The sequence below is a fragment of the Zingiber officinale genome, chromosome 7A, assembly GCF_018446385.1.
Source record: "Zingiber officinale cultivar Zhangliang chromosome 7A, Zo_v1.1, whole genome shotgun sequence".
In the NCBI taxonomy this organism is placed as follows: Eukaryota; Viridiplantae; Streptophyta; class Magnoliopsida; order Zingiberales; family Zingiberaceae; genus Zingiber; species Zingiber officinale.
In genome coordinates, this window is record NC_055998.1 from 8,146,043 (window position 1) to 8,290,221 (window position 144,179).

The 144,179-nt window shown below is 37.3% G+C and overlaps 5 protein-coding genes across 8 annotated transcripts; 2 read left to right on the top strand and 3 right to left on the bottom strand.

Moving 5' to 3' along the window:
• Positions 1-8,624: 8,624 nt before the first annotated feature.
• LOC122000896 (exocyst complex component SEC6) lies at positions 8,625-67,427 on the bottom strand. The gene is made up of 26 exons (XM_042555392.1): positions 67,127-67,427; positions 66,672-67,024; positions 66,004-66,042; positions 65,806-65,894; positions 65,620-65,710; positions 65,318-65,407; positions 65,101-65,180; positions 64,472-64,564; positions 64,189-64,215; positions 55,054-55,161; positions 52,210-52,339; positions 52,073-52,117; positions 37,918-37,973; positions 19,910-20,018; positions 19,650-19,790; positions 19,401-19,580; positions 18,226-18,309; positions 18,060-18,146; positions 17,873-17,917; positions 11,225-11,303; positions 10,736-10,805; positions 10,106-10,193; positions 9,915-10,004; positions 9,666-9,782; positions 9,437-9,499; positions 8,625-9,017 (listed from the first exon to the last, which is right to left on the bottom strand). Exons 2-26 carry the CDS (start codon positions 66,792-66,794, stop codon positions 8,883-8,885), a joined length of 2,259 nt encoding a protein of 752 aa, XP_042411326.1. The 5' UTR covers positions 66,795-67,024; positions 67,127-67,427; the 3' UTR covers positions 8,625-8,882.
• A 43,871-nt stretch (positions 67,428-111,298) lies between these two features.
• LOC122000898 lies at positions 111,299-118,857 on the bottom strand. Of its 4 annotated transcripts, XM_042555394.1 has the most exons (5): positions 118,693-118,857; positions 118,347-118,549; positions 114,043-117,450; positions 112,974-113,574; positions 111,299-111,432 (listed from the first exon to the last, which is right to left on the bottom strand). In XM_042555394.1, exon 3 carries the CDS (start codon positions 115,487-115,489, stop codon positions 114,329-114,331), a length of 1,161 nt encoding a protein of 386 aa, XP_042411328.1. In that variant the 5' UTR covers positions 115,490-117,450; positions 118,347-118,549; positions 118,693-118,857; the 3' UTR covers positions 111,299-111,432; positions 112,974-113,574; positions 114,043-114,328. The 4 variants fall into 4 exon arrangements, with proteins under 4 accessions (XP_042411328.1, XP_042411327.1, XP_042411329.1 ...); XM_042555393.1 differs by having other exon boundaries at positions 118,347-118,857; XM_042555395.1 differs by having other exon boundaries at positions 113,876-117,450; positions 118,347-118,857.
• A 3,127-nt stretch (positions 118,858-121,984) lies between these two features.
• On the top strand, positions 121,985-128,889 carry LOC122000899 (protein DEHYDRATION-INDUCED 19 homolog 2-like). Its single transcript, XM_042555398.1, has 5 exons — positions 121,985-122,251; positions 122,326-122,471; positions 127,186-127,263; positions 127,636-127,922; positions 128,495-128,889. Exons 1-5 carry the CDS (start codon positions 122,137-122,139, stop codon positions 128,595-128,597), a joined length of 729 nt encoding a protein of 242 aa, XP_042411332.1. The 5' UTR covers positions 121,985-122,136; the 3' UTR covers positions 128,598-128,889.
• Positions 128,890-139,796: 10,907 nt separating this feature from the next.
• On the top strand, positions 139,797-141,231 carry LOC122000900. The gene has a single exon (XM_042555399.1). The coding sequence runs from the start codon at positions 139,940-139,942 to the stop codon at positions 141,041-141,043; it is 1,104 nt and encodes a 367-aa protein (XP_042411333.1). The 5' UTR covers positions 139,797-139,939; the 3' UTR covers positions 141,044-141,231.
• A 650-nt stretch (positions 141,232-141,881) lies between these two features.
• LOC122000901 lies at positions 141,882-142,882 on the bottom strand. Its single transcript, XM_042555400.1, has 4 exons — positions 142,732-142,882; positions 142,579-142,640; positions 142,282-142,507; positions 141,882-142,209 (listed from the first exon to the last, which is right to left on the bottom strand). The coding sequence occupies exons 1-4, from the start codon at positions 142,826-142,828 to the stop codon at positions 142,046-142,048; spliced, it is 549 nt and encodes a 182-aa protein (XP_042411334.1). The 5' UTR covers positions 142,829-142,882; the 3' UTR covers positions 141,882-142,045.
• Between the last annotated feature and the right edge of the window lie 1,297 nt (positions 142,883-144,179).

Genomic DNA, 144,179 nt, shown 5'->3' on the forward strand with positions numbered 1-144,179 from the left:
AAGGACATATGAAGTCTTTGGGACTTCGAAGAATATAACATATTATAAAGACATTTAGATATATGAAAAAGTCATGATCTATTCAATGTATATGTCCTTTTTACATTTAAATAAAGTCTCGATAAGCATGTTGATAGATTTAAATTAGTCCACTCACATAGATAATCATCTTTATTTGTTAAGTATAAATAGAGGTAATATCGTTACTTATGAGAAAACTTATGTAGTTGTGAATAAAGACATACCCATAAGTTAATGTCATCTTGATAATTGTATCAAGATAAGATCATTTATATAATGATTTGAGTAAATAAATTCACCATTTACTGAATCTTCTTAAGGCCAGATTGAAATTCATATGTTGAATTCAAGATTAGATATTAGGCATGTCAAGATCAAAATCTATACGATGTTAAATTTTTTGAGAAAAACATGTGCTCTTTTTAGTAAAGAGAAAAATATTATAGCATGTGATTCATACCATGTGGGCAATGGTGATAAGAAGGATAATAGGAGAATAAATCTCTATTTCTCTACTATGTGAGACCCTTGAGATTATAAGTTAATATCAATCTTACCCTAAGTGACTATTTAGCTGTCTACTTGAAGTTCTAATCAATGTCTGCTACTTTAACATGTTTCCTATTAGCTATGGGTGATTCGGTCTATGGAGCATAACTAGGAAAACAACTTATTAGAATGAATAGATTCTAATTAAAAAGGAAGATTAATATTGATTTACATCTTTAGCATTTATTTACTAGTACCAATTACATTTTTTTTAGTACATAAAATGAAATTGTGAATAATTGTTTAGATTGGAGATGTTGAACATGCTCTTCACATAATAGTTATTATGAGAGATTAGAGATGTTTATAATGATGTAAATGATTTAATATAGGGTAAAGGCAAGATGTTGATGTCTCAGATTCGTTCTATAAGAGCAGCTAAGTTAAGTTTAACAACTTCCTTAGCAGTAATTGCTTATTGTGCTTGTTATCGCATGAACCATTGTCCTTGACGTATGAATTGAATGTTCTTACATGATTTTTGTGACTATTAGTCTTTATTCTTCATGTGGCAAAAGGCGATTCGCTCGCCCCCAGCGCCCCAGCCAACCCGTCCCTAGGCCAATACGGAGGAGGTAAATCACGGGTGGCTACTAGCCATTAGTGCAAATGGCCAAGACATAGGGAGGTTATGCTCGGTCACGCCGAGTTTCGACCCCAAGACCTCATGTGGCAACACCCCATGCCTTAACCATCGCACCGCCCCGAGGGGACTAGTCTTTATTCTTCATGATCTATGATTTTTGTTATTATTGGTCTTTATTCTTCACGATCTTTGTGATCATTTGCCTTTATGGTTTAACTTAGACGAGTGGGAGATGTTAGCGTTACTGTGCTAGAAATGGCTCTCACCGTAAACCGCCTCCAAGAAATCATGATCTATGAATTTTGTGATTATTGGTCTTTATTCTTCATGATCTTTGTGATCATTTGCCTTTATGGTTTAACTTAGACGAGTGGGAGATGTTAGCGTTACTGTGCTAGAAATGGCTCTCACCATAAACCGCCTCCAAGAAATCACTGCTGTGGCAATAATGTAAGGTGATTAATGTCAATAACTTCATGTCGTAACAGTTATAGCATCCAAGTTATAAAAGAAGAAGAAGACAAAAAGTAGATAAGTCAAACGAGCGAGCATGGTTCAATTCAGAATTTGGTTTGTGAAATTTAAATGGTTTTTCAGTTTCATCCGTGAACATTCTTCTGACGACAAAATCTTCTCCGATTTCTTCTCCAAAGAGCACTGTAAGTTTTATTTACAGATTCATGAATTCAAAATTTCATGCTTTAAATGAACACTCTCTCTTTTGAGATCCGATGTCCTGAGAGATTACACAAGTTAAGGTTTGGATTGGCTCATCAGTATAGTTTTTTCCATGTTCAAATCAGTTACCGATCAGGAAGAAAAAAAAAAGAAAAATACTTAAAAAAAAAAAGATAAAACTAATGGAAAGGAGTTATCTTCGTCAGTAGAAGAAATAGAGAACCAACGTACCTATACCATACCTTCTCGATGCTTATACAGATCTCCGAAGGGGGCTCTTACGTCATTTGCTTTTGCGCACTCTTTGACCACTTACCACCCAAGTGAATGAAGGTGAGTTTGTTGGTGATCTGTTATCATTCCTCCACTCGTAGGTTGCCACATAAGATAGGAAGGAATAAGGGGAGTACCTCTGACATCCACTTCATGTTTTCCAATTGGCACTTTGGCAGACGCCATGTGATGAGGAGAGAAATCAACGAAACCGTTTTTGACATCCACTTTGCATTCTCCAATTGCTGATCGCCACGTGCTGAGGAGGGAATCGAGGGAATCACCTTGGATACCTCATTCGTGTTCTTCATTCAATGACTGCTGCGTATCAATAACCAAAAGCTTCTATCTCCTTAATTGTATTGCTCAAGGTGATAGTTTGCAATGCTCAAATGCGTAATTTTTTATCGCGTGACAAATCTCATATGGCTTGAAAGGACTTAATTTGATTATCCGGAGGAACTTTCCTAGATTGCACGGAGGATCTTAGCATCAGTTGTTCGAAGGAAAGCATTTTTGCCATTCAAGAACATATCCATATTTCGGAATAAATTTGATTATCATCCGATGTCCCTCTTGCAAATTAGATTGAAGAGTGAAATTGAATGAAATTTTATTAAGATGAAAAGTGTATTTTTTTTATATTGCCGGTCAGGTTAGCTCAAATTATCTTTTGGAAAATGTCATTGTGAGCCTGATGAGCACTCAACAGCTTTATCTTACTTTTAAGATGTATTGTTGTGATACTGAGAGGCCGTGCAATAACTCTGCATTTCTAGCAAGCCAATTGTTAATGGGATGCTAAGAGGTGTTTACAAGGAATAGTAGTTTGAAGGTTGTCCCAAAGAGTGGAGTGTTGGGTTTAGAAGGTTGTAAACATAGTCTCATATTGAAAATATATGGGAAAGATCATGGATTTATAAGAAAAAAGATATTTCCATTAGCATGAGACCTTTTGGGAAGAACCCAAGAGTAAAATCATAAGGGCTTAGGCCCAAAGTGGATAATATCATATACAATTGGTAAGCCGCTCTTCCCCGGACTAACTGTCAGAAGAAGCACAAGCTAGAGTCATGATCCAAGATTAAACCATGTGGATGAAACCTTGAACAAAGTAGGGGAAACCCTGATTCTCCATTGGTATGAGACCTTTTGGAGAGAGCGTCATGATCCAAGATTAAACCATGTGGATGAAACCTTGAACAAAGTAGGGGAAGCTCTGATATCTCCATTGGTATGAGACCTTTTAGAAAGAGCAAAAGAGCAAAACCATGAGGGTTTAGGCCCAAAATGGATAATATCATATCGTTATGGAGATATCTAAGGGGGCGTTTGGTTTAGGGGAATAGGAGTGGGGAATGGGAATCATTGATTGTCATTGTTAATGTTTAGATTATAGGAATAGGAATACAAATAAAGGAATGAATCCTTGAAATTGGGTAATAACTCATTCCCATGTATCTCCCCTTCAATGAGTCATTACCCTATTTTCATCAATTAAAACATTCCCTTATTCCAAAAATATCCTTGACCTAAAACTAAAATTTTCTCCCTTAATATCAAATATCAAAATATATTTATTTATTTTTTATTTCATATCACTTCTCTCTCCTTGTTCTCTCTCACCATTTTATCACACACTTTCTCTCTTCTTAATCTCTCCTATCACACTCTCTTTCCACTTTTTTTCTCATTATACTTTCTCTCTCATTATACTTTCTCTCTTCTCAATATCTCCAATCACTCTCTTTTCTCTTTTTTTTCATCACACTTTCTCTCTCCATAATCTCTCTTGTCGCACTCCCTCCTTTTTTTTCCTCAACACACTTTCTCTTTCATCATACTTTCTCCCTCATCATACTTTCTCTCTCCTCAATCTCTCCCATCACACTCACTGTTCTCTTTTTTTCTTATCATATCATACTTTCTCTCTCACCATACTCTCTTATCACACTCTCTCTCCTCATTTTTTCTCATTACATTTTCTCTCTCTTCATCCTCTCCCATCATACTTTCTCTCACATCATATTTTCTCTCTCATCTTTTCTCATCATGCTCTCTCCTATCACACTTTCTTTTTTCATTTTCTCTCATCACACTTTCTCTCTCTTCATTCTTTCTCATCACACTTTTTCTCTCATCATACTTTCTCTCTCATCAATTTCTTTCATCATATTTTTCTCTCACATTCATCTTTATCTCATATCTAATTTTTTCTCTTATTTTCCTTTAAGGGTAAAAAAGAAAATTTTAATTTATTCCGATAGAAAATATGCAACTAACCAAACATTGCTTTTAAGAGTGATATATATTCATGCTCATATTCATTCTCATTCCACAATAGAATGATTCTCGTTCTGATTCTTATTCCTAGGAAAAAACCAAACGCCCCTTAAATTTTTTTCGATCTTATATAGAGTAGTCTAAGACTATCGTAATAATAATACTTAATACTTGATAGATTAACCATTATTAATGCCCGAAGGTACTAACTATCGGGCCTTTAAGCCATTAGCTGGAGTAGGATTTCAATCAAATGCACAAAAAAAAAAGTTGTAGTAAATAGAAAAATCTAGTAATGTTTCTAGAACTATTAAAGCTTGGATTTCCAAGTAATTTCTTATTAACAAAATAGGGCCCAACAACTGTTGGGTACCAAAACATCACATGCATTATTTAAGTATAGGTTAGTAAGAAATGGATGGAGGTTGGATAATGGATATTCTAAACACATGACCAAAAGGAAAATTCATCAGTCTCAAGCTCAAGGACTTAGGTGCAGTATCCTTTGGCAACAATAATGAGCTAACAGTGCTTGAGTTAGGTAACATTAAACTAAACTCTGATTTATTATTAAGAAAATCTTATTGAAAATCTTAAGTTTAACTCAGTACATGCCAAATGTGTAATACTAGATACAAAGTGGAGTTTCATTCTATTAAGTGTCTAATAAAGCACACTTATTATCTAATGTGGTATTGATAGAAGTTAAGAAAGAAAATATTTACTCTATCAATCTACCTAGTTCTTCACTCAAATGTCTAACAACATAAGGAAGTGTCCTTGTAGTACACGAGATTGACTCACATCCACATTAAATGCTTTTCAAAAGTAAATAAGGACTTAGTTAGAGGCTTACCTAAATTCACTTATCCTAAGGACAAGATTTGTGACACATACCAAGAAAGCAAGCAAATCATATCAATATATAAATATACTAATTAAAATAGAACCACTTGCACTGTAGAATTCCTATACTTAGATTTATTTAATAATTATGGAGTTAAATCATTGAGTGGTAGTCAATATTGCTAATTAGTGATAATCAATAATTTTTCACATTTCACTTTAATTCACTTCTTAAAACGTAAAAATAAAACCTTAGATGAATTTACCGAATTTTACAAATTAGTTGAAAATGAGAAAAAAAAATTAAAATTAAAAGGATAAGAAGTGATAATTTTATTAAAATTTAAAAACGAAGGTTCAACCAATTTTATTTAGAAATTGGTGTAATTATGAATTTTAAAATGGAGTTCTAGAAAGGAAAAAATTGAGCTAAAACCATGCTTATTGAATATATATTTCCTGATTACTTTTGGGCTAGATAGTTAGTGTCACGTGTTATGTACAACAAACTTTAATTAAAAATAACTTATGAAATTCATTACAACAAAAGACCTTATATGTTAAATACTTAAGTAAATTTTCTATTAAGTCTGATGAAGGAATCTTCATTTGATACTCAACCACCAATAGACAGATACAACAAAAAAACCTCAAAAGTTGGAGAAAAAAAAAACTATAATTTAACACACCAAGACTTACCCATGAAAAATCTCTAGTCGACCAAGACTTAGATAAACCAACTAAAATTTTTAGACTTTGAAAAACTAACCCTGTGAAGCACAAATTTAGGGGATGACTTGGACGAAATCAAACTAGATAATAATATTGAACCTAAATATCAATGAAATGAAGAATCAACTCAATTTGAATCTTAATCTACTAGGACAGAGAGTCAGTTTCAATCATCCATCTAAATAAATTTTAGGATATATAAATCAAGGAGGTAGAACTAGCTCATTCTATAAAAATCTAAGTCAAATTACTTTAATTTTAAAAATTAAACCTACAATTATAGATGAAACATTGCTTGATCTTAATTGTGTGATAATTATGCAAGAAGAATTAGTATAATTTGATAGAAATCCAGTTCGAGACTTAGTATCAAAACCTAAAAATCAAATCATAGTTGACACTGTGCGAGTTTTTAGAAATAAATTAAATGTTAAAGAAAATATAATTAGAAATAAAGCTTGATTAGCAACTTGTGGTTTTAGTTAGGTCAAGGGTTAGACTATGATGAGAGTTATGCTTAATAGTTAGATTTGAGTCTATTAAAACGTAATTAGCTAATAAAATCCAAAATGAATTTAATTTATATCAAATGGATGTTAAGTTAGTATTCTTAAATGGATTCATTAAAGAGAAAGTGTATGTTGAACAACCATCGGAATTTAAAAATCTTGATTATCCTAATCATATCTTTAAGCATATAAAAGATCTTGTCTAGACTAAAATAGTATGAAAGGTTGTTAATATACTTAATTTCTAAAGAATTTAAGTAGGATAAGTTGACCCAATCTTATTTATTAAAACTCATAATAATATTTTTATAGCACAAGTATATAGAAATGACATAATTTTTAATTTAACTAACACCAAATTCTTGTAAGAATTTATTAACATAATGAAAAGTGAATTTAAAATGTGTTATGTATGTGAATTGAATTTCTTCTTAGAACTCCCAATTAAACAAACTAAACAAGGTACCATGTTCACCCATTTAAGTATGCTAAAGAACTAAGTAAAACATTTAATATGGAAAATGCTAAAAAAAATTAGTACACCTATGACTATAAACTTAAAATTAAACCATGAACTTAAAGGAAAGGCTATAGATTTTAAGTATTATAGAAATGCAATTGATAGTCTATTACACCTTTTTACTAGCCGACCAAATATATTATTTATAGTATATAAGTTTGTAAAATTTCAATCTTGTGCCAAAGAGTTTCACTTATCTATCATTAACAGAATTTTGAGATATCAATATCTCAAGGGTACTCTTAATGTTGGATTATGGTACATTAGGACTAAATTTTTAACTTAATTGGGTATTTTAATTGACTATATGTGCTGCAAGTTGAATAAAAAAAATACTAATGAGAGCTTCTAATTGCAAGGCTCTTCACTAGTTAGTTAAAGTAGTCATAACCAACACTATGTTGCTCTATCGACTATGAAAGTTGAATATGCTATAATGGATGAGTATGTAACTCAACAATTATGGAAGATGCAAATTTTAAAAAATTATTAACTTAATTACAAATATATCAAAGTGTTATGTGATAACATTAGCATAATTAACTAAATAAAAAATTTAATGCATACAAAACACAAAGAAGTTAAATATCATTTTGTTCAAGATCATGTTACAAGAAGAGATATTGCATTTGACTATGTAAGTCTAAATCTAACCTATCAGACATTTTTACAAAATCATTAACTAAGTTTGATTTAAATATACTTAGAAGAGAACTAGGAATGAACTTAATAGACTCATTTTTTAATATTTATAGATTCATTTTTCTTTTTATTATGTACTTAAGAGTAGGAATTACTATAGAACAACATAATCTTACAGATTTAGACAAGTCATTTGCATCTCATAAAAACCTAAGGTTAACTAGATTGTATACTAAGACATGTAGATGAGGTGAGATGCTAGGAATCACCCTTGGTTCTAGATGCTTATCATTGTTCATCGACATGAACCAAGATATAAACATTGATCACTAGGATGACTAACCTTGACCAGAAGCTTTGCTTAATTCATGAACAACAAGTTTGAGACAATTGGTTGGATATGGTTTCAAAAGAAATATTTTGTAAAAACTATCTTTGCTATATTCGCTATTGTATTCTATATAATACTCAATTGGACACTTGATTTAACCAAATTTGACCTATCTTAGTTAACTGACCCAAGTTGACAAATTAAGTTAAGCAAAAGGCACATTTAACCTTAATTTTGACCTATCAGACTTGATCAAATTGATCATTTAATCAAAATATTGGATTTGGTAGACCAGATTATTCAATGTGATCGACCAGAATGCCCAGCCTAATAACCATTGATACCTTCGTGAGATCAACCCCACCATGTGTCATGCATCCGATCTTCACACCTTTGGCACTTGGGACGCCTCCCTAGCGCCCGAGGGTTTGTGTGTCAAGATTGTAAGACCAAGAAAGCTAAAAGAGAACACTTTTCTCCACGCCCTTGTTGACTAAGTAGAAATGTATAAGTCATAAAGCTAGATTTCAAGTAAGCTTTTTTATTACAACAAAGTTTACTAAACTTAGAAGCATGAGAGAATAACTTCTCTATATTTGGATTTAAATTTACTTCAATATGAAGCCAGTGACCAACAGACTAGATCAGTTAATCTATCAATAAAAATACGCATGCATCATCTTTGGATTTCTAAATATCCACAGTTTACAAGGTACAACAAACTTTGGTCAATGAAATATTACAACTGTCACTAATATTTCTATTTGCAACAGACATTCAAATATTCAGATGAGATGCCATCGGAAAATTGCATAGAATGAAGTGTAAAAAGATTGAGAAGAATTAGCATAAAAGAATACTACAGTAGCTATGAAGTTGAATGGTGAAGTGGCTCCATGCAACCATTAATGCTTATTGACCAAGCTTCCTCCATATTGAGCCTTTGGGTGCTGCCAGACACTTGACCCTACCGAAGAGGAATCCTGTCTTCGGAGGGTTACCGTTTACAAGTGAGTTCTCATATATTTCTTTGCACTCTTGCACCACCTAGACAAATAAGCAAACACATCTTACCACCTTGAATCTTTATATATATTTAACATGTGAATCTTGGCAAATGATCCTGAAATCTTATTCTGGTATAGAACTTGTATTATATTCTCAAAGCTCTAGCTAGTAAAAACCGAATGCACGTTTAGGGCCAGCATATTGTGACATATTTTGGATAACCAGCTATATATAGAGATATCAGGATTTTCATATCTAACAAAGTTAGACGGAACCAGCACTGATACTTTTCAATATTACAATTATGCTATATAGATTGAACCGATAGATAACAAACTTGAAATTATAGGTTGCTCATGAGACAAATAGTTCATTCTGGTTGTCTAGAGTATCATTACAATGAGTGCACAATTTTTGACTAAGTAAATAATCAGAATAAAAATGAAAAAGATTATTACCTCCTTGGCTTCCTTCCGTGGAATACCCTCTCGTAATGCAACAAGTTTTTCCACAACTTCAGCCTGCATGAAATGTATATAAGTACAAGAAATATATAGCTACATGGAGGACACAAATCTAACTTGAAAACTCCAAGAAGCTCTTAGTTTGAACTACTAATAAATGGCATAACAATTGCCAATTCAAGTACGAAATTTTAAGATAAAAATGATTAGATGAGAATATTACTGGGCAATCTGCCTGATGCTCAAGAATATTTGTGTATATAAGGGTAAAACTATCCAGGCTTTCAGCTGAAGCCAGCTCTCTAAGATCACTCAGAATCCTCACTCTGTTTTCAACTTTCTGCAGAGAAATAAGTATGATTAGACAAAATCAGATAAACCAAAATGATAACATGTAAAAAAAAGTTTACATGAAAGGTGACAGATTATTATTGAACAAACTAAATAAAGTACATAGAAACAGAATACATACTGTTAAACTGAGATACTCCCTGAAAAAATCCATAAGGACCTCTTCATCTAGTCTCATCCTCTCAATAGTTTCCTCTCTAATATAATTTTTCTATCAAGGCAATCATAATACTTGTAAGATATTAGTGCGATCACATCTAATTTAACAAAAAGTACTATGGTAAGTAATCTAATAGAGCATATTGGTGCAACCTGTGTAAGCAAATGATCAACATAAATCACAATTGTTTCCTCTAGGCAAGCTTCCCCAAACCTCCTAAATGATCTGTCTTCAATATACCTAACAAAGACAAGCTTAATTTTAAAAAGGGAGCAAACTCTAGAGTAAGCACATATAAAACATGAAGAATTTGTTTTTGTGCATAATCAAAGTCAAAACAAGTTCTACTGCATCGAAGTGGACAAAGTCAAAAGGTACGTATTTGCACCTGAGGTGCTCCAAAAAGAATCACATAGATATGATCAGAAATGATGATTGGCTATCATTCATGGACAATACTGAGGTATTGTTTGTGAGCCATAGTAGGAAACAGCATAATGAAAAATAGCATTCTGTGAATATTGTACGATAAATAATACTGGCTAGAGAATTTAGCTAAGTAATGGAACTAGTTTGCATAAAGAAAAAGGCATGACTCAGATATGCCATAGAAAGTTTCCTTGAAATTCAATAGTTGGATAGGAATAAACAAATAAAATTGTTAAACTGACATAAAGCTGTATAGATGCAGCGGAAAAGAAGTCAGGAATAGGTTAAACAATAAAAATAATAATTCAGTGAACCATACCACCTAAATAATCCGCAAGAAAAAGAAGGCATACATTTTGATGTCTCCAAAATAATCACCAAATGTTGCGACTAAATACTCTGTTACCAGGCCTTCATACCAATCTGGAATTGACAAAAGCAACTTTGTGGTGGGCATATCAATCAGCTAATAAAAGAGAGTTGACTAGAAAGTTATGAAAACAAACACCAAATTAGGATCATATCACAGATTATCAAAGGTGTCACTTGTTCAATGAAATCTGAGAATTATGTGACTATACAAGATCAATTTTCTAAAAACTCAGACAACTTAAAAGAAATGATGCGTAATAATTGAAGTAAACTATATGTAGATTGTATGCAATAATGTCTTGAAAGCAAGATATGAAAGGACAACCAAAAATCAACTATACACCATAAATTTTAATGACATTAAGGCGCATTGAATGATGGTGGCGAGAGTGACGGGCCATATCTCCAAACTAATACAATGTACATTAAGAAAGATGAGTTCATATGTTACAAAAGACAACAAAACATACCTTTCTGGTAAAGCTTAACAAGCAACTCTTTTACACCAGGATCTTCAAATATTACACTAACAGTTTGAATGATGGCTTCCTTCAGTGTTACCAATAAGAAGAAAGCAAACATGTAAATGCAAGATACTCCAACGACTATCATACAATTAACAATCCATCAACATGTATAATGAAAAAAAAAATAGTAAGTCGAAAAGGCCATACCAATTGTTCAGTCTATTTAGACTAATTAATCCCTTTGAGAACCATCATCTAATAATGCCAAGGGTATACATTTTTATGCTGTCTTCATCTTTTATACACAAACTTAAAAACATTAGACTAGCTAATCTCTTTGAGAACCAGCCATCATCTAATAATGCAAAGCATTTACATTTTTATTCTATCATCATCTTTTATACACAAACTTAAAAATATTATATTGTCTTCCACATACATGTCCCTACTTGCTCAGTAGCGTGTAAATGGGGACATAAAAAGTCAACACATACCCATATAAAATAAACAAAACTCGAGATCCCAGGTAGTGTATCATTTCTTACACAGTGCAGCACAGCTCATAAAGATGTGATGTTAACTTATCTCGACAATAATAAGAGCATGAGTAATAAATAATAGGGTTATTGTATAGTGGATTTAGTCACACGTTGGCATATATAGGGTTAGATTGCCATTAATCCTATATAATGGTATATAGTGATCTAAGATAGAAGCAATACGATCTTTCCTATCCCCAAACGCAGCCTATTATTAGAGCCACCCTTTTATGTTAGGGTTTTTAGAAATGTCTTGATCATCTTCCCCCTTACATGTCTTGATCATTTTCCCTTTGTCCATGTCTCAATTACCCTATGCTCCGCATTGGATTCTCACATGTGACCAAATTCATCACCTCACATGAAAGAGTAGGGCTTATCTATTGCCAATAATTCCACTTTTGTCCCATGCACCAAATGAATTGCCATCAAGCAGCACTCGCTTACACTGAGCAGCTTGGGCAACAATCCACTGCACCATTCTTTGACGCATGTCAAGCACCTCTCACACACCACTCATGAGCACACCACTCATGTTAATGTAAGTTTTTGATGTTTAGGTAAAGCGTTTTAAGTTAGGATTACTTATGTATCTAATATACATATGAAGTCGTGGAGGCCTTGGTTGAAATACACATGGAGACAACTTGGCGTGGGTAAGCTTGGTGATGACTCGATGGATCAAGATTTGTAACAAATCTGAGAAGATATAATAGAATATTTGAGGGACTGTGGGATGAAGAGCATCAGGCTAGACGAGGCAAACGAAGCAGAAAGGATGACACATGGAGTGAGCCGAGGATTTTGTGCATTTGAGGGACAAATAATCTGCTGCCGCTGGAAGATGTTCTAGTGGTAAAGACAAGCCGCAAGGTAACTCTTAAATGAGTTAAGAGTTGAAAGACTTGCATCTAGGAGAGGGTATTTAATGATCTAGTTAACTAAAGATAGTCTTTAGTCGACTGATGGCTAAGTCGATCAAGTAGTCAACTCAAGCTATCTTGATTAGCTAACAAACAGAATGTTTCAATGTATCAGTTTGTGACTGAGTCAACAAAATAGTTTGTCACTGATAGTGGAATTCCAGTCAATTGTTGACTCAGTCGAAAAGGTGGAGATAACCATTAATCTGACAATGGAGAACAACAATGGTCTCATGATCCAAGGGCTACACTAAACTAGTCGACTAATGGTGGAAAACAGTCTCACTAAGGTAGTCACCGCAGATTGAGAACTGTTGCAATTGGAAAAATAGTCAACTAAATTGATAGTGAATCCAATCAACTAATCGATGACCGAACAATAGAACAGTCAATGAAGTTGAAGATGAATGTAGTTGAAGGCTAACTATATATTTTTCTCATCGTTTAGGCTTTTTTGTGCATTCATTCTGTTAACTCTTTAGCTTCTACTTGCATTCATCTTGTGAAGAGAATTTTAAGAGGTTTCTCCACATCCAAAAGAAGTTTGATAAAGAGAGAGAGCTAGTAGGCTTTCAGAAGTAACTTGCCGAAGAGTTATCGGCCGTAGAGTAAGAATAAGGGTTATTAACCATATTACATCAAGGTGTTATTATTTGATTTCTTGTCTTGTTTATTTCTGTTGCATTTTGTATTTAATTGTCCTTGCTAAGTCAATAGAAAATTCTTAAATGTTAATTGCAAGAATAAATGCTATTTACCTGCTGTTTCTAGTCGTCTGACAAACCTACTGTCTTAACAAGTGGAAGCAGAGTAAGAACGCTCTCAAACTGTTGACAAAGCAATTGATTGGAGAAAAATTTTCAATTTCATAGCTTCAAGGGAACTTTAGCTCATGAAAGAGGAAGATGACTTTCTATTTCTGACTCGATGACAGCATGGCAATAACTATAGAAGAAAGGTATTTTTTCCTTTAGACAATGATGGATAAGTGTTGTGTCTAGGTTAACAAAGAAGCAAAGGAAAAAAAAGATAGTCTTTGATAGAAAAGAAAAATTGTCGCTTGAGAATGCATGTTTTGAGCCAGAGCAAGAAATACACAAAATCAGAAGTACGCAAGTGCTAAAGAATTATGGGAGAAAGTGCCAACAATGCATGAAGGAACCTTAAAAGTCAAGCTTGCAAGGAAAGACTACTATGAAATCAATTGAGCACCTTCACAATGCAAGAAAGAGAAAAGGTAGCTCAAATGCATGCTGGATACAAAGAGTTTGAACATGAATTTATAGCATTGAAGATGAAAATTTAAATGGGGATTCATAACACACTCAACGCTCGATGTAAGTACTATTGATTAATTATTTTCACAACACGCTCAACTAAAAAGGAGTTACTCGGGGAGGCTTCAAGGCTAGCGATTCTTAGAATGATTAAATATATTTTCTCCTTTCTAATATTTTTATAATCCTTTTCTTGTAATAAATAGGTTCTTCACCTTTGAAATTTGGCCAAGAAGGAGAAAGTTAGTGGTACTTTTTGGGAGCGATCACTACAAAACATAGACTATGGATTAGGACTATGGACAGCTACTGAACCACGTAAAATCTGTTAGCGATTATGTACCTTTGATGTTATTGGCCCTCTCTAGCATGTCTATAATCTACTCAATCCTATCCTAACAATTAAGACAATGTGTTAAACCTATATGTTGTGTTAAGTAGGTGTCGAGTGAATGTTACTTAACAATGGATAAAGTCTTAGTCTGTCAAGGTTTGATAGACACTTTGTAGTTGAGAAATTTAATAGGTGTTAGCATGGATGAAGTTTAACAAGTGTTAGCCAAAGAAAGTTCGATAGGTGTTGGCAGACGTTGAAATCTTGGTGGATGAAAGTGGGCATAACACTGGGTGAGTGAAAGTCTTAGCGAGTCACAATTAACCTAAGGCTAGGCATGTGGAAGTCCTAGCAGGTTAAGTTGGACTTAATGCTTGGTAAGTGAAAGTTTTGACGGTTTAAAGTTGATTTAAGGTTTGGTAAGTGTAAGTCCTAGTAAATTAAGGTTGATCGACACCTAGGATGAAATACTAGAGTGTAGGCCTCTTAGCAAGGGGAAGTCTTAATAGGTCATGGTTGCTGCTACTAGGCCTAGAGGAAGTTCTTGAGACAAGGTCTCTTGGCACGAACATTCCTAGAGGCAAAGTGTCATGGCAAGATGAGGAAGCCCTAGATGTGTCACTTCTTGTGAGGAAAGTTTGTGTTAGATGAGAGTGTATGAATAACTTATAGTTTGGGTCTTAGGTAGACTTCACTAAGAAATGACTCAGCCTTAGAGTTGATTAGAATTGATCTAGTCTACCGAAGGTTGGATTAGAAAGTTGAATCAAGCTACTTTGCCAACAAATAGAATGTTTTTATTTACAGGTTAGTCGACTAAATAATCAACTAAGGCAAGAATAGTTAATTGGTAGTTATTTAAGAAGTTAAAAGAAGACCATTGATCTAACAAAGATTTGAAGAAGCTGTCAGATGGTCTACTAAGTTAAGCTACTGACTCCTCAAGTATCAGTTGAGAAGTAAAGTTGAATAGATGCAAGTATAGCCGACTTAGCTATCTATTAATACACAAAAGGTTGGAGCAGTCGTCACAACATCATTAGATTGGGGTAAATTGGCAATCGACTAATTAGGCTGAAAATAACATGTAATTGTTCAGAACAAGAAGGCAGATATGAGGAGATTTTGACAATATTCTTAAATAATTGAATGCAATGTAAAACAAGTAACAAATGAAAGCAAGCCAAAAGAAGAGCTCCAATCTTATGATTGTTCTTATTGTAATTCATTGCATTATCTTTGTATTTTCTTTTTCTTGTTCACAAATAATAGGAGATTGTAATAGGTTTTTCCATCTTCAGAAGGCATTTGAGAAAGTGAAAAAATAGAGAGATTTTAGGAGTGACTTATCGACGAATCATACATTGTGAAGTAGAAACTAGAGATTCTGAATCACATAAAAGATTAGTGTTAGCATTGCTCCATGTTTGTGTTTTGTTTGATATTCCACTGCATTACTAATATAATTGTAGACATAGAAAGATATGCAGAAAGTAGTAAATGTTAAAAGTGATCGATCAAATAAGTAGAAGCTAAAGAGTTAAATACTGAGTAAACAAGAGAGCTCAAGACATCAGAAAGAGAAAGATATGCAGTAAGTAGTAAGTGTTAACCTTCAAGTGCTCCCCTTAGTCCTTTTATAGGCTTTATTCATCTTCAACTTCACTTATTATCCTGTGGCTCTATATCAAGTCCTACCTCAATTGACTACTTCCACTATTAATCGATTTATTGTACCCCATGGGTCACTAGATCATTCCGCTTTACCTAGTCCGATTAACGACTTTCTCCTGCTTTTCGACACTATGAGTTAACCAACTCTAGATTGGTTGGTCAATTGTCCAGTTGATTCAACCATGAACTTAAACATTCTGCTTGTTGGCTAATCAACTTGAGTTGTTTACTTGGTTCACTCAATCATTGGTCTATTGAAGACTAACTTTAATCAGCTAGATCGTCTACTATTACAATCCTAATGGTCAAGTCTTTGCCTAAGTTTTTGCCCTATCCCAGCTACAAATATGTTAACTCGTCAGGTTACTCTCAAATCACTTAAGAGGTACCTTTCAGCTTTGTCTTTACCACAAGGTCATCTTCCATCACCCATTAGGTTGCTCATCCCTTGCATAAACTGAGCTTGGCTTCACATGTCATCCTTAACAGTTCGCCTACGTAGTTTGTCTCCGCCAGCTCCACAGCATCTCAATACTACTCCTCTCATAGTTCCTTAGATGACCTATAATTGATATCTTATAGACCTCAAGCTATCAAATCATCATCAACGTTTGTCACACCAAGTCGTCTCCATGTCTATTTCAACCAAGTCCAACACAACTTCATACACATCAAATACATAAAAAATCTTAACTTAAACTCTTTAGCCAAATATCAAAATTCATGATTCCAATCACTAAGGGCACAATTACACAATAGTCTCCCCATCTTTTTGGGCGGTCGATTGCTCGCTATCACTAGATTGGTAAGTGTGTAACAATCGACTGATGTTCAGTTTCAGGCAGGTATTAATCAAATATTCAAAGTTTCAAATTTTGTTCAACAGTCAATTAATCGTCAAATATAGTACGCAGTCAACTTATATATTGCAAGTTTGAAGCAACCATACTCGTTTGAAGATCCTATAAATGTTGCATCAGCCTTCGTTTTGAAGCAGAGAGCTTCGAGAAGAACACCTCCCCTTCTCCTTGATTCATGCAAGAAGAAAGGAGGGTTTTTTTCCTAAGAGATTTTTCTTGTCTTTGATGCTGTTCTTCTCAAAATCTATAAAAGATTTCCGTTGAAAGAGGGTTTTCTACCTCCGAAAGGTGTCCAATACAGAGAAAATTAATGCTGGTATCGCTAAGACTCTAGGCCTTGGATTAGCAATCTTGGAGACTATGAACCAAGTAAATTATGGTGTCGTTATTGTGTGATCTGACTGTTATTATCATTCCCACTGAGCACTCAAAGAAATTCAAGCACGTGATAAATGAAAAATGACTCGCTATTCAATGCATCTAGTCTCAAAATGGAGGTAAGATGAACCACATGCGGTAGGTAAGGAAGAGTCTCACACGTGTGTGGGTGGTGGGTCGAATTACATGTTTCTTGAAGATTGATGGAAATAGCAAGGTAGAAAAGAATTTAATTAAATTTCATCGTGAAAAGTGCACCGAATCATTATAAAACTAACCAAGATATCTCTGCGAAATTATAGAATTCAAGAAACATGAATCATAGGTTATTGGATGCCACAACTAATAAAAAAATTATTTTCTACCAGTAAGTTCTTGCTTGTACAGAAATTGTGAGAAAACTCTATCAATTTAAGTAATATGATTGGTTGTATGGCTTGCCTCATTCATATGTTAATTATCTGAATACTTGCACGTGTCGTCGAATAGATGGTTAAAAACAAAAATGAGACCCTTTTAATCATAAGCTACGATGCATAACATTGAAGCTCAATTAATTGTGGTTAATTGAAATTCACAACAAATATTTCAGAATGATCCATATGATATTTCAAATATAAAATTAGAGAAAAAAATCATGGAATTGCATAACTTAAATTCACAGACCTTGGCAACATCGAGGAAGCCCTTACAAGTGTCTTCAAAATTCACCTGCAGGACAAGCACAATTTTCAAAACAATATATATACCAACAAGTTAGTTTTAATGCAATTACATGAAAGGATCATCAGATCATGCAAAAACAATATAAATAATTATTTCAGTGGAGTAAGTAAAATTTACTCATGCTAACCTGTTCAGCATAGTTCTGTGGAAGAGCTTCAATTATGCTATTACTGAGTTCCATCGAAAGTTCATGGCATCGCAGGTTGTTGTTGATCTGCAAATGACCAAAACCTAGGATACGTCAGTTCTACTGACAATTAAGAAGAAAGATAAGATATTTAAGCAACACAAACCATGGCACATATGGGTTCCAAACCAATCTCAGAAGCTGGTTCTTCAAGCCTATGCCTTTCTGCTGCTTGAAAATCAAGCATAACCTAATCATAAAGAAAAAGATAAAATCAGATTTTTTACAGAAGTAATACAAGAAAAAATAAAGAGCATGGAGATGAAAGGAGTATATCAAAAGAACATGGAAAAACAGTCAAAACCTTCTACAGGGCAAACCAAATATAATCTCCGTCATTTTCATCCTCTAAGGTGACTGACAAAAGCAAATCTAATAAAATTCTATCACATCTAATTTAGCATTATAATAATGCGCTCATATTTCATAATAGGCCCATGAGAACTATTTGTCTTATTGTCCGAGCTCTTATTTCAGTCAAGGCAATTGTAAAAACTAAAACCTATTTATTAATTGTGATAAAATGAACATAAAAATGAGCATTGGTTAATTTCCCTCGTAAACTAAATTATTCCTTTATATCCCGTATATATTCTGCTTTCCATGCTTCTAAAATAAGCTATATGTAATATCGTTTATTTTCACACAGGTTTTCACCTACAATTATACTGTATCATTTAATTAGGATGAAATTATCCAGCATTTTTTTCCTGATTTTCCTATTTCCTTTAAAAACAAATTAAATGCATTAACTTTTTTTTTTTAAAAAAAAAGTGTTTTCCTAAATTATTTCTAGAGAAAATAGTGGCAAAGAACAAAAGTTCTTAGAGAAGTCAAAAAACAATGATCATCATATTTAGTTAGTGAAACAGTTATGATTCAACTGCAGTGATGGCATGTTCAAAAGACAAGAAGCTCTAGCATGGCTAGAGATTTTGAACCTTAATCCATAATGCCGTATAACTAAATATTAAATGAAAATCTAGCATATAATCCGTAACACCCTATAACTAATCATAACTCTAATTGTTATCAACAATTCTAACAGTAAATTCTAAAACGACAATTTAGTTAGAAGCTTGAGTTAGTTAATTTAATATTTTAAAACAATTCGCTCTTTTGTTTCCTTACATGATATATAGAATTTTCTAGTTATATACACAGATAGATAGATATATAAATTTGTATATATATGTACACATCGTATGACTTCTTTATGTATTAATTCAAATATGGGATATAAATCGAAATCTGACCAATCTAATGATTTAAACTACTTGCCTGAATAATTGCAAGTCCTGTACGGTACAACATGATATCAGTGCTATTTTCACGAACAACCTGCACTTGCTCCCCCAAGATTCTAAATAAATCAACAGCGGCTGGTGTATACAATCGACCATCGTCTGTCTTCTTTGGTGGTTGTACCTTATCTGCCTCGAGAATATTTGTGTACCATTTCTATAGAAGAAAAATCATTACTAAATTTCTCCCAAGAATAGTATTCACCCAATAAGCAGAAAAGTGCACCTTTGTTGTTTGCTGTGTCCTTTCAATGTATGCATTCATTAGTGGATCCATTGCACCACTTTCAGAGCATACTTGAGAAAGGGATTCATCAACACCAAGGCCAATCAGATTATCTTGATACTCAACAACCCACCCAGTTACCTGCAAGAAGGCAATTCAAATAGACATTTAATCAATTATATATGAAACTGAAGGAACCACAAACATTTGGCAACAGGCCTATACATTAGAAGTAGATGTAATCTCATCAAGCTTTGTACCTTCAATATCTCCAAATTTGTCAATGTATTTGTTCTGTCACTAAGCAATCTAAGCATTTGAATAAATCTTTCAGTGTAAAGATTGACCATGAGTTGGAATATTTCATATCTGGAAAGAAAAAAAATGATACATCAAGATATTAGGTTAGAAATTAAATCAACTGAAGACAGTGATGAATAAAATTAATAACCAATGGATATGGCTAATAGATTTGATGGAAAAGAGAGATGGTATACAACAACAATCAAGCATAATCTCACTAGGTGGGATCGGCTATATGGATCATTCTACGTCATTGGGCTCTATCCCCTACTATATCTTCATTTGTATTTAAATAAATTTTATCTTATTTTATTATTGTTAACCAAGTCTTTTTTTGTCTTCCCCTTCCTCGTTTGATTGCAAATTTATCATAGTTTCACATCACCTAATTGGAGTATTATTGATCGTCTAAATACATAATTGTACCATCTTAAACATGTCTTCTGGAATTTTCCCACAATAGATGCAACCCGACTCTCTCTAATATTTTCATTTCTTATCCTGTCTATCCTTGCATGTCCGCACATCCACTTTAACATCCTTATCTCTACAACTCTCATTTTTTATTCATGTGCTCGAGTTATAGTCCAACATTCAACTTCATATAACATAGTAAGTTTAATCGTCGTTTTATAAAATTTTCCATTAAATCTTAGAGGTACTTTACAATCACAAAGAACATATCCATTTCTACCGTCTCGCTTATATTCTATGTAACACATAGATGTGTGCATTTCATATAGGTTTTTTATCATAATTTGGCACATATCCTATCCCATTTTATATGTAAATATTTCATGTTTTCATCTTTGTGTGCTTCATTTTGTTACTTTTAGTTCGGAGAGCTGCTCTATGCTTGTTTTCACTTATAGGATGTGAATTTGGAGCTAAAATAGAGCATTGAACATCAAGCATCATTATCAAGCCAAACACACAATGCGTCCACAAAGAAAAAGGATTCAAAAAGCCATCAAATGAAGTTTGAGCAAGGAACACGTTTCGGCAATGTCCCATGACATAAATGTGCTCATACAGAAGAAAACGGATGCAAAACAACCCCAAAACACCTCCCAACAGAACCCACCACGGGCACTCGTGCTACTGGGCATGGCCCGTGGCGGAAATGGGTGTTTTCCCGAGCCGAACATAGGCGCCCATGGCGGGCTCTGCCTACACTGCCGACCGAATTTCGAACGATCATAACTTTTAGCTCGGTTTGAACCACGGTTCGTACCATATATTGAAATGTAGATAATTTCAAGATCTACAACTTTGCTTTAGGGTCCAATCCGAGAAAACCAAATCTAATGGTAAAAAAAAACAGTTTAGTGGAGTCTTGTAAATCTGACAGATCTACCCTGCTCGACCCAAACTGACTTAACTTCAAATGGTCATAACTTTCGACTCGGTTGGAGCCAGGAATCAAACCATATATCAAAATGTAGATATTTTCAATCTCTACAACTTTGATTCAGGGCCAGCTCAAGAAAACCGGATCCAAGGGTCGAAAATCCCATTTTAGTGGAGCGATGTAAACCTACATATCTGGATCACTTGAGGGGAGGTATAAAAGGGTCAAGCAAACCCTTGCTTGACCATTCTTGGACAAGAGAACTTCGTCCTCCTTGAGAGAGGGTTTCCCCTCTAGGGGAAACCTAGAGCCATCATCTTCATCCACTCTGGCAATTAGTTGACCTCCAGCGCAAGGGAACCACTCCAAAAACACCGGAAATTTTCTCCCTAAGCATCTCTCTATCTCTATTCATTGTTTTCAACTATATGAATGCTTTAATTTGTGTCTTTGGATTGTAATTCCTTTGTTATGGAGTAGTTCTCATGGTTCTAGGATGTAAGGAGTAGTCATTTTGTTATGTGAACATCTTTTCGATTAATCTATATGTTTGTATGTTTCTTGTTTGATGAAATGTGTGTTTATGGTCCCGATCTACCGTATTAACCTGATCTCGACGCCTAAAGCATAAGATTCATATCCCACGAGGATTTGGGTATGAACCGAAAGGAGAACTAAACCCTCCAACCCGTAGAAAATCAAGACGCGGAGAGTCGGATATGAAAGTGCAACCCAGTTTGCTGCGAGGGGCCCTAGGCCGTCATAGAGCTTAATGAATCAAACCTAATCCGTTGTAAACAATGATTAGGGTTGATACGCTGTTGTAGAAGCAAAAGTTCACATCGGATACCATAGGATGGTCTATCTACATAAATATTCATTGAGGATAGGAAACTAAACATAGATTAGGTGTTTACAATCATTTGGGTGAAACCAAAGTCCTAGAATTGCCTTCACCACTGAACCTTATGTGATCTTTCTGCCTACTCCCTTTGACTACTTGCCTTCCCTTGACTCTCTGCCTCTCCCTTAATTCTCTCGTGCTCAACTCTCTCCCTCTTTCTCTTATTCTCTTTCTCTCTTGTTCTTGTCACCACACACCCCCATGATCATCTAGATAACTTGCTTTATGAACTTAGCTAGTACTTAATCAATAGTTCTGTGGATTCGTTCTTATTATTACTTGACGACACTCCCGTGTAGTTACGAATTTATCACATCGGGCATCTCTCTCAATCCCTCCATCCTTTTACAAAAATAATTATAAATACTTAAAACTCTCAGTTACACAACTCGTCATCTCATATCTTAACAATTGTCTCATTATATCTAATGTTGCTAAAATTTCATATATTGTGTTTACTCTATTAAGCCTAAAATCTTTCACTTCTAACATTTCCCATCAAGACTAAAGTTTAGCATTTACTCTTTCACGTGCTTCATCTACCAAAATAATATTATCTGCAAACAGCATGCACCGTGGTATTGTATCTTAGATGTGTTTAGTGAATTCATCCATGATTAGTGTAAAAAGACAGAGACTTAGAGTTGATATGTAATCCTATTTTTATAGGAAATGTTTCGGTTAATCCGCCCGAAGTCTTCACTCTTGTCACTACAAATATCTTTAATTAGTTCAATATACGATATGCTAACACCTCTCTTTTCTAGAATTCTCCATATAATTTTCCTTGGAACTCTATAATAAGTTTTTTCTAGATTGGCAAATGTCATGTGTAAGTCTTGCTTTTATTCTCGATATTTGTAATTAATTGCTTGAAAAGATGTATAGCTTCTATTATCGACCTTCCAAGCATAAATCCAAATTGATTTTCGGAAACCATAGTCTCCTTCCTTAGTCTTTTCTATTACTCTTTCTCAAAATTTCATAGTATGACTCATTAGTTTAATATCCCTATAGTTTGTATAATTTTGTACATCTCTTTTATTCTTATATATGAGGAACTAGAGTAATTACCCTCCACTATTAGACATTTTTTTAGTTTTCAATATCAAGTTGAATAACTTTGTAAGTCATTTAATACTTTGTTTTCCAAGGCACTTCCATACCCATATGGTTTAACCGCTTTTCCATTTTTCATCCCATTTAAAGTTTGCTCTACTTTTGAAGTTTAAATTCTATATTAAAAAATTAAATGTATATACTCATTTGACTTACTTAAATTACTTAAGTTAAGTTGGTCATCTAAACCTTTATTAAAAAGTCTTTTATTTCATCATCGTTTACTAGTACCCTATTGCATTCATCTTATTTGGATAAAATTTCTTGTCTTCGTCTCTCTCACTTTAGCTATTTTGTAAATATCTTTCCCTTCTTTTGTATTCAATTCGATATAAGTGTTCAAAAGTTTCATTCTTAGCTTTATTCTCTACTTGTTAAGCATTTTTCTTGGGTAGTATATATTTTTTTAAGCTTCTCTCGGTCTTACAAATATATAATTCATTATTGGTTGTTTATTTTTTCTTCACTTTCTCATGTAGTTTCTCATTCCACCACTAAGATTTTTTACTAAATGGTATACGTCCCTTTGACTCACCGAGTACTCTTAGCTACTATTTTCAACTTTGATATCATGTTATCCAGTGTCATATTCGAGTCGTCATATATTTCTCCAAATATTTGTACTTTTGTTCTCTCCTTAAATATATTTTATTTCCATCTTTTAACTTTCACCACTTAATTTTAAGAGTCGTGCATATTTTCTTTCTATTAATACTATACTTGAAGTGTATATCTAATACTATTAACTTATGTTGGATAATTAAATTTTCTCTAGAGATGATCATACAATCTTTACAAATCTTTGTATCATTTTACCTAATCATAAGAAAATCAATTTGTGATTTATTATTCTCATTTTTGAATTTGACCAAGTGTTCTTCTCTTTTTCTTAAAAAAATGTATTAGCTAATATACGGTCATATGATATTACAAAATCCAATATCGTTTTCCCCTTTTCATTTCTTGTTCCAAACTCATAGGGGACCCTATCATATTCCATATTTTTCACCACTACATAACCATTTAGATCTATTAATATCATTTTGGTTAGCGGAATATTTTGTAATACCTTATATAAGTGCTCCAAAATTAGATTTGGTATGTTCATCTAATCCTATGTATATATGATAATTATATTAATAATTTTTTTCACCACAAAACTATAATCCTATCCCTTTTCTAGCTACTTCTACTACATCTTTTAGCGAACTATCGACAATGATACCCACTTCATTTTTTGTTTTACTCTTTCTTGTGTACCATAATTTAAAACCTGAATTTTCTATCAACGTTACATTCTCTCCTACCCATTTTGTCTCTTGGAAATAAATATTAATAGTATTATTCCCTAAAAGCATGTTTGGGCAGAATGGAATGGGGAAAATTTTCCATTAAAATGTGATCTGATTCGGTTCCTTCGTAATTCCATTTTAACGATGGATGTGACAATTTAAAGGGAAATATTCATTCAAAGGACTAACAATTTTCATTTTACATATTCCAAAGTTTAAAAGGGGAAAATCTTCATCCTCTACTAAATAAATTATTATGAAACATATATACAATATTACATATCATTTGTCCCCATGGTAGTGGGTGACAGATTTGCTACAATGAGGCAGGGATCAATTCTCAGCGAGTGTATGCCCTCAGGGAAAAAACTCCTCCCACCCCCTTAGCCACTTGACGATCGACTATAAGTTAACTCCGTGATTTACCTCCCTTCACATAACCTAGGACGGCCTATGAGGGGCATCTGAGGTGTACGTAACCACCTTTTACTACAATATTACATATCATTTTAAATATAAAATAAAAATATACAAGATAGTAGACTTCATAAAGCCTAGAGGTTTCAGATGAGTCAAGTCATGGGTGGCCTAGCACATGGCATGGTTTGGGTAATTCTAGGATGGCCCAACCCCAACCAGGTCATTAGGCATAGATCAAGCATGCATGGGGTCTAGGTAGAGTCGTGCTTAGTCCACAGCCTTTTTACAACTTAATTAAATTTGTAATAATATTTTAATAAAAATTCTTATTAACTATCAATATAAAATATATTCTTAAAATATTTTTTGATTCAATTACCAAAATTGAGTATTTTACGTAGAAATAATATTCTCACTTTTTTATGATCAAAGATACATAAGAGATAATATGGAAATTATCATGGGAATGTAAAAACAATTTATTCTGAAATACCAAGTGAAAGTAAATCTTTTTTTTTAATTCTCAAAAAAGTACATATTTTACTTGGATCTAGATCAATATGTATCATTGGAGTACATACACAACTTTCTTGAAATACAAGAAGACAACTAGGCAAATTAGAATAAATGTAGAGAAAAAAATGAATTAAAAATATTCTCTAAAGATACTTATTTTCCTGGAGAGGTAGATAAGATATCTAGGCATTGAGGTATTTTTATACCATCTAAAGCAGTAAAACTCTAAACAATAAAAAAATGAAAATTTAGATATATGTCCAATGGATCACACCCTTGAAGGAAAAATATTTCATTCTTATTCACATATGAAACAATTGATGGCATAAATTTAGTAACATTTTTCCTCAAGATCTCTTGTAGGAAAGGGATAATGTCCATCTTAGAGCTGTGAATTATATCTTCTATGGAAATGGCAAGTCAATTAAAGAAATTTCTCACACAAGTATTCAATTAGTTCACACTTGTTTAATATTAAATTGGGATCTAGAAAAGAATAGTTCTCTAAAAGAAATTTGTGCTTCCTTGATTGAGGTAAAGTGAAATGATATCATTTGAGAAGTCCAACATTTCATATATCTAAGAAAGATATGATAAGAAAAAGTCAGTATTGATTAATGGATGAGATAGTACAAATATCAATCCTTTTTACTACAATGTTATCATTCAATTACTTAACATCAAGATACTATAGGTGCATTGTAAAATCAAAATAAGTCCCCAGAGCTATGGTGCTGCGGTAAGACATCTAGGTTATCACCCAAGCATTCGCGGTTTGATCCTCAGCTATGGCGTATTTGTAAGAATTTTTCCTCTAAATGGAACGCGTAACCAAAAGATGTTGGGCTTATAGGCTCCGCGCCGTGTGCGCTTCCCGATTTACCCTAATGGCCAATGGAAAAATTCCATGGGACTAAGCCGGTCACCCCAGGACTAGTCAATGAGGCTAATTGGGTTTATCATATTGTAAAATCAAAATAAGAATGGCAATTCTTAATAATTTGGTCATCATCCAATTTTTCTTGAATGGATTCATTCAATGGGTTAAAATATAGCATGATAAAATGTAATAATCTCAAATAAGGATTTGTTGAGTCGCATGGAACTATTGCCCCTAAAATAATAAATTTATATTCACTTTGCCATTATATACTATATAGTCGAATCCTATTCAAGAAATAGTTAGTACTTGGCAATTTTTTGGTACTTAAAGTACATAACTCCCTTTTAATAGATAAAAATAGGAGGATTTATAATATGATCGATGCTGGTATTTTTTTCTCCATCACAATTATTGAGAAGGAACATCTACAATGATTAGTCTTGGACAATTTTTTTTGTGTGAATAAGCAAATTCCACTTCAAATACAATCTCCGTAAGAAAATTGATATAGAGAGAGAGAGAGAGATAGAGAGTATATGTTTTGATGCCACATACCTCATGAGCACGTAAAATATTTTTTTCATTTAAAAATTTGTTTAGATTTAACATTGTAACACAACCCCTAAACCCTAAAAGCAAAACCCTAAATGAAATAACTGCAAGCTAAAAAAATAAACAAAAAAAAAATTACGCAGTGCGCAACATAACTTTTGTGTGTGTGTGTGTGTGTGTGTGTGTGAGAGAGAGAGAGAGAGGGAGAGAGAGAGAAGAGATCAATTCAAATCTCATAACGTTAATTGACAGAGACTGAGAGATCCAAAAACCTCATTATTTCTTAAATTCACATATCAAATTCAAATTGAATTCAATAGAAATTTCACTCATTTTTTCCCATCAAAAAAGCTTTAAAAACTTTTAGGCCTCTAAATTTAGAGTATCCTACCTTCACGTGGTTGGCAGATTCATGACTAAAGGTGCACTATTGCTTGCAGTAGTAGCATTTTTTATCTCGTATTAACAATCGAAAGATGGTAAACAACAACGAAGCCTTTATCCTAGTAAGTGGGGTCAGCTCGATTCTTCTACGTATTTCATCCCCAACTATATTCTCATCTATATTTAAATGAGTTTTATCCTATTTTAACATTTCTAACCAAATATTTTTATTTTCTCCCTCTTCCTCAATTAATATGCATATTTGTCATGGGACTTCTTCTTACACTTATGAATTCTACATAGATTGAGAAATAAGAAGTTAGAAAAATCTCTTTGATCTTCCAATCTCAATAGGTTTCACTTATCTATCTTCCAAAGGGGGAAAAAATCTTTAAGAGTTATTTATGGATCCCCAAGAAAGTGCTTGGTTTCTCCTAATAAATCAAGTGTATCAAGCTGCCCTAGCCACAATCCAAGGTGTAGAGGTAGGGGAAGTAAATTAAAAAAAATAAAATCTAGTTGTAAGAAATCTAATCAAATTGAATCTGCAAGAACCATGTCCATGATTGAGAATTGTTTAATTGTCTTTCTTTGAGAAAAAAGATAAATATAATCAACAAGATAACTATTTATAAGCTTAGGAAAAGACTTAATTTCTTATCTCATATTTGCTTTTCATAAAAAAGAACGAGTTCAAGTAGAGGGTTTCTTCAAACAAAAGGGGGTGAAATATATTTTTATTTTAAATAAGTAAAAATGATTTAATAATTAAACACTAAAAATCTAACAAGCCAAGGCAAGATTGGCATAGTTGTCTCTGGGATATAGCTACAATCAGGTCAAGGTTTTGCAATTTTGTTTTGGTACAAGCACGACATAATAAATCATGTTCGGCTCAACGTGGCATAAACCTCTAGCGGGCCTAATAGGTTGGAGATGTGCAATTGTGGCCTATTGACACAACTAGAGAAGCTATGCAGATTGGACAAACTAGACCACTTGGTCAAATTGATCAAGTTATGTGAGTTACAAAACTCGAGTGAGTTAGATAAGCAAGACGAATTGCACAAACAAAGGGGCTCGGTAGACAAAGTGAACTGCTGGAAGGTTGGAGTAGTCAGATGGCTAGATTGGTCAACTAGATAGGCAGAATAAACAAGTCAAGGGGTTGGGCAAGTTGAACGAACTAAAAGGCTGAGGCATGTCATGCGAACTAAGTGTTGAATTGGTTACCCAGATCAAAAGCACAATGTGGCCAAATGAGCTGAATCAACCTGTTGTGTGGAATGTGCAAAGTCGACTAAGCAGGCAAGAGGGACTGGGCAAGCTTGAGAGACTATGTGGCTAGAGATCTAATGAGCTAAGCATGTAGGATGAACTAACCATGGATAAAGACTCCTTTCCCTATATATTTTCAAAATTAGATTCTAAAAACTCCCTTCAAATTGATTTTACAGAAAATGTAAAACCCCTTATTGCAAATAGCTTCAATTTTAAAACTTCTATCAGACTTAGAATTTAAAAATGAGAGTTATTCTCTTTAGATAGTATATTGATAAACTAGAAAAAATCAAGCTTTACACGTTTCATTCTCTATGAAATAAAGAATCAGGATTAAAGAACAAAATGCATGTTAAGTAAGAGTATCACAAACTTAGTCATCAACTATTTAAACTAGATAAGCTCATATGTAAATCGACCGTAGATATTTTATTTCTACACTCAACCTAGCTACTATAATTTACTCTCTTCCAACATATCAAATTACTTCCAAGTAAGACACAGTAGCCCAAAATAGCTCTCTCCTACATGTGAGAGCTAGCAAAATCTACATCTATATAACGAAAGGAAGAGAGAAGGCTCGAGTGCAAGGTGCTACAATTGAGAAATCTTTAGTTTTATGAGATTTCAAAAACATATATTTATAGATGGGTGCCATAGGTAAGAATTGAAATATTGCGTTGAGCTATGTTTTCACCCATGTTAACCGACATGACTCGAAATTAATTAAGAGAATAAAAGATGAATGACATGGAAATATAAATTATATTGTTACCCTCTTTAATTATATTTTCATGCACATCTCTCCTAACTCCACTTTGGACATTGTGCTCACTCTCCTTTTCCTTTGACCTCCACATTCGGAGACTTGAGGCGATTTATAAATTTGGTTAATATTACGGATGGTTGCTCAAAGATGCTCAGCGATAGTTATGGAGACGATTTCTACATAGTCCATTCAATTTATTTTCCTTTACAGCATAATTGGTTACTTATACATTTTGGTATTTTGTATGCATGAAGTCAATTTGTTAGTCATGCCATGGGTATAGTAGAGTCATTGTTTTGAGACAAACATTTTGTTAACATTCCATTTAATAGTGTTTTATATTCATGATTGAGTCCATAGTTTGCAAAATCGCGATCCGGATCGTAGGATCGTACGATCCTACGATCCGGAAACCCAAAATCGATCCAGGATCGTGCAGAATCATTTTTGCAGTAGGATCGCAGCAGGATCGGTAGGATCGGTAGGATCGGAGCAGGATCGGTAGAATCGGAGCAAGATCGGAGCAGAATCGGAGTAGGATCGGTGGAAGCTTTGAGAGGTCATAACTTTTGACTCGGATTGAACCACGGGGCCTATAATATATCAAATTAAAGCTCGTTCAGAGATCTTTAATAAATTTCAAAGTTTATCCTTAACCATTATCTTTTTTTCATCTTATTAGAGTTTTAAATTATTTAAATATATGTTTAATTATTTTTGAGTTAGTTTTTTATCAATAATATTCTGTCATTTATTTTTCTCAAAATAATAAGTTTTTTGATGTCTATTGTCTAGTATTGTGTGACATCAACCAGTCTTTAGAAAATTATTTCCGACATTCATATTTGAATCAAAGGATTCAATAGCTTCTGTTATATACGTTAGATGCTTTGTTGACATTTAAATTGAATTATCTTATAAATCAAGGAAATATTTTTGACATTGTATGTGTTATTATTATTGTGTTAATAGATATTTTATATTCTTTCATTTTATGATATAAAAATATAAATATTATTACTATGCGAGACTGATAGTTGAATTACAAGTTAATTTAAATTTGTACATGTAGTAATGTAATTTGATGTGTTGAGTGTAAATAATTGCATATATATACAAAATTAGTTATTTATTTATATGTAAATGAGTTTTTTAGGTATTTTTTCTACTTATTAATCATGTATGATAAAATTTTAAGGGTTTTTGGTAGGATCGTACGATTCTACGATCCGATCCTGACCCTAAATCGATCCTGCGTAGGATCGCGATTCTACAAACTATGATTGAGTCAATTGTACCCTTCTTAAGTATTATTTATGATTTTTGATGCAAGGATGAATATTGTCCGAGCAGGGAGGCTAACTCTCATATAGGGATGGAAGTTTCCAAGTCATGACATATATATACCATCAAATTGTTTCCTATTTAGTTTAAACATCATCTTACAAAAGGAAGAGCATCAGAATCATCTTTTGCTTACATTTTAATTTGTTTTATCATATTTTTATCCATTCTATTTATCTCATTATATTGTTATATAATCATCATTATTTGTTAAATTGTTTCCAATTTAGTTTAGTCATTGATACCCTTAGTAATGACCTCACCTTGATTCAATATCCTATGCCTACACGGCTTGTCCACACTAATATCACATGATCCAAACCCAAGGAGCCAATCTCCCGAGATGGGCCGGTACATTAGGTTGATCTCTCGAGTTGAGTCTTTCTGAGAGCTCTCCCCTCCGATGTAGCTACCCAACCTCCCTATTCTGAGCACTCTAAGTTCCCTGGCTCGGTCCATTCCCGAGCAATTATTGGCCACTAGCAGACGTGACCCATGTTTATCATTTATGTAGATAATGACTAGTAACAGTTGAGCGGTTAGTATTAATGGAGGCGGTAATAATTAATGGATCTACTTTCGAGAAGAATGTTACTATGATCTCCTAGGTCACTCTGAACCTACACCTATAAATACCAAAGTATGTTGGTATGCAAATATATGATGGATTTTTGCTAGAGGACTTTCTCTCTTATTCTTATTCTCTATCATGTAATGCAATATACTCTCTTGAGCATCAAAGAGGATTTACATGAATCATTCTAGTGCTCCCTCATTTGCTCACTTGTGTGTGGATTGGACCAAGCAATCCGAGTTAGAGTATGTTGTACACATAGAACCGAACTATGTCAAGTGGGACCAAGCTAGGTCAGGTTGAACTGAGATGGGTCTAGTCGAACCGAGTCAAACCGAGCTGGATTAGATCAAACCAAGACGGATTAGGTAGGATTAGGCAAAACTAAGATGATCTAGGTCAAACCGAGATGGGTTAGGCTAAACTGAGATGGGCTAGGTAGCATTATTATCTCCCCAACCTCATAAGTTCGCCCAATTTGCAAGATCGACTTTCTTATACTCCCTCCCCAACCTCAATGGCTCGCCTAGGTTGCGGGATCGAGCATTGATCTATTTCTAACCTTAACCCTCTATTTACTTTAAAAGATGGAAAGGGAATGGAAAAGAATTGATGGTGAAAAAAAAACATAGGGAATGGTAAGACAAAGGAAAGAAAAGTATCCAAAAGCGACGGAAAGGGAAAAAGAAAAGAGAAAAAAAAGGTGAAAAAAAATCGTGCAGAGTCGCTGGTCTCAGCCGCGCGAGGCCACTGCTTCGCCCCCGTTGGTCCGGTGGCCGTGCGAGATCGCTGCACCGAACGGGGCCACATGCAACGGTCACGTCGCAGCCTCGCGCAAGGCTGTTGACCACGAAAGTTCACAGCCTCACGCAAGGTTGGGTCGTCAACCGAGCAAGTTTGCAGCCTCGTGTTGGGCTATCGGCCACGCGAGTTTGCAGCCTTGTACTTGCAACCTTGCACTAGGCCACCGGCCGCACAAAGTAACTATCTCGCGGGTGTCGCTAAATGCGGTGGCACTAGTCACCGTGCGAGAACTCTTGCAAGTTGGGTTGGAGAAAAGAGTGAGTTGGAAGGAAGACGAGGGAAATACTTTTCGTCCGATTTGGGTGAATTAAAAAAAGATCAAAAATTAATCCGCGGACGGAATCATAATTTCGTCTACTCATCTAGTAAACAAACGAAAGAAAATAATTCAACCTTTTTTATGAAGTAATAGGGGAAAGTTTTCCACTATTTTTATTTCCATCCTCCTAAGTAAACAGAGCCTAAGGGTTTGTCCAAGGTCTTGTGATCGAACCTCATTGTCTCCCTAAACTCAAAAGTTCATCCAGGTAGCGATATTGATTTCTCTTATTCTCTCCCAAACCTGAGAGGTTCGCCCAGGTCTTAAGATTGAGCTTTAATATCTCTCAGATTTTAAATATTCGCCCATCACAGGATCAACTTTCTTATACTCTCTCCCTGACCTTAGAGGCTCGCTCAAGTCACAAGATTAAGCTTTAGTCTTTCCCTAAACATAGAGGTCCGCCAAGGTCTCAGGATTTAACTTTATTGTATCCCTGACCCTAGAGTTTTGCCAAGTCATAGGATTAGCTTTTCTTATTCTCTCTTAGATCTCAAAGATTCACCTAGATCTTCAGACTGAGCTTTATTATCTCCAAATAGGTTCGCCCAAGTCGCTGCATCAACTTTCTTATATTCTCTCCCTAAACCTCAAAGGTTCCCCCAAGTCACAAGATTGAGCTTTATTCTCTCCTTAAATCTCAAAAGTTCGCCCAAGAGCTTGGGATCCCAAGTCGCTGCATCAACTTTCTTATATTCTCTCCCTAAACCTCAAAGGTTCCCCCAAGTCACAAGATTGAGCTTTATTCTCTCCATAAATCTCAAAAGTTCGCCCAAGAGCTTGGGATCCCAAGTCGCTGCATCAACTTTCTTATATTCTCTCCCTAAACCTCAAAGGTTCCCCCAAGTCACAAGATTGAGCTTTATTCTCTCCATAAATCTCAAAAGTTCGCCCAAGATCTTGGGATCGAATTTTATTGTCTCCCTGACATCAAAGGTTCGCCCAAGTCACGTGATCAATTTCTCTTATTCTTTCTGAGATCTTAGAGGTTTGCTCATATCCCAAGATTGACCTTTTTTATCTCCCCAACCTTAGAAGTCTGCCTAGGTCATAGAATTGGCTTCTCTTATTCCATTCAAACCCAGAGATCCACCTAAGTCACGGGATTAAGCTTTATTTTTTTCCTTGAACTCAAAGATTCGCCCAAGTCGCAAAATCAAAATTAATTCTCTCTCTAACTTTGGAGGTTTGCTAGAGATCTAGATATTAAACTTTATTATCTTCCTGACCTTAGAGGCATGCCTAGGTCGTGGAATCGACTTCTCTAATTCTCTTGAGACATCAAAGGTCCATTCAAGTCTTAGAATCAAACTTTATCATCCCATGAACTTAGAGATCAACCTAGCTCGCACAATCAACTTCTCGTATTCTCTCTCATACCTCAAAGGTCCACCCAAGTCATGAGATATAACTTCCCCTTTAGCTTCAGTAGCTCTAGGGTCGAGTTATATATATTTCTCTTGGGCTTAAGCAAGCTCTCCCGTTATCCCCATGGCTTTAAGGTCGACCTCTCTACGATAAGTAATTTTAAATTACGAGTCATTTCAATGTTCATTTCTTATTCAAAGATCACATATTCCACATTACAAAATATATTTGAGCACAAAGGCCTCAGGAAGGACACTCATCAAAGCCCCTGCACCATGCCAATAACTTAGCCTTAGCTTCCATCTCAGTTGTGGTTCCAAGGATGTCTCTACGTCATTTCTTCTTTCTAGTCCAGCTCTACCATATCAAAGTCACCTTACCTGTGATTTTGAATTTCTCCCAGATGTTAGGCAGGCAACTGACTTGAGCACTCTAATCAAGCTCATACATCTCAACTCCTTGACTCGACTTAAAGGGAGACTAATGACACCCCTAGTAATAACCTCACCCTAAGTCAGCACGCTATATTATATGGCTTCTCCATGTCGACATCACATGTTCCAAACCCAAGGGCCAACCTCCCAAACAAGTCGGTACATCAACATTTATAAGTTAACTTCCTGATCTAAGTTTCTAAGCAGCTCCTCGAGCTCCCTATTCCAAGCTACTCGAGCTCTTCCCTCTGATGCACTGAACTCTCCAAGTTCCCTGCTCCAAGAACTCTGAGTTCCATGACTTGGCCCATGTAGTTATTGGCCGCCTATAGATGTGGCCCATGTTCACCATTTGTGTAGATAAAGATACATAACAGTCAAGCAGTTAATATTAATAAAGGTGGCTATGATTAACGGGATTAATTATTAAAATAGCTAAACTATCCCTACTTTCCCGGAGGACATTACCATAATCAAAGACTTTCTCTCTCTTGTTCCTATTCTTTATCATTGAATATACTTTACTAACTTAAGCATCGAAGGAGCTTTGCTGAATCACTCCCATGCCCCTTGACACTTGCTCACTCATGCATGCCAAGCAATCCAAGTCGAAGCCCATTGTAAAGGTCAGATCGAGTTGGGTCAAGTCAGAGCTTGGCGTCGGACCAAACTAGATCAAGTCCGAACGAGCTATGTCAAATCGAGCTATGTCAGCTCAGACTATGCCTCCCCTAGCATCTGCCTTCATGACAGACCTTATCGCATAGGTCGGCTCATGCCTCCACAACATTTACACCATCATCTTTAAGATCAGCATCCGTCTTGAAATCCACTTCAATAGTAGCAAATTTCCACCATATCATCATCGGACCAAACAAAAAAAAAAGAAGAAGACATTGCCAACATCTTTTAATTGCATTGTAATTTGTTTACCATATTTTTTATGCATTCTATTTATCTAATTGTTTTATTTTATAATAATCATTACTTGTCAACCCTTTATATCAGCATAATACCACTAAACATATGAGATACTGGTTTTTGGAGAAAGATATCAATGCCATTATCCTCATGCAAATGTTGAGCTTAATTTTATGAGAACTAGAACAAAATGTCTAAACAATTCTTTCTACACTTTGAAATTCCATAAGTAATATGCAAACTCATACATCAAATTATCTCATTACTAGAGAAAAATTAAATTAAAATGAATACACCAAGGTCTATGGTGGTAAGTACTTTAATACATTCTCTCCAATGGACAAGATTACTTCAATTTAACTCTTCTTGTCATTTGTTGTTGTCTTTCATAGGCAACTTCATCAACTTATATCAAAATGCTTTCTTTCATAGTAATTTTTCAAAAAGGATCTATTGGAGCAAGCTTTAGGATCTATTGCTCAAGGAAAGATTAGTCTGGTGTGTAAGCTACAGAAGACTCTATTTATTAAAGCAATCTCGACTTGGGAAGTTAAACTCAACACTTCTACATATAGTATGATTGAAATACCATAATCACTCAGTGTTTTACCTCATTTAACAATCTAGCAACCATATTTTTTTTATTGTCTACATAGATGATATTATCATTATTGATGACACCATTGGGATTGCAAAGTTGAGAGATTATCTTCATCAATACTTTCTCAATATTTTCATACCAAGAGTCAGAAGTTCTTTCCTTGGTGGGTTGCTCACTCAAAAAAATAATATCTCACAACGCAAATATCAAAACTATATCATTTTGGCTTGGCTAAAAGTTAAATTAAGTATATAGTTGTGTTTTCTTCATCTTCTTTCTCCTTATCCTGCAATTCTCAGACGGAACCATACATCGAAACATTGGCACAGTACTGAAATAGTATTATTCTAATCAAAATTCATAATTTTAGCACGGCTGAAAATTTTAAACAATATACTTGTGGTAGGCGTGTTACGGACTAAAATATCAAATTAGTAGCAACACAAGGGAGCTACTATTTAACTAAGGACAGTATGATATTGATAGGAAAACTGAGATATATATATATCTCAAGGTTGACTCTTCATTTATTTTGCGATTAGTGTGATTAGTTATTTTCAAGAGAGTCTGTCATGGCCATTGAGTAGCAACTACAAGGATTTTAGTTGAAAGGTAGGGTTGTAAATGAATCAAGCATTCGTAAATAAGCTTGGTGTTCGGCTTGGTAAGAGTTTGTTTACGTTCGTTCAATATACACAAGATTAATTAAACAAACAAGCTTAAAATGCTCGTTAAACTAAACAAACAAGTTTGAACACATATGTGTTCAGCTTGTTAACGTTCGTGAACAATGTTCACGAGTCATATTCATTAATAAAACTCTCTTCAATATACTAAATAAATAATAAAATAAAATAAACAAATAAGTTTAAATTATCAAGTTCAATAATCAATCAAACAACTAAAAGTTTCAAACAAGCAAACAAGTTTGAAATGAGAGCTCAATAACATCTAAAAAAACTAAGTTCGAACCAAGCTCAAGTCAAGCTTGAATTGAGAGCTCAATAACATTTAAACAAACCAAACTCAAGTTAAACTTCATACAAACTCAAGCTCATAAAAAATAAACCAAGTCAAGCTTGAGCAATCATTTCAAAAGCTTAGTTCATTTTAAGCTCGGCTCGGCTCAATTACCTTATCAAATAAGCTTGAACATCCCAAAGATCGACTTGGCTCGTTTATAGCCCTATCAAAAGGTGCTATAGGGAAAGCTATTTTATTTTGCGATCGAGGTCACCTTTAATTCCACCCGTGACGAACAACTCATAGTTGGTCCCAAATACGGATAAAGGAGGAGGATTGTATTAGGTTGACGGTCAGCGTTAAAACTATGGAAAATATTCAATGAATAGATCCATTAAACTATTATGCATCGAGGCCACCTTTAAATCATAGAATACTCTCATGTGGATTGAGCAGGTTCTCTTACAGATAGATTATTTACATCTAATTATTGCATTCTCTTGTGAGGCAATTTATTTCCTGCAATAATAAGAGGCAATAAATGGTGGCAAGATCAAACAAATAAGCAGAATATAGGATCATGGCCTTAATGACAACATGCGACTTTATTTAGGTTATGCATCTAAATATGAGCTAGGATATGCTCTTGCAAAGCCGATGAAGTTTTACTATGGTATGTTGCGATGCATATAGACTTGAATCCCATGTTCCATGAGAGAACAAAACAGATTGATTGTCATTTCATTAGAGTTGCTTTAGAGAGAGTTCAATCTAATAAGATCCTTCTTTTGTGAGTTAAAACAATCAGTAGGCAGATTTGTTGACTAAATCATTGAAAGGGCCTAGAGTTGGATATATTTGTAACAAGATGAATGCTTATAACATATTTGAAACAGCTTCAGTAGTGTTATGGGAAAAGGGGCCTTTAAAAAAGGTAGATCCGCTGCCTTAAGTAAATATGTAAGGGGTAAAGAACCTACTTATAATGTTTTCAATTTGTCATAATACATACATAAAGGTAGAGGAGGATTGCAAAGGTTCCTAACGAACAATAGTTTTCCTATCAACAAGATGAAATGCTCAATAAATTTCACTGACTGAAGAAAAAAGTAACAAACAAATCCATAATCAAATAGAACGAACAACTGGGATGTTAGTTTTCAAACCTTGTTGGAAAACATGGAGCAACATAGTCATAAATATCAGCAAGCTCCTCGCCAATCTACAAGGATCAAAAAAGGTATTTTAATCATGTGGTTGGAATCCAGCATTTATGTTTTAAACATTTGCAGAAGTTGCATAGATTGGGGATTTCTGCTCCCAAATGTCAATCTACAACTTGTTCTACGGATACTAGTGGTTTCTTGAATAAGACAAAAAGAAAAGAGTCACCTTTAACTAGACATCAACCAAAATGCATTAAAGTACAAGACAACAAAAGAAAAAACAAGGACCCTTACAAAAATGTTTATGATGATCATTAAAGACATATCTATCTTATGTTACAGAACACCATCTTCCATCCAGGAGACTATGTAGCAAAACTTTAATTTTGTCTCAGTACACTTCAGTGTGTGCCTAAATATACCGAGTGCCAACACAACATGGTACCAAAACCGTAACATTCTGGCAGAATATTGAAACTCTGGCACCAAACAACATTTTTCCATAGTGCTTGTTCTAGGCCATTCTATCTGATGCTACCAATCCATCTATTTTAATTGAAGATTCCTATTAAAGATTGGTGGCACCTACGTCAGAATACTTGTAATCCAAGGTGGTAATAAACCTTCCCTAATTCGCCACAAAGAAGTCTAAAGTTATAAAAGGCAGTAACTTCAGTTTTCATATTCGATTAGGATCAGCCATTGCGCTTTCAATTCAGTCCTTCGCAATAAAGTCGGAAGAGGTCATAGATTCTATTATTAGAAGGAACAGTGTTCAAATTTCTTCTCTTTTTGGGGAATTTCCAATGATGCATTCAATTCAGCTATCTGTAAAACTGGATCCATCTATGGGCAGCAATGGAGACTCCGGCAGTCCCACTACATGGAAGCTTCAGTTTAGTCAATCCTATCCCAAGTTTATTCATGCATATCAGGACTGACCTGTGTTGAATGCTGCAAAGAAAAACAGTTGGCATCAGAGCGCAGTTGATTCTTTTTTTCATTGAATTTGGTCCTCATCTGCCGATGGAATAAGTTTGTACTTGTAAGATTCCTTTACAGATTTGCATCTTCATCAAGCTTTTACCAACTGTTGCAAAGCTACTCATGGGGTAATTACTTTGAAGAATGTTAGTCAAATCTGCTGGTTAGGCACCACTTCTAGCACTGGTGTACGCAACAGCTCAGAAATTTGACCAACTATTCTTATGTCTGATATCTTTTCTACAATGTTCACCAAATAGGACAGTAGTTATCAGATCGAAATTTTAGACATTTATCATCTTTATTATTGGTTTGAGCTGTCTGATTGATTGAGATGAGGCCATTTAACATTGAACCTTTGCTCCATCACGTGAATACACAGCAACGATTGTCTCAATGGCTCATCAACTTCATTTTGATTTTGTTCTATTGGATCTTTCATCTTAGGGGCAATCTAAAGTGTTCTATGCTCTGCTTTTTATTCCTTGGCTTTCTTTTCTTTTAATTTATTTGCTTCATTTTGTCTCTTTTGAAACTCCGCCTATGGCAAATACTTCATCATGGCGGTCCCAAGCCTAAATAAAGGAGAAGGGTTGCAAAAGTTGTTAGTCAATGTTAAACTTTGGCAAATGATATATATGGATCCCTCGAAATATTATAATAATGCTAGATTGTTCTCTAGAAGAAACGTGTTATAAGGTCTAACTACAACGTCTCATTAAGAACCGCTATATTTCCATAAGAACTTTGTTCTAGTGTTAAATATGCAACAGTTTTCACACCTTGATTTGGATAAGAAAAGAATACTAATTGTCCTACATTTGGAACATGGACGTAAAAACTCTTGTTGGCAAATCAATAAAGGTAGTGTATACGATGATTAAAAAAAATTAATATTTTATATTTACAAGAGATAAAATGAGTAGGGGTGGAGACAAATATGATAAAGAAGTTAGGTTTTAAGATTTTAAGTTATGATATTTAGGGGAAAAAATGAAAAATAGAGTAGGTATTGATGTGCATAGTTCATTAAAGGACGAAATAATAGAAGTTGTTAGGAAGAGAGATAAGATTATAGCTCTCAAGATAGTGGCAGTAAAAAAATTATTAATTTAATTAGTATATATACACCTCAACTAAAGTTAGATGACTACACCGAACATAGATTTTGAGAAAACCTAGATGAGCTAGTACCAAAAATAATTCAAGAAATAAGATGATATTGGTTAGCGGAAATCTAAATGGGCACGTAGGAATAAGAAATGAAAAATATGATAAAGTGCATGAGGGCTATGATTTTGAAACAAGAAATGGAAAAAGAAAAGTTATATGGGATTTCGTAATAGCCAGTGTTGTAAATAGCGGTAGGCAATGGCGGGGTGGTTAATGACCGCCTACAGCCTCAGCCACCTAGGCAGTTGAATTTTTTTTACTATTTTTTATACATAATATAAAAATACAAGTTTTATCACCATATTAATAAATGCAATTAACAAGAGAATTAATAAAAATTCATCATTATATTAATACTAAAAAATTAATATTATTACTTATATCAAAAGTCTAAGTTTAAAATTCAAAGTTTCAATCCAACATTACAACAAACCAATAAGGACTAGACTAAACATAACTAATTTTCTAAATCATCTACACATGCACCATCAACTACATCAATAATCCTCTCATCATCAGACTCAAAATCAACATCTTCTTCATTCTTCTCCTCCAATGTATCTAAATTCTCATCAAATTCTCTAATAGGGATGTTCCTTGCGCTCATCCTTGGTTGTAGCACTTCATCTGCTCCCGAGGCCTCCACCGCCATTCTCCAAGTAAGACACAAACTCGGCTCGACCTCATCTTCATCACCATCATCAACAAGCCAACCTTGAGCTTTACTAACTTGAGAGGATAAAAGCAAATCTCCATCCATTTCTCTCTTCTTCGTAAGATTGGCGTTAAATTTAACATATACAAGATCATTTCAATCTTAATATCTAGAGTTTATTCCTCTTCTTAATATGTATCTAAACAATTAAAAAATTATTTAAAACTAATAAAAAGAAAAAATAAATAATACAATTTATGAATTGTTACTTATTCCTTCAAATTAGTTCCAATTTCTTTCACACCCCGATGAACTACTTGTTAAAGAAAGAAATCTCATTGTTATATTTTGTACATTTGGAGTGTAACCACCATAACTGGACCACCAACCAACTTTAAAAAGTAAAGAGGCAAAAAATTAATAAACCCAAAAATAGGTAAAAGAGACATGTATGTTAGTGAATAGAAATAAAAGAAAGAGATGTATCTGAATCACAGTCATGGTATACATCCACCTTCTCATATGCCACGACCGTCATCTTTCTTCCAAAGTTTCGGGATTTACTCTAATACTTCAACATCAATAGAAATGGTGGATTCATGTCTTCATCGGTGGGAAAAATTCTAATACAATTCAAAAACACATTCATAACATTAGTGTCATTTTTTTTTTTTTGATCTTTTAAGTAAAAAATCGGATTCAACAAGTGGGCATAATGCAAAGGACTATCAAGTCTACCCTTAGACTTCTCATCAATAATCTTCAAAATAGAGGTGGCATTTTTTTCTTTTTTGAAAGTCTTTCTAATATCTTCCTGGGCTTGTTTAAGTGCACCCAATAAAAAAATCCTTGAGGATTTTTTGTCACCATCAACAAGGCGTTATCTTTCAAAAAAGAAATAAAAACATTCAAAGCCAAAGAAATACCATTCCAAAAAGAGAGATTTGTTTTCGTCGCGTCTGTCGTTTTCCCCTTCACACTACTCTTTAATTTTGTGTTGCTCCACTCATCAAATGTGAAATAGCAAATCTAATCATCCCAGGCCTCATGATATACCTCTTCTTGGTATATTTCCTGATGGGTAGTTTTCCAATTGCTTCAAACATGAAGTTGATTGTATGAGTCGCACATTAGGTCTAAAAAATTTAAGGTTTTGTAACTTTTAACAACTCCGTTGCTGCCATATAGTTTGTCGTATTGTCCGTCACTACTTGAACAACATGCTGAGAACCAATTTCATTGATGTGTTTTTCACAAATTTAAAGATGCAAGTCTCGATGTGTGCCTCTATGAATTTTTCAATAGAACCAAAGAATGAAGTGTTAGTTTACAGTTAACACATAAATTCATAATACTTCTCTAGTGATCTATCCATGCATCAGTCATAATTGAACATCCACTTTTCTTCATGCTTTTTTAGAAATAATTTGGTCCTCTCAACTTCTTACCTCAAACGTGGCACTTTTAGAAGATATTGACTTGGAGGTTTGTAGCCCGGCCGAATTGGCCAACCGTCTCTACAAATTGTCTAAAAACTTTGATTATCAATTGCATGAAAAGGAATCTCAGCCTCATAAATCCATCTTGCAAGATGTTTATGCATATCATTTGTAAACTTTAACTTTGATACATCATTATGTTTTGTTGTTTTGCCTTTGTTGGATCGATTGCGGATGTCCATTTATCAATAGGCCCAAGGTGCATTGACTTCATTTTAGAAGAATCTTCTTCCACTTGACAATCTTCATCCTCTACATCAACACCTATATTTACTTCCGCCCTCTCTTTTTTAGTCCTTCCATCCTTTTTCGCTTCTTATTCTTGTTATTTTCAAGATAAGCTCTTACTTTTTTTTATCTTCATCGGATGCTTTAGGGCATGCTTCAACTTGTCCTACAATACCCGTAATATGAAGCTTCATCCAATAAACTTCTCCTTCAATAAGCCTCTTAAACAATTTGTATACAACACCCCATAATCCCAAACAATATCAATAGACTTTCGCTTCATTTCTATTTTTGGTTGTTTCTCATTTTCCATCGTTAATCTTCAATAATTAAATGAAAGATAAAAAATTAGAATATAAAATATTAATTTAAATATATTATCTAAAAATTAAAAAAAAAATAAAGAGAAGTATATATGCTAACTTAAAATATATTATCTAAAAAAATCAAATAAATATAAATAAAAAATAAATTTTTATATATATTAAATTAATAGGATAATTTTATTAGACTTTAAATAAGTCTATTTAAATTATTCCAATTATAGCTCGAAGTTGATTAAAATTATTAATATAAAGTTATTCGATTAAATCCAAAGTTAAAGTTAAAAGAAATCGAAAAATTTTATGTTTCGTCTTCGACGGCTCCACTTCGGAAGTAGAACGCGTCGCCGGACCCCGCCAAACCTGGGCGACATCTCCGGGTCCGTCGCAGGGCCCGGGCGACGCTTTTAGGCCCGTCGCCTGGGCAGGTGAAGAGTCCAGACTAGTCGCCTCGCGTCGCCCAAGCCTAGGCCCGACATCGTGCCCAAGCAATGGGTCCGGAAGCGTCGCCCAGGCCTAACGTCGTGCTTGAACGTGTTGCCAGAGTTCGGCGGGGTCCGACAACACATCCTAGGTCTGAAGCGGAGCCGCCGAAGCCGAAACAGAGAGTTAGGTTTTTTTGAAATCGAAAAATATAAAGCCTAAACTCTAGACGGCACCGAGTGATGGCGGCAGCAGCAATGGGGCACAGCGACGGCGCAGCGATTCGAGGCGGAAGGAGGCATGGAGTTGTTCTGAAACACCTAGTGGTTTTTTAGCCTACGCTTAAAACACTGCCTTCCGTAAAAGCAGTGCGATTGAGGCCAGCCTCCCACCTAGGCGACCGCCTCAACCACTATTTAGAACACTAATAACAGCATATGAATTTATAATTGTTAATACATTTTTCAGGAATAGAAAAAAAAATACCTAGTTATGCTTAAAAAAAATGAAAACAATAAGTTACAAATTGACTTTCTTATGAGTCGAAAGAGGAATAGAAAAGTTTATAAAGATTGCAAACTCCATCTAAAACTCCGCACGTGAACCAATCATGGCCGGTGTCAAGCCCGAATAAATGAAGGTTGCGTTAAATTGCAATCAGCATTAAAATTATGGTAAATATTTAATTAATTGATCGATTAAACTATTATGCCAATGTTATGTTGTTCCCCGGAAGGAACGCATTGCAAGGTCTGTAACATCTTGGCAATGACCGCTACATATCTAAAACTCAGGTGTAGTGTTAAATATGCAAGAGTTCGTGTTGCAGAGTCTGACTGTAACGTATCAGCAAGAACCGTTGTATCTCCATGAAAACTTGGATGTAGTGTTAAATAGGTAAGAGTTCTCACACCATAGATTGGATAAGAACGAATATGATAACAAAACTAATAATCTAAGATTTGGAATATAGAGCACAGGAACTCTCACTAGTAAATCGATAGAGATAGTAGATACGATGATTAGGAGAAAAATTAGTATTTTGTGCATACAAGAGATAAAATGGATAAACGAGAAGGCAAAACTGATAGAGAACTTGGGTTTTAAGTTATGGTACACAGGAAAGAGTAAAGCAAGAAATGAAGTGCGTATTATTGTAGAAAATTCGTTCAAGGATAGAGTTGCAGGAGTACTTAGAATAGGGAATAAAATTATAGCCCTTAAGATAATAGTGGCAAAAGAAACTATGAACATAATTAGCGTATATGCACTGCAAGTATAATTAGATGAAGCTACCAAATCAAAGTTTTGAGATGACTTAAATAAAATATTACAAAACATTCCGCCAAATGAAATGATTTTAATAGGAGGTGAGGGATTATGGTTTTAGAACAAGAAATAAGGAAGGGAAAACTATATTAGATTTTACGATAGCATATAACCTTATATTAGCTAATATGTTTTTTAAGAAAAGAGAAGAACACTTAGTCACGTTCAAAAGTGAGAATAATACATCGCAAATTGACTTTCTTGTGGTTAGGAAGAAGGATAGAAAGATTTATAAAGATTGCAAGATCATCCCTGAAAAAAGCTTAACTACCCAACATAAGTTAGTAATGTTGGATATATGCCTCAAACATAGTATAAATAGAAAGAAAATATATATGATTCTTAGAATTAAGTGGTGGAAGTCAAAGGATGGGAAGCAAAATATATTTAAAGAGAAGCTAGGAGTTCAAGCATTAGGTGAAATATATGGTGATTCAAATACAACATTGATAAGATGGTATCAAAGTTGAAAATAGTAGCTAAGAGTGTACTCGATGAGTCAAATGGATATGCACTACTAGGTGAGGAATCTTAGCGATGGAATGAGAAAGTACAAGAGAAAGTGAAGAAAAAACAAATAACTTATAAAAGAATGATATATTTGTAAGAACGAGAAAAACTTAAAAAATATACAATGGCCAAAAAAAATAAGCTAAGAGAGTAGTGAATAAAGCAAAGAATAAAACTTTTGAACGATTATATCAAAAATTGGATACAAAAGAAGGGGAGAGATATTTATAGAATAGCTAAAGTGAGAAAAGAAAAATCTTATCCAAATAAAATGTATTAAAGATGAATATGATAGGGTACTAGTAGACGATGGAGAAATAAAAGAGCGGTGGAAAAGGCATTTTTATCAACTTTTTAATGAAGGTTTAGGTAACTTAACTTAAGTAATTTAAATAGGTCAAATAAGCATAGAAATTTAAATTTTTATCGTAGAATTCAAATTCAGAAGTAGAACAAGTTTTAAATGGGATGCACAATGGAAAAGTCGTTGGACCAAATGATATTTCGATAGAGGTATGGAAGTGTCTAGGGAAATAAGATATTGAATGACTTACAAAATTATTTAACATGATATTGAAAATGAAAAAAATGTCTGATTTAAGGAGGATAAGTACTCTAGTTCCCTTATATAAGAAGGAGACGTAAAAGTTGTGCAAACTATAGGGGCATTAAACTAATAAGTCATACCATGAAACTTTAGGAAAAAATAATAGAAAAAAGATTAAAGAAGGAGACCACGATAACTGAAAATCAATTTGAGTTTATACCTGGAAGGTCAACAATAGAAGGTATACATATTCTTAGATAATTATTTGAAAAATATTGGGAGCAAAAATAAGATCTATATATAATATTTATTTACTTAGAAAAAACTTATGATAGAATCTAAGAAAAATTATATAGAAAATTCTATAAAAGAGATGTACTAGCCTAACATATATTGAACTAATTAAGGATATGTACGAAGATATAACGACTAAAGTAAAGACTTCTAACAGAATAATTGAAGCATTTCTAATAAAAATAGGGTTACATCAAGGATCACTACTTATAGATGAACTCACTGCACATATTCATGACACAATACCGTAGTGTATATTGTTTGTAAATGATATTATTTTGATAGATGAAACACGTGAAGAAGTAAATGTTAAACTAGAATCTTTGCGGGAAATACTAGAAGGGAAAAATTTTAGGTTTAGTAGAATAAAGACAGAATATATGGAATTTAAGTTTAACAATATTAGACATAATAAGACAATTGTTAAGATAGGAGATGAGAAGTTGCCCGAAACCGAGATATTTAGATATTTAGAATAATTTTTGTAAAATGATGGAAAGGTTGAGAGAGATATCTTACATAGAATACAAGCAAGATAGTCGAAATGGAGGGCGTCGGGTGTTTTATGTAACCGTAAAGTACCTCTAAAACTTAAAGGAAAATTTTATAGAACTGCAATTAGACCTACTATGTTATATGGAGCTAAATATTGGTTATGACTCGAGCACATGAGCAAAAAATGAGAGTTGAAAAGATGAGGATGTTAAAGTGAATGTGTGGACACACGAGGATGGAGAGAATAAGAAATGAGAGCATTAGAGAGAAAGTCGGAGTTGAATCTATTGAGAAAAAATTCCGTGAGACACATTTAAGATGGTACGGGCATGTACGACGACCAATAAATGCTCTAATTAGACGATGTGAAATTATGACAAAGACGCATATCAAACGAGGAAACCAAAAAAAACTTGGTTAGCAACAATAAACAAGATAAAATTAATTTAAGTATAGATGATGATAGAGTAGACGATAGAGCTCAATAGCGTAAAAGAATTCATATAGCTGACCCCACCTAGTGGGATAAAGCTTCGTTGTTGTTGTTGTTGTTGTAAAGTCTATATAAGAAAAGTTAACCACGCAGCATAAGTTAGTGGTGTCAAATATGAGCCTCAAACAAAGTATTAGTAGAAGAAAAGCATGTATGAATGCTAAAGATTAAGTGATGGAGTTAAAGGATGACAAGTAAAGTATTTCTAAGGAAAGAATATGAGCACATGTTTTAGAAGAAATACATAGAGACTATAATATGACAAAAGATAAGATGACATCAAATTTAAAAACAATGGCCAAGAGTATACTCGATGAGTCAAGAAGATGAGGCATTGTTGGTGCAGCGGGGCCGGCAAAAGAGAAGGGGTGAATTGCCTGCAAAAAGAAAATACCCTTCTCGTGCTTTCAACTCTTAAAATAGCAACAATTAAATAAAAGCAAATAACTGAAAAGAAGGAAAAGAGACTCAGCAATTTGACTTGGTTACAACCTAAATGGTTGTTAATCCAAGGCGGTTGAACAGCGCACTAAGAAACTCCTTCTCTGAAGGCGGAGAAGCCTTTTACACACTTAGAGAGCTCAAGAGTTGCTAGGAATTGATTACAGAGTTGATTGAATATTTTCCTAGCTCCAGGGGCCTTTATATAGCTCCTGGAAATCCTATCTTGAGTCTTGAGAGCGCCTCCAAAGGGGTTGAGGGCGCCTCTAAGTGAATAAGCGGATAAAATTTTACCTGTGCGCAAATGGCCATGTTGACCCAATTGAGGGCGCCCTCAAGGACATTGAGGGTGCCCTCAATGCTGTTAAGGGCGCCCTCAAATGTAGTTGAGGGCGCCCTCACTATGGTGAGGGCGGAGGCGCCTCAACAGTTGTTGAGGGCGCCTCCAACTGCTTTTCCAGCACTTCTTCATCTTCTTTTTAGCTTCCGAAGTTTCGATAGTTTAGGTGATTACGATCAACCTACGTTGAGGGCGCCCTCACTCTGGTGAGGGCGGAGGCGCCTCAACAGTTATTGAGGGCGCCTCCTTCCGGCACTTCTTCGTCTTCTTTTTAGCTTCCGAAGTTCCGATAGTTTGGGTGATTACGATCAACCGAAATAGGGCTCACCCGAACCCAATTTCTGGCCTTCTCCTCGAGCAGGCTTCCGCCCCGGCTTCTCGTCCCTCGAACGTCGTGCACGTTCTTCTCGTCCACCGGTGTACTCTTCCACAGCTCTTTCGTCCTTCGGACGCACCGAGCCCGTCAGCTCCCTTCCCGTGCCATCCTCGCTACCTGCGTCTTCCGCTCGACTTCCTGCGCTCCTAAGCTCCTGCACACTTAGACACAGGGATCAAAACCAAACATGACCTAACCTAACTTGGTTGATCACATCAAAACACCTACGGGGTCCAACAGGCATCACCAAATAAAGTATTTCGATGGTGGAATGTGGAAGTGCGGGAGAAACTAAAGGAAAAAAGAACCACCTATAACTTACTATACACTTATAAGAATGAAGAAAATTTAAAAGGCATGCAGTATCCAAGAAAGAGACTAAGAAAGCAACAAGTAAAACCACTTTCGAACGCTTATATCAATAGTTTGATATAAAAGAATGGGAAAATGACATTATAGAATAGCTAAAGCACGAGAAAAATAAAGGATCTTATCCAAATAAGATGAATAAAGATGAATCCAATAGGGTACTAGTGAAGGATGAAGCAATAAAGGTGTGCGGAAAATGATATTTTCATCAACTTTTTAATGAGCTTTAGGTAACCAACTTAACTTAGGAAATTTAAGTAGGTAGAGAATTCAAATTTTAGAAGTAGCATAAACGTTAAATGGGATAAAAAAAAATGAAAAAACAATTAGGATGGATAATATTTAAATAGAGGTATGGAAGTGTCTAGGAAAGTAGGGTATTAAATAGTTTATGAAATTATTTAACGTAATATTAAAAATGAAAAAAAAAAAAAAACTAATTAGGAGAGAGTAAGTACTTTAGTTCTCCTATATAAAAACAAAGAAAATATACACAATTGTATGAATTATGCGGGCTTTAAGCTAATAAGTCATATCATGAAATTTTGAAAGAGTGATAGAAAAAAAGATTAAGAAGACCAAAATAACTGAAAATCAATTTGAATTCATGCCTAAAAGAAAGAAGTTATATATTTTCTAAAACAACTGATTAAAAAGTATCGAGAAAAAAAAACAAGACTTACAAATAGTATTCATGGATTCAAACAAACCTTTATGATAAAATTCTGAGGAAATTATATGAAGAATTTTAGAAAATAAATATGTTAGTGTAGTGTATATTGAAACAATTAAAGATATGTATAAAAATGTAATGCCAAGAATGAAGACTCGAGACCGATTAACTAAAGCATTTCTTATAGAAATAGAGTTTCATCAAGGATTGACTTTAAATTCATATCTTTTATCCTAGTTATGAATTAACTTATTGGGCGCATCCAACCCACGTAACCATAGTATATGTTGTTTGGAGATGACATTATTTTGGTCGATGAGACACGTGAAAAAACAAATGCTAAGCTCAAATCTTGTCAGAAAACACTGGAACTAAAAAGTTTTAGACTTAGTAGATTAAAAACAAAATTATAGAATAGACATACCAAGGTAATTGTGATAATAAGTTATCTGGAACTGAAAGCTTTAAATATCTAAGATCCTATTTACAAAAAGATAGAAGGGTTGATAAAGATATTTTACATAAGATCAAGTAGAATGGCTGAAATGAAGGAGACGTTAGGTGTTCTATGTGATCGTAGGGTACCTCTAAAGCTTAAAGGGAAGTTTTACAAAAAAGCAATTAGATCTACTATGTTATATGAAGTTGTTATGTTACATAGAGTTAATGTTGGATTATAAAGCGAGGACATAAGCAGAAGATGAGAGTCACAGAGATGAGAATATTAAGGTAGATGTGTAGACATTTGAGTATGGATAGTATAAGAAATGAGTCAATTATAAAGAAAGTTAGGATTGCCTCTATGGAGGAAAAACTTCAAAAGATACATTTAAGTATGGAGATGTACTTAGACAATAAATAAATGTCTCAATTAGGCGATGTGAGACCGTAAAAATATACATATTAATTGAGGAAAAAGGAGATCAAAGAAGACTTTGTTAGAAACCTTAAAATAGGATAAAATTCATTTAAATATATGTGAGAATATAGCATATTGTCAACCCTACTTATTGGAATAAAGACTTGATTGTTGTTGTGTTTTCTCTCTCCTAAAATATAGTCTAAAATTTTATTCTATTGTACCCAGCATGAACAATAAAATATTGCTGATCCCATAACATAACAAGCTGGCACACAAATATAGCATATACCTATTAACCTCATCTATTACCTTTCTAGTCCAAATAAATCTTGATTTCCATCTGTATCAAGCAAGATAAGCTTAAAGCCTATGGTACTCAATTTAAGTAAACCTAAATTCAACCTAGTACCAATTCCAATTAATTATTTAATTAGATGCACAATTTAGGTAATTAAAACTTAAATGTGATAATAACTACCCATGAGAGCTCATCTTAAATCTACAATTGAAGTTATCTTGCACATTGACACATCATATGATGATCAATCAAATCAAAGCTCAAGAACCTACTTGTATCAAAATTGATGCATGTTCCAATTCTAGTCATGTCAATTCAACTTTGTAAGTCAAAATTATCGAGTTAACTCGTATTTTACAAGAACCAACATTCCCATCCAATGTAAGCTTAATAGTCTCCTGAAAATAAGACATCAGTGGAGAGTCTTACTAGTAGGTTATGTAATAATATGAAGTGATTGACATATTTATTGAGTTGTTTATACAAAGTTTAAACAGTGATTATGAAAGAGTCATACTCTAGTTTTTGGTAGTAAACATGTAACAACGAAGGATCAAAAAAGTAAAGCCTTGGCATGATTTGGTTCAACCTATGCAAGTGTTGGCACTACTCAACACCTAGACAATATCATTCTAGGAAGATACTAAAATTGGGACCAGAATTTAAATTTACCCCATCTTCCAGAAAAAAGTACACCAATGTCATAATTTCATTACTGATGAAGATCACTTGGCACAAAAATTTACTTTTCAAAACCCAAAAGAGACTTTCAAATGTTAGTTATACATAACAAGTTTGAATCACAGTATAAAATAATATACCGTGTTGGTCGGCACATATGGATTTTATTGTTTCACCCACAAGGAGGCACGATCCGCGGCCTTGAGAAGTCACGGAGGTCACAATAGTCACACTTTTTATATATTTTTTTATTTTTTCATTTCATTATTTATTTTTTATAAAAAGTTATTTTCAATTCTTTTTCCTCTCTTAATTTTTTTCTCCTTGATCTGTTAAGTTTTTCCTCTATTATTATTTTTTCCCCTTCTTTATTTATCCATGAGAGGCAATAGAAAGAAAAAAACCTCTTTAATTTTTTTCCTCCTTCATTCATCCACAAGATACACCGAGATTAAATCTCTTAAAGAATAGTTAATTTTTTTCCTCCATCTATCTACGAGAAAATAGATTGATAAGAAAATTAAAAAATTAAAATATACTACTATGAATTAAATTATTATATATATAAATTTGATTTAATTTTAAATAGATCAAAATAAATCAAAATTAAATACATTTTAAACCTACTTGATATTGTCATGTCTACTTGTTGGACTTTAACTAATCTTAAATTGACTTTTACTCAATAATAATCAAACAGATAATATCAAAATTTAAACCCAACATTCAACGTCTCAAATATAACTAAAAATAAACATCTATAACAATTAAATATTAAAAAAATTAATTAATATATTTATATTTAAAAAATATTTAAAAGATATCAGCGTGATACCGATACGGTACCGAAACTCTATCATTTTGGTCATAAATCAAAAGTTTAGCAAGTCTTGTGCCTGAAATTTTAAACCTAGATTTTAATTAACTTATCTTCAAACAAAATGTGAGACTGAACACATAAAAATCATTAGAAGCACAAAATTGGAGTAAAAATACAACCATTCTGGAAGAAAGTTATAAGAAAAAAAACGAAGGATGATAGATACAACGTCAAAATTTATGACCACCAAATGTTTCACATAAGATAAATATTGGCTATTAAAAAAACATGCTAAAACAGGTGACACTTAAAGAAAATGCTGGATAGAATAAGATAGCATACTGTTTTAGCTTCTTCTAAAGTAGCTTTTAGATCCTCAAATACATACTGCATGAACAGAGTTATATTATGAACATTTTTTGAAATAATAGATTGTCTGTCCTGATAAAATATAATTTTAAAAATCATGTCATGCATACCTCTGTCAATAACTTGTTGAACCGAGCCTCAACAGTTTTCCTTATCTGCTCATAGCACTTATCTTTATAACCTTTTCCCTGACTCTTCTTCTCTTGTGTTTTAGGAGAAACAGCTGAAGTTGTGCCCTTTCTGGCATTTCATAGGACTTAACATGTTACACAGACCTAACTTATTGATCAAAATGGTGAAGTAAAAGCAAACATTGTTTTAAAATCAAATTTCAAAGAATCTAAGAATCGGTAGTATCAGATTGGTAGAAACTCAGAATCGTTAGGGAAATTTCAAAACAAAAAGATAGAGAACGGCATAATAAAATTATATATATTTGTGATTACAAAAGATCCCAACTAGTTTGGTTGTTGTTGTTCTTGTTGTTGTTGTGATTACAAAAGATATTTCAAACTCTTAATAAGAATATGTATTATGTGTCATCCAACCACAAATTATTAGGGACATCTAATATTAAAAGTTATAGGATTTAGTTGGGCCTTTAATTCCATATGAATTTGATTTTAGTTGAATGAAAGGGAGTTTTAGGATTGCTGTTAATTAAAAGAGATTATTGTGTTCTCTCTCAGTTCATCGTAATTTCTCTCTATCAATGGAGATGGGGGAGTCATCATTTTAGTGAATGATGACAAGGGCAAACAAGTGATCCTCGAGCTCATGGTAAGACTAGGCAATTTACATGGGCAATGAAGTGTCGGTCCTTCTCATGTGAGTTCTTCAGGAATTAAGTTGGGATCAATTGGGGACTAGATCAGACTCAATTTGACCATAATTCAATCAATTTTCTAACGAAGTCAAACTAATTTCTAGAAAATTTATTTATATCTTTAGTTTTTCCTAAACTTCTTAATTTTTGAGACAAACCAACTTCTCAAGAAGAATAGCATTGGACTTTGGAATACTAATTCCACTAGAGTGATCTGTAATTGATATAGATCGATTTTGCCACCTTAAAAAGCAAACAAATGACACAACATATATGATCATGATAGATGATATCCCCACGGGCATAGTCGAGTTGGTACTTGGGTAGTAAATTGTTACATGAGAGCAGGGATCGAATCCCTGGAAACAACCCCTTAGGGAATAAAATCCCTCCCACCTAAAGAGCTTGCTTGATCACCGTGATTTAATCCCTTCATGTAGACAATGAGGGGCGCTTGCGATGAGCGAATCACCTTTGATATTATTGGCTAAAATTAAAATGAAAAATAGAAGAGCTATAAACAAAAAACAGACAATATTATCTAAACAATACTTCTTGAGATTGAATAATTATTAAAGTCATATTTTGAAAAGGATCATGAGAATAATATTTCTTTCCTATATAAAAGCTTTATTTTTCTTGGAGTATGTGGAATTCAAATATTATTAAAGTCTTATTTTGTGATTTGGAGATGTGAAGGATCATGAGAATAATATTTCTTTCCTATGTAAAAACTATATTTTTCTCTTTTGAATTTTTTTAGAGTTGAAGCTTTTTATCATTTTTGTCTAGTTAGGTATCTTTGGATTTATGAGATCGAGATAAATTTAAGTATATATTTTTTAAGGAGTTAAAATGAGTCATTTTCATCTGATTGCTATGATGACAAAGTTTTCAAAATCAAAGATTAGAATCATATTTGAATTTCTCAAGTTTTCAAGAACTCATATCCAGTCTTAATTTGTATTTTAGAGTTAAAATGAATTATGTGGGTCCATCTAGTATTTTGATCAATCATGTTAAGTGAACCAAAAAATTTTAAAATTAAAGATTATACCCATATTTGAATCGCTCGTGCTCTTAGGAACAATATTTGGTCATTAAAATTAAAATGACTTGTTTGGGATTCATCTAGCAGTTTTCACTAAATTTGCTATATATTTGGTCTAGAGATACATATCTGGATCAAAACATTTTGAATAAAAGATAAAGTTAGTTTTGAATTCCTCAAGCTCTTAGAAATACATATTTGGTCTTCTTTTGTAATATGAAGTCGTAGAAGACAATGAAAATAATTATTTTGTACCTGAAAAGTATATTTCTTCCTAAATTTCTTTATTGTCAAAGTTTACTATTTTTGATAAATAACGATGCTATTGAATTCATGAGAATCTATCTGAATATATATAGTTTTCCTCTTTAGAACCGAATTGAATCGTTTTGGTGCATTTAGCATTTTGGTTAAAATGCTAAGTGAACAAAAATGTTTTGAAAACAAAGATTAAGGTGCACATTTTGGTAAAAAAAGGAGAGCCCTATGAGAAATAATGAAACATAAGAATATTAATGAAAGATTTTAGGATAGAAACAAGAGGAAGTGAGAGAGTGCACTTTTTGGTTACATACAAAATATAGGACTATTAGAAATAAAGAAATCTAGCGAGGCCTTCAAGGAATGTCACAAATTTATTTGTCAACACAATATAGAAGAGCAGTGAGCTGATGGCAAACTTGTCCTTGATCTTTTCACTATTACAAATTTTTTCCCCAAAAAAGTTTTTTTTTAAATTTTATACACTAAGGACTATTAGAAATAGAAGAGCAGTGAGCTGAATGGCAAACTTGTCATTGATCTTTTCACTATTACAATTTTTTCCCCAAAAAAAGTTTTTTTTCAAATTTTATACACTGAGGCAGCCTAAAAATTCTTGAATGAAAATGTACTTAAAACCATTCCATATTTTTTCATATCAATCTGAACAAGTATTGAAACCTATAGAAAAAATCATGTCATTACAAAAGCAAGATAAGATTTTAATGATAAAGAAATAGCCAACTTAACTTGAAAGGATAATTTCTAGATAACTCAATTTTTTCTGCGATAAATTATAAAAATATAGCAACTTACTTTGCAGATCTACGTGGATTGGCGATTGATGCCATTGCATCAATACCCTCAGCCTCAGCAGCCTCCTCAGCCAGTTGCTGGTCTAATATTTCTTGCATTTCAATTACCCTGATAACAAATATCAAGCTTACAGTGAAGGGCCTGAATTAATTAAGCTAGAGTAGAAAAGAGAGGAAAGAAATTTACAGTAAGATTAATTTACTTTTTGCATTTCAGAAAGGCAAAAGTTAAACAAAATTAGTGCAATGAAGAATGTATCACAACATAAATTTTTTAACAAAGTATCTACCACCATTTAAGGAAATAAAAAATATATTTCAATGAGAAAGTATATATCAATATGGTTATCTTTCAATGCTCTTTTTCCAAAACTAAACCTTTATCTTCAGCTTTAAATGAGAACATTTCTCATTCACCAAAGCCTTTTTTGGTTATGAAACACCACAAAGCGTAAAGAGCAATTTGCACAAAACATTTTCTTTAAAACAAATGGATCCTAAATTTGATAGATTTAACCAAGATTAATTTTTTTTTCAGTATAAAACTTTTTGGGGCATGACTCTATAATCTAGCATAAAGGCAAGATTTGAGTCGAAAAGGCAATTGATAATATGTAAAATCATAGGTCCATAATCTCTAACCATGACAAAGTTTTAGATCTTTGACTTGAACTATACTACTTATCTTTCCAATGTATGTTGATGGCGAATCAAAGGTGGCACAAAAATGGAGATGAAAAAGAAAAAGAAGAAAATAAGATAACTAGATATATTTATATTCAAACTAAGGATTTCATCTGAAACGGTATAGTTTTAACATTATCTTATATGGACACAAGCTATAAATAAAAATAACAATATCATCTCAATTTATCGCAACCTATATTATAGCATACGCATACTAAAGGGTGTCGAGTGTCAGAAAAACACAATACCCATTGGCATTGACATAATTAACACAACACATGAACATTATTTATGTCGAGTAGTATCAAATTTTAGTATTTATCGAAATGATACATCTCGACCATGCCGCACCATGCCGCACATCACGTTACTAGATTTCAAAATACTTCTAGGAAAAAGGAATGATCTTAGTTGATAGAGGCAACTTTTAGATGAATGCTTCCAGAAAAAGGGAACATGCTAATAATCTTAATAATCTTTCATCAGGTTGATAACCAATCCTTAATGTTTTCTAGTATGTTTTAAACTGTAGCATATCTCAAAATAATGCAACCAATCCAACAAATTTTGTCATTAAATGATCTATAGGTACATGACACTGAAGTTCTTAATTACTCCAAATGTGTTATTGCGTGCAAGTCCATGAACCAAGAATATGAAACCAACAATCATATTTTTTGAACACGCTATTTGAATGTATTTTTACCAAAATATTAAACTCAAAACTGACATTAACAGATATAATCCCAAATATCTTATGCTCCATGACTATTTTGCACGACCTAAAGCACATGGAAGTGAATCATGATCATATTTTTAAAATTAATTGAACCCCAATACTAATAGGCCACTGATATATTGATGATTAATAGCATATCCACTGATGTATGGACAGCTAATTGTGGAACATTGGAACTTCAACACAATAGATGATTAGAATTCTAGAAACTAAATTCATTGTAAAGAAAAAAAAACTACATATAAATCAATGTTTAAAATTTTGAGTCATGCCAGAATTTTGATTTATGACATAAACAATATACTCCCGGTGTCTTATCGTGTCATGTCAATCAAGGTTTAAAATTTCGACCCGTGCTGAGGTTTCGGTCTCAGACCGGAACGATACGGTTTCGGTATCGTATCGTACCGTGCCGATACAGTTTCGGTATTTTTTTTTTATCTATAGTAATTATAAGATAAATATGTTTATGGTGTATATAAAAATAAGTTGTATATAGATTTATTATAAGTTCTCAATTATTGAATAATTTAATATTATTAGAAAAAATAATTAAAAATAGTTTTATTTAAATAGAATTGATATATCAATAATTTAAATTAAAATGGAAGTATCTATAATAATAATAATAATAAGTATAAGTATATAAATTAATACAAGATATTACTTTATATTAATAATAATTATATAAATTAACTATTTATTCATTTAATTAATTATTAATTAAATAATATATATTTTAAATAGCAAAAAAATATCAAGTAAAAAAATTTAAAAAAATATCAGAATATAAATATAATTTATTAGAATTCTTTAAAAAAAAATAGAATTTTTAAAAACAATTTAGAATTTTTAAATATTTTTTAAAAATTTAAATGAAATTTAAAATAATAAAGAAAATATTAGAATATAAATAAGAATTATTATATTTTTTAAATTTTTAAATTAAATTTACAACATTATTTTTTTCAGAATATTAATTAATAAAATTTATTAAATTTATTTTAATTTTAAATATATTTTTATATATTTTATTAGGATAATTTAATTAGGGTTTATAAAAGCCTCTTCGAAATATCTCATGTCCTCCTTAGGAATTGTTTAATTTAATTAATTAAATAAAATAAATAAATATTAAAAAAAAGAAACAAAATCGCGGCGTACGTGAGATTGCCCGCGATGATCGAGGGCGATCCCGCGGGCGGTGTCCGGCGGCGCCGGAAGCGTCCGGCGACGCCGGCAGGGTCTCCGGAAGCGTCCGGCGACGCCGGCAGGGTCGCCGGAAGCGTCCGGCGACGCCTTAGGCGCTGCCGAAGGCGTCGCGGGACACCACCAGAGGCGTCCCGCGTCTCCTCCGGCGCTGCCGAGACGGGGATGCCTCCCGTGCCGGTTTCGGCCGCCCAGTGGAACGGTAAAAACTGCCCGTGCCGAGCGGCACGAAACGGTATTTCATACGCTGATGCCAATACCATTTCAGTATTTTTTTAAAATATAAAATATACGGCATCAAGGCTTTTATCCCACTAAATGAAATTAGTTATATGGATCTTTCTACGTGACTCGACCCCCTACCATATCATCTATGTTTAAATAAATTTTAGCTCTTTTATCATTATTAACTAAGTTTTCTTTGCTCTCCCTCTTCCTCGATTAAATTGCATATTTATGATGATCTCATATCATCTAACTAGAATATTTATTGATCGCCTAGTGCAAATCCATACCACCTTAAATACGTCGAGTTTTCCCTTAATGGGCATAACCCTAATTTTCTCTCTAATATTCTTCTTTCTTATCATATTTGAGCTCACTTCATAAGCCCAACATTCAACTCCATATAACATAATAGGTCTAACTATCATTTTACAAACAGAATATTTTGTAATACCTCATTTAGATCGTCTCAAAATTTAGATTTGATGTCTTCATCTAATCATATATGCTAATTATACTAATAGTTTATTTTGCCACCACTATGCTGAGAGTTATAATCCTATCCCTCTTTCTAATTATTCCTATTATTTCATCTTTTAACGAACTATCAACAACAATACCTACTTTATTTTTTGTTTTTTTACTTATTTCTTCATGTGTACCATAACTTAAAACACAAGTTCTCTATTATCTTTACTTTCTCTCCTACTCATTTTTCTCACAAAATATTAATTTTTATTCTATCATCGCATCTACTAGTTTCATTGTTTTACCAGTGAGCGTTCCAATGTTTCATGTTTCAAATATTAGATAATTAATTTTCCTATAATATTTGTTCTTATCCAACCTGTAGTGTGAAAACTATTACATATTTAACACTACACTTAAATGTTTACAGAGATATAGCGGTCCTTGCTAAGGCATTACAGTCGGACCATGCAATGTATTCCTTCTGGGGAAAGGTCTAGCATTAGCACGACAGTTTGATAGATCTATTCATTGAATATTTGTGTGAATTCGACGATGGTTGGTGACCTAACACAACCCTCACCCTTTTTCATTCGAGCTTCAGACCAACATCGACCGATTTTAAAATTTGAATTCTCGAATAAAAAATTAAATTTCTATACTCCTCTAACTTTCTTAAATCCCCTAAGCTAAATTGGTCGCCTAAACATTTATTAAAAAGTTAATAAAATACCACTCTCTTATTTCCTCATCCTTCATAAGTACCTTATTAGATTCATCTTTAATGCATCTTATTCGAGTAAATCTTTCATTTCCTCTCTCTCACTTTAATTATTCTATAGATGTTTATTTCCCTTCTTTTGTATCAAGCTATCAATACAAGTGTTGGAAAGCCACATTCTTCACTTCACTCGCTTCTTTCTTGGATACTACATATTTTTTAAGCTTTTTTCATTCTCACAAGTGTACAGTAAATTGTAAGTTGTTCATTTTTATGTCATTTTCTCATATACCTTCTATTAAATATATTAATTAAAAATTATTTAATAATATTTTATTGTTATAGATACTTGCTATTGATTTATATTTGAGATGTTGAATATTGCATTTATGTTTTAATATTATCTCGTCAAATATTTAGTGTTTATTAAATCTTTTGTAGCAAATATTAGTAATGTATATATTTAAAATCTATGCTTTATTATTATCGCACAATTAATTTTATCGTAGAAGCATCAAATTTAAGAAATTGCATATATAATTGTAATGAAGATTGATTGCTAAGTTTTATTGCAGAGGCATCAAGTCCCAAATCCAAGAACTTGCATTTATAATGGTCATAAGAATTGATCTTCGATTTTGAATTTTAGGAGTCTTGTATATACTTTTTTTTTGTTGATACTATATTTAAGGCGTATATTCAATACTACTAACCTATGTTGGATATTTAAATTTTCTCTAAGAATGACTTTGTAATATTTACAAATCTTTCAATCCCTCTCCCGAACCATAAGAAAGTTAATTTATGATTTATTCTTCTTTTTTCTTAAAAAACGTATTAACTAATATAAGGTCATATGCTATCACAAAAATTCAATACAGTTTTCCCTTTTTCATTTCTTGTTCCAAACACATAACCCCATGCACCCGTTCATATTCTTTATTTTTCACTCCGACATGTCCATTTGGATCGTCTCCTATTAAAATCATTTCATTATCTAAGTTGTTCCAAAATCTTGATTTGGTATTTTCATCTAATCCTACTTGAAGTGCATATATGTTAATTATATTCATAGTTCCAAAATCTTGATTTGGTATCTTCATCTAATTCTTTTTTTTATTGGAATCATCAAAAGGGCGGGCCTTTTTTTTATCAAAAAGGCACCCCACCCCACCAGCTAGGGGTGTAAATTCGGGTGAGTCAGGTCGAAGTAAGGATATTACAAAAAAAAAATCTCAACCTGAATCCGACCCTAACCCGAACACAACCCGAAAACCCTAAACCCGACCAACAAGAACAACCCGACCGACCCGATTAAAAAAGAATTTTTTTTACTACTTTCCCTATAATTTTTCACTTTTATCTTAATACTTCATCATTATGTTATTATGTACATAAAGATTCTTAATTTTCAAAATAAAATTTGATTCAACTAAAAAAAAAAACTTAAACCCTAAATTCAGGTCAACCCGGGTCAATCCAAACACAACCCGATCCTAACACAATCCACCCCAACCCGAACTCAAAAATCCTCAACCCTAGCCCGATATTTTCAGGGGCAACTCAAGTCGAGTTGTAGAGTCAGATTCATTTTTGACGCCCCTACCACCAAGCCCCTTGTAAAATGACACAGCTGCCCTCAAACTCCCGCCGCACACATTAATCATGAACCGGTCGGGTGCGTTGTATCATCTACGAAATCGTAGCTGCTACAAATGTTTTAGCAACTACGATTTCATGGATGCTACAACATGAACGTTAGGTGAGTAAGTCGAATCTGCGTTGTAACATATACATCATGAATATTTTTGATCAGGTTAAGTGTGCATGGTAACAGCTACAAATCGTAGCTGCTACAACATGAATGTTGTTGAACAGGTCAAATCTATCTCACACTATTTAATGCATGTGGCAAAGTTACTGAAGGAAACTCTGTCATTTTACAAGGGATCTAGTGGGGTGGGGCGCTTTTTTATTAAAAAATCAAAAAGGGGTGCCCCTTTGATGATTTTTGCCCAAAACTCATCATATATTGGCCAGAAATGAAAAACAAATTCAAAGAAAAATATAGCCCACCATACTTTAGATACTACTAGTATAATAATCCTGTCGAGCTAAATCAATCATCCATAAGTGAATTGAACTTAAAGGACACCCTCTAAATCTTTTACTTCACTTACCATCAATAAAAAAATAGTTAAAATAAAATATATGAGACTATTCTCTCACATCATAGTTTCTCTCTTATCACACTTTCTCTCTCCTCATTCTCACTCATCATGCTTTCTCTCTCACAGCATTTTCTCTCTCTTTATTCTCACTCATCATGTTTTCTCTCATCACAAAAGAATCTATTAATAACAACCTTCTAATGAGATTTTAGATAATTAAATGACATTTTAGGAAAATGCTCTAATGGCACTTTGGAGCAATCACCTAATAAGACTCGTAAGCCCCTTGGCATGGGCCAGCACTAGGTGGGTCGCTAAGGTAGCGGATCTACCTTTTTTTTCGTAAGCCCCTTGGCATAACCCCTATTGACTAAGAGGAACCTCCTCTTGACTCAACCCTTTTAGAGAACCATCAAAGCAAGATACTAAAGCATGCACATAGATTATACATTTACCTAAAAAAGCTAAAAGAGAAGAAAGCAAAAAAAATAATAATAATAAGATAGGAATAGAAGATATTAAATTGTAAATCAATAGAGAATTTGATTGGTATGTGTTGTTTCATAATTACCCATGGTTTGAAACCTCATATCGTGTCAAGTAGCATGATCGAAAATGCATCATTCTAATAAATTTCTTAAACTCGATACTATTTGACGTGCCACTTTATCTTGCTAAATTAAGATAGCAATGTTATTCTTTCTATAGTTTGTATTCATATAACATAATGTCAAACCTGTACCATTCAAATGGAACATAAAGTCTGAATTTAGGTGTATAATTATCTTCTTTTCTTCTTCATCTCCTTCCACCTCCAATGTACCACCGGCAGCATACATAAAAACATTGGCATGATGTTGTAACAATATTGTTTGAGTCAAAGGTTGAAACAACACTACTCAAGATTTTAAACCTAAAAAGACTAATTAACCTATTGAGTTAATTTCTTCATTTGCTTCTATCCACCAATCTAAGAACCCTAAAGTTATTTTTTGACACTAGAAATGAAATTCTAATGAGTGTCATAAGGTACCCAATGATATAGTAAAATTCTCATCTATCATTTGTAAATTTAAATTGTCTTGTACCATATACTTTCAAAGCATTCATGACTGACTTATTTAGTTACATTGTGAGGAAATTTGCTTTGAATTTTTTTCTTATTTAACTTATTAGTCCAAATTTCAAACTTGTGGATATGTTAATTTGCTAGGAGAAAATTGAGTTTGCAACCTTGCATGTTGATTCTGTAGGCTCATACACATTGGAAAAAACAGCATAACTAAAGATGCTCACAATTTGCATAGAGTTGAATTCTCAATCAGAAAGAATGGTGCAACTTAGGAATAAAATTTAAATTTTGAATATGGTTTTGAGTTGTTTGGCAATTATCCTATTTTGATAGTCATTTAATGGAGATGATTGTATTTCCCAATTTGCTTATCTATTTCATAGTTGTCGTAGGATCAAGTTAGTAAAAGTGTTTCATGTAAAATGCAATTTTTGATTGATACTATTTAACCTGTCTTCTTTGTATGAGATTTCTCCTTTATTGAGATTTTTTTTGTTTTTTTTTGTGTGAGATGGTTATCTTTATTTTGTCAATTTCTTACTAAATTTTGTGATTTAGGGATTCAATTTTGTTATTGCCACATCTTAGAGTTTCTTTCCATCAGGAAGTATATTTTACAAGATCACACCAAATGGCTCTAAGAACATACCAAAATGCAATTATCATTATATTCCATGTATAAGCCAATTTCATTCATTTAATATCTGTTTGGTTCCATTGACATAATAAATGGCATGCATGGTCTGTGTTTCTATATCAATAATAATCAATAAATTTTTTATAAAAAATATTGTACATATGTTTATCTCATTTCTTTTTGGAAGTACATTATCTTGTTTTCAGGACAATGGTAGAAGTGTGGATAGATGTAGCAACACCACCAACTTGCATGAGAATAAAGGTCAAATTGGCTCAATGCCAATCTCAACAAATGGTGAGACCCACTATGTGCCTAAACTGGATGGCATAACAAGCCTGCTCCCGAGGCTATGGTGCAGCGGTAGGACATCCAGGTTATCACCCAGTCACCCGCGGTTCGAGCCTCAGTTATGGCGAATTTGCAGGAATTTTTCCTCCAAATGGGGCACGTACCTAAAGGATGTTGGGCTCCTGGGTTGCCCGCTGTGAGCGCTTCCCGATTTACCTGGTGGCCGGTGGGAAACTTTCGTGGGGCCGAGCCGGTCACCCAGGCTCGACGTTATCCAGCCTGGTTAATCATTTTTTGGATGACAACAAGCCTTCCCACTCTGTTATCTCTGAAAAATATCAATAATAAATCTTACACCAGGCACAACTGGACAAGTTGGTCTACGATTGTAGGATGACCAATAGATGCCAAAGAAAATTTAATCCATGAATATGAAAAATTGTCATAGTTATTAGAATATTATACAGTAAGGCATATCTGTATGGTTAAAATTAGTAAATGTGAGCATACATAGAAAGGTTCTCTTATGAACTTGCAAAAGCTGAAGTTAGCAGTTATTAGAGAAAGTTGAAGAATTATTCTGTGATCAGAGAAACTGTCATAAAAATACGTAAACAATCACTAATATAAGACGTTTAGAATATACGAACCAAGATCAGTGCGTACTTTCAAGTTGTCAGATTATTATCTATACACTCCATAAAGAGAAGACACTGAGTACAGAATAGAACTCAAGAATATTTCAATACTAACAATATTTTTGACAACAACAAATCAATTTATTCAATATTTACTTTAAGAAAAATGGCTTGATCTATACAAATTAATCAACACTGAGTGAGCCAAGAAAAGAGAGGTTTATTAATATGACTAGCATGAACAAAATGGAGCATTATGAAAAAGAAGTGCCCCATACCTTACAGCTCGCACCAGCGTCTGTGGACTACAATTCAAGAAGAAGATTTGTATGAGAAACACATGACATTAAGCATTTCAAACAAGAAAAATAGCTGGAACAACATAAAGATGGTTCAAACTTCAGAGTAATAAAGTCCTCAAGAGAAACAGATATTAATGTACTGTTAATTAGCAAGTTGGAATATCTTATGTATATTAAGATGGCAATGTAATTTTCACATCAATGTCAGAGTCTCAAAGATAAACAATGCATTGAAGTACAAATCAGCAATTAAGACTACCTTTCTTTGGCCAGCATAAAAAAGTTGCCAATATGACCCCATAGTGTCTTTTCAAATGTCTCCCATGTTCGATCTACATCTTCAAAATATTCTCTGTGGATAGCAAGAGTATTGCCATGAAATCATCAAGGAAAAGGGAAAAAAAAACAACAGGGACTCATTAAAGAATAGAAACAGACTAACCTAAATGTCAATTACTTAAACCATAATTAGCATAGTTTCTCGGGCATAAAGCCAAAAGGATGATAAGATAAAAAGAGTGATTATAGTGGATTCTCAAAAATAGTTATTTAACCTACATTTTCTATATCATCTCTCATTGAAGGTAATATGTACATGGCATAGTCTTATCCTGAGCCTAGATAGTACTTCAACTGATGATCAATGAAAACTGAAGTTCATCCAAAGACTTTCCCATCATTTTCCAAGCAAAGTTCAGCAACACGGAAATAGACTATTGAAATGGATGAAAGAAACTAAAGCAAAAGATGAGATTTCAATGACGATCCATGTTGTTTTATCTTAGCTCAATGAATTATATCAGCACATTGCAAATGGCCATGCATCCAATATAATGAAAAAGTTAGCACATCAATTGATAGAAAGAATTTGAAGTTAAAAATTTTCACCTCAACCGTCCAACCTCTTCTTTGTGAGATGATGCAGCAGCTAATACAAAACGTCTTTTACCATCCAGTGCTGCTAATTTCTATCTCACAGTAATAAGAATCAACAAAGAAATGTGACTATGAATACATAGCTTGCAATTCAAAGTATAATATATAGACTAGCCAATGGTATGGATCAATAGACTATGAAATTTTAACTACATAGAAAGTCTAGCACCTCATAAGTGTGAATAAGTTCTTTATCATCACTTAAAGAATCACGAGCTGCTGCAGCTTCAACAGAAATTGACATCATTCCTCCAACATCCTATAAGAAGCAAGAGATTACTACCATAGTGATTCATGATTTAAAGATGAAGAGGAAAGTTCTGCTAAATGCAAAAGCAAACAAAACCAATTGAACAAAGTTAAGCTTCTTTTTATATTTTATGCTATGAGATGATGAAAGACCACAAGTGCACCTTCTGGTTTCAGAAAAGATGGATTATGTCATAACAAATAAAGTATTTGTAAGCAAACCTTTAAAGTTGTGTTCAGATTGTTTCTAGCATTACTAAGGAGCTTAATTTTGTCATGATTATCTATGAGTGTCTGGCATTCATGGCACAATCTGTTCATAATATGAGTAAAAAGAGTTAGATGACATTCGGATTAAATAAATAGCATATTTAACTGAGAAACAAAGCATAATGTGTATAGACATACTTTTCGATTGACAAAAAATTCCCACGAATCTGATGTATTGTTTTTTGACACAAAGCCAATGCATCAATGCCCTTATGTGCCTGCTCAACCTGTAAATTCATATGTCTCTTGGATCAGATAAATTCATCAAAGACAATTAAGTATTCTCTTTGTCACAGTGAATCTAACATATCACTATCAGTATGTCATGATTGCTACCTGCTCTGCTATCATTGTGCTCAGCTGTGCATCATTTGCCTGGAAGCACAAAAGGGGTTTTTTTTATAGCAGGGATAAAAATATTCCAATACAAGTGAAAAAGTCCATAAGGCAATAGAGAGTTGTACAAGTGCAGAGACAGTAGGATCATAAACCAATACTGCACCTAGCTTTCCAAGCTTCCTTTTGAATAATAGGAGTTGACAATTCAAATTTTTGCTAAAGCAACAAATTAACTGTATCCGTAGTGAGTTGCACATTGAAGTTTCAATTTAGATTAGGTAATTATTTAATCATGGTCTTTTCAAGAATGCAAAGGATTTAAAATAAGTGCTAAATTTGTGAACACATTTACCACTACTTCTTGTCGGTCACTTTTGATCAGAATAAGGGGCACACTAAAGAGCTTCCACAAATAAGAAATAAGGCGCACGATTTCTAAAGGCGAAGATTAAGAAACAGCTTCCTCAAAAGGCCTAGTTGAGATATTCCCAATCAAAAACTACTAATTAGTGTCATGGACTCCACAAGGATCTCATGAAGATGAACTAAATCAACAAAAATTGACTCTCCTTTTGTACGAATGTCAAAATTCAGTATATTTTCAGTTGCTAGAAGGAAAGTAAGGGTGTGAAAGCATCAAATTCGGAGTGCAAGTTGAGTTTAACCTGTTGACGGGAAAGGTAATCGGATTTGATGGATGCGATTGAGGCCAGAAGATCCGGGAGGGGGAGAATCTTGGCCACCTCGCGTACAGCAGCCTCCTTCGCCTCGATGCTTAGATCTTCCATCTTTTCCACCACTGTGAAATCCTGTCGATTCCCTCCCCTGAGGAGAGCACAGCCCTGCTATCTGTCTCCGAGCTCCCCTAAATTCTCTGTGATGTCCTTGATTCCATCTTGAGGGCGGCAAAATGGGAGACTGTAGTAGCTGAAAGGAAGCTCGGTCTGGATGGAGGTAAGCGAGTTGACCTTCACCGATAGCCAGTAGGACCTCTACGACCGGATACTCGTGAGAGCAGCTTCCAAGTAGATAAATCCCGTCGATGGATCAAAGTAAGGCCAGGCAGCAAAAAACAAGGAACTAGAAGGCAGATCCAAAAAAAAAAATGTCATCTTGTTACCGGATCCGGAAGCAAAACACAACTCTGGTGGGCTTCTTTCGCAGATCTTAGGAAAACAAGATGGTAAACGGATCGTCTAGGATTTTTCTTTTGAAGACATATAGAATCCAATCTGGAAATCTCCACGTCGGTTTCGATGACGAAAATGAGCGAAAAATCAAGGAACGGACTTAGAAGAGAGATCTAATCTTAGCGTGATTGCGTGCGTTGCTTCGATCGGAGAGATCCGTCTATGCCGACGGAGGTAGCCGATTATGTCGACGGAGGTAGCCGATGGGGATTCGAGGAGAGAGGGGAAAGAGTATTTTTGATAAATTAATAACTGATTTAATAATTAAAAAATAGAGTGGATAATTTAAATATTTGAAAATATAATTCTAATTAACTTGATTCAATGAAATTAGTAATAGACGAAAATAGTATTTGAAATTAATATACAGTATGTGAAAATATTAATGAATTGTACCGATTAAAATTAATAACTTTAATAATTAGTTATATAACAAATTTTAGTTTTTTTAACGAGTCTAATTAATCTTAAATGATTAAACCCATAGCTAGCATTGGATTACATAAATTTTAAAGTTTTTTTATAGAAAAATATCATGGCGTAGAATAAATATACATATATTAATTGATCCGGTGGTTAGAACGGGGGACCCCCATTCTGAGGGGTCCCTGCCACGCTGGAGGCAAAATGTCAAGTGGCCGACCGGATAGGCAGACCAGCTGGTGAATAACTGAAGCAATAGGCGCCCCGACTAAAGTTGGGGTTCTAACGCTCAATGAAACAATGTCTAAGAGCCGAGCGGAAGGCACTCGCCCAGACGTCTCCCCAGCATGTCAACGCAAGAGACAGGCGAGACGTGAGGGGTGTGCCGGCCGGACGGCGCAGGGGATGAAGGTCGTCCGGACGATGCTCTCCGTCCAGCCAGCCGGACGTACGTCCCGACCGGCGGTGGGTAAAGGAGAACAGGAACCTCTTCTGACAGCCGTCAAATCATATGGCTAAGTCATACTCCTAATATGACAACGGGATGTCTTGTTGTCCCATCGAAGGTGCGATGGGACTGTTGCAGTATGGCGTCAGGTAAGCTTTCTGACAAGTACATACCGAGGCATGGGCTGCGGACACGTACGTGCCTCGGTAGGCGTGTAGAGGCTCCTTCACCGCTCTATATAAAGAGTTGCAGATTTCGCCGGAGTGTACGCATTCTACAAGCTTCGGAGCCCCTTTTTCCACCACTCGCTTACCTGATTTGAGCGTCGGAGGGTCGCCGCCGAGAACCCCTTCCTGGCCCTACTTCTGTGCAGGTTCGCCGGAGATTCGTGCGACCAGACGGAGGCCTACACCCTCGACTAGGAGTCCGCCACGTGCCCAGCGTCCTTTGGTTCGGCGATTCGGACAGGATCAATTTGGCGCCGTCTGTGGGAACGCTCCTGCATCCGATCGGTAGTCATGGACGAGGCTGGACGACAACACGTGGTGACGCTTTCGAACGAAGAACTTGACGCTCTGATCGAGATAAGGGTCGCTAAGCTCGTGGAGCAAAAACAAAAAGCCACAGTCGAGCGCCCGGAGCAGCAAGCAACATCGGCGTCTGGTGGTCGAGCGGAAGCACCACCGACCACCGTTGCATTTCATCGAGCCCTATTCCGCACCCCTGAAGTCGTACCAGCTCATAGGGATAGGGGATCTTATTCGGATGAAATGCCTAGGCGAGATGACAGAAAGGGGAAAGCCCCCCGAGCGGACGCATCGCCCGAACGGATCAATCGCTAATTTTCAGAGGCTATTCTACGAGACCCTCTGCCAAAGCACTACGCGCCTCCGACGATCGGCGAGTACAATGGGACAACCGACCCAGATAATCATCTGGGTAAGTTCGATAACACAGCTACTCTCCATCAATACACAGATGGAGTAAAATGCCGAGTTTTTCTTACCACTCTCTCGGGATCGGCTCAACGGTGGTTTCGGAGATTGCCGGACGGATCCATCACGAGCTTCAAAGATTTCCGAACGGCCTTCCTCCACCATTTTGCGAGCAGTCGACGCTACCAAAAAACGAGCGTGAGCCTGTTCGCCATCAAGCAAGAAGCCCGTGAATCGCTTCGAGCTTACATCCAGCGGTTCAACCAAGTGGCGATGGACATTCCAACGGCCACCTCGGAAACCATGATGAATGCCTTCACACAAGGCCTGGTGGATGGGGATTTCTTCTGATCGCTCGTCCGAAAGCCGCCCCGAGACTATGATCACATGCTACACCGGGTGAACGAATACATCAACGTGGAAGAAGCGCAAGTGGCAAGGAAAAAGGAAACGCCGGCCGAGCGGGCTCCTATGGCCGAGCGGAAACCACACGCCACACATCAGCCGCCCAGAGGACCAAGAGCCGAAGCAATTCGCTCCCCCCATACCAGGCCCCACGTACAAGAGGTTGCCGCCGCCCGGCCCAAGCCAAAGAAGAAATGGACCCCGAAGTTCTGCTCCTTCCACCGGACGTGTTGGTTGCTACTCGGAAAACCTATAGGTTCCACTGTACAAAAATTTTGTACAAAGGTCTGAACCTTTTCCTAGCTACCATGTGTTCTTTTAAATTAAATTTTGTATCGCCTGTGGAACTTAACACGTTTGATCCAAAACTTAATCTATTTGTTCTTTTAGGTTTTGACTTGGATCTCCTGCGGAACTTAACACGTTCGACCCAAGTCTCCTTAAGTTATTAATTCCATTAAATATTAATTCCCATAATTGGTTCCCAGTACTGACGTGGCGAGGCACATGGCCTTCTTGGATATGGGAGCAACCACCACCGACTAGACAAAACCTTTTATAGAAAGCTAATATTTAATTTCCTAAAATAACTTTAGGTTAACCAAAGAGAACAATCAAATCACAAGGAAAAGAAAAAATAAAAGAACACAATATCGAAAAACATATTCGAAATTCTAGAACGTAAGCCTCTTGTATTTGGTATTATTTCCATAAATAACTAGCATGATGCGGAAATAAGAATTACTAGTTATACCTTGTAGAAAAACCTCTTGATCTTCTACCGTATTCCTCTTCTAACCTCGGACGTTGTGTGGGCAACGATCTTCCGAGATGAGAAACCACCAACCACCTTCTTCTCCTCCTAGCTAGGTTCGGCCAACAAAGAGGAAGCTTCACCAAGGAAGAAAATCAAAACACTAACCAAGTTCCAAGAGATGCTAGCTTTCTCTCCTTCTTCTTCTTCTTCTCCGAGTAGTATCCGACCACCACAAGAGCTCCAAGGAAAGAGAAGGGTTCGGCCACCACAAGAGGAAGAGAGGGAGAGGTTGGCCGGCCACACCAAGGAACAAAAGAGGGAGAGAAATAATAGATGTTGTATCTCTTGAAGGCACCCTCACCCTTTCTTTTATATTCCTTGGCCTAGGCAAATTAGGAAATTTAATTACAATAAAATTTCCTTAATTTCCTTGACATGATTTAATTGAGAAAAATAAAATAAAATTTCCCCAATTAAAATCAAGTGGCCGGCCATATCATTAAAAACAAAATTGGACAAGTTTTAATCACCAATTAAAACTTCCTAATTTGTTTCCGGAAATTTTTAAAAAATAAAATTTCTCTTCAAATCTCTTCATGGTTGATAAAAAAGAAATTTCTATAATTTTAATTTTACAACATGTGAATAATTTTTAAAGAGAAAATAAAATATCTTACCAATCTACAAATAAGGAAAGAGATCTAATCTCTTTCTTTAATCTTTTGTAGATCTTTTACAAGAGAGATATTTTAATTTTAATTCTCTTTAATAAATTATATCTCCTACATAATAAAAATTAAAATTAAAATCCCTTTTTAATTTATTTTGGCCGGCCCTACTAGCTTGGGTTCAAGCTAGGGCCGGCCACCCAATCTTATACCTAGGCCGGCCCTAGCTTGTTCCCAAGCTAGCTTGGCCGACCCCTATTGGGTGGGTATTGAAGGTGGGTATTGGTGGGTATAGAACTCTATAAATAAGAGGCTATGATAGGGACCGAGAGGAGGAATTGGTTTTGGTCTCCCGATAAAATTAAGCATCCCGTGTTCGCCCCGAACACTCAACTTAATTTTATCAATAATAATTCATTCCACTAGAGAACTATTATTGAACTACCGCACCAATCCCAAATTACATTTTTGGGCTCCTTCTTATTATGAGTATGTTAGTCTCCCTGTGTTTAAGATATCGAATGTCCACTAATTAAGTGAGTTACTGACAACTCATTTAATTAATATCTAAGTCCAAGAGTAGTACCACTCAACCTTATCGTCATGTCGGACTAAGTCCACCTGCAGGGTTTAACATGACAATCCTTATGAGCTCCTCTTGGGGACATTATCAACCTAGTATCTCTAGGACACAGTTTCCTTCTATAATCAACAACACACACTATAAGTGATATCATTTCCCAACTTATCGGGTTTATTGATTCATCGAACTAAATCTCACCCATTGATAAATTAAAGAAATAAATATCAAATATATGTGCTTGTTATTATATTAGGATTAAGAGCACACACTTCCATAATAACTGAGGTCTTTGTTCCTTTATAAAGTCAATATAAAAGAAACGACCTCAAATGGTCCTACTCAATACACTCTGAGTGTACTAGTGTAATTATATAGTCAAGATAAACTAATACCTAATTACACTACGACCTTCTAATGGTTTGTTCCTTTCCATTTTGGTCGTGAGCTACTGTTTATAATTTATAAGGTACTGATAACATTATCTTCTGTATGTGACACCACATACTATGTTATCTACAATATAAATTAATTGAACAACTACAACTAAATGTAGACAATTTGACCAAATGTGATTCTTTATTCATAATGAATGTTTACAAAGCTTAGGCTTTCAGTATACACTCCAACAGGACGGATACGCACAACACAGGGGATTGCCGAAGTCTTCCCTTCGTGACTAATCCCGTGCCCCGGAATGCCGGACGGCGGTCTCCCTCAGTCGACAGGCGACATAGACCTAATGAAGCCGACCGGACGTGAGTTGATAGGCGATAGCCACAGACTCCCGATCGGCATCGTTCTCCAAGGCAGGAGGATCGCCGAGCGTCCAGAGAACGGTCCCGACCGACCGCTCGGGAAGAGGAAAATAGAAGCAATACTTCCCAAGGCGAGATCAACGTTATTGCTGGTGGGCCGACCGGAGGAGACTCCAACCGAGCTAGAAAGGCGAGCGTCCGGCAGCTCCAGATTCATGCGGTCGGCTGTAGCCAAGAACGAGCGGAAGGGCCCGAAATTAGTTTCGGGCCCGGGGATTTGGAAGGAGTTAAAGTACCCCATGACGATGCTCTGCTCATCAAAGCGGTAATAGCCAATTACACTATTCACCACGTATTTGTTGACACAGGGAGCTCAGTCAACATCATGTTCAAGAAGGCGTTCGATCAGTTGCAAATTGATCGAGCCGAGCTGTTACCCATGACAACTCCGCTCTATGGGTTCACTAGTAACGAAGTTCAGCCGGTCGGACAGATCCGGCTGGCTACCTCGCTGGGAGAAGAGCCGCTCAGGAGGACAAGGACAACAAACTTCGTGGTGGTTGATTCTCCCTCGTCCTACAAAGTTATTTTGGGACGACCGGCTCTCAGCGAATTCCGAGCGGTCGTCTCAACCTTCCACCAAAAGATCAAGTTCCCCGTGGAGGAAAAAGTGGGAGAGGTACGGGGAGATCAACTATCAGCTCGACGATGCTACATCGAGATGGTCCGAGCAGAGGCCAATTCCGCTCGGAAGGCGCCCCGGATCGAGGTAAACGCCGTCACCGAAAAGCCACCCTCTTTAATTTATGAAGAAAAAGAGGAAGTGCAGATTCACCCAACCCGATCGGAGGCCACAACCTTTATAGCGTCCGATCTGGAGGAGAAACAGAAAGAAGAACTGATCCAATGCCTCCGAAGAAATCACGATGTCTTCGTTTGGTCGACACATGAGCTGCCCGGAATTTTGCCGAGCATAGCGCAGCACGAGCTATATGTCCGACCGGACGCACGGCCAGTAAAGCAAAGAAAAAGGGATTTCAGCGCCGAGCAGAATTCCATCATCCGAGCGGAGGTGGAAAAACTTCTGGAGGCCGGCCATATACGCGAGGTGCAGTTCCCGAGCTGGTTGGCTAACGTTGTATTAGTCTCCAAGCCAGGCAATAAGTGGAGAGTGTGCATAGATTTTCGGGATCTCAACAAAGCTTGCCCAAAAGATTTTTATCCTCTGCCCCGGATAGATCAGCTGGTGGACTCTACGGCCGACTGCGAATTAATTTGTATGCTCGACGCCTACCAGGGCTATCACCAAGTGCCGCTCACCCGAGAAGATCAGGAAAAAGTCAGCTTCGTGACGGTCGACGACACTTATTGCTATAATGTGATGCCGTTCGGATTGAAGAATGCGGGGGCCACATATCAGCGCCTGATGAATAAAGTATTCAGAGAGCAGATCGGGCGGAATCTAGAAGTTTATGTGGACGACATTCTCATAAAGTCCGTCCGAGCGGCCGATCTCTTCAAAGACATGGAGGAAACCTTCCGAACGCTGCGCAAATATGGAGTCAAGCTAAATCCCTAGAAATGCCTGTTCGGAGCAAAAGGAGGGTGCTTTCTGGGATACATAGTGACCGAGTGGGGCATCGAAGCAAATCCCAGCAAGGTGAAAGCTCTACAAGATATGCCGCCTCCGAGAAATACAAGGGAAGTACAGCGTTTGACCGGTCGTATAACCGCTCTGTTCAGATTCATCTCCAAAACCGCTGACCGGAGCCTTCCTTTTTTCAAGATCTTACGTAGGACGAAGAATGCGACCGGGCGTTCGAAGATTTGAAGGCATATTTGAGCTCTCTCCCGGTATTAGCCAAGCCGACTGCGGGTGAGCCACTTCATATGTACTTGTCTTCAACCGAGCATGCAATCAGCTCAACTTTAGTGAGGTCGAGTGGGGAAGAGCCTGTATATTTCCTTAGTCACATTTTAAAAGATGTTGAGTCTCAGTACACTGGGCTCGAGAAGCTGGCTTTCGCTTTGGTCCTGGCCGCTCGGCGCCTTCGTCTATACTTCCTGGAGCATACGATCATTGTCAAAACCAATAGTCCGCTCGGACGTGTCCTACTAAATCCAGAGGCATCCGGACGGCTCATCAAATGGACGACAGAATTAAGTGAGTTCGACATCTAATACCAGCCCCGCTCGGCAATCAAAGCGCAATCCTTGGCCGATTTCGTGACTGAGGTGCAAAGGCCGGAGCCGGAAGCTATGTGGAGAATATATGTGGATGGGTCGTCCACTCGGCTCGGAAGCGGGATTGGGATATTGTTACTCTCCCCTCAAGAAGAGAAGATGCACTTATCCGTCCGGCTGGATTATAAAGCTACCAACAATGAAGCAGAGTATGAGGCCCTCATAGCCGACCTGCAGGCAGCTCGGCATGTGGGAGCCGGTCGGGTAACGCTTCACTCGGATTCGCAGTTGGCCGCTTACGAAATCAATAGTGCTCGGCTCAAGCTCTACGCTCAAGCCTTCGAGAAGCTCAAAGCTGACTTTAGAGAAGTTATTGTCCAGAAGATACCCAGAGCAGAAAATCAAGCAGCCGATGAGTTAGCCAAGCTCGCGAGCTCAATAACGTCGGTCGCCATTCAGCAATCAATTGAAAAAGTACTGTTGGTGGCGCACGTTGACCGGATGGAAGGCCTCATATTTCCAAGCGACTGGCGGACACCCATCATAGAGTTCCTCCGATCGGGAGCCACACCGTCCGACCGGAACGAAGCCCAGCTGCTAAGGAGAAGAGTCGGTCGGTTCACACTCATCGGCGATCAGCTTTACAAAAAGGCTTTCTCACGCCCGCTGTTGAAATACGTGAGCTCGGAAGACTCGGCTTACATCCTCCAAGAGGTACATCAAGGATAGTGCGGAGGACATCCGGGCGGACGATCACTAGCTAAGAAGATCCTGCTAACCGGATACTTTTGGCCGACTTTACAAGCAGACGCCGCTCGGACCGTGTCGACGTGCCTTTCATGCCAGAAGTACCATAACTTCAACCACCGTCCGGCAGAGGAAATGAAGGCATCTACAGTCTCGTGTCCGTTTGACCAGTGGGGAATAGATATCGTTGGTCCATTTCCTATGGCGACCGGACAACGGAAATTTTTACTAGTGACGGTAGATTATTTTTCCAAGTGGGTGGAGGTCGAGCCGCTAGCCAGGATCACCGAACAAATGGTCAAAAAGTTCATATGACAACACCTCATTTGTCGGTTCGGCATCCCTCACCGACTGATTTCTGACAACGGACGGCAATTCACAGGGAAGGTGCTGGAGGATTGGTGCAAGAGCTACGACATCGAGCAACACTTCATGTCCGTGGCTTATCCCCAAAGCAACGGTCAAGCCGAAGTAGCCAATCGGGAAATTCTTCGTATTCTGCGCGCTCGGCTCGACCATTTGGGAGGAAGTTGGCCGGATGAAGTGTCGGGCGTCTTGTGGGCCATCCGGACGACTCCGAAGGAAGGGACGGGCGTCACACCATTCCATTTGGTGTATGGTGGCGAGGCAGTTATCCCGGTTGAAGTCGGCGTCGAGTCCGTCCGGATTCAGAGTTATGATGATGGCAACGTCGAACGGAGGAACATGGAGCTGGATTTGGTCGACGAGGAGCGAGCCAAGGTGTCCGTTCGGCTGATGGCATACCGGCAGCGGATGAAGCAAAATTACAACCGCCGTGTAATCCCCAGATCATTCCAGGTCGGCGATCTTGTCTGGAAGAAAGTCAAGCCGGTCGGCGATGTCGGCAAGTTAGAAGCTCCCTGGGCGGGCCCCTTAAAGGTTATCGAGAAGCTCCGATCGGGAGCATATTATTTGGAGGATGAAGATGGGCGGCAGCTAGATCGACCGTGGAGTGCGAATCATCTCCAGCCTTATCGAGCGGGGTGAAAGGTGCACGAATGTAAATCATTTTTGTATATGTTAGTCGCCCATGTCCTTGTAATGCAGGAAGTAAAATTAATGCAAAGGATGGCCAATCGATTCGCCGATCGGCAGCATCAAAATTAACCTGGAAGATCGTCGAGCTCCGACGTTAAATATCGAGAGACGCGCCGATCGTCTATAAACATCCGAGCGGAAGACCGTCGAGCTCCGACGTTAAATATCGAGAGACGCACCGATCGTCTATAAACATCCGAGCGGAAGACCATCGAGCTCCGACGTTAAATATCGAGAGACGCGCCGATCGTCTATAAACTTCCGAGCGGAAGACCGTCGAGCTCCGACGTTAAATATCGAGAGACGCGCCGATCGTCTATAAACTTTCGAGCGGAAGACCGTCGAGCTCCAACGTTAAATATCGAGAGACGCGCCGATCGTCTATAAACTTCCGAGCGGAAGACCGTCGAGCTCCGACGTTAAATATCGAGAGACGCGCCGATCATCTATAAACTTCCGAGCGGAAGACCATCGAGCTCCGACGTTAAATATCGAGAGACGCGTCGATCGTCTATAAACTTCCGAGTGAAAGACCGTCGAGCTCCGACGTTAAATATCGAGAGACGAGCCGGCGTCTATAAACTTTCGAGCAGATAGCCATTCACATGATACGATCAACGATAGCCTGGTCGTTAAGACCAACATACGGCTGAGTGGCTCGCTTATCCAATGTGTACGGAAAACCCCTTTGGGGGTAAGGCACAGAGCAAAAGTTGGTCAGTAGAAGTTAAAAGATATTAGCGTGTGAACGCCGAGCGGCTTCGTTAGAACGCCGAGCGGCTGCTCAGTCGCATGATAAAAGACATTAAAAACAATCGACTTGTCTGGTAAAGCGTGGTGCCGAGCGTGGTGCCGAGCGGAAGAATTTTAGAGAACACTTCAGTCGTGACGAGAGAAAAATTCCTTGCCAAAACAGAAGTTGAAGGAACAGAAAAGATTATCTATTATGCACTGGGTGAACCAAAAAAGTTGGGCCAAACGGCTGGAATACAAAAAAAAGTTCATACACAGAAAAAACGCTTATCACGCGTCAAAGTCAAAAAGAGCGTCGGGAATGGCGCCCATCACGGTCGCGAGGTCCTCGGGGGGAATGGCCAGCTCGGCGGGCAGGTGGCCCTTGGTCTTCAGGTAATCCACTGCCGCCTTGATTGCTTCTTCGAAAGTGAGGGATATCTTGTCGGTAAACTTCTCTCCGAAATCTTCCGAGCGGAGATATGCCTTCCTCACTTCGTCCGAACGGGCCGACTCCCCCTCTTGATATTCTTTGAGCGCGGCGTGGGCAGCGTCGCTGGCGGCTTGGAGATCCTTCAAGTCTCCATCAAATCTTTGGAGATCGGCCGAGCGGCTCTCCTTCTCGGTAGGCAGCAGAGCATCCAGATCCTTGATGCGTTGCTCCAGCCCTCGGATCTCCACCTTCATCCGGTCCATATCATCGATGGCCTGGAGCTTCCGGGTGGTCGCCGTCTTGATCTCCTTATCTCGTTGCTTGATCATTGCCTCAAGCCGAACGACCTTGCTCGCCAGATCGGAAGCCCTTTTCCGTTCGGCTTCCAGTGACTTTTTGGCCTTCTCCAGAGCGGCCGTCGATTGTTGGTTGTCCCCGGCGGCTTTAAGTTTTCTCAGTTCGTCCTCCAGCTCGGCCAACCGATTGCTAACGGCAATCTGCTCCACCCAGTTCTACAAGCAAAGGTGAATAGGTTAAAAACTTAAGTCAACTACACGAATAAAGAAGAAGAGCATACCCCGGTGGCCTGTTGGAGGTTGCTGTCGCCGAGATGCCCAGGAGTCATCGCTTTTATGCGACGCCGAGCGTCCTTCCAAGCTTTTGCAAGGGGGCCCGTCAAGGTGATCTGCTGTTCATGTAACGACCCAATTTTCCTCATTAGGAGTTCTAAAAGTTCTTAAAAATATTTAGAAATACCTTTAAATATTCTAGAGATTTTTAGGAATTTATAGAGTATTTTTATGTAATTTTTGGAGTTCGTTTGGTATTTTTACCAAGAGGAAGAAGTTAAAAAAAAAAATGTTGAAATTAGGTTTTGAACCCAAGACCTCGGGCTTGACCCGAGCCTTAACCGAACTCAGACAACCAACTGAGCTAAGCAAGTTTTGTTATAATACAAGGGAATTAAATATAGTTAAGTAGTTGTAAGAAATGAAATTAAAATTCCGTTTCAAAAACAAAGGAAAGAGTCGAAGGCGGCTCGAACCCGAGACCTTCGGGAATCCTCTTTCCAGCGGACCAAGCGTGCTAGCGGGTATTTCGTAAACAGATTCATAACGAATTGGTCTTAAGTTGTAGTTATAAAAGGACAAGTTAAAGAGAGGGTTAAGTTATACTCTTTTCTCTCCCGTGACCTAATTCCTTCGACCTTCCCTCTCTCGCGACCAAAGCGGTAACAACCGCGAGTCTAGGGCATCCCTCCGGCGGCCGGCGAGGGGCGAACTCCGGGGGTTCTTCGTCGATCCGAGGTCGCTCGTCAAGAAGGAAGCCGTGAGCGAGGAAGAGGCCCCGATTTCAAGTTCACCCGAACCTTAGAAGCACTAGAAGGTTCCTCCTTCGGCTGTGAATCAAGGAAACGAAGGTAAGTGCTTCCTCACCTGCAGTAGGATAGCTCCGAGGTTTAATCCTTGATCTAGAGTTCCGTTCAGATTGATGTTTCGCCGAGGTTTTCTGTGTGTGTATCGCAAGGTTTTCTGGGTTTTCTTTGCCGCAGTTTTCTGATATCGAAGGAGTTGATTTTCGGTGGTGTTCTCTTTGTGTGGAACCCGTGGATTTCACTTACCTGGGAATAAGTTTGGATTCGAATACCTCTGCGAAGTGTGCGGTTTGAACTTGCTGTATGGTAACTATTTGTTTATATGCCTGTTACGAATACAAATGGTGGGTTGGGTTGCAAATTGGTTTCCTATGGTACTCATGTCTCGGCTTGAAGATCTTGTGGAAGTCTTGATACGAATTTGGTTATCACGAAGTTTTTGTTATGAGTTTGATTGGGATGAGTTTGATTGGTATGAGTTTTAATTGGATTCGTTTTGTCGATTTGATTCTTGATGATCCAGTCTTTGATAACTTGGGTTAGTTACAACATGGTTAGACTTGCTTTTGTGCATCTGGAGGTTTAGGATTGATTGCTACTGCACTTGTTCTTTCTATCAGTACTTGTTTTTTTAGAACAGTTAAGTAGAGTTTGATTTGTGTGGTTCCGTTCTGGCTTATGAAGTTCTTAAGCTTTGATTGAGGATGCTTGTAACTGTAGTAACAGTATAGATTAGATTAGAATGGTGTAGACTCATGTTGCACAGGTGTTTGATTAAATTCCGATATGGTTCAGATCATGATAAGTATTGTATGTGCAGATTTCTTTTGTATTCTATGCATGATTATGTGTTACGTAGTTAGTTTCATTCATAGATGCATACGAAAGACACCCTAATAGTATTTTGGGTTTAAGAAAAGTATAAGAAAGATAAGAAAAGAAAGAAAAGACCAAGATAGGTTCTGGGATGGTGGTATGATCCGGGGACCTAAGCCCGGTGAGCGCGCCAGAATCAGCTAAGATATGTTCTGGGATGGTGGTATGATCCGGGGACCTAAGCCCGGTGAGCACGCCAGAATCAACTAAGACATGTTCTGGGATGATGATATGATCCGGGGACCTAAGCCCGGTGAGCGCGCCAGAATCAACTAAGATATGTTCTGGGATGGTGGTATGATCTAGGGACCTAAGCCCGGTGAGCGCGCCAGAATAAAGAGGGGCTCCGGTCCTAAGTTCGGATCCCTACCAACCTAGCGCTAGAGTAGTTGTTTGATCAACAACTTATGTTACGGTACTGCTAAGTGCAACTAGATCACCACAATAGTAGGTGTATAAGTACGCATGCAAGTATGTTCAAGTCATGTTCATGTTTATGCCTATGTTTATGTTTATGTTAGACTTGCTTACATGTTTAGCATTTCAGTATGCTTTGTTCCTCCCGCTGTTAGGAGAGCATGAGTAGCTTACATGTTTAGCATTTCAGCCTATTTGATTCTTTTACTATTAGATAAGCATGAGCAGTCTTTAGTAAGCATTCAGTTTTAGCATGATTTTATGTCAGTATATTCACATACATATCGAGTTTTTGTGAGTTAGATAGCGCTTACTAAGCATTTTGCTTATAGACTACACTTTCTCTTACTGCAGATACAGGAAAGGAAAAGATATAGAAAGGAAGGCGACAAGGAGGTGTTCGAAGGATGTGTGATGCCAGGACTATGGAAGCCTTGGGACTAGGAAGGAAGTTTTAATTTTAGTTTCCGCATTTTAGTAATTAATAAACATTTGAGTTGTATTTTAAGTTCATGTCATTTGAGATTATCCTGTTTAGATTGCATGTAGGATGAGTTTAGTTTAGTAAGTAGATATTTGTGTGTTTGATACTTATTTAACTGCGTGGTTGATTGATATGTGTTCCAGCCGCTTGTGGCTGAGTATATATTGCATGTATTGTTAAATATGGTCACCGGTACAGGGGAGATTCTGCCGAAATTTTTCGGTAGGGTTTCTTCGAGAATTTTAATCATACCGGTTAAGTAGAGTTAGTAGTTAAGTAACGGTCATCCTTAGAGAGTAGTAGTAGTAAGAAGGGTGGTCGTTACAGTTCAGGGACCACTGGCCGATCAACAGCAGCCATGTATTTCTCTGAGGGGAGGCGCAGAACGGTCTTAATTAAATTCGAGCCGCTCGGATCGCTCTGAGACGCATCGGCCTTACCGGTGGACGAGGAGGGAAGCTCGCCCAAACGCCTGATACGGCGCAGAGTTCTAGAAGGGCTGGATGGCGGCACCTCAGAGGTGGCCCTCGGAGAGCCATGTGGGGTCGGAGTACTCTCGAGGGAAACCTGTTGGAGCAATCCCAATGGTCTGCGGGACCATGTGTTTTGGTGTTTGGGCAAAGGGTTTAAGTTAGGTTTACCCTTGTTATTTGATATGTGTACTTGAGTTGTGCAGGACTGCAGGTGACACATATGACTCAGGTTGACGGCTTCGGGTCCGGTGAAGGATGGAGCATCCGAGGGACCGTGGACAAGGCAGCGAGGACAAGGGCCGAGGGAAGCGACTTCGAGGCATACGCGAAGGATGGCATTGGAGACGAGCCGCGGGCTTGGATGCATCCGAGGGACGAGAGCCAAAGGAAGTAGGCTTGAAGGCAAGAGGTCAAGGCTGCAAAGAAGAGTCAAGTGAGTCGTGAGGGTCCGAGTGCGAGTGGAATGTACTCGGGATGGGAAACCCTAAGTTTAGGGTTGTACCAGTCGACTGGTACTGGGACCAGTCGACTGGTGGTGAGCACAAAAGCATTCTGTGCCCGAAATGGCTGGGATCAGTCGACTGGTCATGGGACCAGTCGACTGATAGATAGTCGTTGGAGTGCCGTTGGGCTGGCACCAGTCGACTGGTGCATGGACCAGTCGACTGGTAACGGGCAAATCAGCAAGGCTGATTTCCCCAAGCTCTATAAGAAGGAGCTTGGTATGACCGGCCAAGGCGACGAAATTAGACTTGGTTAAGGTCTAATTAGTAGTCTACAAGTGCTCAAGTGTTTGTGGAATCCAAGAGGTCTTGGTGTGTTGTGGTGAGGTTTCTCCACCCACAAGGAGCGACTTGAGATAGCCGGAGTTTTCGGGGGCTAATCCACCGAAGGATCGGGATCGTCCACCTTACGGACAGCCATGGAGTAGGAGCATCATCTCCGAACCACGTTAAACGAACGTGTATTGGTTTGCTAGTTCTTTTCTTTCTTTAGCTTTCGTATTCATTGCTTTAGTATTTGTATTTCCGCTGCGCAAGCTAACAATAGTGTAGGAAGCTAACGATTTGGGAGTGCCGTCTATCCAACCCCCCTTCAAGCCGGCCACCAATCCCCCAACAATTGGTATCAGAGCAAGGCCGCTCTCCATTGGACTAACCGCCAAGGAAGCAAAGATGACCGACTTGATTGAACCGCCAAATCTTGAAGGTAGAAGCTTATGGGACATCACATATTGGATGATGAAGATGGAGGTCTTCTTCAACACGGATTGGAACACCATGATGGTGGTCAAAGAGCCGTTTGAAGTCCCGAAGGACAAGAAAGGGAAGAAGCTCCGACCACGACATTGGACGGAGGAACAAACCTCTCGGTCAAAGGCAAACGACAAGGTAATATCTATATTAATTGATATTTTGCCTAATGACGTAATGAGCCTTGTAGGTAAATACGAGAATGCTCACGATTTGTGGAGCAAGATAAAGAAGGCTCAATGGGAAGAACCTATGCCTACACAAGAAGAAGAAAAATCCGAAGAAATGGATGAAGAAGCTCAAGTAGAGGAGGAGCAACCGGAAGGTGAAGAGCACTCAACTTCCGAGGAGAAAGAGGAGAAGGATGAAGAAATGTCATCCACTAGTGTGGATGAGGAGACATCCTCAAAGGTTGAAGAACAATCCAAGACAAGTGAAGAGGAAGTCTTGGAAATCAACCTAGCAAGCACCTCCACCGAAGTGAAGTCAAAAGACCATATAATATGCTTCGGGTGCAATGAAAAGGGACACTACAAAAGTAGATGTCCTATGGGTAAGATGAAGGTATCTCCTAAACCCATTGAAGTTAATTTAAACACTAACAAGGGTTGTAGAAGTGAAGAAGCCCAAAGGAGGAGATTGCGCATCATATGCTTCACGTGTGGAGAGAAGGGCCACTACCACACCAAATGCCCCAAGAAGGGAGAAATTAAGAAGTTGGCGCATTTGAAGAAATGGGAGAAGAAGAAGAGGAGCTCGAGTCAAGGGGGAGCTTCAAGGGTAAGGGAGGTATACCCTAATTTGAATTGTAATTCAAATTTTCATTCTTCCAAGCATGCTAGGAAAAATAATGATAATCATTATATAGCAATGAAGAATTTTGGATTTAGATATCATGATAGGAATAAGGTAAATGCTACAGATAACCCTAGAAGACCTATGCATGATAACTCTAAAAATGTTAGACCTAAGGAGACCCAAGGCATTAATCCCAAGAAGGGGAGACACATGCCTAGAAAGGGTAGGTCTAGGAATGTCCAAGGTGGACATGTTGACGCTAGGTTTAGGAACCTAGAAAGGGAGAATCAAGCTTTGAAGGCAAAGCTTGATGGTTTAGAGAAATTCCTTAAGAGATTCACTATTGGATCTAAGGGATTAAGTATGGTGTTGGGTAGTCAAAGACCCAACAATGATAGATCGGGCTTGGGATACCGATCTAGTCCCTCCAAGGCTAATAAGAGATCATATGCTAGGGTGGCAAATAATCATGGCAAGGGAGAGTCCTCCAAAGCTAAGGGAAAGTCTTATGCTAGGGTTGCATATGACTATAGCAAGGAGAAGCCAATAAATGGCAAGGGAAAGCCATTTAAAATTAAGGAAAAATTAACCAAGGACAAAGTGTCCAAGGTTAAGAAAGTTACGTTTGTAGGCCAAGTGTCACCGGGGGTGGACCGATGTGGCCTAGCCATTGTGGATGAGTCACCTAGGGAGGTGGCTAAGGCTAAGAGCTCTAGGGGGAGCTCTAAGAGTCAATTTGGGACCCATGGCAAATGGATCTCAGGTGGGTACTACTTGGGAGTCTAGAGGAGCCATGGAGTGTGCCAAAAGGTTTGGAGATGGATTTGAGTCTCAAACCTAGGGATTTGGCACACATAGTTTGTGTTTCATGCAAGAAATATGACATTTGGGGTCATATAGCATGATAATTGGTTTTGGATGTATAGATGCCATATAAACCAATGCTAGGGATGCATTGTGGGTTGGTATGGGCAAATACATCAAAAGGAAGCCAAAACTAGGACTTTAGGTCAAGGTTCAATTGAACCATTTAGCTAGTTTTGGATTTTGTGTCAATCTTGGGATTGGTGATAGATACATTTTGTAATGTATTTTTCCCAAGTAGACAAGGGTACAATAGACCTCTCCACAAAATTTGGGAATTTTTGGAGGTCTAGGGAATTTCTGGTGCATTTCTGAAGTTGGCCTGAAAAGGCTGATTTTTTCAGAAATAGGGTACCAGTCGACTGGTACAGATACCAGTCGACTGGTAACAGTGTTTTTCGACCACAGAATGTTTCTGTAAGGTTCTGTCGAAGGGGGCAGTCGACTGGCACTTGGGGCAGTCGACTGATACCAGTCTGAAACTGTTTTCAGCATTGGTATGTGACCATGTCAACTCGGTTAGATGTATGGGATCCAAGGGGGATTAATACATGAGTTTAGGGTCAGTTAGATGATAAGTTTTCAACAATTGGGATATTGTTGGAGAACTTTTTGGATGTTAGGCAAAGGGGGAGAAGTAAGGTTTAGTTGGGAAAACCTGAAAGTACCTTTGTGTAGGGGGAGCCTTGGGATAGGTTCTTAAAAAGCCCGTTGTAAAAATCCTAGCTCATTGGGGAGCATAGGTGTAGGGGGAGCCTTGGGATAGGTTCTTAAAAAGTCCGTTGTAAAAATCCTAGCTCATTGGGGAGCATAGGTGTAGGGGGAGCCTTGGGATAGGTTCCAATACATGATACATTCATTCGGCGGTTGCCAAGTGTGTAGCCTTGGCAATGTAAGTCCAGTCGGCGGTTGCCAAGTGTGTAGCCTTGGCAACGTAAGTCCATTCGGCGGTTGCCAAGTGTGTAGCCTTGGCAACGTAAGTCCATTCGGCGGTTGCCAAGTGTGTAGCCTTGGCAACGTAAGTCCATTCGGCATTATAAGTCCAAGTGTGTAGCCTTGGCATCGTAAGTCCATTCAACGGTCTAAGCCTGGAAGGCGCCTTACAAAGGCTTCTTTGAGTACTTTGTAAGGTGCCTTCTAATGGATGAACTTGACAAAAAGGGAGAGATTGTTGGAGCAATCCCAATGGTCCGCGGGACCATGTGTTTTGGTGTTTGGGCAAAGGGTTTAAGTTAGGTTTACCCTTGTTATTTGATATGTGTACTTGAGTTGTGCAGGACTGCAGGTGACACATATGACTCAGGTTGACGGCTTCGGGTCCGGTGAAGGATGGAGCATCCGAGGGACCGTGGACAAGGCAGCGAGGACAAGGGCCGAGGGAAGCGACTTCGAGGCATACGCGAAGGATGGCATTGGGACGAGCCGCGGGCTTGGATGCATCCGAGGGACGAGAGCCAAAGGAAGTAGGCTTGAAGGCAAGAGGTCAAGGCTGCAAAGAAGAGTCAAGTGAGTCGTGAGGGTCCGAGTGCGAGTGGAATGTACTCGGGATGGGAAACCCTAAGTTTAGGGTTGTACCAGTCGACTGGTACTGGGACCAGTCGACTGGTGGTGAGCACAGAAGCATTCTGTGCCCGAAATGGCTGGGATCAGTCGACTGGTCATGGGACCAGTCGACTGATAGATAGCCGCTGGTGCATGGACCAGTCGACTGGTAACGGGCAAATCAGCAAGGCTAATTTCCCCAAGCTCTATAAGAAGGAGCTTGGTATGGCCGGCCAAGGCGACGAAATTAGACTTGGTTAAGGTCTAATTAGTAGTCTACAAGTGCTCAAGTGTTTGTGGAATCCAAGAGGTCTTGGTGTGTTGTGGTGAGGTTTCTCCACCCACAAGGAGCGACTTGAGATAGCCGGAGTTTCCGGGGGCTAATCCACCGAAGGATCGGGATCGTCCACCTTACGGACAGCCGTGGAGTAGGAGCATCATCTCCGAACCACTTTAAACGAACGTGTATTGGTTTGCTAGTTCTTTTCTTTCTTTAGCTTTCGTATTCATTGCTTTAGTATTTGTATTTCCGCTGCGCAAGCTAACAATAGTGTAGGAAGCTAACGATTTGGGGGTGCCGTCTATCCAACCCTCCTTCAAGCCGGCCACCGATCCCCCAACAAAACCGTCCCGGACAACATCGGAGCATCCGCGCCCCGCTCGGGCGGTGGCTCATCAAGGGGAGGGGAGGCAGACGCAGATGCCGGTCGGCGGCGCTTCCGAGTGACTAGCGGAACATCGTCGGTCGAACGACCCTCCACCTCGGCTTGGGTATGAGGTTCTGTGTCGCCCGCTGCCTCCTCGTGGGAGGTAGTAGCTGCTGCGGCTTCAGGGGCGTTCTGAGTCCCCTCACTTGCTTCGCCGGTCGGATCAGCTAGGCCAAGGCCCCGCTCGGCGACCTCTTCGTTCGTCACCGCCTCAATCTGAGCGGCTTTCAATTTGAGTTTTTCGGTTGCCTTGGCGCGCCACATGACTTCAGCTGCAGAAGCAAAAAATAAATCAGTTAGAACAAAACAAACGGGAAGATAGGGGAACTTACTCATACTGCAGGGCAGATCGGCTGTGGTAGAGGACAAGCCGAATATGTGCATTACTCCCGGGAGGAGTAGCTTGTCAATATGATAGCGCTGGCCAACTAGCCATTCGGCTGCATGAAGGTAGGCCGCGTCGCCTCTAAATTTGCCGAGCTCCGGTTGCGCTGGCATTGCCGTCTGCCACTTGGTGCGAAAAGTTGGCCGCTCGGGAAAACGTATATAGAAGAAATGCTCCTTCCAATGTTTATTGGAGCTCGGCATGCCATCGAAGAGGACAAAACCTATCCTAGATTGAAAAACAAAAGTTCCCCACTCGGCCTGCTTGGGATAGTAGAAGTAGTGGAAAATTTTTGGGTCTAAGGGGATGCCGTTCAGTTTGAACAAAACTATTATTCCGCTCAGCAGCCTAATAGAGTTGGGAACTACCTGGCCGAGCGGAATGCGGAAGTAATTGCAGACTTGCAGGAAAAATTCATGGGGTGGGAAGCATAGTCCGGCCAGAAATTGGTCTCGGAAAAAAAGAACTGTGCCGATCGGCGGTTCATGAGGCCGATCGGCTGGTGTGGCTAATACTATTTGGTGGTTGGAAGGAATGTCGTAAGTCCGAGCGAGACACAACGCGTCCTCCTCGTCAAAACGACTTTCCATGGTCGAATACCAAAGACCGGGAACACCGCCGGTTGACTGCGAAGTACTAGCCATGATCGAAAGACAGGAATGCGGGACAAAAGGGGAAGGTTCAAGCAAGGAATGGAGGAAACCGACTGAAGGAAATGATTAACAGCAAGAAGAAAATGTTGGGAACGAGAAAGAGGGTCTTACGAACAAGAAAGATGGTCGACAGGGGCCTGGGGTTGCCGAAGAGTTGAGGGGCAAGGTCGCCGGAGAAAAAAACGGGCAGAGGAGCGCCGGAGGAGGAGGAAGCAACAATGCGGCGGAAACGGAATCGTGGGATTTATATCGCCGCCCGAGAACAACCTCCACCGTCCGATCCAGGTCGTTGTTAACGAGGTCATCATCCAGCCGTTCCTTTCAAACGACGCCTGTCCCATCGGAAGTCATGCCACCGCCATACGCTGACAAACGCACGATCGCCACGTGTCAACGGGGTATGTGCCGCAGTTAATGAGCTCCTCTTACCGTGCGCAGTGCACGTGATGGGTAGTAGGGGAGAGCATCGGGCATGGATTCCAAGAGAACACAAGGTATGGAAAAGATATCGCCGAATGGATGAGTATCCCCGTGCCTGGCCGAGCGGCCTAATGCAGTGATCATGGCTCGATCAGATCGACAGTCCAGTCAGTCAGACTTCGCCTCCTTCGACTAGACTCGAGGGGGAGGCAAGTGATCCGGTGGTTAGAACGGGGGACCCCCATTCTGAGGGGTCCCTGCCACGCTGGAGGCAAAATGCCAAGTGGCCGACCGGATAGGCAGACCAGCCGGTGAATAGCTGAAGCAATAGGCGCCCCGACTAAAGTTGGGGTTCTGACGCTCAATGAAACAATGTCTAAGAGCCGAGCGGAAGGCACTCGCCTGGACGTCTCCCCAGCATGTCAACACAAGCGACAGGCGAGACGTGAGGGGTGTGCCGGCCGGACGGCGCAGGGGATGAAGGTCGTCCGGACGATGCTCTCCATCCAGCCAGCCGGACGTACGTCCCGGCCGGCGGTGGGTAAAGGAGAACAGGAACCTCTTCTGACAGCCGTCAAATCATATGGCTAAGCCATACTCCTAATCTGACAACGGGATGTCTTGTTGTCCCATCGAAGGTGCGATGAGACTGTTGCAGTATGGCGTCAGGTAAGCTTTCTGACAAGTACATACCGAGGCATGGGCTGCGGACACGTACGTGCCTCGGTAGGCGTGTAGAGGCTCCTTCACCGCTCTATATAAAGAGTTGCAGATTTCGTCGGAGGTACGCATTCTACAAACTTCGGAGCCCCTTTTTCCACCACTCGCTTACCTGACTTGAGCGTCGGAGGGTCACCGCCGGGAACCCCTTCCCGGCAGACCCGACCCCGGGCCGGGTCTGGCCCGGACCCGGCCAGAATCGGGTCAACGGTTGCTGACCGGACCGCGGACAAGGACCGGACTCGGCCTAGGCCCATAAACCACATCAACTGATAGTGACCTAGTTTCCGTAAAAAAAAACAATTAACTCCCGTTCATTTTTTTTTCGTTTTGAACATTGGTCGGTTAACCGACCATTCTAGCCATTGAGATGGAGAGGTTTTTTATATATTTTTTTTAACAATTAAAAATATTTGACTATTTAATGGTTACGATTTAGTATCTATTATTTTCTAAACTCTATAAATAGAAAGCTTCTTTCATTATTTTCATAATCATCTTTTCTACTCTCATTCTTAATTCTACGATCTCTACCCACTTTCAATTTCAATTTTATAGGTTTTCAACTTCCACTTTTGACTATAATGGAAGGAGACTAAGGAGATTCATCATCTCGGTCTCGGAAAGATAAAAAAATAGTGAATCCGAATGAGCAGCTCAATATTCAATACATCAATAATGAGACCGAGCAACTTCTAATATTCGAAATGTAAGGAAGTATTGATTCAATTACTTTTAAGGTTCGAGATGTTACTCCTTTAAAATCTTCTATTTTACCTAAACATTTTGTGAAAGTCATTCTTCTGTCGAGAGAATTACATACATAATGTATACATTGCAATGTTTCCTGCAAATTCTAAGTCAGTGATGGCTGAGTTATTGAAACGACATGTAGAAGCGAAGCACCCGACGGAATATGGACGCGACCGTTCTCAAACACAATTATCAAGATTTTCTTCAACTAGCGGTAGTACCGATTCCGGTTTATTTTTATATTCGGATAATAAATTAAGAGAATCATTAGCTAAATTTGTTTCCGTAGAACATCTTTCTTTAGTTTTGGATCTAAATGCACATTTGAAGATTTTTGTAAAGAATCTCTTAATCCATGTGCTAAACGTGTTCCTAGGACTACACTTACTCGTACAATTAAAAAATTAGTAAAACAAGGAAAAAAGAATTTAATTGATGAATTTAGTAAATTAGATAATAAAGTTTCTTTATGTTCCGATATTTGGAGTGATCATTGGCAAACACATTCGTATATGGGTGTGACTTGCCATTGGATCGATAACTCTTGGAACCTCCAAAAAAAATTATTAGCTTATAGAATTTTTGATGAATCACATAATGCTCATAATATCGCACAATTATTATGTTTAATTTTAGAAGAATATGGTTTAACTCATAAAATATTTTCAATATCATTAGATAATGCTAGTTCTAATACCGCTTGTATAGATGATCTAAAATTTGTTTGTCAACCTATTATTGGAGGTTTATTTTTTCATATTCGTTGTGTATGCCATGTTTTAAATTTATGTGTTCAAGATGGTTTAAAAATTTTAGAAAGTTATATTAAACCAATTAGAATTGCAATTTCTTATTTATGGTCTCATCCATCTATAATGAAACAATGGGGTAGGTTTTGTAAAATTAATGGAATGAGACCTAAAACATTTCACGTGATGTACCAACACGTTGGAATTCAACATACCAATTATTACAAGATTCATTTCAATATAAAGAATTATTATGTTCATTTTTTGCACAAAACACTAATGCTAATATATATTTATTTTCACAACAATGGAATATTTGTAGTAGTATTTGTGAAATTTTAAAAGTATTTAATGATGCAACCGAACAACTTTCCGGTGTTTATTATCCCACTGCTCAATTAGTTTTAGAAAATTTTTCTAATATAGTATTAGTTTTAAATAAACATATTAATAATGAATCTTTATCTCCTTGCATCTTAGCTATGAAAACTAAATGGGAAAAATATTTTTATTTAATTCCTAAAATTTATTTAATTGCATTTGCTTTAGATCCTAGATTTAAATTAGAAGTTTTACCAGAAATGTTAACTTTATATTATGATGCTTTAATTCCAATTAAAGATTCTTCTTCCCCTGATCCAGTTAATATTATATATAATGTTAGAATTTATTTATATGATATTTATAATCAATATTATGCAAAATATGGAACACAAATTAATATTTCTGAAATTCAACAAACTACTAGTAGTAATTTAAAACTTACAAAAGCACAACTCTTATTAAAAGAACCGACAACACGTACACGGGGATCCTCAAGTTCAACACAGGAACTTGAGAATTATTTTACGACTTCTTTTGATTTTAATGAAGCAGATAGCGAAAACTTCGATATCTTAAAGTGGTGGTCATAGAAGGCTCAAAGCTTTCCCATCTTCTTCGTGATCACCAAAGAAATTTTAGCTTGTTCAGTGTCAACTGTTGCTGTGGAGAAAACGTTTAGTGTCAGCAGTAACATATTAGATAAACAACGATCAACTTTGTCTCCCGACTCATTGGAAGCCTAAGCATTACTGGACAATTGGACTAGAACGGAGAAAAGAATCCAAGGAATGCAACTTTCAGATGACGAAATTAAAGATTTTGATATTGAAGGAATAAATATGACAGGAATGAGAAATGGAAGTGAGTGAAAATGTAAAGGATAAAAATGTAAAGAACTACGTGGGCTTTGATTCCCCTAAAGGGATACGTAGGCAACTTAAATAAGTGCAAGCCCTTTTTTTAATAAATTTTAATTTCTAATTTTTAATGTTTAATGTTTAATTTTTAATTTTTAATTTTTATTAACATATTAATCTTGAACCGTGACGAACCGGCGGTTCTGAACCGTGAACCGTAACCGTCTTGGGCGGTTAAGGTTAAGGGTCGACCTGCCTGGAACCGTCGAACCGGCGGTTCCGAACCGTCGAACCGTCGGTTCCGAACCGTGGTCAGGTCTACTTCCCGGCCCGACTTCTGTGCAGGTTCGCCGGAGATTCGTGCGACCAGACGGAGGCCTACACCCTCGACTAGGAGTGCGCCACGTGCCCAGCGTCCTTTGGTTCGACGATTCGGACAGGATCATTAATATAAATAGATAAATTAATTATATTAATAATCAATTGAGGAAATAAATAATAATAAATTTATTTAAAAATTTGAAAGGTAAATCAAAAACAACTTCTAATGGATAAAATAAAATTTATTAAAGAGAAAAACATTCATTATCATTTAGAAAAAATCAATTAATTTTTATCGAAACAATTTTGATAAAATAAAATCGAGCAAGGTTATTGGAAAATTTTTAACTGATTATTAATTAATCTTATTTTAATGTCAATCTAATTTTACTATCATTATTGAATGAGTCTCTTTAGCAATTGAAAATGTGAAGATGCCACTTTTTACAATAAAATAGAAGATTTTTTTGTAGTAATTTTATTTTATTATATATATATATATATATATATATATATATATATATATATATATATATATTAAAAGTGGTGTATTTGTTACAATGTTGTAATAGTTATTATATAATAATTGTTATACATTGTAGCAACTATTACAGTAATTGCTACAATATGTAATAGTTATTGTGTAGCTACTACGTTGTAGCAGCTATTGCACCATTATAACATAGATACAGAAATGATATGTTGCTCGACGCTTAATGCGCGACCGTGAGTGGCACGCATACGTGGTGTTGCCAGCTCAATTTTTTTACATTATTAAATTCCTTTTATTCTCTCTCCCCTTTCGCCCTTTCAAAACCCCGCCCTTGACTTTCAATTTCTCGACTTTCCCAAATCTAAATTTCCCTCACTCTCGCTCCTTCCTTTTGTTGTCGTCTTCCGTCAATCTCGCTCCTACCGGCAAACAAAGCAAAGGCGCTACAAACTAAGCAGTCACATGCTTGTTCTCGAGCTAGCTGGAAGCGAGATGAGTCGGCCACCACAAACATAGTTGACGATGCTTTGCTTAGCACTCCTTTCTATTCTCGATCGCAAGCATTTCCACTCCACTATCTTTTTTCAGTTTTATATAATATTTTTTATCAAGATTTATCCTATAACGTACAAGCCATAGGTATTTTTTTACCATTTTTTTGTTATATAATTTATAGGGAACTTGTGAAACATCATTTCCCATATTTCATAACCAATGGTAAGTCGTTTCATTTGAAGTTGTAATTCCCTCTAATCCTTATATATTATTAGGATTTATGCTACAACGTACAAGTCGAACGCCTACTACAACATGTAACAGCTACTTGGACATTTAGCTACTACAACGTGCAATAACTACTTTGACATTTAGCTGCTACAATGTGTAGCAACTACTTAGACATTTAGCTACTACAACATATAGTAGCTATTTGGATAGTTAGCTGCTACAATGTGTAGCAACTATTTGGTAAGTCGTTTCATTTTAAGTTGTAATTCTCTTTAATCTTAATATATTGTTTATATGTGATTCTAAATGATCTATTTAATTAATATGGGAAAAACATATGTTGTCTTTATTGACCAGCAGTCGGGTATTTATGACACTTGGATAGAAGCATCTACATAAGTTAATCGTTTTAAGGTCGTTATACACCAGTCATTCAAGAGTAAACAAAATGCAATAAGAGCTTTTGAAGCCTACAATGTTAATAATCTTTTTTTGATAAATTTATTTTTTTAGTTATATAATTTGCAATAAACTTATCAACTTAAGTCATTTCAATTTGCCACAATTTATTCAATGGTAAGTCGTTTCAAAACCTAATATATATTATTAGGATTTTTGTTACAATGTACAAGCCCTAGCTACCACGATGTATAGCAGCTACTTCAATATTTAGCTGCTACAACATGTAGTAGCTACTTAGTTGCTACAAATTAGTTAATAGACATTTATATTTGTCATATTATCATTTTTATATCCAGTATTATAATTCACATGTTTGATACATTTTAATATATTATGATTTAAGTTGTAACTGTTACAATATTACAATGTGTATCAGCTATCAATTAGGTAGCTACTACAACTTGTAGCGGCTACTTGACAGTAGCTACCACACAATGTAGCATCTACCCTACATTAACTATTACACTTTATAGCAACTACTGTCATTGCTACACAATGTAGCAGCTACCCTATATTATTTTTTTATGAAAAAATAAATATATATCATCAAAATACACAACCAAACAAAAGTGATCAAGGAGTCCCTTATGTCATGTTTAACAAACTATTATATCTAGAAAGGAAATCGTGATTGTGTACATATGCTTACTCGTGTACCATCTCTCACTCTCACTGTTGTGCATGTTGGCTTCGGCTCATCCTTAGTATAAGGTACTGAGATCACTCAACATCGCCCATGATCTCTGTCCGTACTGCACGTGTCTCATCCTTATGATCCCATTGTCGTCACAACCCATATTTTGTCATTTGTCCTCTATCGGTGGTTGCCTCTGCAACCCCTATGTCGTGTGTCACTGTCTTGTGTTCGTGAGTCACCAATGGCTCTTACATATCTCTGTCAGCCTCCTCTTATGTCATGAGACTAGAACCGCCTAGTGTCGTCTCTAAGTCCCATGATTTTTCTTTTAGCAAGTGACCAACTATCAATGGATTTGATGTGTCTTTACTATTAGGATATACCCGATGCGAGTGCGTGTTAGAACACGTTTCTTAAACATGCGCAGTGAAAAATAAAATGATAATAATTCTTAATTATTACATCACACACACCACACAAATACAAGGATACAACATGTCAAACATGATCGCATAATTAAAATTTTATGGGAAGTAAATTTACGCTAGGTATATCTTACGAATGACCTAAACAAGAACGACATCAACCGTAGCAACGTTGTCGAACCTCACCTCTATTCATATCCATGCTGAGCTCCTCAAGACAACTACTTGAGTACAAGCATCTCCTTCGAAAGTTACTGACCACAAGAAAAGAAGAGGAATCAAGAGGAAGAAAAAGAAAAGCACAAAAGGGAGAGTTTTTCTCCCTTGTGGTGATCACATCAACTTAACTATAATTAAATTTCATCGACCCCACCCGTTGCTACATGGGTGTAGCAACTATCACATTATGGCTGCTACAACGTGGACCTCATTGTTAGGACCTTGACGTCCGCTAGAGGGCGGGTGAATAGCGTCTCACCCAAAACTTTACTTCCTATAATGTTAGTGCACAGCGGAATACAAAAACAAACTAACAAATACGAAAGTTAACCTGAAACAAGAAAGAAGAAGACAACAAACCAAACACAAACCCTAACACAAGGTGTTTACGTGGTTCGGAGATAACTTGCTCCTACTCCACGGCGTGTCCGTAAGGTGGACGATCCCTCAATCCGTCGGTGGATTAGTCCTCGGCAAACTCCGGCTAGCTCAACCTCCTTGTGGGTGGAGAAACCTCACCACAACTCCAACCAAGATCTCTTGGCACACAAAGATCTCTTGAGCACAAGTAGACTACTAATTAGACTTTAACCAAGTCCAATTTCGTCAACTTGGCCGGCCATACCAAGCTCCTTCTTATAGAGCTTGGAACAAATCAGAACATAATTTGCCCATTACCAGTCGACTGGTCCTTCCACCAGTCGACTGGTGCCAGCCCAACGGCTCTCTCAACGGCTATGCTACAGTGCATCAGTCGACTGATCCATCATCAGTCGACTGCTACAGTTACTGCTACAGTGCCACTACAGTAAAATCCTAAAACTAGGATTTTACTCCGAGTACAATCTCTCATGCACTCGTACCCTCACCCTTATGACTCATTTGACCTCTTGCCTTCAAGCCTACTTCCTTTGGCTCTCGTCCCTCGGATGCATCCAAGCCCGCGGCTTGTCCCCGATGTCATCCTTCGCGTATGCCTCGAAGTCGCTTCCCTCGACCCTTGTCCTCGCTGCCTTGTCCACGGTCCCTCGGATGCTCCATCCTTCACCGGACCCGAAGCCGTCAACCTGAGTCACATGTGTCACCTGCAGTCGATGCCAAGGCTACACACTTGGACTTACTCCGCCGAATGGACTTACATTTCCAAGGCTACACACTTGGCAACCGCCGAATGGACTTACATTGCCAAGACTACACACTTGGACTTACACCGCCAAGACTCATCCTTGGATTTTCCTCCTTTGCCAAGATCACACTTGGACTTACGTTGCCAAGACTACATGATTGGACTTACACCGCCAAGACTCACCCTTGGACATTCCTTGTTGTACCTGTATCCTGCACACTCACAATGCATATCAAATACAACAATAAACCTAACTTAAACCTTTGCCCAAACATCAAAACTTAGGGCACCTAGATTGCTCCAACAATCTCCCCCTTTTTGATGTTTGGCAACCTGTTTAAGTTAGGGAAATATAAATATAATACATATGCAAATAAATATGCAAATCAACTCATGCATAAATAATGGAACCTAAATCCCTAGGCTCCCCCTTCACCTAAGCTCCCCCTTGAGCTAGGATTTCCCGTAAAGGTAAACTTCTCCCCCTTTGCCTAAACAATCGCTCCCCCTTCACCTAAGCTCTCCCTCGAGTTAGGATTTCTTGCAAAGGTGTATAGGTTTCCCACTTAAACCTAGACTTCTCACCCTTTGCCATACATCAAAAAGAGCTCCAACAATATCCCAATTGTTGAAAACATGTCATCCAAATTGACCCTAAACTCATGTATTTATCCCCCATGGATCTCATACATTTAAACGAGTTGACACGGTCAAGAACAACATTGAAAAACACTTTTAGGCTGGTATCAGTCGACTGAACTAGGTACCAGTCGACTGCCCCCTTCGACAGAACCTTACAGAAGCATTCTGTGGTTGAAATATATTGTTACCAGTCGACTGGTATCATCACCAGTCGACTGGTATCGAAAAAATAAGCTTACAGAGACATTCTGTGCTCAAAAACACTGTTACCAGTCGACTGGTATCTGCACCAGTCGACTGGCACCCTATTTATGCAAAAATCAGCCTTTTCAGGCCAACTTCAGAAATGCACCAGAAATTCCCTAGACCTCCAAAAATCCCCAAATTTTGTGGAGAGGTCTATTGTACCCTTGTCTACTTGGGAAAAATATATATAAAAATATATTTATCACAGATCCCAAGATTAACATAAAATTCAAAACTAGCTAAATAGTTCAATTGAACATTGACCTAAAGTCCTAGTTTTGGCTTCCTCTTGATGTATCTGCCCATACTAAATCATAATACTTTCCTAGCATGAGTTTATATGACATCTATACATCAAAAACTAATTTTTATGCAATATGACCCCTAATGTCATATTTTCATGCATGAAACACATCCCAATTGTGCCAACCCACTAGGTTAGAGACTTAAGTCTGTCTCCTAACCACTTGGCACATTTGATAACCCATATATCATGTGTTCCAAAAGCTCTTCCTATCATTAGGAATCTTAACCTTAGTCACCTCCCTTGGTGACTCATCCACTATGCCTAGGCCACTTCGATGCACCTCGGGTGACACTTGGCCTACTAAACTCACATTCTTAACCTTAGACACCTTGTCTTTGATTAATTTCTTCTTGTCCTTAATCTTGGACACCTCATCCTTGCTATAATTATATGCTACCCTAGCATATTCCTTCTTATTGACCTTGGATGACTCTCCCTTGTCCTTGGTAACACCTCTCATACCAATGTCATGTGCTACCTTAACACTTGACTTCCTTTTGGTCTTGGAAAAGATTTTTATGTTTTCAAATAGTAACTCTCTCTAAAAATATGGTCAAACTTCTATCATTGCACCAACAATGACTTGGTGTTCTTAAATAATTAGGAAAACCAAAACTCGAAGTTTTGAGGTTCAAAGTTCAATAATGAAACTAAACTTCAACCGAAACTTCACTCTAGTTTTTCTTAACCAATCCATACTTGTTTTCATCATGAAAACTCATGTAGACATTATTTAGGGTATACTTTATCAGGGAAAAATAGTTTTCTATGAAAATACTTTCTATTTTCAAAGATTGACACAAATTTGAAAACTCTTGAAAACTTCAATGTTTTCTCCTAATTTGTGTCTAACTTTTCAATGATGATTACTATCAAAAGATAGTCTTCACAAAAGTTTTTCAAAAGTATTTTGAAATCATTTTCAAAACCAATATCCAACCACGTTCTTTGGGCTCAATGCACATGACTTGTACATTAGCTTTCCCAATGATTGGAAGACACATAACTATGTGTTTTGATGAACCTAAAACTCAACAAGATGCACTAGATCAACATCTTGAGTTTTGTTCACCATCTTAACATCTCACTTGTATCTAACGTGTATTAAAACACATACAAGTTACCTTATAGTTCTTTGTGAGATGTATATTTGGTCTTGCCCTAAACTAAGGGATCATGCATCTCTATCTAGACATTGTAAAAATCATGATCATCCATCTAGGATATCACTTGATATGATCCCTCTTGTTGGAACACTTCCATACATAATAAATGCCTTTTGTCCTTAATCACAAGGAAATTGATATACTGCATGATGATTAATGACATACATCAAAATAAGCAATTTTCAAAAGCAAAGCATGTTATAGCTACATGATGTATGTATGACATGACATGGTATTTTTGTATTTTTCATAATAAAATGTGAATGCTAAATATGATGTCATGACATATTATGGGCAAACAATCATGGCAAGTTAGCATAAATAAAATTTACCTAGATTACATATCTAAGTATTCTTAACCCTAGCTAACTCAAAATTTAACCCTAGATTGCCTAATTTTATCAAGAAAATGCCAACCCCCACCTTGACATTTCTTTAATTTCTTTCTAAATTTGTGTCATTTTAAGTTAAACAAATTCCTCAAAGTATGACACATTTTACTCTTTCCAAGAGTAAATGAAATCAAATTAAAACTTAGATTCGCCTTTAACCTTCTAAGAAAATGTCAAAACTCCAACTTGGCATTTCTTATCCTTTTCTAAATGTGTCAATTTAAATTAAGTTCAAAAACCTCAAAGTTTGACACATTTTACTCTTCCAAAGAGTAAACATCTTACATTAGGACCTAGATTTTCCTTTAATTACCCTAAGAAGATACCAAACCCCAATTTGGTATTTCTTATGTTTTTCCACATTGTGCCAATTTAATTCAAACATAATTCCTTAAGATTTGGCACATGTTACTCTTTCCAAGAGTGACAATTTGGATTAAGGTTTGCATTTCCCTTAATTCCATAAGAAAATGTCGAATTCCAAATTTGGCATTACTTTTGCTTCTCTCTAGTGTGTCAATTTAAATTATATTTAACTTCTCAAATTTTGACACATATATTACTCTTTCAAAGAGTAACCCAATAACCTTTTTCTTTTTCAAAGGTTAATAATAACCTTGAAAATGCTCTCAAGTGTCAACTTTACAAACGTTGGGTTAACTACCTTTCCAATTGGAGTTGACACTCTCTAACCTATCTAGGGTGTAGAGAATATGCTCCTAGGAACCCAAAACCTATTGGTGCTCCTTGGATGCTCTAGGTACTCACTAGGGATGACTTCCATAGATACCTTCCTAAGGACCTTTCTAGGCTTCTTAGAAACCTTGGTCACTTCCACTAGGTCACTTCTAGGGCTAACTCCCCTTGTAACCTTATTTGTGACTTTGTTTAGCCTTTTTGGAGCCTTAGTTACCTTTACTAAGTCAACTCTAGGGATGACCTCCCTTGTGACCTTCATTGTGACATTATTAGACTTCTTAGAAGTCTTAGTCACATTGGTCATTGCAAAAGTACTCTTAGGGACAACTTCCCTTGTACTTTTAGCTTGACCACTAAACCTAGGGTTGATCCCATAACTATATGGAACCCTATGAAAGGAAGTCACATCCTTCTTGGCTTTAGGTTTGTATCCCAAACCTATATAGTCATTGGATGACTCTTGTCTAGCTTTTCCTAGGTTATGCTCATTTTGACCCCTAAGAATATTTTCCATTCTTGCTAGGGTTCTTTCTAAATTATCAAGTCTTGACCTCAAGACTTGGTTTTCCGTCATTGAATCCATAGACTTGGATTTTTCTTGACCCCTATGAGTATTTCTATATCTAGGCATATATCTATAATCCTTAGAGTTATTGCCTAAATTATTATTTACCTTTCTAGCCTTAGGTGTGATAAATCTAGCATGAGGAGGGATATATTTATCCTTAGATTTATCATGCATTCTATTTTTTATGATAAATAGCATTATAACGATTTAAATTTGAACTAGCATTCAAGTTAGGGTTTACCTCCCTTACCCTTGAAGCTCTCTTCTTCTCCCACTTCTTTAAGTGCACCAATTTTTTGAGCTCTCCTCTCCTTGAGCACTTTGTGTGGTAGTGACCCCACTCACCACATGTAAAGCACCTAATGTGCTTCTTCTCCTCCTTCTTCTTCTTCCTACAACTCACATTAGTTTCTAAATTAACTTTAGTGAGTTTAGGGTTTACCTCCTTTACCTTCTTGAGTGAAGGACACCTACTCTTGTAGTGCCCCATCTTACCACACTCAAAGCATTTGATGTGGTCCTTTGTGCTCTTCTTGGTAGTTGAGGTGGAGGGTTGAGCTTCCAAGATCTCCTCTTCCTTGGATTGCTCTTCTTCCTCTTCACTTGAAGATGTTGATGATTCCACTTCTTCCTCCCTTGAAGATGTGGATGATACCTCCTTATCTTCCTTCTCCTCCTCGGATGTTGACCTTATGTCAACATCGGATTGGTCCTTCTCTTCTTGGACCAATGAGCCCTTCTCCTTGGATTTCTCTACTCCTTGGAATTGTGACGGGTCTTCATGATAGGCAATGATCTTTTTCCAAAGATCACATGCACTTGTGCATTCACCTACACTCACAATGATATTAGAAGGTAGTAAATTATGCAAAATTCTCGTTACCTCCTTGTCCGCCTCCGATTTCTCTCGTTGCTCTTCGGTCCAATGCCGAGGTCGGAGGCGTTTACCCTTCTTGTCCGTAGGAGCTTCAAATGGGTCACTCAAGACAACCCATTGATTCCAATCCATTTGGAACCATGTCTCCAACCGCTTCCTCCAATAATTGAAGTCTTCTTTGTCATACGGAGGTGGAATTCGGATATCCCATCCGAGCGGTCCTTCGGACTCCATCTTCTTCTTCCTCTAGCTTCTTGCTCTCTTGGCAGTTAGTCCGTAGAAGAGCGACCTCGCTCTGATACCACTTGTTAGGACCTTGACATCCGCTAGAGGGCGGGTGAATAGTGTCTCACCCAAAACTTTACTTCCTATAATATTAGTGCACAGCGGAATACAAAAACAAACTAACAAATACAAAAGTTAACCTGAAACAAGAAAGAAGAAGACAACAAACCAAACACAAACCCTAACACAAGATGTTTACGTGGTTCGGAGATAACTTGCTCCTACTCCACGATGTGTCCGTAAGGTGGACGATCCCTCAATCCGTCGGTGGATTAGTCCCTGGCAAACTCCGGCTAGCTCAACCTCCTTGTGGGTGGAGAAACCTCACCACAACTCCAACCAAGATCTCTTGGCACACAAAGATCTCTTGAGCACAAGTAGACTACTAATTAGACTTTAACCAAGTCCAATTTCGTCAACTTGGCCGGCCATACCAAGCTCCTTCTTATAGAGCTTGGAACAAATCAGAACCTGATTTGCCCGTTACCAGTCGACTAGTCCTTCCACCAGTCGACTGGTGCCAGCCCAACGGCTCTCTCAACGGCTATGCTACAGTGCATCAGTCGACTGATCCATCACCAATCGCTTGCTACAGTAACTGCTACAGTGCCGCTACAGTAAAATCCTAAAACTAGGATTTTACTCCGAGTACAATCTCTCATGCACTCGTACCCTCACCCTTATGACTCATTTGACGCTTTCTTTGCAGCTTTGACCTCTTGCCTTCAAGCCTACTTCCTTTGGCTCTCGTCCCTCGGATGCATCCAAGCCCGCGGCTTGTCCCTAATGTCATCCTTCGCGTATGCCTCGAAGTCGCTTCCCTCGACCCTTGTCCTCGCTGCCTTGTCCACGGTCCCTCGGATGCTCCATCCTTCACCGGACCCGAAGTCGTCAACCTGAGTCACATGTGTCACCTGCAGTCGATGTCAAGGCTACACACTTGGCAATCGCCGAATGGACTTACATTGCCAAGACTACACACTTGGACTTACACCGCCAAGACTCATCCTTGGACTTTCCTCCTTTGCCAAGATCACACTTGGACTTACGTTGCCAAGACTACATGATTGGACTTACACCGCCAAGACTCACCCTTGGACTTTCCTTGTTGTACCTGTATCCTTCACACTCACAATGCATATCAAATACAACAATAAACCTAACTTAAACCTTTGCCCAAACATCAAAACTTAGGGCACCTAGATTGCTCCAACACTCATGTCCCTTATTCGTGAGTTTGATAACGACTCATTAATCCATTTTAATTTACCACGTCATCATATCACAACATAACTAAGAAATAAAATTGGAATAATACATTTATTGGCAATATGACAGAGATTACATAGTAAATATAATATTGTCAATTAAAGATTACATTTCCCTCACGTCATTTGCTCGAGCATGGGAAAGTTCATCGAGGGCAGAATCCTATGGTTACTTCATGAGGATTCCTCAGCGAATTCCCGAGGCTCTTTGTTGCGCACACAGGAAATTGTATAGAGTTTAGACCACTCCATGAGCGACCTAAACTCAGGCATGTACGTTGATCTGGCCCAGACAATGGTGTTTGCATTAGAGAAATTCCTTTACGAATATGGGAGCATACACTAGACTGTAGAAGGCAACATGGTTGCTTTCTCTTTCTCGCTTCCAAAGCAAGAAACACTTGAAGATGTAGATTAGATGCCATGAAAGAAATGGTGAAGGTGGTGTGGGAAAAATGTCGCGAATCTATTTATAAGCTACTCATTTTATCTTTGGATGTCATGAAATGGGCCTGGCTACCTCTGTTATATAGGAAAACATGGATGCTTAGTATTCAATCTGGGAATAGTTGTATTCACACATCTCTAGCTGGGCTTTTGACAAAGCAGATTTTTTAATTCTTCACAAGTCATGGTTTATGACAAGTATGACTAGTCATACCTCTCATAAATGATAGCTATGAGTGGTCATTCTATGGACGTCACGGATAAATTAATGGACCAGATGTCGTAGGTCACATTTAATTCATTGATGTGTCTACAAAAATTTATTATTTTTACAATAAATAACTGACCATAGAATTTGTAATAGAGAGTAGGACTTGTTAGTTGAATCACCCGTAGCTGCTACAACTCTCAACTCTGGATTAACTGCTACACATTGTAGAAGCTAATCCGCAAAAACTGCTACACCATGTGGCAGCTACTCTAAATTAGTTGCTACACATTGTAGAAGCTAATCCGTAGAAACTATTACACGATGTGGCAGCTACGTGTCTAGAGTTTCTCCGCAAATGTGTAGCAACTAACCCGTATTAACTGCTACAAAGTGTAGCGGCTACTCTTGAGAAGCTGCTACTCATTGTAGTAGCTTCGGACAACTAGCTGCTACAATGTGTTACAGTAGCAGCTACAACATGTAGCAGCTTCTAACTAATTATAGGTTAATTGATAAAACATGTAGAAGCTCATTTATGTGATCTAAATAAAAAAATGAGATTGACAGACTAACAGCTTGTTGAGCATAAACGAAGATAACTTGAAGACTATAGTTGGGTTTGATATACATGAATAGAATAATATTAATATATTAAACATAGATAATAACATGAGACATACATAATCTTAGGCCAAAAAGTTAATACACACACTAATGCTAAAATCATTTGCTTTATAGCATTCTCTAATGTTACATTAAATTGAGGTAGTTATCATCGCACTTAGACAAATCCAGTTTAAATCTTTTTTTCTCGTAGAAGGGCAGCATCGCTAGGGAGATGTGAGGCTAAGCTTCACAAAGAATGATATTTCACTCATTCTTTTAATTTATAGCATCCTCTAATGCCCCATTGACCTGGGACAGTTACCGTCGCAATTGCATAAGTTTAGTTTGGTTTTTTTTCTCTCAAAAAAGGGAAGCTTCTAACTCCTTCTTCGCCTGGTTCTGTTGTTCTATAAGAACCTTAATATAGCCATAAACAACATGATGTTTCATGGCTAGACTGGGATACCTGTTACGATTATTTTAAAAAATTCTTGATTCCAAGGAAAGAAAGTTATATATATAATACAAGAAGAATGGATAATACAAACCGAGAAGTAGACGAGTTTATTGATATAGATGATCTTTCAAGAGAAGAAGACGTAGAGCTTGAATCCACTTCGATAGGGGGTTCTTTAACACCACCAAGAGTAGGTTTCGTCTTCCTGCTAAAGCAAGACATGACAATGAAATAGCTATAATGTGGACCAAAGGCAAGGCAACGTAAAAAAGTCTATTAGGTTAATAATCACTTTATAGGAAAAGAGGCTCAAGCAACCCTAACTCTTGATAAAGGCTAGTCAAACGGAAACGTCTTTTCAATACCATGGGTCATCAAAAGACTCACCACAACTCCTTAACACATGGGAAAAGATAAGATCATAATACAGATAGTAAAGACAAGGATAACCAACCGTCATGCATTGAATTCTTCTGTGCACCAAGGTACAAAAGCTGTTACAATATGTCGCGGCTTAAAATGTTTCAATGGTAAATATTACTAGCCCTACAGTACCTACACACTGATAAAAAAAAATAGTAAATACAATGCCTACACACTGACTCAAAACTTTCACCCCTAACAGAATACTTACGATGGAGGCGAAGATTTGGATGAGAAACAAGTCGTCGCGGTGAGATTGATTGACGAAGACACCGTGTGGGCACCGATCTACTATGATTGAAATTCTTTCGAAGTGTTTGTCACACGACGAGTTTAGGGGTTAAACCTTTGGCCAATGAGGGTAAAATATAATTGCACAATAATTGTAAAAAGTTAATTGGTCAAAAAAGGTTATTTGGGTATCAGAGGTACCTACTACGTGTTGTATCAGCTATTCTTGAGTAGCTGCTATAAAGTGTAGCAACTAATTAGAAGTAACTGCTACACAGTGTAGCAGCCACTCTTGACAAGCTGCTACACCATGTAGCAGCTTCTGACGACTAGCTGCTTCAATGTGCTGCAGTTGCTTCTACAACGTGTAGAACCTCATTTAATTGATCTAAATAAAAACTGAGATTGTTATGATCTATTTATTATTGGTTGAAAATTCAGAGTAACATCTTGTTGAGCGCAAACGAAGAAGTAACTGCTACACGTTGTAGCAGCTTCGTCATTTCAAGTTAGCTGCTACAAGGAGTAGTAGTTATTAGTCGAAGTAGCTGCTACAATGTGTAGCAGCAAAGCAAAGACACTGCAACAACATAAATATTTTTAAATAATTTTTTAACAAGTATTTTTAGGGTTAATATCTACGAGAAAATATAGCTAGTAAAAACATGACTTACCAAACGGCTGCTACAAGTTATAGCAGCTATATGGAGAGTTAGCTGCTACAAGGTGTAGCAGTTACTTATCGAAGTAGCTGCTACACGTTATAGCAGCTATATGGAGAGTTAGCTGCTACAAGGTGTAGCAGTTACCTGTCGATGTAGCTGCTACACGTTGTAGCAGCTACATAGATAGTTAGTTGTTACAAGGTGTAGCAGTTAACTGTCGAAGTAGCTGTTATAACTAGTAGCAGCAAAGGAAAGTCCAAGTGGTTGCAGACGTTTGTAGCAGCCGTCGACCTTGCACGTCGTAGCATAAATCCTTCCTTCCTTCTACGACCGCCATTCCAAGTTAGCTGCTACAAGTTGTAGCAGCTACATAGACAGTTTGCTGCAAAGTAGTTGCTGCAACGTTTAGAAGCGAAGCAAAGGCACTGCATCAGTAAAAAAATAATTTCAAATAATTTTTTACCAAGTTGTTATACATGAACTTAAATATTTGTAGAAGCAGTATCTGCTAGAAAATTTATCTACCATAAAACTGACTTACCAAGTGGTTGCTTTACGTTTGTAGTTGCTATAACGTGTAGCAGCTAATGCATAGACGTGGTTGTAACCTACATGTGTTTGTAGACGTCGTCGTCCCTGCACGTTATAGAATTAATCCTTCTAATATATGTATGCTATTGGTAGCTATCAAAATTGATGTCGCAAATAAACTCCCAAATTAATATTAAGATCGAAAACCCACAACTACACAAAGAATTGTTCTAGTATAAGGCCCGAGTCGAATTTTTCAAGGATCATACTAGAACATATTTGTTTCGGATTTGGAACACTTTTTTTGGGTTTTCTAGATATGAAATGGGGTTTGGTTTTAAAATAAAATCTTAAACTAAAAATCAAATTGCAAACATTACAAGCAAGAGACACATTACCTTAAACCACCATTGCAAAGAACAGAACCAAATCAAATTATGATTATTAAACCTTTCAAACTCTAAATTAAACTCAAGTAATCAGAACACTAATCTTACGCTAACAGGAATTTATATTAAACTAAATCTACTTGACCAACTATTCTTTCCTGCAGAAAACCTAACCACAAAAATTTAGCTCACGAATTGTAGAATAACAACCTTACAAAAACTCAATACAACTACTCACTAATTACACTACCAATTAATTAATCTATTAGACTAACTAAATTATCAACTAAAAGATCAATGACCCAAAATTCACAACAGAACTGCTGAGCACACAAAGCAGGAAACAGAACACAAGGTAACAGAACTAAAAGAACAGATTCGTGCAGAAATTTAAACTACAACCAAATCTAAGCCAAGAACTAATAAATTCATAAACAAATCTGCAAAAACAAGAAGATCTAAGCTAAGAAACAAACTATAGGTAAAGCTTAACATCCCTACACCTAAATCTCGGACCAAACTTGTCTTCTCCTTGCCGTCACACAAGGATCTGCAGAGAACACTCCAACAGAAGTCGATCTGGTGTTAGCTCACAAAATTCAGCAAGGTCAGTTTCTGAAATGGCTCTCTGCTGCATGCTGTTGCGTTTTCTTAAGCTGGAGTCGCGAGCTGGACGAAGGGAGCAAGGAACGTTGAAGTGTTGTCGGAAAAGGGTTCAGAATCACCGGAGGACTACCACCGATAATCTCGTGAAGAAATGGAGACTCATACCAGAAGAACGCCGTTGGTCTGAGCTGAAAATCGTAACTCGCAGCTACAGTGCTCCGCCCGCCAAAACGCTTCGCTGATGAAGTATGATGGACGGAATCTGGTCGCCGAAGGCTGAGGAACTCCACGCCGATGAGGACAAGCTAGCTCGAAGATCTGGAAGAAGGGAGGAGTCGTGACCGTGCCGTCAAGAGAAACGACACGATGAACAGTAGCGCGAGCTCACTGTTCACCGTGCCAAATTTCCCTTTTATACCTAGGGTTTTGGCTGATTAAACCCTAAGTTCGTGTCAAGCTCATGTGTGATCTAGCTTGGGTTTAGGCTCAATGAAATCAATTGGAATCCAGGTTTAATTAAGCCCCAAATGTGGTATAGCACTACTTCATTAGTTAAATGGGCCAATCTTCCACTTGTATCATGAGTCCATTTGTACTCTACAAGACCACATTCACATAATGAGAAATAAATCATGCATTAGAAGGGAAAACATTACAAGGCCCATAAAAATCCTTGTTTGAAGATTATGACTAAAATTGGCAATTAAAATGTGCAAATGTATAGGGAACACCACAAATTAATTCAAAAGTAATGTATCAATTCCTAACTTATCAAATTCTCCCACACTTATACTTGCGCGCCTCGTGCAAGTGAGCCCACTAAAATAACAACTAAGATGGTGCCTCCTTCTCCTAACTATTCTTGATCATCTCCAAAAGAAAGTAAAGGAAGTTACATGTAAGTATCAAGTTTCATAGACTCATACATTCATGACCTCTATTTTTACCTTGGTTCAATACTTAGTGAATTTCATCCATCATGAATAAAATGAAAATGATAGCATTTCTAATCCTCACAAGGTAATTTGAAGTGGCTCTCTTCCTAATCTCAAATCTTGCCAAGGTGGAGATCACTCAAGCTCTCATAGCAAAAACACTACCATAAGCTTGCTTTTCATCTCATTTTTACCTCCATCGCAGATATTAAGATGCACAATAATAAAGTTTACGGCCATTAGGAAGAAAAGCAAATTATGATGTAAATGAAAGAGTTAATTCTGATAAAGTAAGGAAGAAAACAAGTTTCAACTTGAGGTGGAAGACATGGCACTAGAATGCTATGTGATGTTCAATTTCGGCCAAGCATGAAATTCTGCATTTCTTCTTTCCACTGCTTCTTGTTGCTGATTTTGTTTTGCAAGCAACCCAATCTGCACTCTTCCTTTTACTCCCCTTCATTTATAGCGCAATTTGTATAGCTTCATATTTTTCCTTCATATCCTCAACTTACAGAATCTGAAATTCTTTGACTTGGTTTATCTCATGCTCTGAACTACATCCATTCCTCATCAACACATTGAAATTCTGATAACTTATGGCTTGGCACAGTGGTAACATGAATCTGATAACTTTTAGTTTGCTGATTTTTATTCAACAACTTCCATCCTAATTTGCCTAGCTGATAAGCCTTGGAAGTTAGCTCATTTGATAATGAATCAAGATGACTTAAACTCCCCTCATTTCAGATTCGAATAACCAAAAGTTTGGCACAAATCAGCACATTACCTATGACACAAAACTTTTCTGCATTTAAATCAGAATTCAGTTTCTTTTTCAAATGTTCACTTCTTTTCTCTAAGCATTCTCTTCTGCATTTGACAGGTAGTAAAGCTTACTTTCTTTCCCTGCAATAGCACAAAAATTTCAGCTTGGATTTTACTTTTTCTCACTGCAATAACAGTCCAAAATTCAAGCTGCAATTTTGGTTCAATTTCCAGCTTTTTTTCCTGGTTTGATATCTAATTTCTTGTCTAAAAATCTTCTAACTCTAGAGAAAGAAGACAACCATTTATCAATACTAAATTAGCAGCTGGATTCCAGATTTTTCTATGATCCAGTAGTCCTTGAACTCCATTCTGCACAGCCACTACTGATTTCAGTTTGTCTTCAATGCTGAACTTTGTATCAACCTAACATGTTTAGCCACAAGAAATTTTCAATACTCATTCATATTGTCTCTACAGACCCTTTACAATGCATATCCGAAGACCTTCCATTTTCTAGCAGCCCTGGCTCATCACAATTCTCATCCCAAATTGGCACAAAACTGTTATTTTTTTTCTCTCTGCAAATCTGCACTTCTGAATATCTACACTACACTCATTCCTGTCATTTCAGCCAACTTTCCCTTTTGTTCTCATTTTGTTCCATTCAGATCTGTAGTTGTTTTCCTTGAATTGAGTACCACTTCTCAGCTCAATCAACCATCACAGTCTTGTTTTATTTCTTCTTATACAACCAAATTCATCCTTCACTGCTGTAACTGTCATTGCTCTTTAATCTGTGCAGTGTCAAAATGAATCTTGTTAGAAGCTATTGACGCCAACATTCCATTTGTTACTTCGTGTTACAGCACTTCATTTGAGGTTCTCTTTTCCTCGATATCATTCTTGAAATCTTGATACTCCATTCATTCCAAATTGCACAGCTTTCCAATTCTTTTCAGAACTGCTCAATTCTGTCATATCTTTCAGGGTTTTGAATTTCAGATTGGTTACTTGTTATAACATCTGTTATTACTACTTCTCAGTTGTTTTAAGCTTCAACAATTTATTCCCATAGAACTTACAATCATTTAAGTCAAAAGATAGATTGATTTCCATCTTGTTTCAACTTTAGTACATCAATAAAAATAACTTGCTACAACTTCACAATTTTAGCAACTTGATACTTTCACAATCCTGTCCAGCAAGTTTGTAGAGTATGGAAAGAAAATAAACAACAATTGCTACAGGAAATACAACAATTCCAATTCATTCCAAGGGTTTCAAGGTTGATAATGAAAGAATTTCACAATTTGATACAAATGTAAACTGGGTTCTGTTTCTTGCATTCCCCTCACTGCTCAAGGTACCAATTCCTGCCATTTTCTTCAACTTTTCCCAGTAAATGATACTTTTCTTCAAGTGCTCCATTGATGAAATGTTAACCACCAATTGAATCCCAATTATAATTCATTGTGGTCAGATTTCAACATCTACAAATGAACTGAATTTTGTTGTCCAGATTAAGTTTCTGGATTTTTTTTTCTTACAAATGCCATGACAGGTACATACCATTTGTTTCTAGTCTCTTCTTGAATTCCAATTAAGCTTCCTTCACTTCGAATATTACACTCTGATTTTAAATTTCAGCTCTGCACTTGAATTTCTGCAGATTTCCACAACTATTGAATTTCTACAGATTTTCAATATTAAAAAATTGATACAAAATTTTAGCTCTGCACTTGAATTTCTACAGATTTCCACAGCTATTCCTTCTCACAATCAAATTGGAACAAACACACAACAAACTTAATCCACTAATCTTCCTTCATTTCTACAACATTCAATTTCAAAAGAACTCCATTTCAAAACTAAACACCTCCCCCACACTTACTCTTTTGTCCGTCCCGGCCAAAATGAAAATCAGCACATATCATCCAAGATACCCACATCCAAAGAAATAAGACATGAGAAAAGATCAAAGATATGATGGTACATGACAAGAAAAATAGCAAAAAAATAGGTGAGGGAAATATAATAATAGAGTAAACATCATTAATGTGGCCTAATTCTGAATAGTAGGACAAAATAGATTTAAAGCAAGTTCTAGAGTGAAATAAGCTACAAGTGTATCACTCAAATAGGCTCAAACCTCACTAGGTAAAAACAAGTCATCATTTCATTTCATCAATCAAGAATCCATCACTACTAGTATCAACCACATGCAATCCCAGAGTTCAATCATGCCATAAAGTCTTTAAACTTGATAATCAAATTTAACATTCCTTTTCAAATCCCTAAAAATGATACAAAGAAATATCAAAAGAAGGAAGTACCACTTATTCCTAAAATAAAGACTATCAAACTCAAAGAAATGATAACTATCATGAACATAAAACCTAAAGTCCAAAACTATAACATGCAAGAATAAAAACTACTTAAGAGACTCAAAATTTATTAAAGCAAGAAAATTCCAAATGAAACTGAAACTTTACCTAAACAAATAAGAAAACTACTAACACCTAAAATTTATTCATTTACAAAGAAACAAAAGATAAAGTGAAACATTAAAATTTATTCATTGATGCTAGCTCGGGTAGATAGCATCAATATGGTCCATTTCCTCCACCACCAAGCCCTTAACTCCATCATGAAACTTTTTAAGACTTTGTCCATTAACTTAAAAAACCCGGCCAGTAGACATATCCTGGATCTCAACAACTCCATAAAAGAAAACATTAGTAACACAATACAGTCCTTCCCATCTAGATCTCAACTTACCTTTAATCAATTTGAGACGAGATCGATATAGAAGTACTTTGCCACCAATTTGGAAGTCTTTCACCTCAATTTGTTTGTCATGAAATCTCTTAGTCTTTTCTTTATAAATTCGTGAATTTTCAAAGGCTTCCAATCTGATTTCTTCAAGTTCTTGAAGTTGCAATTTTCTTTCTTCTCCAACCGTGTCACTATCAAGATTGCATGCTTTAACCGCCCAATACACCCTATGCTCAATCTCCACGGGTAAATGACAAGCTTTTCCATACACCATCCTGTATGGAGACATTCCTATAGGGGTCTTGAAAGCAGTCCTATAAGCCCATAGTGCATCTTCAAGTCTTTTGCTCCAATCCTTTCTATTTGGTCTCACAATCTTTTCAAGAATTGATTTCACCTCCCTGTTAGACACTTCTGTTTGCCCATTCGTTTGAGGGTGATATGATGTAGAAACTTTGTGTGTAACCCCGTACTTATGTAGCAAAGCATTCATGTGTCTGTTACAAAAATGAGACCCTTGATCACTTATGATCGCCCTGGGTACTCCAAACCTGCAAAATATGTGAGACCTGACAAAGCTAACAACAACAGAAGAGTCATCAATCCGAGTGGGAATGACCTCCACCCAAATTAAAACATAATCAACTGCCAATAAAATATATGCAAATCCGAAAGAGACAGGAAATGGACTCATAAAGTCAATACCCCAAACATCAAAAATCTCACGAAATAATATGAATTGTTGAGGCATTTCATTTCTAAGTCCTATGTTCCCAGTTCGTTGACACTTATCACATGATCGATAAAAAGCATAAGCATCACAAAAAAGGGTAGGCCAATACAAACCACATTCTAATACTTTCCTAGCAGTTCTTTGTGGTCCAAAATGTCCTCCACACTCAAAAGAATGGCAAAAAGTAAGTACAAACTGAAACTCAGAGTCAGGTATGCATCTCCTAATGATCTGATCACTACAAAACTTCCACAAATAAGGATCATCCCAAACATAGAATTTGGAATCACTTTTTAATTTATCTTTTTGAGATTTTGAACTAATTAAGGATATGTATGAGGATGTAACGACCAGAGTAAAGACTTCAGGCGGAGTAACCGAAACATTTCCAATAAAGATAGGGTTACATCAAGGATCAACCCTAAGTCCCTATCTTTTTACACTAATTATGGATGAACTCACTGCGAACATTCAAGACACAGTACCGTGGTGCATGTTGTTTGCAGATGATATTATTTTGGTAGATGAGACACGTGAAGGAGTAAATGTTAAGCTTGAATCTTGGAGGGAAACACTAGAAAGGAAAGGTTTTAAGCTTAGTAGATTAAAGACAGAATATATGGAATTTAAGTTTAGCAATATTAGAAGTAATGAAACAATTGTTAAGATAGGAGAGGACGAGTTGTCCGGAATTGAGAGATTTAAATATTTAGGATCATTTTTACAAAATGATGGAGAGATTGAGAGAGATGTCTTACATAGAATACAAGCAGGATGTGTGAAATAGAGGGGAGCGTCGGGTGTTTTATGTGACCGTAAAATACCTCTTAAACTTAAAGTTAGACCTGCTATGTTATATGAAGCTGAATGTTGGGCTATGACTCGAGCACATGAGCATAAGATGAGAGTTGTAGAGATGAGGAAATTAAGGTGGATGTGTGAACATACGAAGATGGACAAAATAAGGAATGAGAGCATTAGAGAGAAAGTCAGAGTTGCATCTATTGAGGACAAACTCCGAGAGACACGTTTAAGATGGTACGGACATGTACTTAGACGACCAATAAATACTCCAGTTAGGTGATGTGAAACCATGATAAACATGCATATCAAACGAGGAAGAAGACAACAAAAAAAGGCTTGGTTAGCAACAATAAAATAAGATAAAATTTATTTAAATATAGATGATAATATAATAGGAGATAGAGCTCAATGGTGTAAAAGGATTCATACAGCCGACCCCACCTAGTGGGAAAAGGTTTGGTTGTTGTTGTTGTTGTTGTTGAGCTTTTGAAAATTGTTTGGGATAAACATGTGCAACTAAGAAATTCACTAGATCCGCATACCATGGAGACTCACCTTGCAGCTGTAGAAGCTGCTCTCCTTGAAATCATCGTCAATAGCTGAGTGGTCCAAGTCTCTTTCAATCCTGCTCAAGTGATCTGCAACCAAGTTCTCCTTCCCGCTCCTATCACATATCTACGTCGAATTCTTGAAGCAAAAGCATCCATCTGATTAATCTAAGCTTTGCATCAGGCTTCTTGAGGAGATACTTCAAAGCTGCATGATCAGAAAAAACAATCACATGCATGAGAACAAAGAAGATATGATCTAAATTTATCTAAAGCAAAAACAATAGAAAGAAGCTTTTTTCTGTTGTTGTGTAGTTTGCTTGAGCTGAGTCTAAAGTCTTTGATGCGTAACAAATAACATGTGGTGCTCCATCCACTCTCTGTGCCAGTACAACTCCCATTGCATAATCTGAAGCGTCACACATCAACTCAAAAGGTAAGAACCAGTTTGGGGGGTCTGATAATAGGTGTTGAAGTAAGAGTCTCCTTCAATCTGTCGAACGCCTCTATACACCTCTGATCGAAATCAAACATAACATTCTTCTGAAGTAGCTGAGATAATGGCAGAGCAATCTTACTGAAGTCCCTAATAAATCTCCTGTAGAATCCTGCATGACCAAGAAAAGCTTGAACCTCTCGCACGCATACAGGGTAAGATAAAGAAGATATAGCGTTAACTTTAACGGGATCTACTTCAATGCCTTTCCTTAAGACTATATGACATAAAATAATGTCATGCTCTACCATAAAGTGACACTTTTCAAAATTTAAAACTAAATCTATGTCTATACATCTACTCAAAACTTGAGACAAATTTTCCAAACATGCATCAAAAGAAGAGCCATAAATAGAAAAATTATCCATGAATACTTCCATGCAATGCTCTAATAAATCACCAAAAATACTCACCATGCATCATTGAAAAGTACCTGGAGCGTTGCACAGTCCAAATGACATCCTACGATATGTGAATGTACCAAAAGGGCAAGTGAAGGTAGTCTTCTCCTGGTCCTCTAGGTCGATGCAAATATGAAAATAACCAGTGTACCCATCGAGAAAATAATAATGTGATTTACCTGTCAGCCTCTCCAACATCTGATCAATAAAAGGAAGTGGATAATGATCCTTTCGGCTTGCTTGGTTTAGCTTCCTGTAGTCCACACATACTCTCCAAGAATTCTTTACTCTCGTAGGCACCAGTTCGTTCTCTTCATTAGCTACCACTATCACCCCTGACTTCTTCGGAACCACATGGATGAGACTTACCCATTTACTGTCAAAAATCAGATAAATAATGCCAGCCTGTAAGAGTCTAGTCACCTCATTCTTTACCACATCCAAAATCAAAGGGTTCAGTCGTTTCTATGGCTGTCTCACTGGCCTCACATCCTCCTCTAAGTGAATCCTATGCATACAAATGGAAGGACTGATCCCAAGAATGTCTGCCAGAGTCCATCCAATGGCCTTTCTATGCTGTCTCAGAATCTCTAACAATCTTTCCTCCTGATCCAGTTCCAAATTCTTAGCTATGATGACAGGTAGCTGCTGATTCTCTCCCAAATACACATATTTCAAATGTTGAGACAATGACTTCAATTCCTCCTGTGTCTGGTCAATAGTAGGTGATCCTAAAGGTAGTACTGCTGAGCAATCCCCTACACATATCTCTTCCTCTCTGAGCGATCCTAGGGGTAATGCTTCTCCTAAGCAATCCCCTACGCATTCTCTTGAGTTAACATCTTCCTCCACATCTAAGATATCCTCTAACAAAGAAACAAATTCATTCTCTTGACCAAAATCAGAAACCTCTAAGTTTGAATCAACATCTGACAAGAACTCCATGCCATTCAACTCCTCTGAGATATCCACGCTAAGTATAGAATGATCCTCTCTAGGATGCTTCATAGCCTCAAAAATGCTAAATCTAACCACTGTGTCTCTTATCTCCATAGAAAGAGTTCCTACATGCACATTAATCTTCGTTCTAGCAGTCTTCAAGAATGGGCGTCCAAGAATAAGCGGAACCCGGTTCGCAAGCACATCACTCTCCATATCTAAGATGTAAAAATCTGCAGGAAAAATCAACTCCCTCACTTTTACCAATACATCTTCTATCACTCCAGCTGGGTGTGCTTGACTTCGGTTAGCTAATTGAATTACTACACCTGTAGGCTGTAAAGGTCTAATTCTTAATGATTGAAAAACTGATTTCGGCATCACATTTATTGAAGCTCCAAGATCTAACATCGCATCCTCAAAAATACAATCGCCTATAACACAAGGCACGGTGAAAACTCCTGGATCTTCACACTTCCGAGGAACTAGCTGAAGTAATGCTGAAACATTTTTTCCCATACTTATCAATTCATTCCCCTTCAATTTCTTTTTGTGCACACAAAGATCCTTGAGAAATTTGACATATTTAGGAATTTGCTTAATCATGGTAAGTAAAGGCACATTCACTTCAACCTTGCTGAATAACTTCACCAATTCTTGATATTCCCTTGCCTTTTCTTCCTCCATTTCTTTTCTTGGTTATACACTTCTTTGAGGGAAAGGTAACGAAATGGAAGGCTCAACTCCTTGCTGGTTTAGATTTCTGTCCAGATTCTGTGCTGAATTTGGAGCTGAATTTGAAGCTGCTGTTGGAGTAAATTTCAAGCCGAAATATGCTCCATCTAATTGATCAGATTCTGAAGTTGCAGGTTGATTGAAATGTTGCTGATCAGCTCCAATAATACCATTCTGTGGTGGATCTGTTGGCTCTGAACTTGCTGGAAAATTCTGTGAACTCGAAGCTGCAAATGACCTGGAAATATTCTGCTGTGCTCCTGCTGGACAATTCTGACCTGGGTCTGGAATTTTTTTACCACTTCGCAAAGACAATGCACTTACATTTCCTTTAGGATTTGGAGTCGGTTGTGAAGGCAATTGTCCAGATCCTTGATTTTGCATCTGATTAATGTTACTAGCCAGTTGCCCAATCTGCCTTTCAATGTTTTACAGTGTTGTATCAGTCCTCTGCTAATGTTGCTGCTGTTGCATCATCTTCTGTTGTTGTTGAAACACTTGCTGCATCAAATCCTCAATTTTTGAGCTGCTAAAGTTTTGCTGAGGTTGCATTGATCTTGGGCTTGTAGAAGAAGGCAGTGTAAGCTGAAATTGATGCTGATTTGCATTACTTGGCTGCTGGAAATTCTACACAGGTTGCTGAACATGCTGAAAATGTGTTTGTTGATTCTGTGAGTTCTGAAATTGTGGATGACTTGCAACATTTGAATGCTGGAAATTCTGGAATGGTTGAAATTGCTGATTTTGGCTGAAGTTTCGTTGAGATTGTGACTGCTGATATTATGGCTGATGAATCTGCCGTTGTGGTTGTTGTTGATAAAATGCATTCCCATACCTCAAATTAGGATGATCCCTCCATCCCGGATTATATGTTGAAGAGTTGGGATTATATTTGTGTTGCTGAAATTAAGGTCTTGAAATGGCTGCAACGGAGTCATCTTGATGTAGATTAGGACAATGATCCGAAGAGTGATCTTGGCTTAAACAAATTCCACACAACTTCATCATTGATAAGGGAAAATTTGAAACATGACACGAATTTTGCAACGCCATTTGCTTCACTAGAGAGGTCAATTCTTGCAAATTGTTTCTAATTTCTTATTGCTTAGTCGAAACTAAATGAGTTTCATTAACCACTCTAGTACCAAGAGCTCTACTCCTAAATTGCTGTGAATTTTCCGCCATATTTGAAATTAGCTCTCTTGCTTGATTTGGAGTCTTATTCACCAAGGCTCCTCTAGCTGGTGCATCTATTATGCTCCTATCCATGGGAAGTAGACCTTCATAAAAATACTGAACAAGAAGTTGATCACTAATTTGATGTTGTGGACAATTCGAACACAGCTTCTTGAATCTCTCCCAATAATCATAAAGAGTCTCTCCCACTACTTGTTAATACCACAAATGCTCTTCCTGATAGTTGCAGTCCTAGAAGCTGGGAAAAATTTCTCCAAAAAGGCTCTCTTCATATCAATCCAACTTGTAATGTATCCAGCTGAAAGGCAATATAACCAGTCCTTAGATGCTCTCGTCAAAGAGAATGGAAAAAAGCCCTCAACCTAATGTCTTCTTCTGAAATCCCTTGTAGCTTCATGGTTGAACAAACCGCATGGAATTCATGTAGATGGCGGTTGGGATCCTTTCCTGATAACTCTTGAAATTTGGGTAGCAGATGAATAAGTCCTGATCTATGTTCAAAATCTCCTGCCAAATCTGGATAAGTGATGCATGAGTACTTATAAGTCACATCTGGTGCTGCAAGATCTTTCATAGTTCGATCCCCTTCTGTTATCTGATTATCCATCTCTGAAATTCTACTCTCACAAGTTGTTGTTGACCTAGCTTGTCTCCTTAAAGTCCAAAAGGTTCTCTCAATCTCCGGGTCAAGTTCAAGCAATGTTGCAAAGGAAGACCTAGTCATGCAAGCCAATAAACAATCAAAATTCAGTAGATATTCAATAAAATCAGAAAAATCAGCAAACTAAAGCTGATAAAATTATTCACAATCCAAAACAAAGAAACAATTCTAGCAAAGTTTAGTTTTCCTGGACAACGACGCCAAAATTTGGTAGCTATCAAAATTGATGTCACAAATAAACTCCCAAATTAATATTAAGATCGAAAACCCACAACTACACAAAGAATTGTTCTAGTATAAGGCCCGAGTCGAATTTTTCAAGGATCATGCTAGAACGTGTTTGTTTCGGATTTGGAACACTCTTTTTGGGTTTTCTAGATATGAAATGGGGTTTGGTTTTAAAATAAAATCTTCAACTAAAAATCAAATTGCAAACATTACAAGTAAGAGACACATCACCTTAAACCACCATTGCAAAGAACAGAACCAAATCAAATTATGATTATTAAACCTTTCAAACTCTAAATTAAACTCAAGTAATCAGAACACTAATCTTACGCTAACAAAAAATTATATTAAACTAAATCTACTTGACCAACTATTCTTTCCTGCAGAAAACCTAACCACAAAAATTTAGCTCACGAATTGTAGAATAGCAACCTTACAAAAACTCAATACAACTACTCACTAGTTACACTACCAATTAATTAATCTATTAGACTAACTAAATTATCAGCTAAAAGATCAATGACACAAAATTCGCAACAGAACTGCTGAGCACACAAAGCAGGAAACAGAACACAAGGTAACAGAACTAAAAGAACAGATTCGTGCAGAAATTTAAACTACAACCGAATCTAAGCCAGGAACTAATAAATTCATAAACAAATATGCAAAAACAAGAAGATCTAAGCTAAGAAACAAACTATAGGTAAAGCTTAACATCCCTACACCCAAATCTCGGACCAAACTTGTCTTCTCCTTGCTGTCACACAAGGATCTGCAGAGAACACTCCAACAGAAGTCGATCTGGTGTCCTCAAGCTTCAAGATGACTCAGATTTCCTTGTATTAGCTCACAAAATTCAGTAAGGTCAGTTTCTGAAATGGCTCACTACTGCACGCTGCTGCATTTTCTGAAGCTGGAGTCGCGAGCTGGACGAAGGGAGCAAGGAACGTTGAAGTGTTGTCGGAAAAGGGTTCAGAATCACCGGAGGATTACCACCGATAATCCCGTGAATAAATGGAGACTCAGACCAGAAGAACGCCGCTGGTCTGAGCTGAAAATCGTAACTCACAGCTACAGTGCTCCGCCCGCCAAAACGCTTCGCTGATGAAGTATGATGGACGGAATCTGGTCGCCGGAGGCTGAGGAACTCCACGCCGATGAGGACAAGCTAGCCCGAAGATCTGGAAGAAGGGAGGAGCCGCGACCGTGCCGTCAAGAGAAACGACACGATGAACAGTAGCGCGAGCTCACTGTTCACCGTGCCAAATTTCCCTTTTATACCTAGGGTTTTGGCTGATTTAACCCTAAGTTCGTGTCAAGCTCATTTGTGATCTAGCTTGGGTTTAGGCTCAATGAAATCAATTGGAATCCAGGTTTAATTAAGCCCCAAATGTGGTATAGCACTACTTAATTAGTTAAATGGGCCAATCTTCCACTTGTATCATGAGTCTATTTGCACCCTACAAGACCACATTCACATAATGAGAAATAAATCATGCATTAGAAGGAAAAACATTACAAGACCCATAAAAATCCTTGTTTGAAGATTATGACTAAAATTGACAATTAAAATGTGCAAATGTATAGGGAACACCACAAATTAATTCAAAAGTAATGTATCAATTCATAACTTATCAGCTATAACGGTGAAGACTAACAAATTAAAATGGAATGAATTACCATTGGGAATGGAGAGAGGCGATAAGCTCTCACAGTAGCTGTGAGATTGAAGATGCCGGTGAAACTTTCCTGGCAGGAGGCGTGAGGTTTGATGTACGACAGACGATGGAGACGGCGAGAGCGAGAGAGAGAGAAAGAGCGACGAGGGATATTTTAATTTGGGAAATTTTTCATGCAAAAATATTTTAAAAGAGGCGAAAGGGGAGAGAGAATAAATGACATATATTTTTTTTAGCGAAATCGAACTGGCAACGCCACGTATGCGCATAAAGCGTTGCTCAGCGCATATATATATATATTTTGATGAAGTGAAAAAAATATTTTTACTTCGTCACATTAAAATTATGTCGAAGTCAAAGATAACATTTACTTTACCACAGTTTAATAATTGTGAAGTCGTTTCTTATCAATTACTTCAGTATAATACAAAATAATGAAGTATTAACAATCAACTACTTTGTCAATAAATAAAAATTATGATGAAATTATAGAATATATTTATATTGCCAACCAATATAAACCGTGAAGTTATATATCATCTATTACTTCAGCACGTTACACAATCAATGAAGTAAAGATGTCTTTTTACTTCAGCAATTAATTTTAATTGTAAAGTTATATATCATTGATTACCTCGACATTTTACAAAACAAACGAAGTAAAAAATATTTTTTTTACTTCAATTTCAATCCAACTTTGAGCCAATTTTATCTCCTTAGACCAGTCAAAGATTTCATTTTTTTTTTCTAAATACGACTTCAGTGATAGGATGAAGTAAAATAGAACTTTATTACTTCACGTGCGTTTACATTAGTAATTATCTATCTATGATTTCGATGAATGTACGAAGTAAATTAAGAAAATTCTACTAGCGAACTTTCCTCTGCTGCTCTTGCTCGCCAATTCTTTAAATTCGACAGAATTCTTCGAATGCTTCGGAGGGGGTGATGAAAGGTCAAAAATCATGACAGTTGCTTCAGAGGAGGGGCGCATATGAAAAAGAGGACCTTCAGGAAGTTCTTTTACTGAGGTGTAGACCTTGATTAGCTCCTTGATATGGGCCTTGATGAACTCATCAAGCTCTTCGGCGCTCGCGCTCGAAGAAGGTTCTAGAGAGAACTTTTCAGAGATGAAGGGCTGCAGAAAAAGTTCTCCACACGATCAATTTTGTGTGCTCCGAAGAAATCCAGAATTCCAGTGATTCGAGTGTGAGATCTGTAGAACTCAAAGAAGTCAATCGAAGAGGTGCGAACAGTGCTACGTGGCGTAGTAACGCGAGGAGCACAGACAATGACGGGGGAACCCTCGTCACCAAGAGGAAGATCAACTCCGATGGCGAGAACCAAGAGCAGTGATGGCAGATGAGTAGCTATTCAGGTTGGATTTGGAGGATGTAATTAGATTATCCAGAGGAACTTTCCTTTGCTCGGAGGACCTTGACATATTACTCGGAGGACCTTAGCATCAGTTGTTTGAAAGAAACCTTTCCGCTATTCAAAAACACATTTATATTTAATTCGGAACGAATCCGGTTATCATCATTCTTCATTTATGTGGTTTGTGTGTTGCTGTTTATAAATAATATAATGAGCATCTTCATGCTTTCTCTGATGAGTTAATCATTGCTCATGGTCAATGCAATATTTTAAACTTGAATGAGCATGCTTTGAATGAGGCGACCTCAAATTTTTATATGTAAAAATGAATTCTTTTATCAATCTACTGTTTTTTAATGTGATTTGTTTTGTTTTTATCCAATATTTTTCATTAGAATGTCTTTTAACTGGAACAAAATGAAATAAATGAGCGAAAGACTAACATTCTTAGTGATTTCAAAAGAATAAAGAATATCATTATTCAACTACAATAAAAAAAACAAAAGTAAAACTTTCAGTAAGACATTAATGTATTCTAAGACTTTAAAAATAAGTGTTAAAGTGAAGTCACACAATGGATGAAAAAAAAAAAAAATGAAAACCTACCTCAAAGATAGTATCATACGGGGCACGACTCTATGGGATTAGTCAAAATTCATTTTTTTTTAATGCATCAATATAATTATGTATCTTGTGGTCATCAAGTATTATACGGGTATAATCTTTATCAAAGGCATGAACCGTAAGGCACAATGACAAATATGATGACGTCGGAATGAAGGGTTGGGTACTGAATTAATGAGTATTTGAGATGTTGACGCTGTATCTATTGAATAAAGAGCATTTGAAAAAGATATGAATTTAAATTTGAGATGGTTTCGAATTTAATATACAGTATTTATATAATTTTTAAATTATTTTTTAATTGTGGTAAAAGATGATAACTTTTAGAATGTGTATTCAGCATCAACGAAATATCTATTTAATTTAGATAAGTGATAATTTCTAAGGAATGTGTTATGTTCGACACGTGATTTCAATATGATTAATTCGATCCTAACTCGAATCTCACTCGAAAATTGCCACGTGTGCATTTCCGAGTGGGCCGATGGCGTTATGTGTACACGTGACAATCCCTAATGGGCTTACGGTACTATCCATTCGGGCAGATCAAATTAACCGTTCAAATACGACGTCCAATTGAGACGCCGGTCCGTCGGTCGGTGGCTTCGCCTTAAAAAAACAAAAAAAAAAGGAAAAAAAAAAAAACTTTTACACGCGATATATAAACAAATGACCGCCCTCACTCTTCTCTCCTCTTCTGTTTCTTAGCCTCTGCCCCATTTCTCTCAACTTTTTCGTGCTGTGGGTGGTGGGGCTTCGATTGCGGCTCTCCGTGGCGGAATCGGCACTGGAATCTTGGGTGAAAAAGGAATTGGGAGGCCATCGGATCGACCATGGAATCCGATGCGTGGAGCCGATTCTCCGCAGCCGCGTCGAAGCGCCAACAGGCCGCGCTGCAGTCGCGTTACGTCGACGCATCTCGAGATCCCAATCTTCGCAGCTGGAGAGGTACGGTGGTTCCTGGATTTGTGAGCGTCGTTCTGTTGCTCAAAGTCTCTCCTGATCGGATTTTCTGTCTGTAGATCTGTTTCTCGGGTACGAGGAGTTTGATGGCGTTGAGGATGATCTCCGCGCGGAGTTCCCCTGCCCTTTCTGCTCCGACGATTTTGATATCGTCGGCATCTGCTGTCACATCGATGACAAGCATCCCACGGAGGCTAAAGATGTGGTACTTTCCCCCCTTTACCATTCCAGGAAGAAGAACGGGCGTGTTGAGACCTTGGTTTTATGATTTTTTTTTTATATTTCCGTCATTATTTTTGCTTCAAATGCTATTTTGGTAGGAAAAGTTCGGTGGCATTATTTGCAGGCTTCCTTCTCTTCCTTTTGGTGTTTTTACTAGATTAGTTGCTTTTAGCTTGTAAACTATTATGATTGTTATGTTGAGTTAGTAAATTTAATAGATGATTACTTTGTATTTTTGATGGGAAAGTTCCTGGTGTGGTATTGCTTGATTCTACTACCATCGGCCACAGGCACCATACAACAGGAACAGGCTTCGCTTTCTGATTTTCATATCGTTTAGATGGCCAGTTTATTTATTTTATACTGGCTGTATATTGCCTATTCTATGATCATTTCTATGCAGTCGTCTGCATCATGATGGTGTGATATGATTCTAGTTGCTGCTTGCAAGACTAGACCTAGTAGGACATCTTCTTCCTCATTATTGTCTGAGGTTGCTTTTGTTTATCTGGTGAAATATAAAATGTGACTTCTTTGTGATTAATTACCTCTTTGTGGTATCCAAACTTAGTATTCAGAGATGTCTATTTGCTTGTTTCTTCCGGTGCCGTAAATATAGTTTCAATGCTTTTCAGTACTTTTTCTGTACTCCATTATGCCGTCTTGCTTGAGTTGTCCTGAAATATCAAAACTTTAACCGTCACCACCAATTGGAGATCCTTGAGATTATTTCTGTGATCCTTTTATTGTTCACAAAGAACCTACTTCAGTGCTCACCTATCAAATTATGCTATTCACTTGTTGTTTTTGGTGTCTTTTTGTATATCTGAATGTTTTATATGATTTTCTTGTAGATCCTTGTAACAATTCAGAGCATCTGCTGACGTTTCATTTGGTGTTTTTTTATTTACATTGCCTCCATCAGAAATGTAATTGCTTCGGATGCACTGTAAATGATCTCATTAAAATCCAAGCTTGTTGTGATTAGGACCTTAATACTCACCTATCAAACCTATAATACTGTCTGACTTTTTCCCCAAAATATTGAGCGGTGTGCTATATGGATTCTATCCTTCTATTAAATTATATGCAAGGGAATATCATTATTAAGATTAAATCAATTGAATTATTTTTGCATTACATAAGTTTTTTTCTGGTTCCCTTCACCTCTCATATCTTCCACTGTAATCAATTCAACTATTTTTTAAATCTACCGGTCATCTTCGAATATGTCCATATCTTTCAACTTTTTTCCTCTCATTTTGTTAATCCAATCTATTCTGTTACATTAAATTGCTCTTGGATGTTAATATTTTTTTTTTCATTTTCTTGTTTATAGTGAAGTCATTCATCCACCTTAGCATGAACAGCTTTTCTATATATTATTATTTGTTGTTTCCTAATTGTCCCAACTTCTTATTGGGTCACTTCGGAGCTAGGGGTGGGGGGTTGAATAGCTCGTCTTGCTCCCTCGCTTTGTAGACGTTGTTGCAGCGAATAAACTCGATGCAAAACTCCCTAATGCTAACACAAGGTTCTACTTGGCATCCACCTCAAAATGTGGTGATAATCCAAGGATCCGACCCTCTTTCACACATCCACTATCAAAACACTCCTTCTCGGAAACACTCCGGAGGTGAAGAAACCTCGTACAAGTTTTCAATGCAACAAGAAGAAAACGAGAAGCTAAACAAATGAAATTTTACAAGATTTACAACAATGAAACCCTAGCTTGATCTCATCTTGTTTGGAAACGCCTCTTGATGCTTGGAAATGCAGCAACACTTTTCTCCAAGAACCTTCAAGAACCGGTGATGAGAATAGGGGTGGAAGATGTGAGAATCGTTGCTCCTTCGAAGTCGTCGAAGCGCTTTTACTTGCATCCTGCACCAACAGTCATATCTCAATCGATTGGGGAAGCTGAATCTATTGACCAATCAATTCAGAGCGCTTCTGTGTTCTCGCGAGAAGCCTCGGAATCGATTGCCTCAATTGATTCCCTCTTCTTGCGACAAAACACTGCTTAATCGATTGACCCAATCAATTAGCATGGCCGGAATCGATTGCACAATAGATTCCGGTACCTTCTATTCTCGCGAACAACCTGCCCTAATTGATTGGATTAATCGATTAGGCTTGGCCCAATCGATTGACCAATCGATTCGGGCCCCTTTCTGTGTTCTCGCAACAATATTTTAATTGATTACACAATCGATTAGCTTAGGGTCAATCGATTGCCTTAATCAATTGCCCAACCTTAATTTGCTTCATCCAAGTCTAGGGTTTCCTTGTCTAACATCCGGTCAACTATGACCTGCTAGGACTTGTCCACCAAGTGTTCGGTCAATCCTTTGATCCGCTTGGACTTTTCTCCTTGTGTCAAGTGTTTGGTTAATCCTTTGACCCACCTGGACTTCCCAATCACCAGATGTCTGATCAACTATTGACCCATTTGGACTTCCCTTCTCGCGCCAAGTGTCCGGTCAGCCTTGGCCCACTTGGATTTTCTGTCTCGTGTCAAGTGTCTGATCTTCTATGACCCACTTGGACTTCCACTCACCATATGCCCGGTCAACCTTGACCCACTTAGATTTCAATTGCTTGACTTCACTCAACAGGACTTCCTCATTGCCTAGCTTCACTCACTAGGACTTTCTTGCCTGGTTTCACTCATCAGGACTTTCCAATCTGTCTAGTTTCACTCACCAGGATTTTCCAATCTGTCTAGCTTCACTCACCAAGACTTTCTCACTGTCTAGCTTCACTCACTAGGGTTTTTCACCTGCTTTACTCACCAGGATTTTTCGACTGCTTGATCTACCTGGCTTCACTCTCTCATTGCCTAGCTTTACTCACTAGGGTTTTTCATCACCTAGCTTCACTTACTAGGATTTTCCAATCTGCCTGGTTTCATTAACTAGGACTTTCCACACCAAGTGTTCGGTCAACACTGACCCACCTGGATTTTCTTCTTCAACTAACGTTCTCGTTAGACTTGCCCTTGCTTAAGCTCGAGTTAGGACTTTCTAGTTAAGTATTCGGTCAACACTGACCTATTTGACTCTCCTACACATCAAACTGGTCAACTCTTGATCAGAAGAGAATTGCACCAACAATCTCCCCAAACGGACAATTGCACTAGCAATCTCCGAAACACATATCATCAAATATCTGGTCAACTGTGACCTATTCGACTCCTTCTCATATTGTCAAACATTGAAACCCAAGCTCAGCCAATTCGAGCTTAGTCAACTTGGTCAATATTGACCTAGGGAAATTGCACCAACACTTCTCTGATCCATAAATTATGGATCAGTGTATAATTGTTAATTGCTCTTTAAATGTTGTTAGGTTTATTGTGGAACTTTGGTGCATTTGAGAAGATCTGATAACAATCCATTAACTGATCCTCTATCACAAGCATTGTAATCACAGTAGATGCTACCAATGATGACATTTTTCTATTCTAATGGAAGTGTTCACCAAAAGTAGTCAAAAACAAAATTGGGTGCTGTTCTGGGCTCCGTTAGACATTGGAATTCTCTTGTGTTTTTCAGATTGATGTTTTGAATTACACCAACTGGCATTTGGTAGCTAGATCTGTTTTGATAAGTACATCAGTAGCTAAATCTTGACTAGATAATGTGGACTGTCTGCTTAATGCCCATCAGACTGCACTACATTTCCTGTATATATGGTTTGAATCAAGATCTTACCTATGTTCATCGATTAATTTTCAATTGTTTTAGCATAAAAATAAAATGCATATTTATGATTTATTGTATGTAATCACCATCAAACCAGCCCTGTAAAGTACCAACCATTTATTGCACGAGCATCATTTATTGTAGTTACATTTTTTATATAATTCAGAAACACAACAAGAAGAGATGGAAGATCCTATGATCAAATCAAATCTGATCAAATTTTCATTGTCATCTCCTTCCTTTGGCTGCCAACTATCCAAACTTTGTCTGAACAAATCCAATCAAGTTATAATGCCAATGAGCGTATTTTTCTTAATCCCTTAGTTTACTTTAGTGTAATTAACAAGAAATACATGTAACTGAACAATCCCCTTGTATCTTGTATGGTTATGCTATTATTCTCTGATCAGTCTTGTTTGGATAATGATGTCAACTTTTTGCCCTCCTGCAGATCAAATTATGTTGGTTATAGGTATCTTATTAACAGAATGGATACAATGAGGATGTACATCTGGAAGAGACTGTTATTTTTTATATCGGAATTCCCACAACAAAAAAGGAGATTAGTAGATGTAAATTTGCTTCAATGTGCTTCATATAGAATGTACTTGTTGAAAATTGAAAATGCATTAATAAGGAGACTCAGTTAAGAGAACAAGAAGGTGGCTGGAAAAAGTTTTGACGACTATGGGAATATTTTTTTTAGGGGCAAATATGGCTAAGAGAAACAATCAGAGATCATTTTCTTCTTTTTGTTTCCCTTTTTCTTTATTTTAGTGGTTGTAGGGTTGCGAACATGCTGTGGAACATTTGTATAACTCTCTTTCAAGCTGACAATTTTGTTAGGTTTTATTTCTTTTTCTGTGTGTATGATGATTATTGGCACATCACAGCTGAACCAACCTCCTCTTCTTTTATTGGAGCTTTTCTTGGGTAAACTTCCAGTGAAGTCTTGTTATGCTGATAGCTGAGTTGTATTCCCTTTTGCAGGTATGTCCTATTTGTGCGGCTAGTGTAGGAATTGACCTGATTGGACACTTGACAACACAACATGGAAGTTTCTTCAAGATATCCTTTTTGTTCTCCTCTGATTATTTTTCTAGAAAGATGAGCTAATAAATTATATATGAATTGTGGAATTGTTGAAAGGCCCAGTTATAATTTGAAATTATGATACGTGCATATACAAGGCATACAGTTCTACTTACTGATTTGCTAGTATATGGGGTTAGTTTTTTCCCTCCATTTAATCTTTGCAATGAAAAAAAAGACATTATAGAGGGATCTATTAACTTTAACATTATGCACTGTGGATTTCTTTATTCTACGTTTCATAAACGCTTCTTGATGTTTTTTCGAATTAGTTTTGGTTACAGACAAAAATTTTGAATGTTTTGGGTTTCTTTTTTGCTTTTTATGAATTCCTTAATTTGCTAGTACATGCAGCGTAGGAGAAGATACCGTAGAGGATCATCAGCTTCTCATACCATGCTTTCCCTATTACGAAAGGATTTGAGAGAAGGCAATTTACAAGATCTTCTAGGTGGATCCTCCTATATGGCTCCTCCAGCAGCAACACCTGATCCATTTATATCATCCCTCATGTACACCTTGCCTTTGGGTGAATCGTCGTTGCCGTTGAATGAATCACCAAAAGATGCACATGCAGACTCCTTTAATGAAGGGAGCCTTACTGGCACTAATTCAGATGAAAAATTGGTTGAGAGGTATTTGTGTTTCTATTATTAAATTTCTGTTTCATGATATAGATGTGTGTGCAATTCGTGGGAAGCTATCAGTTATTTTTTGGCGGTTCATGCTTGTATTGTCATCATTTTTTTTTCCTTTTAGCCAGACCCTTTAAGATGGGAGACCGTCTGAAGTAAGATATTTTGGTTATAAGTACATTCAAATTATGCCTAGTGTGAGGAATAGTTTAACTTTGTAAGTTAACAATACATACATACAATGGGAATAATGGTGCCAAATTGTTCTTTCTTATTAATATTCAGAAGATATGATACAAACTCTAACAATTGTATTGGTACAATAAAGTTGTTAACATGGAGAAGTTGTTTCAAATACTATATGATCGGGAAGTTATCATTTCTTATGTACTATAGTCAGTGAGGTCATCTATAGATAAAACTTCGGGGGTTGATATTAATGAGTCAGCCATGTATAGTGAAATGCTGCCAATGAAATTAGGACACGAAATTAAGCTGTGTTCTCTAAATGCTTTTATGTTTCTATTTTCTAAATGTTTTTTTTCTCTTGTTTGATGTGCTTCAAACCTCAGGGTTGAACCATCCCTAACCGACAAGGATCAGAAAGAGAGAGCTCGAAGGAGCAAATTTGTACAAGAGCTTGTTCTGTCTACCATATTCGACGACACATTGTGAGGCATAAATTTCATGGGTGACAGTATTCAGAATGCTTGATGAAAACAGATAAGCATGTTAGGAGACAGAAAATTCTTGCTATTCATGAGCATCATTCTATTCAAGTACTTTAAAATAAAATCTATATATTTAAGCAGTCCTTCTGGGGAGGGAGGAGAGAACAATGTGTAATGTGTGGTTTTACTTAGTTCTTGATATCTTTAAGAGACATTATGGTAAGATTGAACATGAACAGCCACACAATAGGCGCTTATTTATAATGAAAGATGCTTTGAGCATTTATCTTGTTTAAGGGCACATTTTATTGCAGCAATGGTAATGATTTCTTTATCTGCAAAAAAGAATGTATGGATGTCTATTTTCTATTGAACACTTTCATAAACATAGATATAATTTGCTAATTCAATAGTGATAGAATTCAATGAAAGGAGTGAGATTTATATAGTCGATGACAAAGTTTAGAACAATTTCTTGATAATGTTTAGCGATGAGCTATAGTTTGCTATGAATTTAAACAAATTGGACCTGGATCATTATTTTTGTTTTCATCAAATTCCTATTGGATGTAAGAAATTACTGCCTGTTTAAGTTTCATTGTTTAAACTTTTTAACTTTTAAGTTTTCACATCGTTGAACAAGACCTTGCCGGTATTGATTATCGTGGCCTTGAGTGAGTTATTTTAGCAGGTCTGAATATGATTCATTGATAAGGTTTTAATTGTAGGCGAACGTCTTGCTCATAAACAGCCTCCATGGACGTTTGGTACTCGGATGACAAGTTATTTCACTCGAGTAAGGGTCGATTTTCTTGGAATTTATTCTTTTAAAAACGTTAGGAGACTGACATGATAAAAGACATTCGGATGAGCGAAATGTTCATTCTTGCTCATAAATAAATTTTAAAAAGCATTAAATACGAGGTATCAACATTCAACAGTAATGGTAATCATGATGTGATTGAATGAAGAAATCGACAAGCCGGATATGACGAAGACCCAACCAGGTTCGTACTATTTGCATCGGATTCTCTTATTTTTGGTAATTCGGAAATAATTAATGAGTTGGACACGTGGAGAAGTATGATTGGCGAAGGGAGAAAGCTCGCTGGTTGCACGAAATCCAGAAGCAAACAGGCCTGAGGAAAAGTCATGGTGGGTCGCTATAAATTGGCTGAAATAGAAATGTCATGGTACGCGAACATGGCAGGCTGGCTGGTGGACGAGTACGTTGATCATCTAATGGCAGACCCACCCACACTCTCTTGATGTCGATGACTAATCCGTGTAAATTTCATCATAAAGGTCACTCACTTTTAATAGAAGATAAGAAAAAAAAACGGAAAATGAGTTATAATCTTGGATTTGGACGTGTACTTTGAAAGGAGGAACATGGCCAAAGGTTTAAATCTTATAATCATATAAGAACATAAATGAACAGGACTAATACAACGAATGGGTTCGGCTTCAACACATGGATTAGCACGACAATCAATCTTAGCATACACAAAACACAATCAACTAAGGAAATTTCTCTAGTTTCGACTACTCTTACATGTCACATCATATATGCGTTCAAGAATACCATTTTGGTTTTGTTAGAAATAGAAGCAACTAAAATGATTAGAGGAACAAGTAACATCGTTAATGTTATACTGAAAGAAAAAAAAATTAATGAATCAAATGGCCGTCTCAATCTGACAATCTTTATATTTATGTATAAAAATGAGTCAAATCACCATCTCATTCTAGTATTAATGACTTGTTTAGAGAATTGAAAACGATTAATTAAAGGGAGGATAAAAATTTTACATTCCTTCACTATCGGAAAAAAAAATATATATTTAAAAGTAATAGACCAAAGAACCCACTTGAAATTATAGAATTCTCAAAAGATGTGTTTAACTTTCATATTTGTCAAATGATGCACTTGTTTTCTATTTTACATCTGTGGTTAATCATTGTGGTGATATATTCAAAGAAAAGCATCACTATTCACTATGAGATGATATGGTTGAATTTCAAAAAGCAACACATTTCAAAAATCAACATAATCATAATGTTGATTTTCAAAATACAACACCACTGTTGATTTTTAAAATATAATACATAACAATGGTATTGATTTTAGGTTCATGTATTTTTGAAAATCAACATTATAATAGTGTTGTTCTTTGAAATTCAGTACCATAATATTGTTATTCTTTGCACCACAAAATTATATTGGTTGGCAGATAAGGGTGGAGCCTGTGTAGCCTAGTGTGGGGAGCTGGGTCCAAATAAAATTTTTCATTAATATAGTTTTTAAGCTCAAATGAAAAAAAAAAAAACACGATAGAGTTAAAAAGAAAAAAAAATACATCCTTCGTGTCCCACTCTCAATCAAGGCCTCTCCGCACTCGTCGACACTCCACAGGACTCTCCGCACAACACTTCCTAGGACCACAACAATAGCAAGCAAGCCCTCCGTTGACCACTCCACACCTCGTAGCAAGCCAAAAACTTAAAGTCAAAGGTAACCCTAATCCCTAAGTCCATAAACAGAATATCCTCACTCATTCGTCTTTCTTGCTCCATTCCCATGCCGGTTTCAAGTCCAGATCTTCGGCGACAACATGGCTGACTCCTCATCGCTGATCCCTGCCAGCGTCCTCCTCGACCTCGGAGACAAGATCTACGAGAAGCAAAAGAACGTTGTTTGTGAGGTAAACCTATCCCAATCCATTTCCCCACTTAGTAGAAAAAAGGAATTTTAATTGTTTGTGAATAATGAAGTGGTTTAGTTATATTGGAATGATTTGAGATTGCAGATCGTAGGTATCATCAAACATCTTGCATTTTATGGCGAGCACGATAAGATATCGACTGTGATCAACCTACTGACGTTGGAATTTGCTCTCTCACTGCAAGAGAACCTTAGAAAGGTCAGTTCAAGGCAATCATAACATTTATTACAATTGTAAATACTAGAGACGACAATGTATTATTACCATCAACCATAAAAAGCACACCTGGTACTTACTGCTTACGTGTGTTGCATCTATGTCAAACATTTTTTGTAAATATCTTCTGAGTACTCTTGCACAGTACCAAAAGTCCAATAAAACCTTTCAAAATTGGAAGAGCAAAGATAGGTTAAATATTCATGATCAGTATGATAGTGAACATCATAAAGTTTGAATGAATTATGAAGCTTTGATGAATCAAGATGAGCACATTCAATCAATTTTGCACAAACACTCAAAGCAAATGTGGAAAAATTATTGTATACTTCAATTGATTGTATCAAAGTTTTATTGCGATAAGCGAATTTATTTCGGAGTCATGACGAAATTGAAAGTTCTCTTAATCTAGGAAACTTTCTTATTCAAGTAGAGTTTTTAGGTGCTCATAATAAAGAGATTAATGGTGTGATATTGAAAAATACTCTTAAAATTATAAGTTAACATCACCTGATATTCAGAAGGATATAGCAAGTGATTGTGCAACTGAAATAATTAATATTATTATTAGTGATATTAGTGATTCATTGTTCTCTATTTTAATTGATGAATCTTGTGATGTGTTAGCAAAGGGCCAAATGTCAGTTGTTTTGTATTATGTAAATAGTAGTGGATATGTACATGAGTGTTTTTTTTGGAATTGAGCATGCTTCCAGTACTACAACACTCTCACTTAAAATTGGCGTTGATAAGATATTCTCTAAATATAATTTGAATATGTCTAAGTTGAGAAAACAAGGTTTTGATGGAGCAAGTAATATGCAAGCTAAATTTAATGGTCTAAAAGCACCTATTTTCATAGAGAACTTGATGTGGTGGCAATTCGCATGTGCACGAAGTGTCATCAAGTAATAATAAGATCGAATCCACAAGAACTTGGGATCGAGTACTAGTTTACCAATTAAACTTAATAATCTAGACCAAATCAAAAGTGTTGGTTGTCATGATTGTAAATCAGAATCTAAATGTGAAAGAGAAGAGAGAGAGAGAGAGAGAGGGAATCTAGAGAGATTACAAAAGTAAGTCAGAATGTGATCAAAGCAAATAGACATAGAAAAACAGTCAGAGAGAATGATCCTAGAATTTCGGTTTCACTTCGATGCTAACCAACACTTGATACATGTCTTAATTCTTTTCCTCAATTTTGGCTTATGTAGGTAGACAATCCTAAGGTATCTGATATAAATTTTTACTTCTACATCGGTGTACCAACCCTAATCGTCGAACGCATTAGGGATGACCCATTAAGTTCTATGATTACCTAGAGTTCCTCGCAGCAAGTCAGGTTGCACTTTCATATCTGACTCTCCGCATCTCAGTTGTTTATGAGTCGAAGGGTCAGGTTCTCCTTTCGATTCATCACCAAATCCTCGTGGGATACGAATCTCGTGCTTTTGGCATCGAGATCATGTTAAAATAGTAGATCCGGATCATAATCCAACATATCATAGAAACAAGATAGAAAATATGCATAGATCAAAGCAAAGTGTTAACTATTGGAGCAATCTTGCCTCAAGATGGTCCGGAGTGGCCATGGGTTTTGATGGCTCGGGTAAAGGGTTAAGTTAAGTTTATCCTTGTATTTGATATATGTATGTGAGTGTGCAGATTTGCAGGATACACATATGACTCAGCTTGATGACTTCGGGTTCGTTGAAGGATAGAGCATCCGAGAGACCGTTGATAAGACAACAAGAACAAGAGCCGAGGGAAACGACTTCGAGGCATACGCGAATGATGGCATTGGGACAAGCCGCAGACTTGAATTCATCCGAGGGATGAGAGACAAAAGAAGTAAAGTTGAAGGCAAGAAGTCAAGGTTGCGGGGAAGAGTCAAGTGAGTCGTAAGGATGAGGGTTCGAGTGCTGAGAGATTGTACTCAGGGTACCAGTCGACTAGTACTTTCATCAGTCGACTAGGAGAATGTTTCTATTCGCTCGGCTAGTGTAGAGCAGTCGACTGGTATCGAGTTGTTGGGATGTAACGGTCAAAATTCCACAGAGAGCAATCGACTGGTAGGCAGAGTTTTCTAACTCGTGGCCTATATAGCCAAGGCTTGGAAGCTTGGTTAAGGTCAACAAAATTAGTGGTGGTTAACCCTAATTAATAGTCACTAATGTTGATGCAATAACCCTAGGTCAGGTTGATCTGATTGACTAAGTTTGAGTTGACTCAATCTTGAGTCTTGATATCTGGGTTTCGATATTTGACAATACATAGAGATTGCAGATCTAATTGTTCGATTGGGGAGATTGTTGATACAATTCTCCTTTAGTCAAGAACTAACCAGTTTGATATGAAGAAGAGTCAAGTAGATCAAAGTTGACCGGATACTTGACTGAGAAAGTCCTAATTGGATGTTAGGCAAGGAAAAATCCTGGTGAGTGAAGCTAGGTGAAAGACCTAGTGAGTGAAGCTATACAGTTGAAAAATCCTCGTGACTGAAGTCAGGTGAAAGACCTAGTGACTAAAGCTAGACAGGTGAAAGTCCCAGTGAGTGAAGCCGAGCAGTGGAAAAATCCTGGTGAGTGAAACCAAGTGAAAATCCTAGCGAGTGAAGCTAAGTGAAAATCCTGGTGAGTGAAGCAGGTAGATAGAAAGTCTTAGTAAGTGAAGCTAGGCAGAAGGAAAATTCTAGTGAGTAAAGTTAGGCAGATGGAACGATCTGGTGAGTGAAACTAGACACGTGGAAATCTAAGTGGGTCAAAGTTGATCGGACACTTGGTTTTGGGAAGCCCAAGTCAGTCAAACGACTGATCGGATACTTGGCACGAGAAAATTCAAATAGGTCAAGGGTGACCGGACATCTGGTGGAAGTCCAATGGGTCATGAAGGACCGGACACTTAGCATAAGATAGTAAGTCTAAGTGGGTCAAGGTTGACCGGACACTTGGTTCGAGGAGAAAAATCCAAGTGGGTCAAAGGATTGACCGGACACTTGGTGAAGAAGTCCTAGCAGATCAAGATTGACCGGATGCTAGGCACGAGAAGTTCCAGCAGGTCACAGTTGACCGGATGTTGGAATTGGAGACCATAGACTTGAGTTAAGCAAGTCAAAGGGAAGTCAATCGATCAATTGAACTGTGGTTCAATCGATCAGCTGATCTGTTAAAGGTATGCTGCGAAAAAGATTAATCCAATCGATCGACTGATTGATTGCGAAGTGAAATCAGGAGCACAAAATGTGTAAGGGAATAGGTTGCTTAAACATGCAAACGCGCAGCGGAAAAACCTATTTCCTCCAGAAGATCCATGCGAAGGGAAACATAATCTTATACTAATTAAGTTAGATCTAAAGACATGATAGAGTTATACCTTTGAAGCGCGCTCACGATCTCCCGACAACTCGGATCACAGCACGATCAAGCGCTCGCGCCTCTACGGTATCTACACGAACAAGCCTTGCTTTCGTTTGTCTCACAAACTCAACAAGATGGAGAAGAACACACAAGGTTGTGCTAGCAACCTTCAAGGGTGTGTTCGGCCAAGCAAGGAAAGGAGGAAGAAGAAGAAGCAAAGAGACCTTTCATCTTCTCAAGTGATGAAAATCTTATGGAAAATATCATCCAAATGATATTTATAGTCATCCCATGGAATACCAAGAGTCTTCACCCTTTCATCTTCTAATCCAATGGCTCAAAATCAACCATTCAATCCAATGGTTGAATTTTAACCATTCAACTTCCTTGGCGAACTCAAGTTCACCCAATGAGTCTAACTCATTGATTCCCATGCAATTCGACTCAATCCAACAATTGAATCTATTTGAGTTTAACTCAATGAGTCTAATTCCGATTACACTTAATCCAATGAGTGGGCTCATTCGAATCTAACTCAATGATTAAACTAAAAAGCCTTATCATCTCATGATTGGCTCTTAGGGCTAATTACTAACAGAATGCTCCCCAATTGATCGTCAGATCGATTGGGCTTTCCAATCGATTGGGGCAAGTGTTCTCGTGCATACGCGAGACACAGAAGAAGGCTGAATCGATCAATCGATCGATTCAGCCTCCCCAATTGATTAGCCGATCGATTGGGAGACTACCTTTACGCAGAATAAAGCCATTGGTGAATGTCTTCCTCCGCACCTTTACCTCTCCACTTCTTGCGCTATTCTCAGAGGTTCATGCCAGTTCTTGAAGCTTCTTGGAGTAAGGTGTTGCTGCACTTGCAATGTCAAGAGGCGTTCCACACAAGAAGAAGAAGAATCTAGGGTTTCAGGTTCATGTTGTAAATCTTGTAAGATTTTACTTGTATTTGCTTCCCTCTTCTTTCTTCTTGTATTGAGAGTTGTATAAGGCGTCTTCGTCTTCGGTAGTTACCGTAAAGGAGTGTTTTCATAGTGGATGAGTGAGTGAGGGTCGGATCCTTGGACTAATCACCTCTTCTTGAGGTGGATACCAAGTAAATCCTAGCATTAGTGTTGCTTGAGTGTTTTCCGATGCATATCATCATCACGAAGCAAGACAATGAAGCGTGACAAGCTATTCCCCCCCCCCCCCCCCCCCCCCCCCGCGCGTCTAGCACCAACCGACCCTAACAACTAAGTGCTCATGATTTTCTTTGTGTCCAAGAGGTTTTGGTTGGAGTTGTGGTGAGATGTCTCCACCCACAAGGAGACTTGAGATAGCCAGATTTTGCCGAGGGCTAATCCACCGAAGAATTGAGGGATCGTCCACCTTACAGACAACTGTGGAGTAGGAGCCCTAATCTCTGAACCATGTTATAGAAACATGTTAGTGGTTTACATTTCTTTTCTTGTCTTTATCTTTCGTATTTGTATTATTTGTATTCTGCTATATTAACAAATACGTAGGAAAGCAAATTGAGGGCAACGTCTATTTAACCCCCTTCTAGCCGACCATCCAATCTCCAACATTAACATCACATACAAATTACTCCATAACCCTAGAATCCAGCAAGTTACCCCATAACCAAGGGGTTACAATCCGTAAACATGATTAACAATAGCAATCAAATAGTTTTGAAATTAGAGAAAGTAAAGAAGAGGAAGAAAATGCTCAGATTGCTTGAAGAATCCCCCTCTTAGATGCTCCCGATGGCTCCTTGGAACTTGGATGGCTTCAGAACCGTTTCAAAGACTCCTCTGCCACCTTGGGGTCCTTGTTCAACCCCAAATCGAGATCCCTAGCTTTGATGAATGAATCATCTTTTATAGTCGTTGGGGTCGGATGCTCACCACAGACCGTGTTGTTGGGCATGACTGCCCATGGCGAGGAGTGTGCGCTCAGATCCCGCTGCCATGGGTCGTGGTGCTACCCACGGGCACCCATGGCGCAATGTAGAGCCTACCACGGATCGCAACGCTGCACATGGGCACACGTGTCTCAATAGTCGAGCCTGCCACGACCGCTTGTGGCAGGATGGCAGAGCCTGCCATGAGCCGTGGAGCTGGCCACGACCGCTCGTGGCAGGATGGCAAAGCTTGACACCGGTTATGGCACTAGCCACGACCGCCCATGGCAAAACAAGGCACCTTGCCTTGGTCATTTTGCTTCCCATATCGCTCAAATCTTCTCTCCTATCATTTACAATAGACAAGAGCAGTATCTAGGAACAATAAAACATGAAAATGAAACATAAAATCAAGTTACCTCGAATTATGTATTCAAAAGTGGGTCGAATGTAGTGTGCAAACATGATGAAAGCCTTCTATACTTCACACTTATCAGAACTCATGTACATTTTACATATATTATTTTGACTTTTAACTTAATTAACTAGATCTTATAGTCGTGTCCAAGAAAAATCTTCTGATTTATAATTTCTTTTATATTGTTGGTGATGTGGTAAATGTTATTGGATCATCCTACAAATAGTATGATCTTCTTAAGGAGAAACATTCAGATTTTATTATTGAGGTATTGGAGAGATGAAATTTCAAGTGGTTGGGGACTTGATCAAAAAACTTCCCTTCAACGTGCTAGGGATACACATTGGGAGTCATATTATAATTCTTTGATCAACTTGATTTCTATATTCTCTACTATCAATGAGGTGCTCAAAATAATTTCAGAAGACAACTCTAATTCTCCTGATAAAAAAATTGAGACATTTAATTTATTGGAGCCAATACTTTTATTTGATTTTGTGTTCAATCTACACTTGATGAAATATATCTTTGAGATTTCGAGTGAATTGTCGATGACACTACAAAAAAAAGATCAAGATATTGTGAATGCAATGGATTTGGTATAGGTATGCAAACACCGACTCCAAATAATGAAAGATGATGGTGGAGATCCATTTTTAAAAAAAGTTCACTATTTTTGTCAACAACATTATATTAATATTCTCAAAATGGATGATATGTTCACACGTTGAGCACTACATGATCGTCCCTATCGTAATCCACCAAAAATAACAAATTTACATCACTATATGGTATTATTGATATGCAACTTCAAGAGTTAAATGCTCGTTTGTCAGAGGCAAGTGAGGAGTTACTTCTTTGTGTAGTTTGTTTGTGTCCACAAAATTTGTTTTCAGCTTTTGATAAGAAAAAATTGATATAGCTAGCTGAGTTTTATCTACAAGATTTGGTCGATCTCCTCGTACTTGATGATCAATTTGAAATTTATATATATATGTGATATGTGTTCTAACAAAACATTTTAATGATTAAAATGCCTTAACTATCTTTCAAAGAAATTAGTTATGTCATTGAAAAGTTTGGTACACCCATTGATTTATAAGCTTTTAACATTGACATTAATTCGATTGGTTGCAAGTGCAAGGTTGAGAGAGAGTTTTCTATCATGAGAATTGTGAAAGACATCTTACGCAATTGAATGAGTAATGATTGGATGAATGATAGTCTTATTATTTATGTAGAGAAAGATATATTCTTAACAATTGATAATGAATCTATTGCACACAATTTTCAAAATATGAAGACTAAAAAAAAATAATTGTAAGGTAATTATTTTGTTGTGCTTTATAATTATAAAATTATATATATATATACACGGTTGATCAAAGAGATAAAATGGAAAATAAGTGCATCGATAAATGTGAAAATTAAATGCATCTTTTGAAAATTTCATAACTCTAAGCCTACTTTTAGTGAGAGATAATTAACCTTGTAATATAACCAAGATTATATTAAAATATTAATTATTTTATTTGATAATATTTTAAAGCGGTAATGTAATGTAATTTGGATTATAAAAAATAATAAAATTTTGTAAAATAAATTGCAAGGTCGACAACATATAATCCAATTACATTACAAGCTCAATGTTTAACTAAAATTTAAATATCAAATATACCCCTAGTCCATTTTCTGTACTAATTGGTCGTCGACGTCATTGTTGTCGCTGGCCGCCATCGGCCACCGTCGACCACCAGCCGCTACCAGTCATCGTCGACCGCCTTCATTCGTCGTCGATCGTTGTCGATTGCCACCGATGCTGTCGACCATCGTTGCGGTTGCCAATTGCCGTCAACCGCTAGCACCAGTAGAGATCATAAGATATTTTTATATTTACTATAAAAAACAATGAACACTAAATAAAAACATGTAATCATCCATATAATCAAAAAATACATGTATAATATATAACTCTTTCATCAAAAAAATGTAATAATTAATTATATTACATTATAAATTTACAAGGTTAATTACGTTACTCCTAGTCATAGCTAGCCTAAGTGCATCATAAATTACTATAAAATACTAGATAAATTATATAAGATAATAATTCCATTTTAATTTATCCTTTTCGCCCTATCTAAATCAAGGGGAGCCAAATCTTGCTTGGGGCAAGTGAGTAAGGGGCGGTCTAGCTGAGCAAACCGGATGAATCGTACGATTTGATCTAGCCAAATAAGCTAAGTTGGCCGATCACACAACAAATTGATCGGATAATTCGAAACGGTCTGCCCCATCCGTCGACTGCTTGATCGCCACCATTATCAATTGCTTAATCGACGTTCGGTCTTAATCATAACTTAATCTCATTTAAGTTAATTTTTGGCACAAATGATTATTCGTGAAGTATCTTGGGCCGACACGGTTTTTATTATTTGCCTTGACAAAATTCGATCGGTGAATGGTTTTGAAGGTGGGCAGGTCTCTCCTTGAGAAATACTTTCCATAATATTTAAATAGTTATTATATTTAAATAGTCATTGGAAAGCAGTTACCGGTTGCGAGTCGACGACGTGGTTGCTATTTATAACAACCCGCGGCTCTTCTTTGGCCACCCTCTTCTCCACACTCTCTCCCTCGATCGCCATCTCTCTCTGTCTGTTTCTTTCTCTCTCTTTCTATTTATTTCAATTGCCCTCATCTTCTCCTGCTCGAAGAGGAACTGAGATGGAGCTCGGTGGCTTTGACAATGGCGAAACCCTCGATTGCGCTGCCTTCTCCCCTGCGCACCACCTAATTGGCGACGCGGCGGGCAGCCCAGGTCCTGATGCGCCCGGTGGCTACTTCTTCAGCTGCCCCGCTAGCCCCGTCCACTACGTCCTCTCCTCCCCGCCCTATTCGTTCTCCTCAGACGCGGCCCCTGCCCGTGCCACGGTTGACGATGGCTGGTCCGCCGGGCCCTTCGAGTTCGACGGCACCATCGGAGGCGGGGCGATGACCTCCGCCGACGAGCTCTTCCTCGACGGCCAGATCCGCCCCTTGAGGCTCTCCTCCCACCTTCTGCGTCCGCAGCGCCTCGCGCCTCTGCTGGATGGCGACGAGGAGGAAGGCGAAATGACGGAGGAGGAGGAGGAGGAGGATGGAAGGGGGCGAGGGATGAGGATGCGGAGTAGATCCCTACATCGGAGGACTAGATCCATGTCTCCCCTTCGAAGCCCTCGCTTCCAGTGGCAAGAAGAAGAAAAGATGGAGAAGCGAGAAGAGGCGAAGAGGCTAGAAATTATCGACAAAGATTCGAATAAACCGGCGGCGGCGACGGCGCCGGAGTCGGCGTCGTCGTCCCGTTCCTCCTCTACCTCTTCCACCTCCTCCGGAGGAAGGAGCTCCAAGAGATGGATCTTTCTCAAAGACTTCCTGCTCCACCGGAGCAAAAGCGAAGGGAGCGAGCGGGACAGCGGCGGCGAGAAGGATAGGTTCTGGCGCTCGATCTCCTTCTCCCCGTCCGCTAAATCGAAGCCCTCGTTGCCGAGCTCGGCCTCCTCACCGCAGGCATCAGCAACTTCGTCTCCAGCGGCGGAGCAAACCAAGACACGGACCTCGAAGAGGCTGACAAACGGGGTGGCAACGCGGCGGAGGCCGACAAGGGCCGCGGCAGCCGCTTCCGCGCACGAGCGGCATTACACGGCCAGCCGTGCGCAGGCGGAGGAGATGAGGCGGCGGACGTTCCTGCCGTACCGCCAAGGCCTGCTTAGCTGCTTGGGCTTCACCTCGCGAGGTTACACCGCCTTCAACAGCCTCACCAAGGCCCTCAATCCCGTCGCCTCCAAGTAAACAAAAATCAACCACCCACTTCGCTTCGCTTCGCATCGCATCAAGAGAGGTAGTAGATCCATCCATTTCTGTACAAATTTAATTACCATTTATTTTCCTTTTTGGTAGAGGATCAAAAGCCATACCATTTTAATTTCTACTCTATCAAATCGAATCAAGTCGTGAGGCTTAATTATTTTGGTCCGATACCCATCAATCAATGTACTGTGTTAGCTTATGGTCTGGACCTATTGACGGGGACGTTGAGACGAACATATTCATCTTTTATCACAGTATTAACTTATGGGCTATATTACAGGTATGCCATTAAGATCCATTTGCTGTGTAGCAATGTAGCATTGAAATAAAGTTAAAAGAGACTGAGATAGGTATCGTAGCATTTAGGATAAGGAAGCTAGCTGCCTCATCTCATCCCATTCCCATATTGTCTTTTTGTCTTCATGTAATACATCATACGAGGGCATCAAGGCACTTCATTCCCAACTGCCGTTAACTGTTGGCATTAAACGCTAGCTTCAAATGCTCCCATGCCTGCTTCTCTGTCTGTTTTCTTCTTTAAAAAAAAAAGAGTTTAATTAGCTGGTTAAACTGAAAATTTTATATGCTAGTTAAGTCTTAACTAAATTGATATGTCCGTCCTGCTTGAAAATATTTAGACAAATCATATGATCAGAACATGATAAATGTACCATAACATGATGACGGTGACACTCGAACAAAGATGATGGGGGCATTCGACAAGGAAGTTTTGGATTCTCCTCCCCATTCTAATCCATCTACACCTGTCGTTTTCACTCTTATCAAGTAGAAAAGGACTCTGGAACCTCTTGAGTTCATGTGGAATTAAGTTGCTCAGATATCACACACTACTTAATTATTAGGATGTGTAGTAGATCAATTACAATATTACAAGAAGCTTTAATCTCGAAATTTAATCCATACTAATGCATTGTAATTCTGAAGACAATGAAGAACATATATCAATGAGCCATCTGCGTGCGTCTAGCTCCAGAGAAGTAGAACTAAGCCGAGCATCAAGTAGTAAACTACCGGAACCGATAGCTTGTTGCCATGATCGAAATAGTCATCGTAGTCCAGATGTGCACCGGGATGAGCCTTGGGCACCACTTTTGAATCCTCGCTATCATTCTTCACCGTGAAGTCACCTGCGTAATAAAATAAGAAGCTAGATGTTGGTTTTTGTTCTGTTTCACTGAGCGAGCTGCAGCCTGCGGTACCTCGCTTGCTGGTGTGGCCACAGCCAGTGTGGAGACTGTACTTGATGTCAAGGACGGTCGCCCCGTTGTAGAACTGGAAGTCTTGCAGCTTCTTCTCGACGCAGGCGAGCACAAGCTTCGTCTCCACGAGGCACGGGCCGTGGCAGAACTCGTCAGTGGCCTGAGGCGGCACGTCGATCTCCCCTTGCTCCTTCAGTCTGTACGAGTCTTGGCATCTCACATAGATCTTCAATTTTTGTTATATTTATATATAAATTAGTATATACAGATATTTCATATTTAATTAATTATACTCACATTATGATCGAGGAAGCATGACATCGCCTTCTCGGCAAGGTCGCTTGGATTTTCATCTGCATCTTTATGAAAAAAAAAAAAAATAGGGTTTGAAACAGGATATATATACATATATATATATACAAATTAATTTAAGCAAAAATAGTGATTTACTTCCATCTATCGGCGTGCTACGACAAGTAGACAAACAGAGTGAAAGGGTGAGGAGACATGGCACTGCACCGAGGAGAAAAGCACTACTGGAAGCCATTAATTGAGAGGAATTCTGATATCTATGATCGATGAGGATTCAAGACGATTTATACAAATTTGGTGGTTTATTTTGGGCATATAAAAATTAAATATATATAGTTGGTTCGATTGATTAATTATTGACAATTTCCCATCCTTTTTTTTAGCTTGTTCTTGGGTTAATGGATGAATCAATTCTCCACGAAATTGTTTCCACATCTACCAATATTTTATTTATTTAGTTTCTACATGATGGAATTATATTTAACTTAACTCGTAATTAAACGTCTCGTGATTAATATTATAAGAGTAGGTCTGATGGCTTTGGTGGGAAAGTCGTGGATATATTATAACTTGCACCTTACCATGAAAGTGCTTGCACGTTTTCTTTTCTAGAGATAATTCTCCCACATTTTTTTAACAGTGTTAACCAGAATTTAGAGTTAATATCTAGAGTGAATTAAAATCTATTCTCTGTTATATTTAAATAATAGACTTTTCTGGTTTACCAAATGAAAGAAGCTCCTTAGCATATGGGCTAAGGAATGGGCCGAGGAAAGAGGCTACAGTCCATCGTGTAGCCGTTGTCTCATTGCAGTTCTGGAGGAGCAATCATTCATGGTTCGCGATGGGTTTAGCCCAATATGACCCATGCACGATTAGTAGCCTTGATCCTAATTCATAAGAAAGTGATTATTAACGAATACTAAACTAAATTTTCATTGAGTTTTATAAAATAAGCAATGAAAATTTCATTATTTGGTAATCCTGGTATTTAGGTTTCATGATAATACTTAGTTTTTATCATCCCATTAATTTTAGAGGTAATCTACTCGATTCTATAAAAATTTTCTATCAATCATCAAGATAAATACCGAAGCACAAGTGACAATTCACACAATGAGCCATCAATCTAAGTGATTCAAATACACGGTGCAAATTTTTTACACTCCCTGTGTTTTAAACCTAGGTGTATGAGAATTTCCAATGGGTATTTAACATTACACCATAGCAAGTAACAACGCTTCAGTCATTTTTTTTTTTAGCAACACTCAGTATTCAATCCTTCACATTGACTAATCTTAGAAGATCAGCGGATCACAAAAAAGTTTCTCATCCGTCAATAGGATAAATCCAGAAATACTTGTAGTTGGCAGCCCAAGACTCTAACATCTCAGGTTTATCATCATGTTGGAGAAAAATATCTTACGGTACACCATAATTAGGAGTTAAACTGTGAATATTTGAGAGATTACATAGACTTCATGCCGATGCACCATGGCCCAGGTAGCAAGGCTTCAACCATGTGACATAAAAGGACTCACTCATCCCAATTATTTTTCACGTCGGCTCCACGACAAAATGAAGGT

Coding starts and splice junctions, on each gene's coding strand:
- LOC122000899 (XM_042555398.1), top strand. CDS start 122,137: ATGGAATCCGATGCGTGGAGCCGATTCTCCGCAGCCGCGTCGAAGCGC. Junction 127,264..127,635: donor AACATGGAAGTTTCTTCAAG/ATATCCTTTTTG, acceptor ATTTGCTAGTAC/ATGCAGCGTAGGAGAAGATA. Junction 127,923..128,494: donor GATGAAAAATTGGTTGAGAG/GTATTTGTGTTT, acceptor TTCAAACCTCAG/GGTTGAACCATCCCTAACCG.
- LOC122000896 (XM_042555392.1), bottom strand. CDS start 66,794: ATGGAAGATCTAAGCATCGAGGCGAAGGAGGCTGCTGTACGCGAGGTG. Junction 18,147..18,225: donor TGGAACCCATATGTGCCATG/GTTTGTGTTGCT, acceptor GGTCATTTGCAG/ATCAACAACAACCTGCGATG. Junction 17,918..18,059: donor CACAGAACTATGCTGAACAG/GTTAGCATGAGT, acceptor CTTGTCCTGCAG/GTGAATTTTGAAGACACTTG.
- LOC122000901 (XM_042555400.1), bottom strand. CDS start 142,828: ATGGCTTCCAGTAGTGCTTTTCTCCTCGGTGCAGTGCCATGTCTCCTC. Junction 142,641..142,731: donor TAGCACGCCGATAGATGGAA/GTAAATCACTAT, acceptor TTTTTCATAAAG/ATGCAGATGAAAATCCAAGC. Junction 142,508..142,578: donor CATGCTTCCTCGATCATAAT/GTGAGTATAATT, acceptor CAAAAATTGAAG/ATCTATGTGAGATGCCAAGA.
- LOC122000898 (XM_042555394.1), bottom strand. CDS start 115,489: ATGGAGGAAGAAAAGGCAAGGGAATATCAAGAATTGGTGAAGTTATTC.
- LOC122000900 (XM_042555399.1), top strand. CDS start 139,940: ATGGAGCTCGGTGGCTTTGACAATGGCGAAACCCTCGATTGCGCTGCC.